The sequence below is a fragment of the Mustela erminea genome, chromosome 11 (genome assembly GCF_009829155.1).
Source record: "Mustela erminea isolate mMusErm1 chromosome 11, mMusErm1.Pri, whole genome shotgun sequence".
Lineage (NCBI taxonomy): Eukaryota > Metazoa > Chordata > Mammalia > Carnivora > Mustelidae > Mustela > Mustela erminea.
Genome location: NC_045624.1, coordinates 101,548,761 through 101,692,939, shown reverse-complemented (window position 1 = coordinate 101,692,939; position 144,179 = coordinate 101,548,761). Strand labels below are relative to the sequence as shown.

At 43.7% G+C, this 144,179-nt stretch overlaps 1 protein-coding gene across 3 annotated transcripts; it reads left to right on the top strand.

The window, feature by feature from the left end:
• Positions 1 to 26,430: 26,430 nt before the first annotated feature.
• VOPP1 (VOPP1 WW domain binding protein) lies at positions 26,431 to 136,802 on the top strand. 3 transcript variants are annotated; one of them, XM_032304479.1, is made up of 5 exons: positions 26,431 to 26,688; positions 78,497 to 78,555; positions 101,737 to 101,814; positions 107,596 to 107,732; positions 134,241 to 136,802. In XM_032304479.1, the coding sequence occupies exons 1-5, from the start codon at positions 26,635 to 26,637 to the stop codon at positions 134,429 to 134,431; spliced, it is 519 nt and encodes a 172-aa protein (XP_032160370.1). In that variant the 5' UTR covers positions 26,431 to 26,634; the 3' UTR covers positions 134,432 to 136,802. The 3 variants fall into 3 exon arrangements, with proteins under 3 accessions (XP_032160370.1, XP_032160372.1, XP_032160371.1); XM_032304480.1 differs by lacking the exon at positions 26,431 to 26,688 and adding an exon at positions 93,758 to 93,936 and having other exon boundaries at positions 78,501 to 78,555; XM_032304481.1 differs by lacking the exon at positions 101,737 to 101,814.
• Positions 136,803 to 144,179: the final 7,377 nt, after the last annotated feature.

The window sequence follows — 144,179 nt, the reverse complement described above, 5'->3', positions numbered from 1 at the left end:
CTTTCTCTTGCAGATGTTTCAGTCCACTGCAAGGTGTCCTGGAGGAGAGGTAAATCATTGCATGTTAGAATTGTATCATAAACATAATGGTCCCATCTCCCCGATGTGGGAAAGGAGAACAGAGATAGAACCCCAGACACCATCCACGACATATGCAGTTCGCTATTCAGGTTCCTTGGTGTGGGGAGAGAGGGGATTTGAAAGCTCATCATGGTCCCTTCCACATGAAGGCAGACTGATCTTAGCTATCAGACCTGTACTCACGAGAGTCTTTTCTATGGATGTCCTAAAAGATGAAGCAGTTTTGCAGAGAACTTTTTTTTTTTTTTTTTTTGGCCAAAGCATCAGAATAGCAACAGCAAACATTTCAGGGAAGACTTAAAAATGGCCAGAATTAAAGATCTTATGAGACATCGTTATAATGCAGTTGACAAGGCACAGTGTTAATGAGACTTCCTCTAACCCACTTTTATTTTCTTCAGTCTCAGTGCGCAATGTTGTGATTATCTGCTGGGACATTTACATTTCAAAGATGTCACAAGATTTACAACTTCAAAATACATGTTCATATACCTTCTTTTTTTTTTTTTTTAAAGATTTTTTTTTATTTATTTATTTGACAGACAGAGATCACAAGTAGACAGAGAGGCAGGCAGAAAGAGAAGAAGAAGCAGAGAGCCTGATGCGGGCCTTGATCCCAGGACCCTGAGATCATGACCTGAGCCGAAGGCAGAGGCTTAACCCACTGAGCCACCCAGGCACCCCTATTCATATACTTTCATATGAATTTTATTAACTGTCTTTCTGAGTTTACTTGTAGCTTGTTGAGTTTCTTCAGTCTAGCTCTTTTGAATTTTTTTTATCAGCTGGATCACAGATTTGTTATTTTTCCAGTTGCCAGAGAAACACTGATAGCTTTCGACTATGGCACATTTTCTTGAGTTTGAAATTCCTTGTGTTACTATATTGCTGTTTTCACATTTGAAGTATCTTTATTGGTTATCTTCAGGTAAGGAGCTATTTATTAATGTTGTTTCTATGGGGATCATAAGTTTATTATAGATAGACTTGCTCTATTGAATTGGAGAAAATATTTATAAATTATATATCTGAGGGGCACCTGGGTCTCAGGCAGTTAAGTGTGTCCAACTCTTGATTTTGGCTCAGGTTTTGATCTCAGGGTCATGAGAGCAAGCCCTGCATCAGGCTCTGTGCTCAGTGGGGAATCTACTTTGTTCCCTGTCCCTCTCTCTCCCTCTCTTTCCCTCCAACCCTTCCCCCACTCATGTGCTCTCTCTCTCTCTCTCTCTCTCCCTGATATAAATGAGTAGGGGTAACTGGGTGAGGGGCATTAAGGAAGGCATGTGATATAATGAGCACTGGGTGTTATACACAACTGATGAATCACAATAATATACTTTATGTTAATTAATTGAATTTAAATAAAAGAAAATATTTTAAAAATTACACATAAAAAATAAATTTAAAAAATCATATATCTGATAAAGGATTGATATCCAGAATATATAGAGCACTCCTAAAACTCCAAACAACCTAATTAAAAAATGAACAAAACACTTGAATAAAAGCTTCTAGGTAGATATACAAATGCCTAAGCACGTTAGAAGATGCTCAACATTACTAATTTTTAAGGAAGTGCCAATCAAAACAATAGTGAGGTCTCACCTCACACCTAGTACAATAAATATTATTGAGAAAAAATAGAGACATGCCTGGGCAGCTCAGTCAGTTAACCCTCTGACTCTGGTTTTGGGCCAGATTATGATTTCAGGGTCATGAGCTTGAGTCCTGGGTTGGGTTCCACCTCAGTGGGGAGTCTGCTTGAGACTCTCTCTCCCTCCTCACTGTCCCTCTCCCTGCTTTCTCATAGACTTTCTCTCTCTCTCTCTCAAATAAATGAATCTTTAAAAAAAAGAAGACAAAAAATATAAAATAACAAGTGTGGCTATTGGAAGAAAGCAGAGAAATTGGGATATGTGTACAGTTGTTGGTAATGTAAAATGGTACCGCTTCTGTGAAATCAACCTAGCATTTTCTCAAAAAATTGAATATTACCCTTTGATCTAGCAATGGCACTTCTAGGTATATATCTAAAAGAATTGAAAGCAGGTTCTCAAAAAGATATCTGCACAATTATGTTTATAACAGCATTATTCACAATATCTGTAATGTGGAAGTAACCCAAAGGTCCTCTGACAAACAGATAAACAAAATATGCTATATATGTATAGTGGAATATGATTTAGTTTTGAAAAAGCAGGGATTTTTGACATATAATATGGATAAACCTTGAGGACATTATGCCAAGTGAAATAAGCCAGTCACAAAAAGATAATTACTTTGTGATTCCATTTATACAAAATACCGAGGATAGTTACATTCATAGAGATAAAAAGTAGAATGGTAGTTGCCAGGTGTTGGGAGGAGAAGGGAATGGGGAGTCATTGTTTAATGACTACAGTTTCAGTTTTAAAAGATGAAAAGTGTTCTGGAGATGGATGGTGATGAAGGTTTCACCATATGAACATACATGCTACCACCGGACTGTACACTTACAGTGATTAAGATGGTAAACTTACGTATGTTTTACCAGGGTAAAAATATGTTACTTAAAGAAAATAAAAAGCAGGGGCACCTGGGTGGCTCTGTGGGTTAAAGCCTCTGCCTTCAGCTCACGTCATGGTCTCAGGGTCCAGGGATGGAGCCCTCATTGAGTTCTCTGCTCAGCAGGAAGCCTGCTTTCCACCCCCTTCTGCCTCTCTGCCTAATTGTGATCTGTCAGTCAAATAAATAAATAAATAAAATCTTTTTAAAAAAATAAAGAAAATAAAAAGCAGTGGGAAAAAATTGGGGAGTTTTAAGCAAAGGAGATTTTTTTCCCCTTGTATTTTAGGAAGAACAGATTAAGAGCAAATAACACAGAAAATATTGAGGGAAGATGTAAAGACCTGAGCTAGAAACATTTTTTTTTTGTAAGAAAGAGTAGAGGGCACACTCAAGATACTCTTATGTAATAAAATTAATAAGCAACTTGAGAGGTAAGAGACAGAGAAATAGATAAAAAGCTCTCAGGATTTGGTCTGGTGACCTTTACAGAGTGGAGAAAACAGGAAAGGGGGCTGACAAAGAAGATATAAAGTTCAGGGTTTTCCATGAGCTTGAAGATATGTTACCCAAATGAAACACTCTAGTAGGACACTGGATGTGGATATGTTTCTGTCATGCTCAGAAATACCATGGACTGATAAAGATTTAAGGATCATGAACATATCAATGGTAAAGATCTGAAAATGAAAGAAATCATCCACAGAGGCTCAATAATATCCTAGATATTCCAAAAAAGGTAAAAGGAGCATATCATCCTTCCCAAAGTGCAAGTCCTTTACTAAAATTTTTCTTATATATTAATTTGAACTAAACCTTTAATTTGATGTGAAATAATGACTAATACTTTTCTAAAAATTATTTTTCGCACTTTAAATCTGCAAATAACTATAGTTTTTGATAAGAAAATGAATCTGATGGGGTAAGAATTGTAACCTTAATTTAAAATATATTCTCAGCACAAGAAACAACAGGTGTTGGTGAAGGTACTCTGTTGGTGGAAATTAGAATGGTGTAGCCACTCCAGAGAACAGCTTGGAGGGTCCTCAAAAAGGTAAAAATAGAACTACCCAAAGATCTAGCAATTGTACTACTAGATGTTTACCCAAAGGATACAAAAATACTGATTCAAAGAGATACTCACGCCCCAAAATTTATAGCAGCATTATCAATAATCACCAAAATATGGAGAGAGCCCAAAGTCCATCAACTGGTGAATGGTTAAAGAAGATGTGAGATTTATAGATATAATTATATATAATGGAAATTTACTAAGCCATCAAAAAATTGAAATCTTCTTATTTGCAAGGACGTGGATGGAGCTAGAGTGTATTATGCTAAGTGAAATAATTCAGATGGAGAAAGACAAATACCATATGATCCCACTTATGTGGAATTTAAGAAAGAAAACAGATGAACATATGGGAAGGGGGGACAAAAAAAAGGAGAGACGGAAACAAGCTATAAGAAACTCGATGGGGGAAAGACTGAAGGTTGGTGGAGGGGGGTGGCTAGGGGATGGGTTTAATGAGTGATCGATATAAAAGGGGGCACTTGTAATGAGCACTGGGTGTTGTATGTAAGTGATGAATCACTGAATTCTACTCCAGAAACAAATATTGCACTGTATGTTAACTAAAATTTAGATTTAAAGAAAAAGTCTGTTAATCTCTGTGGTATTGCATGTTTGGAAGTACTGCAATAATGTCATAGCACATATTCTTAAAAACACACACTTGTAATTTTTCTACTTAGTCCAGAATTTAATAGCTAATTATTCTAATTATTAAAAACATCTATTTTTATGAAAATGGTAGGAACTGGTAGAATATTAGCTGTATCTATGATGAGGAATTTAGGCAGCCTGAAGACAGAGTTATTGAGGAATACATTTTTTCTCCTAATAAAAACTTTGCAGAGCCAAACATTAAAACGTTTTGTTTTGTTTTTGCAGAAACTATTATATAGTAGGTGGTCAGCAATTCTGCATGGAGGGTGTCAATATTGATAAAGGTTTCTTGTTGAACACGAAGAAAATATAGTGATTCTCCTCCTTGGATAGGAGTTAACCATCAAGTAGCCAATAAATATTCTTTGAGTCAAATCCGTAGAAGGAAAGTGAGACACACCCATAACACTTTGGTCATCCATGGTTTAGAGAAGGCTATGTTAGTGGGGGAGAGAATTATCTCTGTTTTAGGATGCAGAAATTGGCAGATTATGTTGGCAAATACTCTTGAAGGACTCCTCTCTGTAGTTACCCAAGATTTCATTCAGGGATAAATACCATATGGAACATGTTGGGCAGAGCTTTCCAGAGGGAAAGACTAGAGTGTCCAGAGGAAAACCTGATGGAACTTTGGAGGTTAAAAGTAGAATAAAACATCTTAGGGGTCTTCATATATCCAAATGCTGTCTGGAGAGAGAGTTCACAATGCATTAAAACTTGAACTCAATCACAAAAGGAAATTTGGAAGGAACTAAAACTCTTGGAGGGTAAAAACCATCCTATTAAAGAATGAATGTGTCAACCAAGAATTAAAGAAGAATTTTTAAAAATTCATGGAAGAAATGAAAATGAAACAACACTCTTAAAAACCTTTGGGATAGAGCAAAGGCAATTCAAAGAGGGAAGTACATAGCAATACAAACCTATCTCAAAAAATTAGAGAAGTCTCAAATATGCAAGCTAACCTGACACCTAAAGGACCTGCAGGAAAAAAAAAAACAACAAATAAAACATAAACCAAGCAAGAGAAGGTAAATAACAAAGATTAGAGCAAAAATCAATAAAATAGAAACCAGTAGAACAGACCAACAAAACTAGAAGCTGGTTCCTTGAAAGAATTAATAAGATTGATGGTCTTCTGGCCTGAATTATCCAAAAGAAAAGAGGAAGAACCCACATTAATAAAATCAAGAATGAAAAGGGAGAGATCACAGCAACACCAAGGAAATACAGATAATATTAAGAACATATTATGAGCCAACAATCTGGAAATCTGAAAGAAATGGATGCATTCCTGGGAACTTATAAACTACCAGGACTGAAACAGGAAGAAATAGGTGATCTGAACAGACCAAAAACCAGCAAGGAAATTGAAGCAGTAATCAAAAGCCACAAGAAAACAAGAGTCCAGGGCCAGATGGCTTCCCAAGGGAATTTTACCAAACATTTAAAGAAGAAATAATACCTATTCTCCTGAAGTTGTTCCAAAAATAGAAATGGAGGGAAAATTTCCAAACTGGTTCTCTGAAGGCAGCATCACCTTGATCCCAAAACTCGACAAAGTCCCCATCAAAAAAGAGAACTACAGACCAAATTCCCTGATGAACATGGATGCCAAAATACTTGCCAAGATACTAAAAGACCCTGAATCACTAGGGGAATGTTGAAAAGAAAACCAAAGTTGGGGGCATCACAATGTTTGATTCAAGCTGTATTACAAAGCTATGATCATCAAGACAGCATGGTACTGGCACAAAAACAGACACACAGATCAGTGGGCCAGGATAGAGAGCCCAGAAATGGACCCTTAACTCTTCGGTCAACTAATTTTTGACAAAGCAGGAAAGAATATCCAATAGAAAAAAGACAGTCTCTTCAACAAATGGTGTTGGGAAAATTGGACAGCCACATGCAGAAGAATGAAACTGCACTGTTTGCTTACACCGCACACAAATACAAACACAAAATGGATGAAAGACCTCAGTGGAGACAGAAATCCATCAAAATCCTAGTAGAGAACACTGGCAGCAATCTCTTCGAATTCAGCCACAGCAATTTCTTGCTAAACATGTCTCCAAAGACAAAGGAAAGAAAAACAAAAATTTACTATTGGGATCTTCATCAAGATAAAAAGCTTTTGCACAGCAAAGGAAAGACTTAACAAATCCAAAAGGTAACCTATGGAATGGGATAAGAAAACTGCAAAAGTCATATGAGGTAAAGAGCTGGTATCCAAGATCCATAAAGATCTTATCAACTCAACACCCATAAAATAAAGAATCTAGTCAAGAAATGGGCAGAAGACATGCACAGACATTTCTCCAAAGAAAACATACAAATGGCCAAAAGACACATGAAAAAAATGCTCCACATCACTTGTCATCAGGGAAATACAAATCAAAACCACAATGAGATACCACCTTATACCAGTTAGAATGGCTGAAATTAATAAGACAGAAAACAACAAATGTTGGAGAGGATGAGGAGAAGGAGGAACCCTCTTCACAGCTGGTGAGAATGGAAGCTGGCACAGCCACTTTGGAGATCAGTATGGAGGTTCCTCAAGATGTTAAAAATAGAGCTACCCTATGATCCAGCAGTAGCACTGGGTATTTACCCCAAAGATAGAGATGTAGTGAAAAGAAGGGGCACCTGCACCTGAATATTCATAGCAGCAATGTCCACAATAGCTAAACTGTGAAAGGAGATGAGATGTCCTTCAACAGATGAATGGATAAAGAAGATGTGGTCCATATATCCTAATGAAATATTACTCAGCCATCAGAAAGGATGAATACCTACAATTTGCATCGACAGGGATGGAACTGGATGGAACTGGAATTTATTTCAATTATACTAATTGAAATAAATCATAGAAAGACAATTATTATATGGTTCCACTCAGGTGGAACATAAGAAACAGTACAGAGTGTTATAGGGCAAGCAAGGGAAAACTGAATGGGAAGAAATCAGAGAGGGAGACAAACCATGAGAGACTCTGGACTCTGGGGAACAAACTTATGGTTATGGAAAGGAGGTGGGTGGGATGGGGGGATGACACAACTGGGTGATGGGTATTAAGGAGGGGACGTGATGTGATGAGCACTAGGTGTGATGGGTCAATGATGAAATATTGAACACTACCTCACAAACAAGTGATGTAGTACATGTTGGTTCATTGAATTTAAATTTAAAAAAAGAAAAAAAAGAAAAGGGAGCCAGAGTGAAGTTATATGTCTGCCTGCACTTTTGCCCCAGCACTACTATGAATTCACTGATAATCACCATGCTTTCCCCTCTGTGTATATAATTCTGTGTAGGACATGAAATCATTTTCCATACATGTCCACTGTCTCATTGCATACTACATCAAAGGATCCTTTTACTTGATGTATAAAAAGAGACCCAACTGATTAATGTTCAAGCATAACTTTGGAACATAAAAAAAGCTTCTCTCCAAGAAAAAAAACTTTTTTAATGAAAAAACAAACAAACAAAAAAACCAAAACCACTGTACTTGTTGACTATCTGTTTGGATATTCTGTCCTTGATGTAAGTGGGGTGGTACGGTCCCCTAATACTATTGTATTACTATTAATTACTCCCTTTGTGCTATTTAGCTGCTTGATGTATTTGGGTACTCCCATGTTGGGTGCATAAATATTTACAATTATATCTTCTTATTGGATTGTTCCCTATACTGTCCTTTGTTTCTGGTTATAGTCTTTGTTTTAAAGTCTAACTTGAACAATGTAAGTATGGCTACTTTGGCTTACTTATGACTTCCATTTGCATGAGAAATGCTTTTCTTTCCTTTCACTTTCCATCTACATGTGTCTAGGTCCAAAATGAGTCTTTTGTAGGCAGCATATAGATTTTTTTTTGTCCATTCTATCACCCTATTTCCTTTGATTGGAGTGTTCAATCCATTTACATTCAAAGTAATTATTAATAGGTATATATTTATGGCTATTTTGTTACTTCTTCTGTTTTTGTTTTTATAGTTCTTTGTTCCTTTCTTTTCTTGCTCTCTCCTCTCATGGTTTGTTGGCATTCTTTAACGATATACTTGGATTCCTTTCATTTTAATTTTTGCACATCTATTATCAGTTTTTGATTTGCAGTTACCATTAAGTTTGTATGTAACATCTTCTGCATGTAGTCCTTTAGCTTTTGTTTATCTGGGAAACGTTTTTTAAAAAGATTTTTATTTATTTATTTGACAGAGATAGACACAGTGAGAGAGGTAACAGAAGCAAGGGGAGTGGGAGAGGGAGAAGCAGGCTTCCCCCTGAGCAGAGAGCCTGATGTGGGGCTTGATCCCAGGACACTGGGATCATGACCTGAGCTGAAGGCAGACGCCTAATGACTGAGCCACCCAGGCGCTGCATCGGAAACTTTTTAAAAAAAAATTTTTTTATTTTTTCAGTGTTCCAAGATTCATTGTTTATGCACCACACCCAGTGCCCCATGCAGTACATGCCCTCCTTAATACCCACCACTAGGCTCACCCAACCCCCCACCTCCCTCCCCTCAAAACCCTCAGTTTGTTTCTCAGAGTCCACAGTCTCTCTCTCATGGTTCGTCTCCCCCTCCGATTTCCCCCAACTCGCTTCTCCTCTCCTTCTCTCAATGTCATCCATGTTATTTGTTATGCTCCACTAGTAGGTAAAACCATATTATGATTGATTCTCTCTGCTTGACTTATTTTACTCAGCATAATCTCCTCCAGTCCTGACCCTGTTGATACAAAAGTTGGGTATTCATCCTTTCTGATGGAGACACAATATTCCATTGTATATGTAAACTATATCTTCTTTATCCACTTGTCTGTTGAAGAGCATCTTGGTTCTTTCCACAGTCTGGCAATTGTGGCCATTGCTGCTATGAACATTGGGGGTTACAGATGACCCTTCTTTTCACTACATCTGTATCTTTGGGGTAAATACCCAGTAGTGCAATTGCAGGGTCATAGGGTAGCTCTATTTTTAATTTCTTAAGGAATCTCCACACTGCTTTCCAAAGTGGCTGCACAACTTGCATTCCCACCAACAGTATAAGAGAGTTCCCCTTTCTCCGCATTCTCTCCAACACTTGTTGTTTACTGTCTTGTTAATTTTGGCCATTCTAACTTGTAAGGTGGTATCTCAATGTGGTTTTGATTTGAGTCTCCCTGATGACTAATGATGATGAATAGTTTTTCATGTGTCTGTTAGCCATTTGTATGTCTTCTTTGGAGAAGTGTCTGTTCATGTTTTCTGCCTATTTTTTGACGTGATTCTCTGTTTTTTAAGTGTTGAGTTTGAGGAGTTCTTTACAGATCTTGGATATCAGCCCTTTGTCTATAGTGTCATTTGCGAATATCTTCTCCCATTCCGTGGGTTGCCTCTTCATCTTGTTGACTGTTTCCTTTGCTGTGCAGAAGCTTTTGATCTTGATGAAGTCTCAAAAGTTCATTTTCACTTTTGTTTCCTTTGCCTTTGGAGATGGAAACTCTTTTTTGTAATTTAAATTCAATTACCCCACACAGAGTACATCATTAGTTTCAGATGTAGTGTTCAACAATTGATCAGTTGTGTATAAAACCCAGTGTTATTTGAGACATATCCCCCTATCTCCTCATTTTGTCTAACTCTCTGTGTCTGTTTCTGTATGTTGGGAAAGTCAGCTACATCTCCTGCTCTCAAGCAGTGGCCTCGTGAAGAAATCCTGTGGTGCCCTGTATGATGTCCCCTCATCACCAGAACATGGTGCTTCAGAGATATCTCATGTGTGTGTTGCATGCACCCTACTGTTGAGGCTGAGCTGTGTTTGCCTTCAGTCCAGTCATCTTCAATGGCTCTCTTTGCCTATTGTAGGCAGGCTTTGGGTCCTGTGCTGTTGTGAGCTTGTGTTGAGTCAGGCATTCACTAGAGCCACTATCACACTGAATTCCAAAGTGCTCTCCCTGTGTTGTCCCTTGAAAAACTTTCACTGGTAGGCAGGGCCTGCAATCAGACCAGATGTCTGCCCATGGCTTACTGTACTGCTGGGGCCACAGTGGAACTTGTGTGTATGATTATCCTCCCCTCTCCCCCAGGCAGAAGTAACTTTGGAGTTGTGCTAGACTTTGTCCAGGCTGCCATACTTGTGGCACCTCTTTGGATGGACTTCTGCTGAGGGTGTGTTGGGTAGGACAAGTCTGCAGGAAAACACGGAGCTGTGGTGTACACTGTTAGCAAGGTTTGCACAAGTCCACTATGGGATGGGATCTCTAGCTGCTTTGAAGAACTACCAGGGGTGCGTTCACAAGGGAATGCTGGTGTGGGTCACCCTGTTTGCAAGCTAGGTGGAGAATATTTTGAGTTTAATTTGTTCCCACAGGTGCCCATGTATCTAGTGGCGGGGTGGTGGGGGGAGTGCTGTGGGCAGGAAGAAGAAAATGGCATCTACTAGCTTTTTTTGTTCTTGGATAAGTCTCCTAACATTTTCTGCCCCTCCAGCACATGTTCTGAGATTAATAAATAAATATCTATCCCATATATCCCAGGCATTTTTCAAATTGCTGCTTCTATGTTGTATCTTAGTGGTACTGTTTCCTCTACTATTTCTTTAAGGGAGAAGACTCCATTTGGTCTCACCCTTCAGTTCTCACATAGCTGAGTTCACTGATTTTTAAAGTTTCAGGTGTTAAGCCCCACCAATTGCCAAATGTTATGGGGATTCATCTTCCTAGTGTGGGTCCTCAGTGCCTAGGGTGCCTGGTGTGGGATCTGCTCATCTCCCTTCTTTGTATGTATGGGGTCCCTACCTCCCACAGGCAGTCTCATGTGTCATTTTGGTTCCTGACCATGTGTCCACCTTTCCTACCCTCTTCAGTGAGGCTTCTTCCCTACATTTTGCTGTGAAGAGTCTGTTCTATCAGTCTTCAGGTTATTTTCTAGTGTGTTTACACTGATGTGGGTTTTTTTCTAGGTGTATCCTAAAGGATACTCCTGGGAGGAGAGGAGCCTGGGATCCTTGTACTCTATTAGAAGTCAAATGTAAAATTTTTAATTCTATCATTCCTTATACACTTATTAGCTGCTGCCAGTTATCACATAAGGAAGATTCCTGGATGCTTACATTCTACTGGGTGTGTTATGGCTTTGTGTTCCCCCATGTGGAAATTCATATGTTGAAGCCCTAACTTTGAGTTACTCAGATTAACACTGTATTTGGAAATAAAGTCCTTTAAGGGAGATGATTAGGTTAAAACAAAACCATTAGAATCCAGTCCAGTTGGTGTCTCATAAGAAGAGAGAATTTGTAGATCTTGGATACCAGCCCTTTTTCTGATATGTCATTTACAACCACCTTCTCCCATCAAAGGTTGCCCTTTAGTTTGTTGATCTTGATGAGGTTCCAGTAGTTCAGTTTTGCTTGTTCTCCTGGCCTTTAGAGACATGTCTTGCAAGCTGGTGCAGCCACTCTGGAAAACAGTATGGAGGTTCCTCAAGAAGTAAAAATAGAGCTACTCTGCAGTCCAGCAATTGCACTTCTGGGTATTTACCCCAAAGATACAGATGTAATGAAACAAAGGGGCACCTGCACCCCAATGTTCATAGCAGTGCTGTCCACAATGGAATATTACTTAGCTATCAGAAAGGGTGAATACCTACTATCTACATCAACATGGTTAGAAATGTTGGAGATTATGCTAAGTGAAATAAGTCAATCAGAGAAAGACAATTATCATATGGTTTCACTCATATGTAGGAAGACATGGGATGTGATGAGGCCTGGGTGTTATATGCAACTGATGAATCACTGAACACTACATCTGAAACTAATGGTGTTAGTTATGTTGGCTAAATGAATTTAAATTTAAAAAAAGAAGAGAGAATTTATACAGAGAAGGAGACCTCAGAGCACAGAGAGACAACCATGTGGAAAGGCAGCAAAGAGTGAGGACTCAGTAAAACCAACCCTGCCAGCACTTGGATCTCGGACTGACTTCCAGCCTCCAGAATTGTTAGGAAATAAATTTCTGTTGTTTAAACCACATAGTCTGTGATACTTTGTTATAGCAGCCCTAGTGCACTAATGCAAATACTTTTGCTGTTGTAACACAAACCTAAAAAACATGGAAGTGGCTTTGGAACTGAATAATGGGTAAAGGCTAGAAGAGTTTTTTGGTTTTTTTTTTTAAAGATTTTATTTATTTATTTGACAGATCATAAGCAGGCAGAGAGGCAGGCAGAGAGAAAGGAGGAAGCAGGCTCCCTGCTGAGCAGAGAGCCTGATGCATGGCTCGATCCCAGGACCCTGAGATCATGACCCGAGCCAAAGGCAGAGGCTTTAACCTACTGAGCCACTCAGGCACCCCAAGGCTAGAAGAGTTTTGAGGTACATATTAGGTAAGCCCTGGATTGCCTTGCAAAGATTGTTGGTAGAAATGCGGACATTGAAGTTCCTTCCAGTGAAGCTTCGTGTGGAAAGGAAGAACCTATGATTGGACTCTGCAAGAAAGATGGTCCTTATCACAAAGTTGCAAAGAACTTAGCTTAATGTGTTCTAGTGTTTTGTAGAAAGGAGAAATCATGAATGACAAACTTAGATATATAGTTACCTGCTCATAGCCAGATAGCTCTATTGTCTTATCCTGAAGAATCCCAGAAGTCCAGTAGCTTTCCATTATTTTATCTCATTTCTGTCCCTTTGGTTCAATACAGCAATGTTTCTGCAAGTATAACCCTGTTTCTATCCCAGGCTAATGGTGAGATGGCTGATTAAATCCATGAGTCACACCTGTAATTCCTTCATGGCGTGATTGTCTGACCACTCTTGGGGCTCTCTCAAGAACACACGTTCTCATTGTTAGCAATATGGATAAGTGTCTGGTGGTGAACATGCATTATCCTTCATGAAAATGGAAGGATGACAGTGATGTCGGAAATACTTCTCTTCAGTTCCAGAGGATGGGGCCACCACCTAGGTTTCAGTGGGCCGGATGGCCACCACACAAGGCCTTAGTTGAGGAGTTGCAACCCGGGGCTGAGGAGGCAATTCTGCTCCCCAGAAATGGGCCCAAATTAGGACAGGGCTACCCAGAGGACAGAACATTGCGCTAAAGAATTATTTTCATGGCTTAAGTTGTAAAGAATTTGCCTGGTTAAGATTTGAACTAGCTTAGAAACTGTCACTCATTTCTCCCATTTCCACCTTTTGGAATGGGACGATCTATCCTATGCCTGCCCCACCATTGTATTTTGGAAACATATATGGTGTCTGGTTTCCCAGGCCCACAGCTAGAAAGAAATTTTGCCTGACGATGAATCACATTTTCACTCTTAACCACATCTGATTTAGAAGATGTTTAGATGAGGGATGCCTGGGTGGCTCAGCTGAAGGCAGTTAAGCCACTGCCTTCAGCTCAGGCCATGATCCCAGAGTCCTGGGATCGAGTCCCGCATCAAGCTCCTTGCTCAGTGGGGAGCCTGCTTCTCTCTCTGCCTCTGCCTGCCACTTTGCCTGCTTGTGCTCTCTCTCTGACAAATAAATAAATAAAATCTTTTTTTTTTTTTTTTAAAGGATGTTTAGATGAGATGTGGGACTTAACATTTATACTGGAATGGGTTAAAATTTGGGGAGGCTGTTGGGATGGAAGTGAATGTATTTTGCATGTGACAAGGACATGAATTTTGGGGGCCCAATGGGTGGAGTATAATGAGCTCAATTTTGCCCACCCCCAATTCATATGTTGAAGTTCTCAACACCTATACCTCAGAGTGTGACTGTGTTTGGAGATAAGGCCTTTAATGAGGTGATTAAATTAAAATTAAGCTACTAGTGCAGGCCATTAGAATTCACATTGACTGGTGATCTCATAAAACAAAATTTTTAAACAGAGAGGGACACCAGGGCCACAGGCACAAAGGTCAATCACATGAAGAGGCCATAAGAAGGCAGCTATCTGCAAACTAAGGAGAGAAGCTTCAGAGAAAACCAAACCCACTGACACCTTGACCTTGAATTTCCAGTCCTCAAAACTATGTGGAAATACATTGTTGAAGTCACCCAGACTGTGGCATTTTGTTATAGCAACCTGAAAACATTCGTACTGTAGGTTACCTGCAATTACCTAGCACAAGGGAGAATAAAATTATAATCTTCATTATTCTAAAAAGTGGAGATTTATTTTTATGGAAGCAGAGGAGAACTGATATGGTAGGGTTATCTCTTGGCCTCTCTCATAACCCCTGCAGAGGTTCTGGATGCTGAGAAGAACTTTTTCTTTTTAAAAAGGTTCATGTAATGCTGACAATTGAGAAACACTGAAGTAGAGTAACATCTGCAGTTAGGGGCTAAATTATTTTGTACTTACTTGAGGAGTGCTTTAGCAACTTAAGAATGCGAGCTTGCAAGTCTTTCAGTTGTTTAATTCAGAGCAATTGAGTGCCAACTCTGCCAGGTAGGCTAGGCTTGAAGCAAACTGGGTAAAGAAAGACTTGAACTACGCTGTGAAAGAGTCAAGAGTTGGGATGTATGGTGTGAATTTGGTAGAAGGACATTCCAAATTTTCCCTCATAGTTAGGACTTACTTAGGCCCAGCTTTGTATTATAGACCAAAGGTCACCAACTGAACGTAGCCCACAGTAATTGTAAATATGATTTATATAGCCAGATCAATGTTCTAAAAATAATTGGATGACCCTTTCGCTAGATACCTACTTTTTAATTTGGCCATAGTCCTCAACTCTCCCTATTGCTTTATACTAAACCTCTTCCTGCTTGAAGATTGACTCATGCCTCATCCATGCAGTCATTTACATTGGTTCTTCCTAGTGTGTACTCTATTACATGAGAACAAAATGTACAAGGCTAAAGGTTGTCTGAATTATCCCAGAGCTATTCTCTACCATTTATCTCTTCTCTATGCCAGCAAGAGATAGGTACTGTCTTGAAATTGTATGATTTTAATCAGGAGAGTTTGCTTACACAGAAAAAGAATTAATCAGTGGCCCTCAACATAGTGACTTTTCGGTTATTTGGAGGAGACAGAAAGGAGGAAAATAGCTTTTAGGAACTGACAGGACAGAGTAGCTATAAACCGGGAACTACCAAATCAAGGCAAGCAGCCAAAGATCACTTGGCTGAATGTGGACAGCTCACCTAGCAACCCTTTGTGCAGACCTGGGCTTTGAAAAGCGGTCAAGGGTATTTCTAGGGCACAATGGAATAAGCAAGGCTATGCTTAGGTTTAAGCTTGGGTTATGCTTAGCACAACTTTTAGTGGATTATGGAAGTGGATTTTATCTGCTAAATTGTTTCAAAGGTTCTGGCGACTAAAACTTTCCCAAGTCTTTAAACTTTGACTCAGAATAATAATGTAGACATTTCACTAAGATTGCAAAATTTAGCAAAGAGATATCTCCAGGGGGGAACTTAGCAGGACTTTAAAACTCATATTTATAACACATACTTGCTACTCCTAACCACCTTCCTTCCTTTAACTTATCTAACATACTCTCCCTTACTTAAATATTTATTTAATGCCTATCATTGTCTTTGACATTGTACCAGTTTTTAAGGACACGGAAATGAATCTGATATATGCATGGACTCAAAGTAATCACAGGTTAGTTTTGAGGCAGGCAAAGAGGGGAGTAAAGTTTACAAAATGATGTGTCAATTTTAGACCAAATCTAGGAAAGAGTGAGAGGCATCCACTAAACCTTTAGCTCTTTGACTTTTGAAACATCTTAGAAGACCTCATCTGACTGAAACAGTCTAGAATTTGCTGTAGCTTGCTGGGAGCTAGAGGTTACTCTCATAACTCATCAGTAAAATTTAGGCTGGAAGCCCTACTATAGAAAGGGGATATGACCTGTTCGGTTTTTTTGTTTGTTTGTGTTTTGGGGGGGGGATAAAGCAATAGAAGTTTATTAAGTGGAAATACAGAAAAAGCTCTCAAGAGTGAGAGGGGTTCTGAAGAGTTGCTCTTTTATTTTAATTTTTTAAAATTTATTCTTATTTTATCTTTATTTTTTAGGAATATGACCTGTTCTTGCCTGGTACTCAGAGGTCCCACCTTGTCTGGTCACTGTAAAATATGCGTCAGGCTTTTGGTGCCAAACAGAATCTAAGGACATTTACTCATGAAGCAAAGCCGGAGTCCTACTGTAGCTTACTTTCAGTTTTTACTCAAGACTAGCTTTTGAGAATAGCTGTCAGTAGCAAACAAAGCAAGGGACAAGTATGGCTTTAATTCTCCCCTTTGGTTAATTGGATCAAAATAATTTAAGTCTGTCCTCAAATAATGAAACAAAGCATTAACAACTTGGGATCTGTGCCTGTCAAATAAATAAATAAATAAATAATCTTTAAAAAGAGTTTATTTATTTGACAGGCAGTTCACAACTAAGCAAAGAGCCAGGCAGAGAGAGAGAAGCAGGCTCCCTGCTGAGCAGAAAGCCTGATGCGGGGTTCGATCCCAGGACCCTGGGATCATGACTTGAGCTGAAGGCAGAAGCTTAACCCACTGAGCCACCCAGGCACCCCTGGAAATGTTGCTCTTTTTTTGTTGTTGTTGTTCTCTGCAGTAATTTTTTTTTAAATTTATTTCTTTTCAGAGTAACAGAATTCGTTGTTTATGCACCACACCCAGTGCTCCATGCAATACGTGCCCTCCATAATACCCACCACCCACCACCAGGTTCCCCTAACCTCCCACCCCCGCCCCTTCAAACCCCTCAGATTGTTTTTCAGAGTCCATGGTCTCTCATGACTCACCTCCCCTTCCAATTTCCCTCAACTCCCTTCTCCTCTCCAACTCCCCATGTCCTCCATGTTATTTGTTATGCTCCACAAATAAGTGAAACCATATGATAATTGATTCTCTCTGCTTGACTTATTTCACTCAGTGTAATCTCTTCCAGTCCCGTCCATGTTGATACAAAAGTTGGGTATTCATCCTTTCTGATGGAGGCATAATACTCCATAGTGTATATGGACCACATCTTCCTTATCCATTCGTCTGTTGAAGGGCATCTTGGTTCTTTCCACAGTTTGGTGACCATGGCCATTGGTGCTATGAACATTGGGGTACAGATGGCCCTTCTTTTCACTACATCTGTATCTTTGGGGTAAATACCCAGTAGTGCAATTGCAGGGTCATAGGGAAGTTCTATTTTTAATTTCTTAAGGACTCTCTACACTGTTCTCCAACATGGCTGCACCCACTTGCATTCCCACCAACAGTGTAAGAGGGTTCCCCTTTCTCCACATCCTCTCCAACACACGTTGCTTCCTGTCTTGCTAATTTTGGCCATTCTAACATGTGTAAGGTGGTATCTCAATGTGGTTTTAATTTGAATCTCCCTGATGGCTAGTGATGATGAACATTTTTTCATGTGTCTGTTAGCCATTTGTATGTCTTCATTGGAGAAGTGTCTGTTCATGTCTTCTGCTCATTTTTTGACATGATTATCTGTTTTGTGTGTGTTGAGTTTGAGAAGTTCTTTATAGATCCTGGATATCAACCTTTTGTCTGTACTATCATTTGCAAATATCTTCTCCCATTCCGTGGGTTGCCTCTTCGTTTTGTTGACTGTTTCCTTTGCTGTGCAGAAGCTTTTGATCTTGATGAAATCCCAAAAGTTCATTTTCGCTTTTGTTTCCTTTGCCTTTGAAGACATATCTTGAAAGAAGTTGCTGTGGCTGATATCGAAGAGATTACTGCCTATGTTCTCCTCTAGGAGTCTCATGGATTCCTGTCTCACATTAAGGTCTTTTATCCATTTCGAGTTTATCTTTGTGTACAGTGTAAGAGAACGGTTGAGTTTCATTCTTCTACATATAGCTGTCCAATTTTCCCAGAACCATTTATTGAAGAGACTGTCTTTTTTCCACTCTATATTTTTTCCTGCTTTGTTGAAGATTATTTGACCATAGAGTTGAGGGTTCATATCTGGGCTCTCTACTCTGTTCCACTGTCTATGTGTCTGTTTTTATGCCAGTACCATGCTGTCTTGGTGATCCCAGCTTTGTAGTAAAGCTTGAATTCAGGTAACATGATACCCCCAGCTTTGTTTTTCTTTTCCAACATTTCCTTAGCAATTCGGGGTCTCTTCTGATTCCATACAAATTTTAGGATTGTTTGCTCCATCTCTTTGAAAAATACTGGTGGAATTTTGATCGGAATGGCATTAAAAGTATAGATTGCTCTAGGCAGTATAGACATTTTAACAATGTTTATTCTTCCAATCCAAGAGCATGGAATGGTCTTCCATCTTTTTGTGTCTTCTTCAATTTCTTTCATGAGTGTTCTGTAGTTCCTCGAGTACAGATCCTTTACCTCTTTGGTTTATTCCCAGGTATCTTATGGTTCATAACGTCAGACTGTCCACAGAAACCTGGCAAGCCAGAAAGGCCTGGCAAGATATATTCAGGGGACTAAGTGAGAAGAACATGCAGTCAAGAATACTTTATCCAGCAAGACTGACATTCAAAATGGATGTAGAGATAAAGAGTTTCCAAGACCAGCAAGGCTTAAAAGAGTATATGACCACCAAGCCGATACTGCAGGAAATATTAAGGGGGGGGTTCTATAAAAGAGGAAAAATCCTAAGAATATCATTGAACAGAAATATGGAGACAATCTACAGAAAGAAAGACTTCAAAGATAACATGATGTCAATAAAAATGTATCTATCAATAATCCCTCTTAATATTAATGGCCTAAATGCTCCCATAAAATGACATAGGGTTGCAGATTGGATAAAACGACAGGACGCACCCATATGTTGTCTACAAGAGACCCATTTCGAACCTAAGGATACACCCAGACTGAAAGTGAAGGGATGGAGAAGCATCTCTCATGCCAATGGGCCTCAAAAGAAGGCCAGGGTAGCGATTCTCATATCAGATAAATTAGATTTTAAACCAAAGACTGTAGGCAGAGATACAGAAGGACACTACATAATTCTTTTTTTTTCTATTTATATAAAAAACTTTTATTTTTTTTATTTTATTTTTTTTAATTTTTTATTTTTTTATTTTTTTATAAACATGTATTTTTATCCCCAGGGGTACAGGTCTGTGAATCGCCAGGTTTACACACTTCACAGCACTCACCAAAGCACATACCCTCCCCAATGTCCATAACCCCACCCCCCCTTCTCGCAACCCCCCTCCCCCAAGCAACCCTCAGTTTGTTTTGTAAGATTAAGAGTCACTCATGGTTTGCCTCCCTCCCAATCCCATCTTGTTTCATTGATTCTTCTCCTACCCACGTACGCCCCCATGTTGCATCACCACTTCCTCATATCAGGGAGATCATATGATAGTTGTCTTTCTCTGCTTGACTTATTTCGCTAAGCATGATACGTTCTAGTTCCATCCATGTTGTCGCAAATGGCAAGATTTCATTTCTTTTGATGGCTGCATAGTATTCCATTGTGTATATATACCACATCTTCTTTATCCATTCATCTGTTGATGGACATCTAGGTTCTTTCCATAGTTTGGCTATTGTGAACGTTGCTGCTATAAACATTCGGGTGCACGTGCCCCTTTGGATCACTACGTTTGTATCTTTAGGGTAAATACCTAGTAGTGCAATTGCTGGGTCATAGGGCAGTTCTATTTTCAACATTTTGAGGAACCTCCATGTTGTTTTCCAGAGTGGCTGCACCAGCTTGCATTCCCACCAACGGTGTCGGAGGGTTCCCCTTTCTCCGCATGACACTACATAATTCTTAAAGGGACTATCCACCAAGACGATCTAACAATTGTAAATATCTATGCCCCCAATATGGGAGCAACCAATTACATAAGAAAGCTATTAATCAAGATAAAGAGTCATATTGATATGAATACATTAATAGTAGGAGATCTTAACACACCTCTCTTGGTAATAGAGAGATAATCCAAGCAGAAAATCAATAAAGAAACAAGAGCATTGAATGGCACATTGGACCAGATGAACCTCATAGATATATACAGAACATTCCACCCTAAAACAACAGAATACTCATTCTTCTCAAGTGCACATGGAACCTTCTCCAGAATAGACCACATACTGGGTCACAAATCAGGGCTCAACCAATACCAAAAGACTGAGATTATTGCCTGCATATTCTCAGATCACAGTGCTTTGAAACTGGAGCTCAATCACAAGGAAAAGTTTAGAAGGAACTCAAACAACTGGAAGCTAAAGACCACCTTGCTTAAGAATGCTTGGATCAACCAGGAGATCAAAGAAGAACTGAAACTATTCATGGAAACCAATGAGAATGAAGACACTTTGGTCCAAAACCTATGGGATACAGCAAAGGCGGTCCTAAGGGAGAAATACATAACCATCCAAGCCTCCCTCAAAAAAAATTGAAAAATCCAGAATACACCAGCTGTCTCTATACCTTAAAGAACTGGAGAATCAACAACAAATTAAACCAACTCCACACACAAGAAGGGAAATAATCAAGAGTAGAGCAGATATCAATGAGATAGAAACTAGAGATACAGTTGTAAGTATCAATGAAACTAGAAGCTGGTTTTTTGAAAGAATCAGTAAGATCTATAAACCATTGGCCACACTAAACCAAAAGAAAAGAGAGAAAGCTCAAATTAATAAAATTATGAATGAAAAGGGAGCGATCACAACTAACACCAAGGAAATAGAAACAATCTTCAGAAGTTATTATCAACAGCTATATGCCAATAAGTTAAGCAACCTAGATGAAATGGATGCATTCCTGGAAACTATAAACTCCCAAAATTGAACCAGGAAGAAATTGACAACCTGAATAGACTGATATCTAGTAACGAGATTGAAGCAGTGATCAAAACCTCCCAAAAAACAAGAGCCCAGGATCCGATGGATTCCCTGGGGAATTCTATGAAACTTTGAAAAAAGAAACACCACCTATTCTCCTGAAGCTGTTTCAAAAAATTGAAGCAGAAGGAAAACTTCCAGACTCTTTTTATGAAGCCAGCATTACCCTGATTTCCAAACCAGGCAAAAACCACACACACACACACACACACAAAAGAATTTCAGACCAATATCACTGATGAATATGAATGCTAAGATTCTCAACAAGATCCTAGCAAACAGGATCCAACAGCACATTAAAAAGATTATCCACCATGACCAGATGGGATTTATCCCAGGGTTACAAGGATGGTTCAACATTCGCAAATCAATCAATGTGATAGAACAAATCAATAAGAGAAGAGAGAAGAACCACATGGTCCTCTCAATTGATGCAGAAAAAGCATTTGACAAAATCCAGCATCTGCTCCTGATTAAAATGCTTCAAAGTATGGCGATAGAGGGAACTTTCCTGAACTTCATCAAATCTATCCATGGAAATGTTGCTCTTAAAGGAACTTTTCCTTTAGTGTAAAAAGGATGTATATAGGCTTTGGAGCCAGATCAATTTTAGGGCTAGTAACTCCTTATACTAGCTGACAGGTTTGGGAAGGTTACTTTTTGTCTCTGAATGGTAGTATCTAATCTGTGAAAAAGCCATAATGTTATCAGCTCTCCATACCTGTGAAAACATTAAATTCTATATTATATTCAATGGGTAAGTATAGCATAATATATGCCCAATTACTGCAAATTTCTTCCCTTGTCCTTAGTATTTAACAAATGATGTTGCTTTAATTTAAAGGAGATGCAAATGAAAACTACAATGAGATACCACCTCACACCTGTTAGAAGGCTAAAAAAAAAAAAAAAACAAAAAAACAAAAAAACCCACAGGAAATAGCAAGTGTTGGTGAGGATGTAAAACAATAAGTCTGGGTGCAAATTGGTACAGCCACTGTGGAAAGAAAACAGTATGGAGGTTCCTCAAAAAATTAAAATTAAAACCATGCTATTTTTTATTAGTCAATCAGAGAAAGGCAATTATCATATGATATCCCTGATATGAGGAAGTTGAGAGGCAGTGCGGGGGAGTTTGGGGGGTAGGAAGGTAGAAAATGAAACAAGATGAGATCAGGAGGGAGACAAACCATAAGAGACTCTTAATGTCCAAAACAAACTGAGGGTTGTGGGGGGTGAGGAGGGGTAGGGAGAGGGTGGTTGGATTATGGACATTGGGGAAGGTATGTGCTATGGTGAGTGCTGTGAGGTGTAAACCTGGCGATTCACAGACCTGTACCCCTGGGGCTAATAATACATTATATGTTTATAAAAAATTTTAAAAAATTATTTTAAAAAAATCGTGTGAGGGGCGCCTGGGTGGCTCAGTGGGTTAATCCTCTGCCTTCGGCTCAGGTCATGATCTCAGGGTCCTGGGATCGAGCCCCACATCGGGCTCTCTGCTCGGCAGGGGGCCTGCTTCCTCCTCTCTGCCTGTGTCTCTGCCTCCTCCTCTCTGCCTGTGTTTCTGCCTACTTGTGATCCCTGTCTGTCAGGTGGATGAATAAAATCTTTAAAAAAAAAAAAATCGTATGAAGGAACTGGTCGGATATGAAGCTTCTTTGAAGGAGAATGCAGGCAACTGGTGTGTATACAGCCAATGAAGCAGTGGGGAGGCCGAGACTGGTGGGTTGAGAGTGTTAAATTGGCTTGGGTTGCTAAATTGTAAATCCTTGGCTGAGGTTCTCACCCTAACAAAGGTCGTTTGTATTTTTATAGGATTTACATTGCCATTGGAGAAAAAAATTTTTTTTTTGCATCTCTGCTGTATAACAAAGCTTGCAGCTTAGTTTTCTTTTTTTCCCTTTTTTTATAAAGATTTTTATTTATTTACTTGACAGAGAGAGATCACAAGCTGGCAGAGAGGCAGGCAGAGAGAGAGGAAGGGAAGCAGGCTCCCCGCTGAGCAGAGAGCCCGATGCGGGGCTCGATCCCGACCCTAGCTGAAGGCAGAGGCTCAACCCACTGAGCCACCCAGGCACCCCGCAGCTTAGTTTTCTATAAGTTAATTTCTGCCCTTAAAAAAGTAGTAAAACGCCCTAATGGTAAACAGTAAATCAAAGTTAGGAGAGTCCAAAGACCCTTGGTGGGCTTGTCTGATGGTGCCCTTACCATGACAATGAAGCCCACAGTAACCTTGCCTGTTTTTCTTGCAAGTTCTGGTTCTAACAGGTACAGTTCAGCGGTGCTTATTTTACTTTATTTCATTTATTTATTTATTTCAAGTGAAAATGTTTTAGTATTTAATGTCTTAGTATGAATAGCTATTGGCTCAAAAATTAAAATATTCCATCAAATGTACACACTTGAGTTATTAAAACTTGGTTATAGGGGCACCTGGGTGGCTCAGTGGGTTAAGCCTCTGCTTTCAGTTCAGGTCATGATCCCAGGGTCCTGGGATCGAGCCCCATATCGGACCCTTTGCTCAGTGGGGAGTCTGCTTCCTCCTCTGTCTCTCTGCCTGCCTGTCTGCCTACTTGTGGTCTCTGTCAAATAAATAAATTAAAAATAAAAAATAGGAGGAGATAAACACATCAGCTTTAATGTAGATAGTATGCAATAAAAATGAAAAGATCTACTTTGGGAAAGTTAACACAAATAGAAAAATTGATTAAAATTGTGTTCACTAAAAGTCCTGCCATTAGCATTTTTATTTAGTACAATATATGCTAGAATATAAATACATAACAATATACCTTTTCTTATCATTGGGAGTCCTTTATACAACTAAAATCAATGGCCAATATTTTATATGAAAAAGAAAAATAAACTAAACCTGCAAATTCTCAGAAAAGAAGCAAGGATATAGGAAAATAAGGTATTTTATATAAATTACAGAGGACAGTTACAGTGAAAATCCATTACCTTCCTCTGACTCAATTTTACAAAATAAAGTCAACATGTGTTATTCTGTGAACTGTTAAGTTTAAAATAATATTTTTTTTAAATTATGGAAGTATGTAATATATTGCCCATCATAAAACACTGAAAAATACTGACGGGATAAATACTACTCATAATCCAACCATGTAGATGTATATTGGGGAGTAATCAATATATTTTAACATTTCCAGCTAACATCTCTTTAAGGCAGAAACATCATTACTGAATAGAAATGTTTTTAGGTGAAGGAATTAAAAGAATAGGGTCTACTGAATTTAAGCAATAGCCACCAAACATAAAACTGGGATCCTGAAATGCCATTTTGTGGCATTCAGAATAGAATCAGCATTTTAGAAATACCCACTTCAGTTTTGTTAGGAGAGAGTCTCCAGCTGCCTGGATCAAAAGAGGAGAAGGGTGCTTCCAAAGATGGAGAGTATATAATATAGTGAGATACAGAATTCAAAGCAAGTATGTGAGTATGTGTATATATCGCATTATCGTTATAGCTGTGTTTATATATGAATCTGTATATATGTGTGTATTCGTATACACACAACTGATATGCTCTTAATACATAGCTGTGTTTATTTTTCCCCAGTTTGAGGAGTTTGTGACATGTTATTATTCCTGTTCCCTCTCAGATATCACGGGATAAAACCCAGTCTCAAAGGTTTCAAATTCCATGAAAACAACCGTGTGTACATTTGTGGTTTTATATACACATATATATGGCAAATACATACACACACACACAATTTTGTCTTTAGTGCTAATGCAAGTTGGATCTTGGAAAAAAATGTAGGTAAAGTCTCGTGTGTTTCTGTCTGTGCTTGGAACATACTGTAAAATGTTATATATTTGGAATATATTTTGTGGTTTGTCTAATATTTATAAAGACAACTCTGGGAAGAAATAAAAAGGTGATTTCATTGAAATACTAGAGAAATGGTGGCCATGTTACCTCTGATTGGAGCCTTATCATTGTATAGTAAAAATATGCATTTCTATGTCAACATCCAGATTGTTTTATATGTTAATATGGTGGCAGGAATCCCTAATAAAAATACTGGGGCGGGGGGGAGGAACACTGTGGCCCTTTCAAAAGGTAGTGGTCAAAGACAAACTGTTATCTTGATCCCATATACGGTTCTTAGTTCCTAACTGGAGTTGACCTTCTTTTCATAGTCTTCTTTAGGTGGTGTAGTTCAGCAAGGTTTTCATCAGGAAATTCAGCCGTAGTATCTGGGGCTGTGGTGGCTCAGTCTGCAGCCCACGAAGGCAGTCAGTCCCACAGGTCACTGTGTATTCACACATTCAGGTTGTACCAAGCCCCGATGATGCAAGCACCTGTCAATATTACGTTTCTGCCCACATATGCTTTTGATTGGATAACATTATCTCCTATTTTCATGGCTTGGGAATAACAGCCAACTTCAACCACATTATTTACGCCCTTTATTACCCTTGACCCCTTGGTGTCTCCACTCAGCACCCTGTATGTGTCATAGTCATCTAAGTGACTATCCCTTTAAACTTCAGGCGTAAGTTTTCAAGGAGCCCACCTCTACACACTGGCCCTCCGGCTCAGGGTCTGGTACATCTTACAAGTTCAATAATGCTTGTTGCATTACTGATGAGCTGGGATCTGAGCCACTTTGTGAAAAAGAAAAACAAAAAATGGTGGGTGCCAGGTAGTGGACGTGGCAAGGTGGTTCAGCAGAGTTGAAGGACATCCACACTCAGCAGGGGGAGGGCAGACGGTAACGTGGGACCGATTGCGGCGGAGCCAGGCAGGAGCAGGGGAGAAGGATGCAGACCGAGAAAGCACCGACATCTTAATGAGAAGTGAGGTGTAAGGAGCCTTCTATTCACAGTCGGGCTCCCTCTCCCTTGGGCTGTCCTTTCTGTCACAAGTGGGCAGAGTGCACTCTCGGTAGGAAGAGGAGGGAGAGCGAAGAACAGAGAAGCCCTGGATGCCAGACGCAGCGACAGGTTCCTCTACAGCCACCTCCCTCCGAAACAAGCTTCAGCACGCGAAGACTTGGCTTCTGTTAAAAACCTCCCTGGGTCTGTTCGAGCGTGACAGGACGGTCTCGATCGAGGGAGGAGACACCTGACAGCTCCTCTCCCACCCGCCTGGCCTCGCAAGCCCTATCCCGGTGCGGGCGGGCGCCTCCAGGCGTCGCGCACCCGGGCGCCCAGCAGCCGCGTTACCAGCCCGGGCTGGGACCGCGGTGCCCGCGGGCGCGTGCCCAAGCGGGCGTGCCGGGAGCGCGCGCGAGCCGGGGGGCGGAGCGTTGGGCGGAGAGCAGCCTGGGCGGCGCGGCGCGTCTCGGCTTCGCAACTGCCGGCCGCCGCGCGCCCCCGGCTCCGGCTGGCCCGGGGTCCGAATCCCCGCCCCGCCCCCCGCCCTCTCGCCCGGCCCACGGGGGACGTGCCGCTGCCGACTCGCGCCCGCCACTTGATAGCAGGGCACACCCGGAGAGGACGCGGAGCCATGAGCCGCCTGCCCCGGAGGGTGGCGGCGCTGCTGCTCGGGCTGCTCGTGGAGGTAGGGGCCGAGGCCGGGCCGCGCTTCCCCGGGCGCCTCTCAGACGCGCTAGCGGAGCGCGAACAATGCCGGGGGCCGAGCGGGGTGCAGTGCCGGGACGCCCCCGAAAGACCATCCGGGAGAACCCGAGAGGTCGAGCGGCGGAGAGCCACAGGCTCGCGGACCTGCATAAGTCCAGCTGCTGAATGTGTGGGGATCCTGGTGACAAGGTCCCATCCGTCCCCCACCCCCGGGCTCCCCCCGGCCTCCCCTCCTGTTCCCCACCCAAGACCGCCTACGCTTCCCCACACCCCTTCTCCCGCGCTCCGGGCTGGCTTTTTTCCCTCGCTCGTCGCGGCGGTCTGGAGGACTCAGGAGTGACCTTTACGCGTTGTACCCCAAGTTCCCTCGAGGAGGGCGGGAAGGAGGGGGTTCCGCGCGGCGGGGGAGGGGGCGGTGGTCCCGGGAGCGGCGCAGGCGCAGTGTCCAGGCCGCGTGCGGTTCGAGGTTGGAGTGGGGGGAGCGCGGAGGTGCGAACGCGCGGACTCGTAGTTGTGGGAAAATGTCACGGAATAGCAGGGAAGTGGCCGCGCTGAGCGGGAGAAGGCATTCCTAAGCGTGAAAATGAAGCGCACGGTCTCCAGTTTGGAGAGAAAAATTCCGCGGAGAGTTTGGGTGTTGGGCGTGATTTTCTGGAAGCCTAGAGAGGGAACTTGTTGAAGCCACTGGCAGCGGCAGCGCCCGGTGAAATCAACATTGCCGCGGTCGCTCCAACCCACCCCGCCCTGCCCTGGGGCTGGGAAGTTGCGCCCCCCAATGGGGGGGTCCCCCTTTTTTCTAAAGTGGGTTTTTTAAAAGGTGAGCTAGTAGGATCCTGGGGTGTGGAGTCTGAATTAGGGTTTGTCCAATTCCCTGCTCGTCTTCGTTACTTTGAAGGAAATTTGCATTAAATTAATGAAATCAGAGTGAATGGGTAATGAATACTTACACTCCTTTCTGTGTTTTCTATTTTAGAGGCCTGTAAAACTTTAATAGTTGGGTATCTGTGCTGGAAATTACTTGGTTTTCTTAGTTGATTAAAAGATGATTATTAGGAAATATTGGATGGGAACGTCTTCTTAGCACTCGAAAGTAAGGTTGATGTTTTGAAAAGCTTCTTGCTCCAGGCAGACTTTTTGTTTTTTCCTTAAGATTATTTATTTATTTGAGAGAGAGAGAGAGAGAGAGAGCAAGTGCCCTAGCAGGGGTAGGGGCAAAGGGAGAGGGAGAAGCCGACTTCCCTTTGAGCAGGGAGCCCTATGGGGGAACTGAATCCCAGGACCCTGGGATCATGAACTGAGCTGAGTGAAGGCTGGTGGTTAACTGACGGAGCCACCCAGGCCCATGTTATTGTTCTTTGGTTTCTTATTTAGTATTTTTGTATGGTGCCTCCTCACATGCATTCTTTGCATTTGTTGAGAATTTTAAAACCTTAGGTATCACATCTCTGTGACTCACCAGACAGAACATGGGGGAAGTGAATCTGAAAGGGCTGTTTCCCTAAACACCAATGAATCTGTACTTAATGCATGCAGTGCCCGCCTCCCAGCCACCTTTTCAAATCAGCTTTTGATAAAATTATCTAGCGTTCCATTGTCCTGCCTTTCCCTGGGCTTTAGTGTGTGTGGTGCTGTGTCCTGTTATGTAGCTGAGACTGCTTCAGGGACCCAGTGCTTTCCAAAGAAGCTTCCTTTCCAAAGGAATTTCTCATCTTAATAGAGTGTTCAAGTCATGTCTGAAAGGTTGAGATGATATGAAAGGCAGAACTGTGACAACAGTGAAAACGAAATGACTAAGCTGATGTTCTCAAAGTCAAATATCTAGATGATGGGTAATTTCTGCTTTCAGTACGACGGTGTGGTGTAGCCCACTTTCATGAGATGATTATCCTAAGCACCTGATTTGTCTCTGGGGGAGAGGTGTCTCTCTGAGGAAGTAAGATTTTTTAAAAAATAGTTCATCACATGGAATTTTATGCATGAGATAGGTACTGAGATGTTTTCATCTTAAATTGGTTGCTCTGAATTTCATCTAAAATTGGCTGTTGTCAGAGCACCTTTGATGCTCGAAGTCCTGAATCACATACGTAAGTGTGCAATCACATTTGCCAGATATGTGAGGAGGCAAAGAGCTCTCTGCACGTTAAGCACATAAAAATACCTACCGATGGAGATATTTGGGGACTTCTGACAGCCAACGGCAACCCAGGAGCATTGCCTCTATTTCTTTGTTCTGCTTGAATGGGTTTAACTGTAATTGATTATATGCTGCTGGGGGAAAAAGGGCATCCTTCTAGCAGTAGTCATTCCATTCCAGCCCTGCAGCACTCTGTTCCTAGCCAGCACCACCTGGGACCAGGCAGCAAGAAGTCCTTAAGTAGGGAGGGCAACCGGAAACTGTTTTGAAAAGGGCTCCCCCTCCCCCCATCCCTTTATAGAAATTCACATACCTGTTAGACATAAAGGCTACATATTTATTTTTTACTTATCACACATTATTTATAGAGTACTTACCCTGTTTCAGGTGCTGGTCTAAGTAAGCACTTTACAAGTATTAACTGATTACAAATATTAACTTAGCAATGACTTCTTTTGCCATTTTATTTCAAAGGGAAGATGTTATGAAGAACTTGTCCACAGTCTCAGCTGCTGTGAAATGTGAGGGACTTGAGATAGAAACCCAGGCAGCTGGCCTCCGCCTCCCTGTGCTGCGCTACTGGTTCTCCCACTGCTGGACACCACAGAGACGTGGCAAGAATTTGCACATAGGGTGTCCTGAAGCCAGGGGTGGGCTTGGAGAGATCTGTGTTCCATGAAGCAGGTGAACCAGCAAAATATGCTCTAGAGTTCAGTCACACTTCCTTAGGGGACCCATGTAATCTAGCGTCCAAACTGTGACGCTTGGGAGAATGAAATCAGAAGCTCTTAGTAACTGGGCCCACGCAGCAGACATCAGTCCACAGGACTGTCTCAGGAAATTTGGTTATTTGCTCACCCTAAAGCCTAGAGAGGGCTTTAAAGTAGGAACAACAGGCTGTTGAGAGCACCGCCTCTTCCCCAGGGAGGCTTCTTAGGAGCTCATTAGTGAAGTGACCTTTCCTTTCTGGTATCTCAGAGTTTCCTATGAATTGCAGGAAAAGCAGATGAGGCCGCTCATTTCATCTCCCTAACCCCCTCCTCCCCCCACTGTCACTCTGCCAGCTGCTTAGGTCCCAGGCACCCAGGTCACGAATGTGGTCACAGAATCAGGGAATCCCAAGGCCTTTTTTGGGTAATAAAATTCCAAAGTTCTCTGCTTCTCTTCTGCTCACTGGCTCCTGTGAGGCCCCGAGGACAGTGCCTCCAGAAAGACTGAAAGTGCTAGACTGTCTCCTGGTAGCCCCAGGAGCTGCGTGGCACCTTAGAAACCAGAGAAAAAAAAATTTAAGTCTGATTGTGCTTTAGTTGAACCTGGGGAGTAATTAGGCTCTAGGGGTATGGGCCTCTCAGGGGCTTTTTATCAGAGTGCCTCATTTTCTAGATATTGTTATTGCAGTCACTTTCTGGAGGTCAGATTGTTGACACTTTTATAATATACTTTGTCGTGTTTGTTCCAAGGGCTCCGAAATGAGCCTAGAAACATGCAGTGTACTATTTAATACAACTCTGCCCAAGTGCAAGTGCCGGGTGTTCTGTTGGATCTGTTCACTGGGGGAATGAACTCTGCTGGGTTACCGACTGGAGGGACTGGCATCAGTATTTTTCTGTTTCTCCCCTGGCACCCCAAACTGGAAGCCTTTAAGGGAGACTGCTCCGTGTGTTTCAAAGTCGTTGCCACAGAAGAACAACCCCTTCTTAGGCTAAAAAAAGGGAGAGGTCTTCTCCTAGAAAGAGGGTTGAAAAGTGAACACTGTCTTTTGAAACTAAGGAAAATAAGAGGATTACTGAGTATTTTTCTAACGTCCTATGTATTTTGATGCCTGGGAGGCTTGAGATTAGAACCAAGTCGTGTTTAAGGTTTTTTTGTTTGTTCGTTTGTTCCTTGCCATATGTCTCTTGTGCCCTGGAATGCCAGCAGTTGTGGCAGCCCTTGGGTCCCAGTTCTCTGACATTAACCTTTTCAGCCCTCCCACTTTGTAGAGCTTTTGGAATCTGAGCAATGTGCAATTTGAATGCAAAAGAAGACTGTGGGGAGTTTGTTTCCTCTAGAGGCACAAGGGAGGCGGGGTGCTGAGGATGAGAGCTGGCACTGATAAATGAACCCAGTGGCTAGCACTTGCTCTGAAGTAGGGAAAGCCTGGCCCAGGTATGTGAGGAGAGCCAGACTTGGGGCTCTAACTGGCCCTTGCTTTCTTTTGTGCACAGTTATAAAGGCCAGCTGGGGGGACGGGACTCCAGAAGTGCATGGATTAGGCTCGTGGTCACGTGATTATCTAGCCATAGGATGACAGCTCATTTTCCTAGAACTCGTGTTTGTCATCTCTTCTTGATGAGGCCTCTCCCATGTCACCCTTAGTGACACCCTGTATAAATCCCAGCCTCCCTGCTCAGACCAATTCCTTCCCTTCTCTGTATCGATTACCTCTAAAATATGATGGGATTTACATTATAAGGGCAAAAGTTTGTTCCATTTTGTTAACCGAAATATCCCCAGCTCCTAGAACAGGACCTGCCACAGAACAGGACTCCGTAAATATTTGAATGAGTAAACAGATTAGTGGGTAATGATCATGGGTGAAGGAGCTGAGTGGATCTACAGTAGGAGAGGGGAAGGTCATTGTTTAGCTGTGAGCACCTGTACTAGGACTTAGCTCTAATCTGTTTGAACACCTGCAGTGACGGAAACTTAAAATCTCTCAAAACAATGCGTCAGTTTTTTGGACAATCTCAGTAGTTTAAGTTTTCTGTTATATTGAGGAGAAATGACTGTGTTGTTTTTACCTGGTTCTAGTTCTACATTCTTGGGCCTTGTAGAAGAAATAGAATCACAGTGTCAACCCCTCAGTGTTTGACCACAGCTATTATAGTCCCCACTGTGTTCTTCTCAAGGTTCATTCCCTTCTGTCATTTCTCCAAGGACGTGGTTTTGAATCCTCTCACCATCCTCACAGCTGCCTTTTGAAAACTCTGTCACTCTGTCCGACTCAAGTAATTCTCACTGATTGGTCCTAGAAAAAGTCAAAACTAATCCGTTTAAAACAAGGGCCAAAATTTTCTTGTTAATAGTGGGAGAAAAAGCAAAGCTCAAGTTATAAAAATGAGTTAATTTTATCTAAGTATTTTTGTAATTATGAATCCATTTTGGGGGTGGGAGAGATATTAATTTTTCTGACAAAAATCTATGATGAATAATAGGATAGTCTTCACTTGACATTGGAAATTAGAGGCATGATCATAAAGTTTTTTGTCTTTTTTTCCCTCAGAATTCTATATTCTAGTAATCAACCCTTCCCCCCCAATTCCCACCTCTAGCTTCTCCTGATCTTTTTTATTCATATCCTTCTCCTTTGGTCATTGTTAGTGATTTAGCTACCAGATTCTTTTGTCCCTTCCATAGGCTTCATGAGCTACTGCATCTCTGTGAGATCTACAAGGTCATTGCTGTCTGTTCCTGTGGTATCTGTTGTACTCTCCTGTGATCTTGTCATCAAAGATGTTGCATACTTAAGTGGGCTGGGTTGTTGGTGCACTGCTTTAGGAGAGAGTTCAGTAGTGAGTATATTTTGTCATGAAGCCTTTAGCTTGCCTCTTATCTCTTCCCCACTGTGACTTATTTGAGCAATAAGGACACACTGTTCTATAGGTGTGACTGACTGGCTCTATCACAGCCCTAGTGTGGACCTTGTCATATGCAGATAAGATAAGCCAAGAGATTCACATTGAATTCTCAGTGACACTTCAATCTTTTTAATATGGGCTCCGGGTAACCCACAAATCCTCACAAAAGTTGTGGAGATGTTTATTATAATTTATTATAATTTTAAAAACTGAAATTGAGGACTATATATTTATTCTAATTATATTTCACATTACATTCTTCATGTCATCTTGTTAAAATTGTCAGCATCTGCTTAGATGTCTCAGTCCATTTGGGAGGCTATAACAAAATACCACCTACTGGTATAAACAACAGAAGTTTATTTCTTATGGCTCCAGAGGCTGAGAAGTCCAAGATCAAGGCTTCAGCATGGCTGAATCTTAGTGAGGGCCCTCTTCCTGACTCGTAGTGAAGCACCTTCTAGCTGTGTCCTCACTTGGTGGAAAGGGCAAGGGGTCTCTGTGGGATCCCTTTTAGAGGAGCACTAATCCCATTCACGAGGGCCTTTAAACACCTCCTAGGGGCCCCAAACCAGCACATCAGGCATTAGGGTTTCAACATATGGATTTTGAGGGAACGTGAACATTCAGACCATAACAGATGATGACACGACCATGTGTTGTAGAATCTCAACTCTTTGTATATGGGCTGGTAGTCTTTGAGTAAATTACTTAAGCTCTCATCGACTCAGGTGATTCACCTATAGAAAGAGAAGTGCCTTAGTGTTGAGGGAGTCCATGGGAAAATCCCCCACTTGAGACAACTCTGTGTAGGCTGGATAAGCAGATTGTGAACATTGTCTCTAGGCAGGCCCCAGGCATCTTTATTTTTTAACAGGTGCACAGTGCTTCTGATGATGAGACGACAGTCTGTAGTCAGCCCAGCCAGACTAAACTGTTTGCTACGGGTCCCCGAAGGCACCACATGATCTCTGGTTGTTTCCCTTCCCTCTTACTTTTCCATTTGAACTCCCACCATAGTTGAAGATGATTAGGTGATGTCTAGGAAGACCATGCTAATTGTCCCCTCGGGTAAGAGTTAAGTGCCAGAGCTGGGCAAACCACTTTCAGGACCTCCTAGCAGAGGTATTTTAATTGCCCATTTGTGGTCTGTGAACCTGTTAGACCTTGAGCTTTTAGGGGACCTTGGTTCCAAAAAGTTTAGCAGATATGGGAAGAGGGGTGTGGAATGAGAGCAGGAGCCTGGATGTAGAGGTTTACCTCAGGAAAGAGAATGTGGTTTGAGTCGGGAAATGAGGAGGTGAGCAAGGGGAAAGGTGTAGAAATATTTTAGGTTTAGTGGGGCAACTGGGTGAGATACTTGTTGTTGTTGTTAAAGTAATCCAAGAAGCCGAGTTGGAAAGGATCTGAACTTTAAGTAATGGCAAAGGTCTGAGAGAGGTATTGTGGGAAGGGCCACTTAGATGGTGTATACCTCTTCGTTGCAGAACATTGCTGGCTGAGATTTAAATGAACATTTCTAATAGTCCTGTGGATACAGCCAAGCGTCCTGACTTGCCTTTGAATGACAAGGGAGCAGAGGAATGAGAAGGTAGCTACTCGAGTTGGGATTGGTGCTGGGACCATGGTAGTATGTCAGGAGCATGAGAATTCTTAGAGGTTATTGTTAAGATGGCTAATTTAGGGTCAATCTGGAAGGTATAAAATTAGAAGGGGGTTCATGGATTGGAAAATGAAGAAAGTGGAGGATATGGGGCAGATCCCCATAAATTGAGCCATTGGGAAAAGAGTGAGGATATTGTGCTAAGGAAAAAAAACTTGCTATGAGGTCTGTATTAGTTTTCTGTTACTGCTGTAACATATTAGCTCAAACTCAATGGCTTAAAACAACACAAACTTACTATCTTGAGGTTCTGGAGATCAGATGTCTTACGTTGGACTCACTAAAATTAGGGTGTCAGCAGGACTGCTGGGCTGCATTCCTACTGGAGGCTCTACTGCATACTCTGTTTCCTTGCCTTTTCAGTTTCTAAAGGCTGCACCCATTCCATGATTGCTGGTCCCTTCTTTCATCTTCAAAGAATAGTATGTTCAAATTTTGCTCACTTCTGCCTCCTTGTGTCCCTTATAAAGGCTCTTGTGAATAGAATAGATGGTGCCTACCCAAATTAGCCAGGATAATCTCTCCATCTCAAGATCCTCAACTTAATCACATTTGGAAAGTCTTTTGGCCATGTAAGGTGACATACAGGTTTCAGACATTAGTTGGTGGACATCTTTGAAGGGAAGAAGAGGCATTATTTTGCATAATACAAGGTTGAAAAAACTACTGCTTAACATAAATATTGTGGCTAAATCACTGTTAGTGAAGTTTTTTTACAGTCCATTAACACATTGCCTACAAGATTATTCTGTGGGAAACTAACCTGTGCAGTCCAAAGCCCTGCTGAGATAGATGGTCAGGGAGTGAGTGAGTAAGTGTGTGCCACAACTCGCTGCGCTGGGTTGAAGTGAAGATTTATTAGTAAGTCTGTTTCATGCTTTGAGTTCTTGGTAGGAGGTATGAAAATATGTGGTACTCAGCCTTGTGGAAGTTGATGTTTATTTCCAATATTCCTGAGTTGCACAGGAGGGCAAATCATAGATAGAGAAAAGGTTTCTGTCATCATGGAATTGAGACCACAGGTTACCTGATGCACTTGATGCTTTTTCCACTTCCTTGCAGGAAAGGAACTGGTCTTCACACTGGTCCCCTGAGTTGGGTGTTTGGTGGAGAAGCCACTGTGGTGGCTTCTCAGGCTTGCCTCATGATCGTCTCTGTGGGGAATGACTGCCCTTGGAGACTGCCTTCTGGACAGGAGTCATCCTACTCCTGTGAGACTAAAGGGGTTGGCAAGGAGTCTGGGAAGATGGCAGAGTAGGAGGATCCTAAGTTCACCTCATACAACAGATATACCTAGTAATAGCCACACTGGTGTAACTAACCCAGAAAATGAACCGAAGACTGGAAAAACAGACACTCCACAATGAATCTTAGAGAAGCCACATTGAGAAATGGTAGGAAGGGCATGGTCCTGGTCAGTCAGGATCCAAACTATCCAGTGAGATGAACCATAAATTGGAGGAGTACCATGGAGCCTGGAGCATGGAGAAGGAATAGGAATACACCCCACACCAGGTACCCCAGACACAGGGGACCTGCACTGTGAAGATGACTCCCCATAAGATTTGACTTTGAAATCAGAGGGGCTTAACTTTGTGAGTTTTTATAATCAGTGAGACTTTTCTTCAAGAATAAAAGAGTTGGCAGAAGCCATTTCTCACAACCGCCCCCTGCCTGGGCTAAATACCCAGACACCTGTAAGAACCAGCTTGAACACTCTCCATATAGCTTGTTAACACCATGTGACCTACCTTGTGCTCTCCTTTGAATTTGCCCCGTCCAACCCACCCTACCTTACAGAAGTCCCATCAAAGCAGCTCGTCAGATCTCCTCCTTCAAGCAGTACCAGTAAGCAGCTGCATAGGCCTTGCTAATACTACATGCCCTGCCCCCATGTTCTCCTATGGACTTGTCCCATCCAACTAGCCCCACTTGGCAGAAGTCCCTCCAAAGCAGCTCCATGTCTCATCCTGCAAGAAGACCAGCATACATCTTACTAACCAATACCATGTGACCTGCACTCCCACATTCTCCTGCAGACTTCCCTGTCCAACCAGCCCCACTAGGCAGGAGTCTATCTAAAGCAGCTCCAGAGGCTTCTCATTCTTTAGTCAGCCCCAGCAGTGCCCAACAGCACTCCAAAGTGACTCCTCTCAGGGAAGTCATAAGGCCAGTGCTTTTAAGATCAAGAGGAGAAGATAACCATACACAACAGTCCCACTGCAGCCCCAGCAGTGGGCTGGGGTCAGACATTCAGTCTGACTGCCAGTCCCACCCACCAACAAAAACTTCACAGGGAGCAGCACAAAGAGAGAGCGCTGTGACTACAGCAACTCTGCAACTCACTGCAACCACAGCAACTCACTGCAACCCCAAGAGATGGACTGGGGTAGACACCTGGTCTGACTGCAGGCCCTGCCCACCAGTGAAAGCCTTTCAGGAGAACAACTCAGGGAGACACACTGCAGTTAAGTGTGACTGCAGCCCTGGCAAATGGGCTGAGGACAGGCATCTGGTCTGACAGAACTACAAGCCCAGTGTGGCCCCAGACTGACTCCTTAATGATGCAGTGACCAGACACTGCCCACAATAGGTAAAGAGAGCCATTGTAACTGAGTGAACTGAAGGCAAACATGGCTCAACCACAGGAGTAAGGTGCATGCAGCACATGCAGGAGATACTCCTTGAAGTGCCAGGTTCTGGTGAAGCGGGAACATTGTACTATTGAACATTATAGGACCTACTCTCTGTAAGGCCAGTGCTTTTAAGATCAAGAGACATAAATGACTTTCCTAATACATTGAAACAAACACAGAGGGTTAGACAAAAAAAAGGAGAGGAATATGACTCAAATGAAAGAACAGGGCAAAATCACAACAAGAGAACTAAATAAAATGAAGATAAAGCAATATTCCTGATAAAAATTTCATCTCTGATTGGTTCTTTTTATGTTTTCTACTTCTATTTTTAAAGAATCAATTAGAGATGAAGAACTGAATAATTGAATTTAAAAACACACTAGAGAGAGGAAATCATAGACCAGAGGAAGCAGAAGAACAGACAGCAAGCTGGAAGAGTAGTGGAAAGCAATCTAGCTGAACAACAGAAAGAAAAAAAAGGATAATAAAGAATGAGACTAGGTTAAGGGAACTCAGCAATATCATCAAACTTAACAATATTGGCATTATAGCAATCCCAGAAAGAGAAGAGAGAAATTGGGGGAGAAAATTTATTTGAGGAAATAATAGCTGAAAACTTCCCTAATCTAGAAAAGGAAACAGACATCCAGATTCAGGAGGCACAGAGAGCCCTCAACAAAATCAACCCAAGGAGGTCCACGCCAAGACATTGTAATTAAAATGGCAAAAAGTAGTGATAAAGAATTTTAAAAGCACCAAGAAAAAGGAAGACAGTTGCATACAAGGGAAACCTTCTAAAGCTATTAGCTGGTTTTTCAGCAGAAACTTTGCAAGCCTGAAGCAAGTGGCATGCTATATTCAAAGTGCTGAAAGGAAAAAAAAAAAACTGTAACCTAGAATATTCTGTCTAGCAAAACTGTCATTCAGAATAGAAGAGAGAGAATTTACCAGACAAACAAAAACTAAAAGAGTTAATTACCACTAAACCAATCTTATAAGAAATGTTAAAAGGAATGCTTTATGTGTATAGGAAAGGCCATAATCAGGGGTAAGAAAATTGCAAAAGGAAAAAAATTTCACAGGTACATAAAAACATAAAAAAAGGAGCAGATTGATCACTTGTAAAACCAGTGTGGAGGTTAGGACACAAAAGCAATAGAATCAATTAGAACTACGAAAATCAGTCAAGGATTCGCAAAATAAAAGTATGTGAAGTATGACATACATAAAATGTGGGTGGGGCAAAGATTTAATGCTTTTAGAATGGGTTCAAACTTAATTGACCACCATCAATCTAATATAAATTGCTATATGTACTGGATGTTAAATATCACCCTAACAGTAACCACAAATCAAAAACCTATAATAGATATACAAAAAAAAAAAAAAAAAAAAGGAATCCAGGCATATCACTAAAGAAAGCTATCAAACCCAAGAGGAAGAGAGCAAGAGAAGAAAGGAATTACAGAAGAACTACAAAAACAACTGTAAAACAAGTAATAAATTGGCAGTAAGTATATACCTATCAATAATTACTTTTAATGTAAGTAGACTAAATTCTCCAGTCAAAAGGGATAGGATTCTGAATTCTTAATTTAAGAATTAATAAGATTGATAAACCACTGGCCAGACTTACCCAAAAGAAAAGAGAAAGGACCCAAATTAATAAAATCATGAATGGAAGGGGAGAGATCATGCCTAACACCAAAGAAATAGAAACAATATTAGAAATTATTATCAGCAACTGTATGCCAACAAATTAAGCTAGAAGAAATGGGTGCCTTCCTGGAAACTTACAAACTACCAAGACTGAAACAGGAAGAAGTAGATAATCTGAATAGACCAAATACCATAACGAAATTGAAGCAGTCATCAAAAACCTCCCAAAAAATGAAAGTCCAGGGCCAGATGGCTTCCCACGGGAATTCTACTAAACATTTAAAGAAGAAATAATGCCTATTCTTTTGAAGTTGTTTCAAAAAATAGAAACAGAAGGAAAACTTCCAAACCAGCTCTGTGAGCCAGCATTACCCTGGTTCCCAAACCAGGCAAAGACCCCATCAAAAAGGAGAATTACAAACCATATCCCTGATGAATATAGATGCCAAGATTCTCAACAAGATCCCAGCTAATAGGATCCATTAATAGTACATTAAAAGGATTATCCATCATGATCAGATGGGATTCATTCCTTTGTTGAAATTTTTAAGGTACTTTTTGGAAACATCTTGCATTTGAGTGTTTTTTAGACTCTCTGTTATTTTATTTTTCCAACCTTTCTATTTATAAAAGATGCTGATGATGCCCAAAAAACAAATAGTCTAGTCAAGAAATGGGGGGCAGAAGATATGAATAGACATTTTTCCAAAGAAGACACGCAGATAGCTAACAGACACATAAAAAGATGTTACTATCACTCATCCTCAGGGAAGTACAGATCAAAACTACAATGAGATATCACCTCATACATGTCAGAATGGCTAAATTAACAACACAGGAAAGAACAGACATTGGTGTGGATGTGGAGAAAGGGGAACCTTCTTACACTGTTGGGGGGAATCCAAACTGGTGCAGCCATTCTGGAAAACAGTATGTAGGTTCCTCAAAAAGTTAAAAATAGAGCTACCCTATGACCCAGTAGTTGCTCTACTAGGTTTTATCTAGAGGGTGCAAAAATCTGATTTGAAGGGCACATGCACCCCAGTGTTTATAGCAGCATACTTTAAGTTTTGGAGAGAGCCCAAATGTCCATTAACTGATAAGAAAGATATGTCTGTGTGTGTGTGTGTGTACACACACACAATGGAATATCAGTTACAAAAAATAAAATCTTGCCATTTGCAAAGACATTGATGGGGCTAGAGTGTATTATGCTAAGTGAAATAGGTCAGTCAGAAAAAGAAAAATACCGTATGATTTCACTCATGTGGAATTTAAGAAATGAAACAGATGAACGTAGGGGGAAAAGAGAAAGAGGGAAATCATGAAACAGACTCTACTCTTGAGAACAAATGATGGGTTGCTGGAGGGGAGGTGGATGGGGGGATGGGTTAAATGGGTTATACACATTAAGGAGAGCACTTTTGATGAGTACTGAGTGTTATATGTAAGTGATAAATCATTAAAATTCTACCATTGAAACTGATATTACACTATATATTGCCTAACTGGAGTTTAAATAAAAACTTGGAACCACTAAACTAAACTAAACTAAAAACTACTGAAAAAAAAAAAAAAAAGATGGTGATGTGATAACTAGCAGTAACTTAATAGTTGGCTTACTACATGCCAAATGCTGGTTTTAAAAATTTTGGTAATTTCGAATTTTCCTTTACTCTTTTTTTTTTTTTTTTCCTAACTTGCCTGAGGTATACTTGCCAAATGTTTTACACATTTAAGGTGTAAAATGTGATGTTTTGATGTATGTATACATTATAAAAAGATAACCACAATCAAGCTAATTAACACATCCATCACCTCATATAATTATCTTTTGTGTATGTATTGTGGGAACACTTAAGATAAACTCTCTCAGCAAATCTCAAGTCTACAGCACAGTTTTATTAACTAGTTACCACGCTGCACATTAGCTGTCCAGACCTTATGAATCATGCATAACTGAATTTTTGTACACTTTGAACAATATTTCCCCATTTTCCTCTTCTCCCAATCCTTGGCAACTATTAGTCTATTCTCTGCTTTTGTGAGTTTGACTTTTTTTGATTCCATATATAATTGAAATAATGTAGTATTTGTTTTTATGTGTCTGGCTTGTTTCACTTAATATAATATTCTCTAGGTGCATTCATATTGTGAAAATGACTGCTTTTTTTTTCTTTTTAAAGGATGAATAATAATGTATTTTTAATAAATAAAAGCTTTTAAAAAAAATCCATTCACCCATTGACACTTAGGTTGTTTCCTTAGCTGTTGTGAGTAATGCAATGAACATGAGAGTTCAGATATCTCTTCAAGATAGTGATTTTATTTCTTTTGGGTGTATACCCAGAAGTGAGGTTGCTGGATGAGGTGGTAGTTCTATTTTTAATTTTTGAGGCACCTCCCATGTGTTATCCATAATAGGTGCATCAATTTATATTCTCATGAACGGTGTACAACAGTTCCCTTTTCTTCACACCCTTGTCAACAGTTCTTATCTCGTGTTTTTGATAGTAAGCCATCCTAATAGGTGTGAGGTGATATCTCATTGTGATTTCGATGTCCTGTCCAGATTGGTGACATTGAGGATTTTTTTTTTTTTGAGGATTTTTTTGAGGATTTTTTCATGTACCTATTGGTCCTTAGTATGTCTTCTTTGGAAAAATATCAGTTCAGATACTTTGCCCATTTTTTAATTAGGTAATTTGTTTCTTTGCTATTGAATTACATGAGTTCCTTTATATTTTACATATTAACTCCTTATTAGATAATATGGTTTGCAAATATTTTTTCTGTTCCATAGATTCCCTTTTCATTTTATTGGTTGCTTCCTTTGCTGTGTAGAAGTTTTTAAAGTAAGATAATGTCCCACTTGTTTCTTTTTGCTTTTGTCAGCTGTGCTCTTGGTGTCTGTCATACTAAAAAAAAAAAAAAATTGCCAAGACCAATATTTTCTTCTAGGAATTTTATAGTTTTAGATCTTATATTTAAATCTAACTTTGGGGCATTTGACTGGCTCAGTTGGTTAAGTGTCTGCCTTCGCCAGGGTCCTGGGATTGAACCCCACATCACGCTCACTGCTCTATGGGGAGCCTGCTTCTCCCTTTCCCTCTACCTGCTGCTGTGCCTACTTGTATTCTCTGTGTGTGTGTGTGTCAAATAAATAAATAAAATTTTCTAAAAAATAAATCTAACCTTGAAATGATTTTTATCTGCTTGAATTTGTTGAGACTTGTTTTGTGAAATAACATGAATCTATCTTGCAGGATATTCCATTTGCACTTGAGAAGAATGTCTGTTCTTTTGCTGTTGGTAGGCAGTACTGTATATGCCTGTTACAAAGAGTGGAGTCTCTGAGTATTATATTGCTATCTGTTTTCTTCTTCAGATCTGTCAGTGTTAGCTTTATTTATTTACATACTTTGATATTGGGTACATATATATTTATAGCTGTTATAAGTTGAATTTTATCTTTATATGATGGCCTTCTTTGTCTCTTTTGATAGTTTATGATTTAAAGTTTCTTTTGTCTGATATAAGTCTTTTGTCTGATATAGCCACCCCTGCTCTCTTTTGGTTACCATTTGCAGGGAATATCTTTTTCCATCCCTTTCCTTGAGCTTAAGTGAATCTTTTGTATGTAGCATATAGTTGGTCTTTTTTTTTTTTTTCAAAATCTGTTCAGCCACTCTATTTTTTGATAGGAGAATTTAATCCATTTACATCTAAAGTTGTTATTGATAGGTAAGGACTTTCTCTTGTCATTTGGTTCATCATTTCCTGACTTTGTTGTAGTTTTTGTTCCTTTCCTCCTTTCTGTGGTCTTCCTTTGTGATTTGATGATTTTTGGGGGTGTGTTCTGAGTCATTCTGAATCATTTCTCTTAATTTTTTGTGTATCTAGTGTAGGATTTTGCATTGTGGTTGTCAGGAGGCTCACATGAAACACCTTAAAGTCTAAGCCATAAATGTACCTGCAGTTGCTACAAAAAATACACTTCTGCTCCCTGCCCAAACACATTTTGTGTCATTGATGTCACACTTTTTTGTGTGTGTGTGTGTGTGTTGTTTGGCCATAACTGCACTATTGTAACCATAGTTATTTTTAATATTTTTGCGTTTAACTTTTTATACTAGTTAAAAATTACTAGCGTTATGGTATTGGAGTATTCTAAGTTTGTTTATACATGCACCTTTACTAGTAAGTTTTGTGTTTTGTGTGTTTTTTTGGTTACAGATTAGTATTCTTTCATTTCAGCTTGAAGAGCTTCATTTAGCATTTCTTGCAAGGTAGGTCTAGTGATGGTAATCTCCCTTAGCTTTTGTTTGTCTGAGAAAGTCTTTATCTCACCTTCATTTCTGGAGGACAGCTTTGCTGGGTATGTTATTTTTAATTGGCAGGTTTTTTTCTTCAGCACTTTGAATTATCATCCCACTCTCTTCTGGCTTGCACAATTTCTGCTGAGAAACTTGCATATAGCCTTATAGGGGTTCCTTTGTATGTGACATTTTTTTTTCTCTTGCTGCCTTAAAAATTGTCTCTTTATCTTTGGCTTTTGATCATTTAGTTATAATATGTCTTGGTGTAATCTTTGAGCGGATCCTATCTGGGAACTTTTGCGCTTGAAGAACCCGAGAAAATCTGGGAAATTTTCAGCCATTTTTTCCTTTAAACAAACCTTCTTCTCTTTTTGTTTGTCCTATTTTCCTTCTCCAGATCCTTATAATGCACATATTGATTCACTTGTCCTCGTCCTATAAATCCTATAGGTTTTCTTCAGTCTTTTTCACTTTTTTCTTCTCTGACTGAATCATTTCAAATGACTTGTCTTTGAGTTCACAGATTCTTTCTTCTGCTTGATAGAGTAGTGTTGGTGTCTCTATTGTATTTCTTTTATCATTCATTGTATTCTTCAGTTGGAGAATTTCTATTTGATTTGCTTTCCTTTTTGTTGAAATTTTCATTTTGTTCATGCATTTTTTCCCCTGATTTTGTTGAGCTACTTTTATTTTCTTGAACCTCACTGCGCTTCCTTAAGATGATTGTTTTGAATTCTTTGTCATGAAATTTATATATATCCATTTCTGATGTGTTGGTTCCTAGGGCTTTATTAGTTTCCTGTTGTGTTGCTGGTTTGACTGATTCTTCATGCTCTATGTAACCTTGAGCTGATGTCTGTGTATTTGAAGCAATAAGCACTTCTTCCTGTCTTTACAGCTGGTTTTACCAGGTAAAGACCTTCTCCTGCTGTGTCCCTGGATTGATGAGACTGCCCTCAGGATTGCAGTTGAGGAGGGCAATCTCTCTGTTACTGGGTCTGCAGTTGGGCCCAACACTGGCAAACCAGGGGCGTGGGTAGGTATGGATCCTGCCTCTATTCTGGGTAGACAGGACTGACTCTGAGACTGTAGTTGGTAGGTTTAGAGGCTGGTTGTAGGGCCATCTTCAGGTCTGCAGTTGGTGAACCTCACCAGGGAGGTTGCGGATGGCTGTGGTTCCACCTATATCCTGAGTATATTTGTACCAGGTTTCTGGGTGGCAGCACTGCCTTCTGGACCAGGGTAGAAGAGGGTTAGAGTAGGGTCTCAGGGTTCTTCGGGATCTACATTTGGGACTGAGGTTGGAAGACCTGTCCTTGGGGGCCCGTACAGGCATATCTCCTCCAGTTCCCTGAGTTTATGGCATTGCTTGCAGACTGCATAGTCCTGGAACTGAGTCACAGGGCTGCCACAGATTCCACAACTACATGTGAGGCCAGTGGACCTGCTGACAGGGGAAAAGATGGCTGTTTCTGGGTCCCTGGGCCAGCAGGAGTGACTCTAGAATTCCTTCTAGTGGGGTTTGGGGTCAGGTCACAGGACCACTCAGGTCAATCAGGTCTGCGGTTGGTAGGTGTGATAAAAGGGCCATGGGTGGATGTGGCTCCTCTGGGGTCCTTTGGTAGCTGTTGCTGGTTTCAGGACCATGGTTAGGCTGGGTTGGAGCCAAGTCCACAGGGACTATTCTGCTTTCAGTCTGTAGCTGGGTTCATTGCATACCATTGGGGCATGGGCTTGCCTTCTCCAAGTGATGCTTCTTGGTCTTAGGCTTCATTGGGTTTTGCAGCTTCCTACTTGGATCCCAAAATTCCCACAAAGAGACTTGTTGCCAAGTGGTTGTTTGTGCTGGGGAATATGAGCTGGGCCCTACTGATCTACCATCTTACTAACGTCCTCCAAGCACTGTTTTAAGTACTTGACATTTCATCTCGACAACCTATAAGTTCAGTGCTTTGTTATGTCCATTTTTCAAAGGAGCCAAATGAAACACAAGAGATTAAGAAGCTTGGCCAAGATTTTCTAGCTAAAGCCAGTCTTCTTCCCCCATCAGTTTGACATCAGAGTCTTTGTTCTGAAATAATGTCTTTCACCTCTGCCTTACATTTTTAAGTTTATATCATGATAGAATTTTCTTCCATGCAGGTTCATTGTGGCCTGGCCTGGAAAAGGTTCCTGGTGGATGGCTCATGTTTTGGGCTTTTGAGTTGTTAGAGACTGAAATTCAGTCTTGTTTTTCTAAGTGATGTGTCTTTCTTATAAATAGGAACTGGAAATCTACAAGGTGGTAATTTTGTAGATTTCATGGTATCCAAAAGCAGATAATAAACTTAAGAACTAAAAGGTGGCTGAAAAAGTAGCATGCCCCCTTGGGTTGTCTTCGTGGCCTTTGAGACCTGTGCAAATGATCATCTTTCCCTGGGTTGTAGTCGGGGGTGCCTCCTGTTCACCTGATGCTCTGTGCCGTGATGGGGGCTCAGAAGAGGCTTGGCAGACTGTCTGGCAGCTCATGACTCTAGACACAGCCTGCGGAGGTGCTTGGTGAATGCAGTGGTGCTCAGCAAATGTGTTCTACTTCAGAAGTGTGCATGCTTGGTCCCTGCAGGCAAATGAGAGGCTCCTGGAACACAAATCCATTGTCTCTTTGCCATGTACAAATTACGAGGAAGGAAAAATCCACCAGGAAATTAGAACACATAGAATAGAAAATAAAGAGTCAGTTTTAGTTTTGGTTCATGAACTGTTTTCAGTATTTTAAAATGTATATTTATTTGCTCTATTTTATTTTCATTAGTAAGACCTCATTGGAAGAATTCTTGTGTGAGTATTCTTTATTTCCTGAGAATTATACTTCTTGAAAGGTCTTTGTAACAAATTATGTGAATGGAATTTGGTTTTCTTTTTAAAACTTTTTTAAAAAACTTTTCATAAGGGGGCACCTGGGTGACTCAGTGGGTTAAAGCCTCTGCCTTCCACTCACATCGTGATCTCAGGGCCTGGGATTGAGCCCCACATCGGGTTCTCTGCTCAGTGGGGAGCCTGCTTCCTCCTCTCTCTCTCTGCCTGCCTCTCTGCTTACTTGTGATCTCTCTCTGTCAAATAAATAAATCAAATCTTTAAAAAAACCCCAAACTTTGCATAAGGAATTCTATTCTTAGCCAAGGCTAAGAACAGCTTCTCACATGAAAATAATTCACCACTGCTACTATAATTAATAATGAGGTAAAGGGCGTGGAGACTAGGAGAAGCCTGTACCTAAAGAGCTTTTGGTCCTTTGAAACGTAGAAAAAGGGCCATCTGGAACCACCTGTTAGAGCTGGACCTTACGTGGCGGGAGTGCTATGCGGGCATTGTTCTGATTGTACACCTTACCCGTGTTCCGGCAGTAACCCTATGAGTCTCCTTACTCCACTTTGCAGATGCATAAGCCAAAGACAGGAAGCTAAGTGATTCATCAGAGATCATGCGTGCAGTAAAAGGAGGTAGTAGGAGTTGCTTTTTCCAGTTTTTATGTGCGAGGACACTGAGGCACTAAAGGTCAGTGACCGTCACAATGTCTATGCAGTACTAGCCTTCAAGGGCTGGGGTCGCGGCTGGGGAGAAGGGAGGAAGCCACGGACTGATGGACTGATGGGCGGGACGTGGAGCCATCATGGCAGCTGGGCGTGTCAACACAGCCCCCGACTTTCCCTGTTTCCTCCTGCCTTCCCTTCCCCGTTCCCATGTGCAGCTTTCCTTCTTTTTTCTTTTCTAGTACTTCTCCAAAATCTGCAGACAGATGGATAGTTTTTTAAGAGACTTTTAAAATGTATATTTCTCCATGGAACTTCAGTTTCAGATGGATTTGTCTTTTGGCTTAGAAGTGTGTCTTAATGTCATGGTTTAACTTGGAAGCAGCATCTCTTTAGGAAGATAACCTTGCACCTGCTTTTCTCTTTTCCGGCACAGAGCAGGGCGGCTCCTCCTCGATGGGTCTCTCTTTTCCATTATCTTCCCAGACCACTCCTTTGTACTTTGGATGTTGGTGTCTCCTGGGTTGGGTTGAGGCCTTTCTACTCTCCTCATTCTCTGGAAAGTCCTGGGGAATCTCATCCATGACTAGATCTTCAGTGATCGTGTTTATGCTGATGTCTCCAAAGTCTGTGTCTCTCACCCAGGAATTCCCTGCTGGCCTCCAGCTTCTGTTGGTCCAGTAGCAGTCTCTGCCAGGGTAGCCAAGGTCTCTCTGATCCTGTATCTGAAGCAGCTCATCCTGTCCCCAGATGCCCTGTTTCTATCTCAGTGGCCATACCTCTCACCCAGGCCGCTACTCCCGAAACCTAGGGCCATTCCAGCCCCGCCTCAATGCATCCTCTGCCCTACTGATTCTTTGTCCTTTCAGTTTTTAGAATACTCCTCTCCCAGGCCTCTGTTTTCTCTCTACCTGCCTCATTCCAGGCTATTCTGTCTTATAATCTCCTCCTTCTACCTGTGTGATCTTTTGAAACTTTAATGCAACCTGTCACTTCCCCCCATTGAGAACATTAATGGACCTAAAATTCCCATCAGTCTTAATTCATGGTGCCCTGCAGTGCCCTGGTAGTACCTTAGATGGTATGTGGTTGAGCTGGCCTGGCCCCCGCCCTCAGGACTCCCTGCTCTTGCCCTAACCAGGTGCTGTGTCCAGTAGTGAGGTAGCAGGCATTCATGATTGTATATGTTGTATCTTCTGAGAATTAACTGATCACTTTACAGGTTTTGGAGCCTGTCTTACCAGCAGGAAATAGGTAAGGACGAGTACCTTTGTGTGGGTAGTTCTCTCTGCCTCTCCTCTTTACTATCAATCACATTTCTGGATAAGCTTGTGCAATTTGGAAATGGCAGAAGATGGGAGGGAAAGATACCCAAGATTATAAATGATTTATAAATTACTCAAAGGGTGAGTAGCAGCCAGGGTAGCCAAGATGCATCTGTACAGTGTCTGTCACAGTATAGTCTTTCTGAATGGCGTTCCCTGACTGGTACAGTGTCCAGCCTCTGATGCTAAACAGGACAGACCCAGGAATAGCCCAGCTGTGAGGCTCCAGGGTCTGGATGGAACTGATGACTGGCTGCTGGGCCCAGGAAGAGTGTGAATGAAGGTATGGGCGCACAGGTACGCGTGTACACAGGACCGTGAGTGTGTGGGGTCAGGGGTGGGAAAGTGGAGAACAGGGGACTAGAGACTCATGTAGGATTGAGGGAAGTAATCTACTTCTGTCCCTACTTTGTTTCATTGGTTTCTTTAAGGGAAATATTTAAACCAAAACCAAAGATGTTAGGCCTAGATCTATAATCTAAATATTATTTGTTTTGTAGTAGTTGAAATGGAGCTTACAGCCAACCTAGGAACCCTGTCTTAGGATCTGTATCATAGGTCAACGTCCCGTGTGTCCCTGGCTAGTGTTTTACGTTCCTCACTCTGGAAGCAGGCCCCTTACAGAGATCTGTATTTGTGAAAATTCCATCAGCACACCCTGACTGCTCCTCTCAGGTGGTGCAAGAGGAGAAATGAAAATACATCCCCATGTAGTTCTGCAAAGTGGTTGAACTAATTGTTAGGAATTACACTTAAAATGGTCCCCCAAACCCCTCCTTTTTGAAAAACAGGTTCTTGAATCCAAATTTAAAAATAGACAGCCTAGCAGATGAACTGCAAACCCTTTCTAACAGTGGATCTTGGTAGGGGACACAAATATTAGGAATGAGATTTTGAGATATAATTGACTTCTATGTCTATACTGTTGCTCCCTGAATGCTTCCAAGTTCACTTTATTTTAGGAAGATTGGCAGCTGTGATTATGCTGTCAAGCATTTGTCATTTTGCTATGGCAACAGCATTAAGACCCAGACAAAATGCTACACCCTGACTTGGGTTAGAATAGTGCAAGGCACAGATCTTGGTTGCATGTCTTCTAAAGTGTGTGAGCCGCTGCTTAAGTCTGCAACAAGCAGTGTGAATAATTTCTCCTTTGGGTTCAAGGGGAGAGTCTAGGAAATCCTGTGTCTTGTCTCCACGGTGTTCTGTCACCTTTCTGGATTTGGCAGAGTTGAGTGGCTCAGGCACTGGGAGGTCTCCTGGGAGAATAGGGCTCCCTTGGCTGCATTCTTGCTTTCTTCAGTGAGTGAATATCCTGTGTCATTGATCTGGTAGATTAGACACCTTCTTTAGGAGGGATGTTGGTCTACATGACCTGAGATCTCCCTCTTTTGGGTATAATGTGGTAGGAAGAGGGCAACTTTGGAGCCAGACAGATCTGTTTTAAACTGATTCCAGCATTTTCTTCTTGGGGATGTCACAGCTTTCCTGGACTTCATTTGTAACACTGCGGAGGGAAATCATGCTTGTGTCGCAGGGTATATGAGCTTAGAGATCCTGTGTAAGTGGAGAGGTATGCCAAGTAATAGATCTCCAATAAATGGTGGTTGCTCTCCTTAATATGTGTTTTTGTTTTTGTTTTGGATAGGACAGCCATTTAATTTCAGATGGTGATGAGAAAATCTTTGCTAACCCCATCCCCAGAGTCAGTGTGGAGAGAACAGCTTTTTAAGTCACTTTAAGCTGCTTGGGAGGGGGCATCAGCTAACTTGTATTCCTTCTCTTACTGGTGTTTCTAAGTCCAAAAGGTGCTTATATTGGTCCATCTTATCTAGCTCTTTAAAGGACTGCCTTCCCCATAGAGTGTGTACTAAGAACCAGCAGAGGGCAAAGACCTTGACAATAATGGGTCCCACTACTTCCTTTCTTCCCATCTCACTGGTCCCTAATCTGTCTCCTCACACTGTCCCTCCTCCTCTCCACCTCCTGCTCTGTGCGAAGAGAAACACCCTCTTTCTCTGCCTAGCTGACTCCCTCACTGCTCAGTGTTTCACTTAAGAGAATGGAGTAAGACCTCCTTTGTCTCTCTCTTTTGTGCATTTAGACATCCACTTGGATGGGAAAATGGACCTTTGGGATATGCCTTGAGGAGTGCTCAGAATCTGAGTTGGCACTAAACAGTAGGAAATTTTCACCCACACAGGTCGTACTGCAAACACTGATTTCTAAAGTTTCATATCCTAATGGTCTAGGGCATTACTTGATGTAACAAAAACTTACATCGACTCTAGAAGTGGTTAGACTACAGCAAGCATGGCGGCTGGTTGTTCTGTCCTGCAGACTCCTGCTGATCTGTATGGTAGCCACAGCTACTGTTCACCAAGGAGTGCCTTGCTGAAAAGAAGGAACACGGCTCTGATTGAGGAGTGAAGTCGGCTCTGGGGGAGGAGAAGGGCATGTGCAGTTTCTGTTAGTAATTTGCCAGCCAAGCCAGAGTGCTGTGTTTTCCTCCTAGAACCTACCCATTTGCTTTTGCTTGTGCTGTTCCCTCCTCTGGGAATGCCCTCTCCCTCTGTCCGTCAGTTGTCATTTCAAATACAACCTTCTCTAAGCTCGTCCTGATCCCACAAGCCAACGCAGGCTCTGATTTTCAAAATTCATGGTTGAAACATTGCTTTATTCATTATGAAAGTTAAAATGATGCATTTTAATTGTGAAATAATTGAAAAAGAAAGAAATATACAAAGAAACAAGAACAAGGTACGCATCATTCACCATTCTTAGAGATCAACTATTAGCATTGCATAATGTTTTCTGACTGTTTTCTTTGCATTTTTCATGCAGGAGTCCTAACCTATATGCCGTTTTGCATTTTTCTCTCATGAGCACTGCCGTTCCATTAACAAATACTCGTAGACATTTTTGTGGTCGTGTAATCTTTTATGACAAGGCTATGGACTGACTCATCGGTTCTGATGTTGGCTAGTTAGCTTGTTGCCTATTTTCCTATGCTTTAAGAATCCTTAGATAAACATCTCTGTGCATTTGGGATTTCTTTTAAAGGATAGATTTCTAGAAATGGAATAATCAGACCACAGTCTGTTGACAGTTTTAAAGATTTGTCTGATCTGTCTCACTAGACTGACTTTCGGAAATCTTTTTTTAAACCAAATTTATACTTCCAGCAGTGTACATGACCACAGGGTCCAATATTATGTCTTTGCTTATTTGGACAAAAAATATGAGATATCCCTATGAGATACAGAGTTTAAAATCTTAGCACTTCTGGAGCGCCTGGGTGGCTCAGTTGGTTAAGCATCTACCTTTGGCTCAGGTCATGATCCTGGGGTTGTGGGATCAAGTCCTGCATCGGGCTCCCTGCTGGGCGGGGAGCCTGCTTCTCCCTCTCCCTCTGTCTGCCACTCTGCCTACTTGTGCTCTCTCTCTGTCAAATAAATAAATAAAATAAAATATCTTAGCACTTCCTTGCATTTGCTGGGTGTTGGCAGATTTTCTGTCTCAGAGAGAGGCTAGCAGGTCTACCTGCTTGCCCAGGTTCCCATGCCCAGTAGATTGGCTGTCTCTCAGCTGATGTTGGGCCTTTGGTTTTGATGACTGACACACACAATGCTAGGAAACGGAGTTCTGCCAGAAATCCTTGGGTTACTGTAGCAAATGAAATGCTGTGTCCTCTCCCAAGCAAGGGCATTTTCTGGGAAGTAATACCTGCTACTCATTTGTTCAAGCTCCTTGACCCTGGCCATGTGGCTCTCAGGCCCCTGTGTTCTTGAGAGTTGTCTGGTCCTGATGGGCGGTCCAGGATGGTATTCCTGGTCAGGGCAGTCAGTCTCTGCAGTGAACAAGATGGGAATAGGGTAAAAATGAGCTTTTTTCTCATTTGGGAGCACCATAGCTTTTTTTTTTTTTTTTTTTTTTTTTTGTCTCCTTCAGGAAGGAGAGGAGTGCAGGCTTTTTAATACATAGGATTTTTTTTTTTTTAAAGAGAGATTTTTTTTTTAAATAGAAAACTTCCACACTCTCTTTTCTGGAAAGCCCGTAATGTGTTCTTCATACTGCTGGACATGGATGTGCTCTGTTTGGAGTGTAGTGTTTGGGGTAAAGGAAAGAGAGAAAGCAGTTCACATCAGCAGATGCTTCCTTCTTGTGTTTTTGCTCCCAGGGTAAGCTAACAGCCATGTGCAAGGTGTCAGCCAGTGCGGCCCTTCTGATTATCACTCTCGGGAAAATGGAGAATATGGAGCAGACCCTGTTTCTGAGAATGGGAGAAAGGGAAAATACCTCTAAGAACATGGCATCTGCTTCAGTCTCAGTTGCAAAAGTGATGTTTGAGGGTCATTTCCTTCCTCTGCTTTTGTCCGGATGAGCCACAGTTTTGGGTATTTTAGTAGAAATTAAGGCATGGGCCATATGCATCTGTCATCAGTCTACTGTTCCGAAAGGACTGTGTGTGCCTGACCATAAGGGTCACCTGCCCTAAGTGAAGAACAAATGATTAAGGGACTCGGGCCACTTGCTAACCTTGTCCTGTGACTCTGTAAAAATGGGCCTTTACTTAGCAGCCTGGGTATTTCTAGTACTTGGGAGTTGTTTACAATGAACTGATCCTATCTTCCTCATTAGACCTTTAGGTCTGTTGCGAGCATCCGGTCTCCACGTGGCTGGACATTAGGTACTGGCACATCTCTCGGATATGGTATTTTCCCTGCCAGGCAGGACCTCATGTGACCTTCGCCTTGTCCCTTCACTTCCTAGCTGTCATGCCTCACATGTGGGTCTGTCCCAACCACTGTTGCTCCAGGTGGCCTCTCCCACTATGAGGTTGTTCCTAGACACAAATGGTGATAAAACAAAGACACAGATTTTGTTAGGTATTAGGAGATGCTGGGATTTCATTATCGTGAGGTACCTATTAGAGAACCCATAATGTGTGCCATCTTTTCCTCATCTTTCATATATTATCATAGATTATCAAATCTTCATAGTTTAGAAGTCTGTCATGGTAAGGGTGCGGGTAATTACGGAGTATGTTTCCCAGATTTCTCTATGCAGTCTTGGGCCAAGAGGAATATGGTAGATTCTAGCACAAGGCTGATAAAAGTAAAGATAATTAAAGTCCATTAGCGAGAGCACATATAAAAGAGAATTTTATAATTACCAATAGCAGACTTGATCACCCACACTATGTATATTGGCCAGCCAGCGCAGAGAAGCCAGTATGTTTGGGAGCGTGTGTGATATCCGAATGCAAAATACTGGGTTTGCTGCTAACGGAACTGATGTAGGTCACTGTGAGGGATGACAAATACCCATTTTAGTCTGTACTGTGAGAAAATGAGCCAGAGACTTGCTAGGCACCCTCCTAGGTATTGCAAAGTTCTGAGGGACGGAGAACTTGAGCCTTCAAGGTCTGGTCAGTTGGCATCTGACCTTCTCAAACTGGGGGCACTGTGGTGTGCTAGGAGAAAGGAAGAACACAGCATCAAGGAGAAATTAAGGCATGGGCCATATGCATCTGTCATCAGTCTACTGTTCCGAAAGGACTGTGTGTGCCTGACCATAAGGGTCACCTGCCCTAAGTGAAGAACAAATGATTAAGGGACTCGGGCCACTTGCTAACCTTGTCCTGTGACTCTGTAAAACACATCTGCCAGGAGCCTCCTTAGAATGTCATGCTTTTAGCAGGGGAGGAAAGGTAGTCCTTTAATTTATAAATAACTGAAAACATGATTCAGGGAACCTAATGCAGCTGCATCACGGACGGGAATGTCACAGGTGTGAGTATTTGAGGTAAAGCTCAAGTTGTTGAATGACCTTGAACTCCCCCGAGGAGTGTGATTGAAGACCACATCTCCGCTCTCTTGTTTTCGTTCCCAGAATCTTGTGTCCATGCTCTTGGTATTGCCAGGGGGCACGGTGGCAAAGAGGTAGGAGAAGTATTGACAAGGACATGAAGCAGGGACTGTGAAACTTCTGGTGTGCTTGTGCGGAAGGGAGAGATGGTGTGTGCAGAAGCCACAGGGCCTGGGAGGTAACTGGCCTTGCACGGCCGACTAGCTCCATCTAGTAGTATAAGGGCCTATTCAGCCAAAGCGGCCCCACCCTGGTTGAACTGCCATTTTGTTATAAAACTTAAATTGGCCTTGCCTGACTCAGGGGAACTTATTTAAAAGCAAGTCCGGGAAACCAGTCCCATGTAACAAAGTTCAAATACAAGGGTGGGTCAGGCCAGAGGAGGTATTCAATCAGTGGGGGCGCGTACTGTCTCCTAGCTACCAAGGAGTATGGGCCCCTCCCTTGGGGAGCCTTTTGGCGCCAATCCTAACCAAGGTGTGATAGGCCAAATCAAATGTCTACTAGGGTAAATTGTAATTCATTTGGTCACCTAGCATCACTCTTGAGTTTCCTGTGTGTGTTACAATCTCATTAGCCACCAGTGTGTGGCCACGCCCAACCACATGGCCTTTACTCTATAAAAGTTAGTCTGGAAAGTAGGGAGGGGTCTTCCTCTTCTGTAGGGGCGGCCCAGCCAGTCAGTTTGATGGCCGGTTTGATTCCTGATGCTTGGTGTGAAATAAAGCTTTGCTTGACTTTCGCTTTGTATCAGTCTCACTCCTTTAATCACGGACCCATTATTGGGGTACCCAATTTTGGGGGGACCCAAGTAGGTAGCGAGAGGGACGAAGTATAGATAGCTAGCAAGGGCTCATCGTGGGAAAGGTGTGACAGAGAGGCAGGCACTGCTCAGGGCTAGCTGATTGTGGCCAGGTTTTTGGATTTTTCACGGGTTGGAAATCTAGATTTTTCTGTGAAGTATTCTTATCTTAAAACTGTTGTGGTCCAAACAAAACACAACCGTGGGTGGCTAGTGGAGATGGCCATCCTCAACTCAGCTTCCATTAAGGCCTGGAATGATTGGCACATTCAGTTCTCTGTATACAGAGATCTCTGTAGAGCTATTTCCCTGCTGTCTCTCCCATTTGCAGGATTCTGTAACTCCCAAGAAGCGGGCAAGATTTATTGGTCTATAGAGACTTAAGTTTAAATTACAGATTCCTATATTGAGGAATTCCTAAATGTCAGAGAAGAACAGAATTTCCCTATAAAATTAGACAAATGCCCTGCCTGGTGTCAGTGTCTTGTGTGGCGTCAGCGTTAGAAATACCTCAGAGGTCTCCTTGCTCCTGCTCCACAGAGATGTGACCGGGTCTGGCCTGGATGCTGGGAGGCATTAGGTGTGCCTAACGGACTGGACTGCTGTGGAGTAATACCCAACCCGCTACGCATTCCTAGAGCTGGGCCGGCGCCTCCCACAGCCTTGCAGCTGACCTGGGGCTGCTAAAATCCAGGTCAGAGGGATGCCTGATTGCCTGGCCTGCCATAGTGGTCCGTTGGCACAGGGGTGGGTCCAGAGAGCCGACTCTTCCCTCGCTTCCCTGCTCACCCGCTGAGTCATCTCTGCTCCTGCTGGTTCATTCATCTGTACTGAAGGCTGCTGAGGAGAGTGCCCAACAGCAGCTTCCAGACTTTCCGTCAGCCACTGGAAGAACAGTGTGATCCTTACCACAGTGGCCTGCACAGCCCTGGCTGACCTGGCCCTTCGCTCCCGCTGCAGCCTCTTCTCCCAGCTCCTGCCTTTACCCTCTGTATTTCAAAGCCAGGGACTCTAATTCAGGTTTTTGTTGTTGTATGTTTGTTTTGGGTACAATATGTACCTGCAAATCAACATATTTTTAATTTGGGAATAATTTTGGATTCATGGAAAACTTGCAAAGCTAATATAGAGTTCCCGTGTGTTCTCTTACCCAGTTTCCACTAATTTAACATCTTGCAGTACCATGGTATGTTTGCAAAGTAAGAGACATATGTTGACATACTACTATTAATTGAACTTCAGGCTTTGTTTGAATTTCACCATTTTCCCCAATTTTTCTGTTCCAGGATCCAATCCAGGACCCCATACTGAATTTAAGCGTAATTCAGTTTTGAATTGCCAAAACTTCCTGCTTCCCTTTTCATTAGGTGTTCACTTTCTAAGACAATTCCAGTTTAGTGAACGCCCTGGGGATAATTGCATATTCATTTGCGAGTTAATTTTTTGTACACAGGGAGCCTTAATCCCCTGCCAGATGATAGGTCTAGTGGCTTAGAAGGCACAGCACCCAAACTGGATATAAATGGTGGCTTCTCAGGAGCCTTTGCAGCAGAATAGGAGCAGGTGGTTCCTGGGCACACTTTATCCATCCCTGAGCTCTGTGGGACGTGTAACCAGTCGGCCTCACAAGCTGGGACGCCCAGCTGCAGTCATCCCAGAGTGTAATCATACCTGTGTTTATCTCTGGGTGGATTCAGTTATGCACACCAGCTGGAAGGGGTGGGGATGGGACAGGAAAGAACACACTTCTCCCTCCCCAGCTGGTGCAGCTTTGACTGTGCCCAGGCCTGACCCATGCTGTTTGTGTGCTCCTTTGTGTTGAGGGTTGTTGGACACTGTCTGGGAACTGCGGGTTCTTCCACTTCGCAACACTGGCGGCTGGAATGGTCCAGAAGGATGCCCCTCCTGATGCGAGTGTTTCTCTCCCAACCTGGTCTCACCTGGTACCTTCTTCTTTGATAGAAGTAGTGATCATGGGTAATGTTGACTTTAAGTGGTTTTTGCTGTAAGCAACAAGTTGTTTCTTTTCTAATTTATTTTTTCAGTGTTCCAAGATTCATTGTTTATGTACCACACCTGGTGCTCCATGCAATACCTGCCCTCCTTAATACCCACCACCAGGCTCACCCAAACCCCCACCTCAGTTTGTTTCTCAGAGTCCACAGTCTCTCATGGTTCATTTCCCCCTATGATTTCCCCAATTCACTTTTCCTTTCCTTCTCCTAATGTCTTCCATGTTATTCTTTATGCTCCACAAATAAGTGAAACCATATGATAATTGACTCTGTCTGCTTGACTTATTTCACTCAGCATAATCTCCTCCAGTCCTGTCCATGTTGATACAAAAGTTGGGTATTCATCCCTTCTGATGGAGGCATAATACTCCATTGCATATATGGACCACATCTTCTTTATCCATTCGTCCGTTGAAGGGCACCTCAGCTCTTTCCACAGTTTGGCAATTGTGGCCATTGCTGCTATGAGCAATGAGGTACAGATGGCCCTTTGTTTCACTACATCTGCATCTTTGGGGTAAATACCCAGTAGTGCAATTGCAGGGTCACAGGGAAGCTCTATTTTTAATTTCTTAAGGAATCTCCACACTGTTTTCCAAAGTGGCTGCACCAACTTGCATTCCCACCAACAGTGTAAGAGTGTTCCCCTTTTTCCACATCCTCTCCAACATTTGTTGTTTCTTGTCTTGTTAATTTTGGCCATTCTAACTGGTGTAAGGTGGTATCTCAATGTGGTTTTGATTTGAGCCTCCCTGATGGCTAATGATGATGAACATTTTTTCATGTGTCTGTTAGCCATTTGTTGTCTTCTTTGGAGTGTCTGTTCATGTCTTCTGCCCATTTTTTGATGTGATTATCTGTTTTTTGAGTGCAAGAAGTTATTTCTATTTTTCTAAATTATTTTTTTATTTTTAAGAAAAGTCATATAAATTGGAACGTTAATAGGGCCAGATTTTAAAAAATAACTCCTTCATATTTCTACTATTATGGTGTGCTTCTCAGAGGCAGCTCTTTTCAACCTTTTTTATCTGGTTCTTTTAATATTTGCTTTCAAATTTTAAAACAATACACGTACATCTAGCTTTTGATTCAGTGATGTTAGACATTGTTCCATCTCTCTTCCTCTCTCCTCTCAGTGTGTTTGGTTGGATAAATACACACACAATACTGTATGTGTGTATATATATATATATATATACATATATATATATATATATGGTATTCAGTTAAATCCATACTCAGTATCCTCATTATTATGACTGTTTAAATGTTGCTGACTGTTGCCATGTAGAATACTAATATTTCACTTCTTTTATTTCACAACCTTTTTGTTTTCCCTTGAGTTCAAGCTGGCTTCATGTTTTCATTAGCTTAGTTTATTTTGTTTGCTTGACAGAGTTCCCAAGGTGTCCACGAGCTCTATAGAGCTCACCCAAAATTTCCGGTTTAAATATCAGATTATATTTGTCAGTCCCAGGTACCTTCTGGGGATATTCTCCTGGAACCCTCCAGTCTCCTGGGCCAGTCACGTCTGTTCTCCCTCGGAAGACCCAAAGGAAGATTTTCATCACATTGCAGTATCAGAAAGACTTTTCTCTCGAGAAAGACTGTCTCTTCTCTGAATTTTTTTTTCCCAGCTGATGGCCCCTGCAAAATTGTGGTGGATCATGTTTCTGTCTCTGTATGTTGGTCTCTGAGAGCCGAGGGTGGCCATCTCCTCCTCCTTTACTGCCCCAAACTGACAATACCATGCCATTTGGTATATTTATTTTATTCCCGTGTGATCATAATTTCCTCCCCATGTTCCCTTTCACTCAGCTGTCATCTTTCTAAAAATGTATTTTACAAATCACACAAATTCATACATGCAAATTTTTCTTGTATTTTTAAAAACAGCTTTATTGAGATGTAACTCACGTACCATACACTTTGTACATTTAAAATGTACAGTTCAGGGCGCCTGGGTGGCTCACTCAGTCGGTTAAGTGTTTGCCTCCCACTTGGGTCATGATCTCGGGGTCTTGGGATTGAGTCCCACATCGGGTCCCCTGCTCATCGGGGAGCCTCCTTCTCCCTCTGCCCCACCCTCTACTTGTGGGTTTTCTCTTGCTCATAAATAAATAAATAAATATTTAAAAAATAAATAAAATGTACAGTTCAATATATTTTAGTATTCATATTGTTACGCAGTCATCACCATGATCTAAATTTAGAATATTGTTCATGTCCTAAAGGAAACCTGTACTCATCAGCAGTCACTCCCTATCCTGCCCTCACCCAGCCCCAAGCAACCACTGATCTGCTTTCTGTCTCTGTAAATTTACTCCTTCTGGTCACGTTGGAGACATTGAGTCCTGCAACATGTGGTCTCTTGTGATTGGCTTCTTCCCTGTTACAGCAGGTATCTGACTTCATTCCAGTGCATTTGAGTTGATTCCACTTTTGGCTGTTAGGAATAATGCTGCTCCAAACATTTGGGTATGTTCTAATTTCTCCTAAGTATATTATACCTAGGAGTGAAATTGCTGAGTCATATGATAAGTCTGCTTAGCCTTCGAGGAACACCCAGACCGTTTTTTTAAAAGGGCAGATCTACTCTTATATTCTCATCAGCAGTGTATGAGGGTTCTAATTTCTCACCTCCTTGCCAGTACTTGTTATTGTCTGTCCTTTTTGGCATAGCCATTCTGGTGAGCGAGGAGTGCTATCTCACTGGTTTTCACTTGCTTCTCCCTAATGACTAATGATGGTGAGCATCTTTTCATGTGCTTATTGGCCATTTTTATGTCTTCTTTGAGAAATGTCTCTTCAAATCCTTGGCCCACTAAAATATAATATCTTTATTGACGTATAATTCACGTACATGCAATTCACCAATTTAAAGTACAATTCAGTGGTTTTTAATATTATGACAGAGTTGGGCAAGAATCACTACACTCAGCTTAAGAACATTTTCATCATCCCCCACCCCCAACCCCCCAAGTACCCTGTAACCATTAGGAGTTATTCCTTTGGGTTGTCTTTTTATTACTGAGTTTTAAGATTTCTTTATACAAATTCCTTATCAGCTCTATGATTGGCATATATTTTCTCCCATTTTATCTTGCCTTTTTACTCTCTTGGTTGTATCTTCCCAGACTAACAGTTTTAGGTCTTGATGCCATCCAATTTATTATTTATTTATTTACCTATTTGCTACTTTGTTTTGGTGGTGTGTTTTTTCTCTTGTATCTTTAACTGGTACTTATTTCTGTAAGCCTCCTCAGACCCTTTTTGAGCTCTAAGTCACACATAAAAATAGATAACACACAGTAGTGTAACAATGGCTTCTGTCTCTCCGAGCGTATCTTGGTGGGGAATTCAAGGGTAAATTTGTTGATTTTGTTGCCTTACTGGAGGCATAGATCAGGTGCAAAACAGCCTTTTCTGTGTCTGAAGGGATCAGTCGCCTTCAGTCAGTCTTCCTTAAATATTCTATATGTTTAAATTTCTTACTGTCTGCTTCGGATAGGCATCAGGCTGGGCAACTGGTAGAACAAGGAATAAAGCTAATTCTTGAGACCGATGAGCGACAGAAGCAGAGTGAGGTTGATGTCTGCTCCTCAGCACCGTCTGGCCAGGCCTCATCCTGACACAGGGTCATTTTACATCTGCTCCCTGGCGGGCTGAGGGAGACGAGAGACACAGGATCTGCTCAGCAGACAATTAGAGAGTTTGTTTGTTTATTATTGTGTGTGTGTGTGTGTGTGTGTGTGTGTGTTCAGCGATTCATTAGTTGCACGTAATACCCAGTGCTCATCACAATGCATTTATTTTATGAGCTTGATAGAAGTTTGTTAGCTGGCCAGGGAATGTAGCCAACATTTGTACCATTATTTCTGTGAGAGAATGGATCCTAAATTTAAATCACCAGTTTGGAGATAGAGTTTTGAAGTATGATCTGTTTCTAGATTGGGATGTACATGTGTTAATTCATTAGTGTTCTTTTCAGTAGCTTTTCCATCGCATGGGAGACTGTGTGCGTGTGTGTGTGTGCGTGTGTGTGTGCGAGCACGTGCGCACGCACCCACGCTTTTGTGTGATGTATGTATGTATGTGTATAATCATGCTTTTCCATTTATCTTTATCCATTTGCCCATATAGTTGGTTCTGCAACCATTTATCGAGCCTGCCTTTGGCTGTTGCTGTCCCAGGACCGTGGCCGGAAGGCAGGATGCTGAGACCTCTGTCCCTCAAGACCTCACAGTCTGTTGTGGGAGAACATGGCAGGGTTTGCTCGGAGCAGTGGTTCTCACCCACGAAGGAGCCGATTATCCAGTTGTGAATCACTCAGAGCCTTTGTTTGTCTTCCTTTTGGCCATTTCACAGCTCATTAGTTTTGTTTTAAGGATGGATGGAGAGAGAGGAATAGGGAGAAACTGAACTCAGTTTGTCTGAAGCTTTGTTTTAAACAGGTGAATTCCATATGAAATGGCATTCTTAAATTATCTGGGGATTTCATCTATGTTGATCTTGCTCTTTATTTTTATAGATAATTGATCTGATGGTTTTAATTTTTTAGACAAAGTGTGTGTATATGGTTGAAAAAGGTATTAGGCAGAAGGTGAGGGCTTCTCTTCTCCCTATTACCTCCCCAACCCGAGACCTTCTCTGCACAGGGAGCTACTATCCATCTCCTATCAGCTACTATCAGTCTACTATCAGCCCTCTGAATTTTTATTTTCTAATTTATATACTCAGATACTTTGTTAAAAGTACACAGATCATACTAGACACAGTGTTCTGCATCTTGTTTCTTCTTTTCTTCTTAAGAGATATTACTTAGAGATATTTCTCTATCAATGTGTCTGAACCCACCGCATTCCCCTGAGAATTACAGAGTGCTCCTTTATGTGAATGACGATGACTCATTTAATCTGCTCTCTCTTGAAGGATGTGTAGGTAGTTTCTAGCTTTTTGCTGTTACACACAGTGCTCGGTGAAACTTCTGGACAAGTGTCTATCTCATGCTTTTCTGCAGGTTTGCATGAATGGATCATTATGTATGCCATTAAACCATGAAAGGTCATAGTTTACAGTGGTTTTTGGCTGGCTGTGGAGTTGTGTGGATTCTAATGGTAGTATGATTAATTGTATGTGGTTTGAGTGCAGCCTGGTAGAAAAGCTCATACTCAGATTTTGAGAAAATACTTGAGCTTTAATTAGAAAAGGACTAAAATGGGGGCACATGGGTGGTTCAGTCGTTAGGCATCTGCCTTCGGCTCAGGTCATGATCCCAGCATTCTGGGATCAAGTCCTGTATTGGGCTTCCTGCTCAGCTGGGAGTCTGTTTTCCCTCTCCTAGCCCTCCTACTGTGTTCCCTCTCTCTCCGTGTCTCTCTCTGTCAGATAAATAAATAAAATCTTAAAAAGAAAAAGACCAATATAGGGGCACCTGGGTGGCTAAGTCATTTGAGCATCCAACTCTTGATTTTGGTTGTGATCTCAGGGTTGTGAGATTGGGCCCTGTGTCTGACTCCGTGCTAGGTGTGGGGCCTGCTTAAGATTCTCTCTCTCCCTTTCCCATCTCCTTCCCCCTAACCCCCTCCCCCAAGTGTGTGCTTTCCCTCTCTTTAAAAAAAATACAAAAGGAAAGAAAGGAAAAGACCCAAGTATATTGTCCATTTCATGGTGTTGAACTTATTCCTTGCATCTTTGTATTACTTTGGAGGCTGGATGGATCACGACTAAGTTTTTGGGCTTGGGGACAGGTGGAAGGACCAGTGTAGCTTGGTTAGAGAAGGTAATTCCAAGCAGGAAACAGGTAGCTGTCCAAAGTGCCGACTGCGTAAGAGATAGCATTGGTGAATAGCACCTACCCGTTCTGGTTTTGTAGTCCCAGACTTTTCAGTGGTTCATGTTCTAGAAACACTTTTCCAGTGAGCAGGTCCTGGAGACAGAATCTCTAGATGAGCAGTAAAAGTCTCCGACTGTTAGCAGCTGAAGAGAGAAGTGTCCTGAAGCCCGGGAGAGCTGAGGCTGCTGAGGGCCAGAGGAGGCAGAAGGCCTTGGGGCATGGCCGAGGCCGGAGCTGATGCCTGGGTCCGGCTGTGGAGCCTCCTTGCTCACTGTGAGCTGAGGTTTCCCCAGGGGGACCCTCACAGCCTCCTCACCAGCTTGTGGGGAGCAGTTGTGGAGAGCAGTGTCGGGTGTGGGCAGATCACTGCTCGGATGTATGCAGGCCTCCACCCCGGCTGGTACTGCCTTCGACATGTACTAGTACTTACCAAGTGGATTTTAGCAGAGTGAACTTTTGCAGATGGGTTGAGAATTGGATTTTCCTTTAAAGGCTTTGGGATAGTTAGAAGTGGGAAGATGTGGCAGCTGTTGGGAGATGACTGTTTCTTAATGGCTTGGGCAAGTTGGGGCAGGCCCATTTTTGGTGCTTTTACAAACATTGTATCCTCATTGAATCCTTATAATACCATCAGTGAGGTAGATATTATTGTCTATATTTCAGTGAATGAGGATATTACTGGCGTTTTATTTGTGATCGGTCTGTAATTGGCTTCATTTGTGTGACCTGATCGATGGCAAGTAGCTGTGGGCCAGCTGCTAACTGCTCCTTTGCTCTGTGCCTGTCCCGGTAGCCGGTGCAGGGCTGAACCGAACACAGGATACTCTCATGCGTGCTGATGGTTAGATGGAAGCCTAACTCAAAGTTTGAGCTTCAGAAAGGAGAGCATCATAGGGCGTGTTGTATGTTATCTTCCTAGAAACTCAAATGTGGCGTTACTTTGTCCGACTTACGTGCCTCTACTTGCTCAAAAGTGTGAAAGCTGTGGACACCTTGGTGCCCCAGTCGGTGAAGCACCTCCTGATTTTGGCTCGAGTCATGATCTCAGTCAGGGTCCTGGGATTGAGTCCTGCGTTGGGGGGCTCACACTCAGTGGGGAGTCTGCCTGAGGGTTTCTCTCCCTCTGCCCCTTCCCTTGCTTGCTTGTGCGTGCTCTCTCTCTCTCTCTCTCAAATAATAAATCCTTAAAAAAAAAAAAAAAAAAGGTTTAGTAGCTCTTCTGACTGGGTTTGGTTCACATAGATTTTCGCTTGGTAGAAACAGCCCTGGGTATTATATGTGAGCTAAGGCCCATCTGACTGAGAGGAGAGAATTCAGTGAGACATTTGGCTCCGTCTTTCATGCCATAGCTGAGCTCTGTGGGTTTGGCCTGAGGAAACCAGCAGAAGCCGTCAGAGCAGAGCAGACAGTATCAGAGCCAACCACGAGCAGCCTTCCCCTCCATGGAGGTCCCACTCGGTCGGGAGGAGGGGATCTTCTAGGCCTGCCGCTTCGATAATTAGGGTCAGTTGAAGAAGCCTTTATTAACCATCTGCATTCAGTCCACTGCCAACCTCTTCCCTCCAGAAGCTTCTGACTGGAGTTTCTGCCGAACCTTCCAGATTTCTTAGACATAACTTTAAATCTGGTTCTGCTGCCTGGCAGGCCCCTCCTTCTTTCTTCCCCCAGTTCTGCTGCAAGAGCTGTGGATTCACACTGTCTGAGTTTCATTCTGTTCACTTTCTGTTAACATTCTGGGTAGTTTGGGTGAGTTTCCTGTCCCGCTGAGAGGGAGGCTGGTGCCTGTGATAATCTGGGTGGGCATGGGCACGCTTTCCCTGTGGCTCATGCCCTGCCCCTGTTACCCCTCAGCCCAGTGTTCCTCATTCACCTGTGCTTTGTTTTTCCATCCGTTTTACTCCGATTTCCATCGCTCTTTCCCTTTTTACCTTCATAAAAACATGGAGAGACAGTATGGCATTTTTTTCATCTTTGTTTCCCTCAGCCCTCCACCCGCATGAGGTGCTTTCTAAGTTCTCTGTCCTTGTTACATGAAATCTTGCCTGGCTGGGTCTTCGTTGGAAAGCAGGCAGGACCAGTTTCCAAACTACCGTCTGTTTGGTCAAAGCAAATTAAAACTTGTGAGCCGGAAGAGGAAGAGGCAAGCATTTCCTGACCCCCTACCCTGGGCCAGAATCTGGAGCTGACAGGTGAACAAGGCAGGGCCCCCGAACTTCCGAGGCTCCTGGTCTGCGGGAGAAGAGGCCACACACTGTGCAAGTGGGCAGGCAAAGGTGTGACACAGTGCACCCTCACCAGGGAGAGAGTGCAGGCTCTTGGAGACGGCCTCACGCTGGCTCTGGGACGGTAGCCACAAAGGGACAGTCCCTTTCTGATCAGATCATGGGACAGGACAGCATGTACAGGGCATGCCTCCTGGCTCAGCAGCCTGCCCATTCATACATTTTAGGACCAAATGAGAAGATAATGCACATGAAAATCCTTGAATGCCTAAGTGCTTATTGTTTTACTAAATTTCAGTCATAGTCCCAAGGAGAGTAAGTAACATCTCCTTTTCTGGAAGTTCAGGAAGTTTTCATCTGAGTCCCCATGATGGAAACGCCAGGGAGAGAGCACTGCAGGTAGAGAAGTCTAGATGTGCCCTCGGGAGCTTTGGTGGGTGTGGGGTGGGGTGGGGGGAGGTGGAAGGCGGCTGAGGTCAGAGCAGAGGCAGATGCGCTGGGAATCAGGGGGGTTGGCCAGGTGGAGGCAGGACCTTCACTGTGAGTCTAGAGTTCAGTCTGCCGGTGAGGCATTTTGGAGCTTCTGACAGAAGCTGTGCTGTAGGAGCCCCACCACTTCTGTGTGTGTGTGATGGAGCCCTGTGCAGGGTAAAACTGGACAGAAGACAGCGGTTTGTGACTTCACGGAGGAAAAATGACGGGAGCTGTAATGAGTTTGGGCTGGAGACTGTGGAGCGAGGACTTGATGTGCTGTGCCCGGTTCTCTTGGGTTGTCTTCGACAGAGCGAGGTGTAGCCCCGTGAGTGTTATTAAGTCTCGTGAGAAGGGAGGGAGGCAAGGACAGTGTCCGCAGCCACTCAGTGTGGAGTGCCATGTGGGCTGTTGAGGCCGTCCGCCCGGCCTGGAGTCGGCACTCCTCTCTTGGCTGGTCTCTGCCTGCCCCTCCTCATCCTCCGCCTCCCCCACAGGCAAGCATCCACACTCTTCCCCCTCACCTCCTGGCCTCCAGGGCCGCCCAGGAGAGACGGGCTGGGGAGGGAGCAGGCTCAGCATGCAGCAGACGTGCCTGTGGTGGAGAGCGAGTGGCGCTGTTCTTAGAAGCAGGAAGCCCGGGTGTGGGGTTAGGCAGATGCTGTCTGCTCTGCATGTCTGATTCTCATGGTCCTCCGGGCGTGTGGTCCAGATGCCAGGTGACAGCTGGAAAAAGGTCCCTGGCTTGTAACGGAGCCCTGCACAGCAGACACCTGCATGAGATCTACCCTGGAGAAACGTGGGGGTCGTTGGGTCAGAAACGGGGTAACTGCAGAGTGAGCTCAAGAGCAGAAACTCAGTCCTCGGAAATATTGAACTTTGGGCTCCGAAGGCTGGAGACAGAGATGCCTTCCACCAGGGTAAACCCAGGGCAGCCCCGGATCTCGGACACAGCTGCTCACCCTGGGGAGTGAGAACGGGCACACGCTGCTGGTGACCGTCATAGGACGTGCACGTGCCAAGACCAGGGGTTAGAGAATTACACAGGAGAAATGAAGCCAAGCCAGACCAGTGGAATTCAGATATCTGACCTAGAAAACCCAAAGAACGTCTGTCTGCTACACGTCTGTAGAATGAGTTCTGCCATCTGCTTTGCATCTGCTTTTCTCGCTATGCTACTGCGTCATGTTCCTGTTCTTTCTCCATCCCCCCGCCGATCCCCTGAAAAACCCCACACAAAATTATTTCCATCATAGATTAAAAAAAAAAAACAAAAACCCAGGACACAGTGACAGCTATTAGAAATGATAGCTGACAGAGTTAGGAGACAGAGCTATAAAAATTCTGCTGGGATTCTTCCAGAAATGTCGTGTTTGGGATGGAATTCCATTGCTGTCTGCAACACTTAAAGAGTTGTTTTCCTTTTAGACCAGAGTTCTGCCATTCTCCTTCCTCTTTTCACTCGTCCCCACCCCCACCCCACGTAGTACTCAGCAGGAGAAAGGTAAGGAAGAAAATTCTGGGAGGGTTACTGGCACCTAAAAACAGAGGATCAAGAGGGTGAGGTCAAAGATCTCGACACATGAATCGAGTGTAGTGGCAAGTTAGAGGTACGCAAGGCAGGTACCCCAGACCACCCCCGCCAAGGGGCTGTGTCGGGGGCGAATTGTCTTTCATTCTTTAAGCACCGGTATTAAGTACCCTGTGCAGACAAAGCAGTGTGGCTGCCTTAGGGAACCAAACATGGGTTTCGCTGAAACGTGCCTGCCTTTGTGTTTCGGAGAATAAGGGGGCTGTAAGCCCCAGTGAACAGCTGGTTACTGAACTCGGTGTGCCTGCAGAGGACAAGTCCAGAGTGTGTAAATGGTGGGTCAGGCCATATTGGGGGTGCCCCCAGGGTTCTCCTACATTCAGGCTTAGGAAAAAATTCACATGGCATTTGAGAGCTGAAGGGCGAGTCGCTGTTGGGTAAAATTGCAGTGGGTGCTGGGGGTAGATGTGGGGCTGCACTGGTAACAAGACCCAGGGAACAATGGTGTGGGGCTTTCTGGGGGCAAAGAATGGGCTGGGGATGCTTGGCAGGAGATGAGACGTATGTTGTACTGCCTTTTGAATGTTTGAATGTGGGCGACCCCACGGTTCAGCTTCTCACCGTGTTTAGCCAAATCGCAGCTCTTTTTCGGCTCTTGGGCTCCTTACTTAGAATCCAGACTTGGAGCAGTTTGGATGCTCTCAGAGAATCCAACATGCTTTCCTTCTAAAGTAGAAGTCCCGCAGGGAGACTAGAACACAGCCCAAGTTAGGAGCCTGTATTTACCTTTTGGCATTTTGCTCTTGAAGCTGCTGTGCTTATTAATCTTTCCAGGGGTTTCTGGCAACAGAAGAGAAGAAGCTGATATTTTTTCATTAGTCTGGTGGTTAAGTTTTGGGTCTGCTGGCAAGGATTTAGGCCCAACTGGAGGAGAGTGGTGTTTTCAGTTTATGTCTGTTACCCATTTGGGGGACACTGTGTGGTGTGGTTGGGGACGCCTGACTAGGCTTTCTCAGTCACTTCCTGTGCCATGTAGCACCCAAGCAGGGCACCCACGCTGGAGATCGGGTTGTTGCCAAACCGGTCTGTTGACCTTCTCATAACATAGCTCTCGTCCTGAAAGGGGTGGCCCTCCTGGACTAGGCCCTGAGGGAGAGCATCCAAAGGTTTCATCTCTGCACTGTTCTTTTTTTTTTTTAGAGTTGGGCCCGTTACTAAGGTTGATTATATTCATTCATTGCCAGCAAATAACAGTAGCTCTACTATTTCCATCTGTTATCACTGCTTTCAGACTATTCTAAATAAATCTCCCAGTCATCAGGTTTTGAATGAATGATGTTTTGTGGCATTTGGAAAATTTGTCACATAGACTTTTTTGGCTGCAGCTTGTGTGTTCACTTTGTGCTGTTCTGGGCTATAAAGTAGCACCTCTGAGTATTTCTAGCAGCTGAGAACACTTCATGAGCGGGAAAGTGGTTGGTTTGCCCCCTGGATAGGCTTAGGGCTCCTTGGGTTTGTGATTGTTCGTGGCCGGTTGGCCCAGTTTGGACAGTGTTGCTTAGTGCTTGTGTCCTTTATTCTGCTCTTGGGGATGCAGTAAATGATAGTGCTGAGACTTGAGGGGGTTCTAACGTGTAATTTCTAATAAGACTGGAAGTTTATTTTGGGAGGATGGAAATGGGGTCCTTCATGCGGTTTCAGTCGTCATTTTAGTCTTCCTCTAGGCAATGAAACCATGCCTGAAATAAATCTCATTCTGGCTCCCTGTGAGAGATGTGACAGACATAACAAAGCCTGGGATTATGAATTATTGTGACACAGAAAATTGCGGCATCTGTACACTGCCAGAAAAACGTGCACAGACGTTAGAAACCTGCAGACTTTGTTCAGACCCCCAACTTTCTGCTCATCTCTTGTGTGACCTGTGACACACAGGTGACCTGCTCATCTCCTGTGTGTCCTTAAGTCACCTGTCTGAGACCTTCATTTACTCGGCTATAAGTACCTACATAGCTGCCTAACTCTCAGGGTTGTTATGCTGTTCAGTGAGATTTTATATGATGAGTACCTGGAGGAGAATAGGCGTTGCATAAATGGCAGCTAGAGTGAAAAGTTGCTCTGCCTTGTTAGTTATTAGGGAAATGCCAGCCAGAACCACAGCAGGATACTGGTAACATATCAGACAGTTGAGATTACAAAGACAGATAACAGCAACTGTTGGTGAGGATGTGGAGGAACTAGAGTTCTCACACCGCAGGTAGGAATGGAAGCCTGCTCAGCTGCCCAGGAAGATAGTGTGGGGGCTCCTCAAGAAGCTGAACGTGGAGTCACCCTATAGCCTGGCACTTCTACTCCTGGGGGATGAACCCAAGAAATAAAGACATATGTCCACAGAAAGATCTGCATGCAAAAATTCATAGCACCTTGTTCACAATAGCCTGAACAAGGAAACAAGCAAGATGAATGGATAAACAAAATGGGGTGTATCATTCAATGGAATAGTATTCAGCCCTAACAATGAGTGAACTGCTGATCTAGTTCACAACTAGCTGGACAGAATCTTGACATAAAGGGCTACAGGCTTATGATTTCATGTAATTGGACCTTGTAGAAAAGGCAAGACAAAGCTAAAGGACTGATCAGTGCGGCCTGGTGCTGGGATGGGAGCTAGAATTGACTGCAGAAGGAAAAGAGAGAACATCCTGGGGTGATGGAAATGTTCTAGAACTGGAGTATGGTGTTGAAGGCACAAGGTAGAAAGATTTCTAAAAACTCATCAAACTGCATTGAAAACGGGTGACTTGTGGTTTGTGATACTGTGATTTATACTAAGAAATACATATTTGGTTTTCATCCTAGTGAAGTCATCTGTTTTTATATTATTGACTTGACTTTTGGAAAAGCATCTGAGGTTGGGGGAGCTGGTTGATTGGGAACCAACCATATGGTGAGAGGGTTGGAATTTTCAGGCCTTCCCCTGATTCCTCCCAGGAGGGAAAAGGGGCTGGGGGTTGAATGATTCACCAGTGGTTGATGATTTAATCACTAATTCCTATGTGATGAAGATTCCATAAAAACCCAAAGGACTGGGTTCAGAGACCTTCTGGGTTGGTGAATTCGTGGAGATTTGGAGACAGTGGTGTGTTCAGAGAGGGCATGGGAAACCTTTCACACCTCTTCTTATCTTGCCCTGTGCATCTCTTCCATCTGGCTGTTCCTGAATTATATCTTTTTATAATAAATCAGCGATTTGGTGAGTGAAATGTTCTATGGGGCATTACAGCAAATGGAACCTAAGAAGGGGGTTGTGGGAACCTCTGGTCCATTGCCAGTAGATCAGAAGCCCAAGTGACAAGGTGGGAGGGAGAGAACGGGCACTCCTGTAGGACTGAGCCCTTAGCCTGTGTGATCTAATGTTGTCTCCTGGTACATAGTGTCAGAGCTGACTTAAACTGGAGGACGTCCAGCTGGTGTCGCAGAGTTACTTGGAGGAGTGGGGAAAACACCCACACATGGGGTATCAGAAGTGTTGTGAGTATGGTAGTCATGGGAGAGTAATGGAGAAACATGAGTGTAAGTTTTCCAACATAATGGTATATAAATCAAACCTCATATTGAGGTAGAACTTGGATCTCATGACTGTCTCATGATTATACTTTGTTGATAACGGTTTTTTGAAAAGCATGGTTTTTAGAACTCTTGTGTTGAAATGGCATGACTAGGAATGCCTGTGTGCCTGTTTTGAGTCTTTTAGTGGATCCCATATTTTAAACCAGTTTAGGACTCACATGCCCTTTGCATCATGCTGCAAAAGCTTCTGATTATTGTTAGAAGAGTTTAAGGTTCAAGTAAAGAGATTTTTGCAAAGTAACCCAAAAGAAATCACACTGTCCCCAAATAACACTATAAATTTAGGCTTGTATTGTCCCATTTTCCCCACAAATACTATTTGTTTTTACATTGTTCAAATTAAATGTATGTAGTGTGTTTTAAAATGACTGCATGAAATGTGCATTTTTCATGATGTTAAACATTTTTATAAATACAGTTTTAATTGCTGACTGTATGAGTGTTTATTTCATACACCCTTCTTTGGAGATAGGTCTGTGCATCTCAGCTCCTTCCACAGTTTGTCTATTGTGGACATTGCTGCTGTGAACATTGGGGTGCAGGTGCCCCTTCTTTACACCTTGTATATTATTTTCCAAAAACCTTGTTCATCTATTACTTTTTATTTAATTAGTAGTAGGATAATGTTTGCTTTTGTTGACCAATTATATTTCCTCATTTTAAGTGTCTCTTTATGTCCACTCTCCACTTGTTTTTGGTCTGTAAGTGATCTACTATTTATTTATTTATTATTTAAGATTTTATTTATTTGGAAGAGAGTGAGAGAGATAGCGAGAGAGAGAGAAAGAGTATGAGCAGGGGAGAGAGGGAGAAATAGGCTCCCCACTGAGCAAGGAGTCCGATGTGGGGCTCCATCCCAGGACTCTGGGATCCTGACCTGAGCTAGAGGGAGACAATTGACTGAGCCAGCCAGGTGCCCAAGTGATCTGCTTTTTAAAGTAAAATTTAACAAATTTAGAAACAAAATGTTCCATACAAAAGTTACATAGAGGAAGCTTGGAAATTTGATTACCAAATTGAGTAATGAAAAAAACCCTCTCTAATGCCACCAAGAACATAATTTACTATCTTTACTTTGGCATATATCTTTACATATTACTTCCTCTCTGCTGTGGTGTAAAACAACTATATGCTACTCCAATTATGCTATTTTATTGGCTTTATTTTTCTGAGCAAAGTGTTCTCATACAATTATATATTTTTCTAGAATCTGATGGTATATGCCTACTAAGGTATCTTTTGGATGTATTATAATTTTGTTAACCAAACCTTAAGTTTGGTGCATTTCAAGGTTTTTTTTTTATTATTTAAATTCATTTAGCCCAATATAGTGCATCATTAGTTTCAGATGTAGTGTTCAGTGATTCTTCAGTTGCATAGAACACCCAGTGCCCATCATGTCACATGCCCTCCTCAATGCCCATCACCCAGCTACCCCATCCTCCCATTCACCTCCCCTCCAGCAACCTTCAATTTGTTTCCCCTAGCTAAGAGTCTCTCATGGTTTGTCTCCCTCTCTGATTTCTTCCCATTCAGTTTTCTCTCCCTTCCCCTATGATCCTCTGCTCTATTTCTTATATTCCATGTATGAATGAAACTATATGATAATTGTCTTTCTCTGATTGACTTACTTCACTCAGAATAATACCCTCTCATTCCATCCCTGTTGACGTAAATGGTAGGTATTCATCCTTTCTGAACATTCAGTAATTTTCTTTACGTCTTTATCCATTCATCTCTTGAAGAGCATCTCGGCTCCTTCCACAGTTTGGCTCTTGTGGACACTGCTGCTGTGAACATTGGGGTGTGTGTGTGTGCCTCTTCTTTTCACTACATCTGTATCTTTGAGGTAAATACTCAGTAGTGCAATTGCTGGGCCATAGGGTAACTCTATTTTTTAACTTTTTGAGGAATCTCCACACTGTTTTCCACAATGGCTGCACCAGCTTCCATTCCCATCAACGGTGTAAGAGGGTTCCCCGTTCTTCGCATCCTCACCAACATCTGTTGTTTCCTGTCTTGTTAATTTTAACTGTTCTAACTGGTATAAAGTGGTATCTCATTTTCGTTTCGATTTGTATTTTCCTGATGACAAGTGATGTGGAACATTTTTTCATGTGTCTGTTCGCCATTTGTAAGTCTTGTTTGGAGATAGGTCTGTGTGCATGTCTTCTGCCCACTTCTTGACTAGATTCTTTGTTTTTTGGGTGTTGAATTTGAGAAGTTCCTTATAGATCTTGGATACCAGCCATTTATCTGATATGTCATTTGCAAATATCTTCTCCTATTCCATAGGTTGCCTTTCAGTTTTGTGGACTATTTCTTGCTGTGCAGAAGCTTTTTATCTTGACGAAGTCCCAATAGTTCATTTTTGCTTTTGTTTCCCTTGCCTTCAAGGATGTGTCTTGCAAGAAGTTGCTGTGGCCGAGGTCAAAGAAGTTACTACTGCCTGTGTTCTTCTCTAGGATTTTGATGGATTCCTGTCTCATGTTGAGTTCTTTCATCCATTTTGAGTTTATCTTTGTGTACGGTGTAAGAGAATGGTCAAGTTCCATTCTTCTGCATGTGACTGTCCAATTTTCCCAGCACCATTTATTGAAGTGACTGTCTTTTTCCGCTGGATATTCTTTCTTGCTTTGTAAAAGATTAGTTGACCTAAAGTTGAGGGTCCATTTCTGGGCTCTCTGTCTGTTCCATTGATCTGCGTATCTGTTTTTGTGCCAGTACCATGCTGTCGTGGTGATCACAGCTTGTTAATGTAGCTTGAGGTTAGGCATTGTGATGCTGCCAACTTTGGTTTTCTTTTTCAGCATTCCCCTGGCGATTTGGGGCCTTTTGTGGTTCTATACACATTTTAGGATTTTTTGTTCCAGCTCTGTGAAAAATGTCGATGGTGTTTTGATGGGGATTGCCTTGAATGTGTAGATTGCTCTGGGGAGAACATTTCAAGGTTTTTGGATGCATATTGAAAAATTGTCTTCCTGTGACATAATATTCCCAACGCTATTATGTGGTATGTTTTTTTCCCTTATGCCCTCATCAACAGTTGATACCAGTTGGTTTTTTTTTTTTTAACAATTTAAAAAAGCTAAAACCATACCACTATAATTTACATTTATAAATTACATTTAGTTTGTTACTAGTGAATTTTATCTCTTAAAATAGCTGTATTGACTGTTTGGTTTTCTTCTTTGAAGAATTGTATCTGTTTTTTTTTTTTTTTTTTTTGCTATTGGGATTTTTTATCTTTTTCTTATTGAATTATATAAGCTCTTATATTTTCTGCTATTATCTGCCTTTTAATTTTGGTTATTGATTAATTTTCATTTCATGGAGATGAGGATTTTTACTTACTTGCATTAAGGTTAAAGGCTTAATTAAGCTCCCCTACCATTCTTCTGCTAGCAGATAAAGCTAACAAAAAGTCTTTATTCAGAATAAGTTATGAGAGTCCACAAAATTTTTCCAGGGATATGTAGCTGGGCCTGATTTGTGTCTTGTAGTCTACATGCCCCTAGAATCTTTAAGATATTAATAGACAGTGCTGCATCTTTAATGATTATTTGCTGGCAATATAGGAATGTCTGTTTGGTTTCTTCTATAAGACACTAGAGGATCTTTAATTTCTGTTGTTTAAAAAGTTTCTCAGCTTTCTTTCCTTTAATAAATGATGCTCATGAGAAAACTCATACTCTTATTTCTTTAAAAAAAAAAAAAATTAAGGTTCCTTGGAGATGAGACGTTCTGAAAAAGAGAATGTCCGTACGCCAGAGGATTCAGTAATTAGCACTTGGGAAGTTGAGTAAAATTCCATTACAGGAATTTTTTCTCCTGTTTTCCTCCAGCGTGTTTACTCCTGTTTATTATTTGAAATGTAGAGACCTTGCTGTAATTACCCATTGCTGCCTCCACAAGTCCTTGCCTGGACTTCAGGAAGGACTCTCCCTGCCCTCTGCCTCTGTCCCTGGTCCTGAGCAGAAACCCCTCCAGCACCCAGGAGGCTCCCTTTGTTCAGAGTCTGTGGGGCGTGTGAGCGTCCGCTCTAATTGGGCTGCAGCTGAATGCAGCCGCGATCCTGGGGCATGTGTCGAGTTCAGCCTTGAAGGATGGGAAGGCAGCACCGAAGCGCGGCAGGACATCCTTGCCCTTTGACAAAGAGAGTCATCAAGTTGATCCTCCCAGTGCCTTCCTACCATTTTGAAGCGAGTCGTGGACTTATTTGCCCAGGACACACTTCGTGAAATGAGCTTAAAAAAAAAAAAAAGAAAGAAAAAAAGAAAGAAAACCCCTTGCTTTCCAGGTGCCAGTGGGATTCGTTCCGTTAGTGAAGCCCCAGGTCCCCAGTTTGCTATTCATGTAGAGATCCTGCTCCACCCCCCTTTGAACAGAAGAGAAAGGGTGGAATTTTGATAAAATCCAGTGTTTCGAATCCTTTAGTCCCTTAACTCTTCACTCGCATGTGCCCCAAAGTCACAGGCAGCTTCGTTTCCCTCAGAGTCGCCCGTTTCCTTATTGTGGTGAGGAATTTACCTTGGTTAGGAAAGGATGCGCCATTTTATTAAACAGTGACTTCTGGGGCCTCCCGTATTCAGCACAGATGGATGTAGGATAATTTATGTCAGTGTGAGGATTACTGTTGGGGATTAGCAAGGATTTGTTCCTTGGGCTTATTTAGATCCTGGCTGAGTGTGGATGACTATATTTAGGAGAGCTCAGCTACATTTATAAATATCCGAGTCCTTGAGTAATAGATCACTGGGATTCTTCCCTGACTACAGATGTCTCATGAGCCTTTCCAGGCTAAATCTTAGATTACCCTCATTTGAGTTACTCCTTGAAATATGTGTTTCCTCACAATCCTGCATATTCTGCTGCTTTGTTAATAGTTTGTAAATTGTTGCTATTCCTTATGATCTCTTTGAGAAGTACAGGATTATGCTTATTACTACTTTCATTGTCCCCGTGGAAGGAATATTACACTGTGAGTGCATCGAGGGCCTACTGTTTGCCCAGACTCCTAGAGCACACTGGCTGTGGGACTGCCCGGTCAGTAACAGAGCAGCTGACCCGGACTTCCCTAACAGATATATTTTCTGTTTCAGTAGATGGTCAATCCTCAAAAACCCATGATAGCATCATGTCAGTAACTATGGTAGAATGGGTAGGCCTATTTTTGGGGTGGACATAACCCTGAAATTTTTTTTTCTTAGTTTATATACTTAAAATTTTTTTTAGAGAAGGGCTTATTTATTTTAGAGTGATTTTGGAAAACTTTCCTTGCAAATGTAAGGTAATAAATACATAGAAGTCGCCTCTCAAGGGGCTCGGAAGCACTGCTTCTCTTTGATGGTCTGCGATCACAAGAAAATGAGTCTTGGAAGTCATCTGTTGCAGGGAATTAAGAAAGCTTGATTCAGGACACATTTAGAGACATTTAGAGATAGAATTGTTGGCTGGGCCTGAGACTCAGTGAACTCTACTCTGGTCTGGCCAGGCACTCGATCGCAGTTACTTCATAAAGCCATCTTACAAATTCAGCACAGAAGGGAGTCTGTCCTGTTTTCAAAATAAAAAGTCTGAGGTCCAGACTGACTGGCACCATGGCTGGTACGTTCTCAGCATGAGAACCCAGCTCTCTAGGTTTTGATTCATCTCTCTTCTGTGGGACGGATCCGTCCATCCCCCTTGACTTGGGTGTTTTTCCCAGTGGACCCTAGCACAGTGCCTTTCTTTTCCCTGTCCCCCTACCACCCCTCTGCTTGCTCATGAGGTCCCTTCTGAGAGTTTGGGAATGCTCCAGAAACCCCCCCTTACTCATCGCTCACAAACTCCCATTTTGACCATATGGCCAAAGCTCCGGCTCTCTGGCTCTGTCCTGAATCCTGGTGCTTTTGCTAGATTTGGGGATTGGGATTGATAGGGCTTGGCGGTAGACTTCCACTTGGCAGAACCTGGCTCTCAGCCCCGGGTGGTTTGTAGCAGGGATCTTCCTGTCCACCTCCTGTCCTAGGGAACCTAATCTTCAGTCTTACCGTCGTGCTCTTGGTTGGCGTGCAAGCTGACTTTGACACCTGGGGTTCAGTTCACAAGCATTTAGTGAAGGAAAGGCTCAACGTGAAAATTCCCAGGACTTCATAGCCCTCGTTCAGTGTTCTCAGTTGGCTAATGAAATATGTGACTCTATGCTTTTCCTGTTATCTAGCTATAAAATGGAATAATACCCCATTTTACCTTTGGTGAAGTATATGGATGTGTTATTACAGTGTTAACATTCCTTACAAGAAGGCTGTTGTAAAAGTCCAGGTACCAAAAATAATGGGAAGTTGCCTGGACATTTGCACATTTCAAACTAATTTCAAGTAAGGATAAAATGAAACTATGTTTCAGTGGTAGGTAGCTCCGTTCTAAAGGTATTTTCTCTTCTGTTCAGGAAGTGTGGCCATAAAATTTTCCTTTTTTTTTTTTTTTTAAGATTTTGTTCAGATGTGTTTGAGAGAGACAGTGGGTGCGAGAGAGCACAAGCAGGGGGCGGGGGGACGGCAGAGAGAGAGAAGCAGGCTCCCCACGAGAGTGTCTGGGAGTTATGCTGTCTGTAATGATTCAGAGCTTTAATAGATCCTGTTGTAGTTCTGAAGCTCATACCTGCTCCCAGGGATTCCCACAGATCGCATACACGCCTCTGTGTATGTCACAGACCACCACCACGCAGGCAGCTGGGTTCTGGGCTCAGAGAGCACTGCCTTTCCCAGAGTCGGTCAGCCTGTTCATGGCAGATCTGGGAGCAGGCCCCCGTGTCTTGGTCAGCTTCTCTTTTCTGCTGTCCTGTAGTCATCGGACAGTTTGGGGAGAGTTGAATGTCTAGGGCAGAGAATGTGTGCCTATCTCCAGTAGTGACAGAGAATGAAGAAGAAACATTTAATATGCTACCTGGAAGAACGACCCGGTTTCTCAGCTTATAATAGAGGACTCTAGTGGAATGGATTGTAATTTAGGGCAGAGACCTGAGATTGCTCTTCCTTGCCAAAATAAATTGATTGCTTCGGCTGTCTGAACTTCATTTCTTGAACTGGGCAGGAACTAACGTAGTCTAAATTAAACTCATTTTCCATTAATAAAACTGGGTCACTTCAGGCTGCCCGAATGTGCTTCTGAGGGTCCTGAAGCACATTTTAACAAATGCAGTGTTTCCCGCTCTTTGCCTAACCCATCTGATTTAGCCAGTGTAACACATAGCATTTGCTTTCACCTTTCCCTTGGCACTCTGCTCGAGAGTTGGGGTCTGCTTCTGAAACTTCCTTAGAGCTGTCGGGAAGACCGTTGCAAGAGGGCATTGCCATATATCTGCTAGGGCCAGGAAAGGCAGAGAAAGGCTACCCTGGGGGAGAGAGGGCGGAGTGAGACAGTTAGTCCCTGCCTTGCCCAAAGAAGACGTGTTTTCATGATGCCTCTCCTTGTTTTCATGCTGGTAGCTTTGCACTATGAATATTTTGACCCTATTGTTTATACATAGGGTCCAGTGAACTGGATCATGAATGTGGGACGTCATGAATTAAAGAAAAAATGATAGCACAAGCTGAAGAATTGTAGACAAATTGTGTTCAGGTCCATGAGAGTGTTTCTGCTTGGAGCTCTCACTCAGCGCTTGGCCCACGTTCTCTCGGTTGCTGGAGGTGTGTAAGGTAGTCCAGCAAGGTCACATTACACCTGCTCTGCCCTCCATTATGTCAAGTGTCAGACTTCCTTGGAAAGCACTGGGGAGGCTCCTATTACCTGTTATCCTTCCGTGTCCTTCTCCTCGGTTGCTCCACCCCGGGAACGAGGGCAGGGGGCGCCACTATTGCTGGCAAGTGAATCCTGATTTACAAAGTCTGGCAGCTGTAGAGCCCCACCAGGAGATCAAAGATTTGAATGTGTCCTTTGGAATACATTGGAATATGAAGATCTAGAAATGTTAAAACTAGAAAATACCTTTCAAAAATGACGGTTGGGGGGAAATGGGGATATCTGTAATACTTTATTTTTAGCTTATTTTAGATATTTGAAGTATGGTACCATATGAATTTTTAAAAATGGATTGTCTTCAGTTTACTTTTTTAATGAATTGATTATGCCCATATATTTAGGGATATAAAGGCTAGAAAAATTATAGGGAAATAGATGTAAAATTAGCAAAATTAAAAAATCATTGTGGGGACGCCTGGGTGGCTCATTTGGTTAAAAGACTGCCTTCGGCTCTGGTCATGATCTCAGGGTCCTGGGATGGAGTCCCGCATCAGTCTCCCTACTCAGTGGGGAGCCTGCTTCTCCTTCTCCCTCTGTCCCTCCCCCTGCTTGTGCTCTCTTTCTCTATCAAATAAATAAAATCTTTTTTTAAAAGAAAGTCATCATGGGGGTGGATCTCCCTCTAATCCTTTTTTTCCCCTAACCCTCTGCTTTTCACACTTCAAGGTATATTAATTCATCCATCCTTGTGTTTTTTTGTCAGATCTTCTTAACAATATGCAGATGACTTTCACTGATAAAGTTTTTCTTCTATTTTCAGTGCACAGAGGCCAAAAAACATTGCTGGTATTTTGAAGGACTCTATCCAACATATTATATGTAAGTATTTGCATTTCTCTGTGGGTTTGATTCTGTGGTCATGTCTTTCTCTGGGCATTATTTCTTTCATAGGACATAGGACTGGTTATGGGATGGGGAAAACTCAGTTTGCAGAGGCCTTTGCCCTTGGTTTCACCTGTCTCTCCTCATGAACGTGCAGGCGACCTTTATAAGGACACTCAGCTGGCTCAGACCGCTTCCTCTGAGGACAGCACGAAATGCCAGGTTCTTTGTTTGGGAGACAGGTCCATTCAGACATAATTGGTCAAAGAGGGCAAGGTGTCTGAGCAGGACCGGAGTAAAACTGATTTATACAAATTTTCCTAGGCAAAGGGAATAAGTATAGGGGGAGTATGATTCTGAACTTGAGCTGCATAGGGCAAAGTCCTTAGGTCAGTTACTGTGAGTGTATGTGTGTGTGTGTGTGTGTGTGTATGTGTGTGTGTGTTGGCCGTGATCAGAAAGACCACCTGGCCCTGGGCCCCTCCCTAGTCAGGGGCAGTCAGCCTTTCATGGCTCTTGGCAGCTTATGATTCTTCCTGTGCCTGGGCCCCTGCCAGTGTTGCTCTAATTAAAGCATTATTGTGTTTTACCCCTATTGTTTTATGAGTGTGTGTGTTTTTTAAATGTTGGCTGAGTTAGCCACTGGCTGTGCTGCACCACCTGCCTAGGGGTCAGATTAACTCTCCAGGTTATCAATTATTATTTTTATTGTGTTTTGTGTTTTGAGAGGAATGACCGAAATCAGATTTTTCTGAAACGGTTATTTTTGGTAGTTAATTTTGTAAAACATGCGATCATTCAGTAGTGTATATAATCGTATTAGAGCAGAAACACTGTATATTTTAACATATAAGGAGATAGGACAGGAAATACATAATAGTAGCAAAGAATGTTATTTCTTAATTGGCCAAGACGTACATTTTTATTACCTGCCATTCTTGTGGAATTTCTGATCTGAAAGAGACCAGTATAGGAGGAGAAATGTTGCCTGCCTGGGAATGGGACATACCAACAAGCAAGGTCCTTAATGCCCCACATTGCAGGAGTCCTGGCAGAAGGCCTCTGCAGTGGCAAAAAGACAAAACCCACTTGGGAAATAAAGCAGCAGCATAGGGGCTTTAATTACAGAGTTGTCAGCTTGAATAAGCATGGCTATGAGAGAGCATGGAGATAAAATATTTTGGTTCTTGGATAATGGATATTCCTTGGTAAACTTTAGTTCTTTTTTTAGAGAGAGTTTGTGCCACCAGGAGGCATTGGAAAGGAGGAGAGAGGGAGAGGGAGAACCCTAAGTAGCACAGAGCCCGACATGAGGCTCGATCGTAGGACCCGGACCCAAATCCAGAGTTGGACTCTTAACCGGCCAGACCACCCAGGCGCCTCTGAAAACAGACCTTTGTCAAATTGTCTTGTAGATGAGCTGATGAATCATTTCCTGGTGGTTTTAAAAAATATTTATTTATTTATTTGGGAGAGGGAGAGAGAAAGAGAATGCGTTCAGGTGAGCATGGGGGTGGGGTGACCAGGAGAACAGAGGGGGAGAGAGGGAGACTCTTAAGCGACTCCCTGCTGAGCGTGAAGCCTGAGGCAGGCTCAGGCTCAGGACCCTGAGATCATGACATGAGTCGACATTGAGAGGTGGTCAGGAACCCACTGAGCCACCTGGTGCTCCCATTTCTTGGTCTTTGAGAGTTTGGGAGGTGGAGGTCATTGCTGTTCTTGGGTTTACTTGTTTTTTGTTCCTTTATTTATTTACTTACTCCCTCCATATTTGGAAAAGGTTTTTGTATCAACGGAGAACACAGAGATAAGCCCTGTCCTGTCTTTAGTGTGGTTTGTCTGCTGATTTTGTTTCTTCTCTCATCTCTTTACCAGTGGTGGAGGGGGTTCTAAAAATTAGAAAGGAAACTCACTCTATTACTCCAGTGCTGAAGCTCATATAAAAGGTAATAATAGTAACATTGAGAATTTACTATAGCCCCTGACATGAGTTAATTTCATTTAACCCACAGCCGTTTGAAAGCCCCAACCACACACACTATGACTTTCTTTTTTAATTGCGGGGAAACCCACGTAACAGAAGTCCCCGTTTCGAAGGGAACAGTTCAGCTGTGTATCGTCCATCCACACATGGTGAATCATGGCCTCTGTCCAGGTCCACACGCTGCAGCCAGGCCACGCACGCCACTCTTCACCGGCCTTTGGACCCGATTCCCGGTTAGCTCCCCCATGGAATGTGAGCGTGAGTGTTGACCTGGGCGTGTGGCATGCTCAGCACTGAAATCGTGTGTAAACACACATACCCCCAAGGCCGCGTGCCTCTCCTCGGTGTGCACATGGGGTCAGTTCCTCCACAAGCTGCGCTTGTCACTGTCCTGCGCCTGCGACGAGTTTCCCCACGGAGGCTCTCCCCGCTGCTTTCCATCCAGTGGGGCTGCTGAAGGACACAAGGATTGAGGGGACATGGTGTAGATGAATTCTCCTCTGTCCAAGCTTCTGCTGCTCAAGGACCGGTGTGCTGCCAGCCAGATGACAGGCCCAGGAAGATCACAGCCCTAACCAGAAGCACTTGGGACTGCGGAGGACACGGGCAGCAGCCCTGTTGCTCCCCAGAGCCAGCTCTCTTGGGTTCTCCAGGGAGACGGTGGTGCAGGTCAAGGTGAACTTGTATCTGGCTTGAGCTCACGCTCACTTGTAGCCTGGATGTCGAGATCTAGCATCCATGCCAGTGCTGTCCGGTCTCCATGCTGGAGAACCAGGCCTGCCTCACGATACAGGTTTAGTGCACAGGAAGCTCGAGGGGCTGCGATGGCCACGCCTCGTTTGTTCAGTCCCCAGACGTTCGGGGAGTGTCTGCCGACGCCGCTGTTGCCGGGAGACAGTGGCGTGGGTCGGGGAAGGTGCCTGTGCTCCCGGGAGCTGCAGTGTAATAACGTGTGACTGAGCAGTTGTTTTCGAAGCACCTTTAACATTAAATTTAAATCCCAGGAGTTAACAGATCTCACCTTCAAAATACACTTCTGGTGTGTTCTGCCTTTCATTGCTGCATAGGAGCCTTCAAAATAGGGAATTTCTTAAAGAGGCGTTGACTCCAAATGACGTCTTCCTATTCTGTGACAGGATTTTTTTCCCCTGCAGAAAATATATTCCAAATGATTCCTCTGTTTTGTGCCTATAATTTTTCATGGAATGCATTAGGGAGAGAACATCTAGTTTGCAAACTTGTTTTAGAGATTTTACTCGTACATTTGAAATCTGATTTCATGTCTCTCACCAGAAATCCCATATGGTACTCCTACTTTTCTTGCTTCTCTGCATGTTCCTGAATTTTATTCCAGCATTAAAGTTACCAAGCTAATAGAGGCTAATTTTTTAAGATAATTAGGCTTTCTCTATAGCTACCTAGATGTACAAAATTACCATTGCCTGTTTGGATTTCTTTATGCTAAATTATCTTTCTCCCACTGCCTTCTCCCTTCAGTCAATTTTTAAAATTTCTTTCATTGGTTTCTTTTTTTTTTTTTTTTTGACCTCTGTTGAGCTGGAAGCCTGCATACGTATGTGTACAAACAAAATATTCTCCTTGTTTTTGAAGAAAAAGCCCCTTTGAAATCCAAACAGAGGAACAACACATGTTTCAAAATTTTTTTTTCCTTTTCCCCTACCCTTTATTCTGCTACCTTTCTTATCTGCAGGCTGCCCTTTCAAAAGCCTTTCATTAAAACGTGCTTTTTTGACTTTGGTTCGGAGCTTCCTAGTATCTCCTCCTAGCAACAGTAGGATTTAAAAATAGCTGGGTGGTCACGTGGCCTCACCAAATCCCGTTCCTTCACTTTCATTCTCCTCTTAAATCGTTCTTCTACCAAGGACTTGCTCATTCAACAACCCCCTTTGTCTGCAGGGCCTAGAACAGCGTGTGAGCTGCGGGAGGAGGCCCGAGAGGAGAAGATAAGAGAAGGGCCCTGCCAAGGAGCCTGTCCTGGGGCCACGGCAGACACAGGGCCACAGGGATCTGATGGAGCACTCTCCCCTCCCTGTTTGTGTGGAGGCCAGAAAGCACTGCAGGCAAAGCCAGCTCACTGTGTACCGCCTGTTGTTGGCTGCAGAAAGTGCTAAGCTCCTTGTGCCTTGACAGGAGACAGGGGGCTGCTGTCCCGGCTCAGGTAGTGCGCCCAGTGCTCCTGAGTGTGCGGGGGTTGGGGGGGACAGCCAGGCAGTGCAGGGGAGGTGGGCTGGGCTCACCGGCCCTCATCTGTGCAGCAGCTCGGCAGATCATTCCCACTAGAAAGTGGCTGTGGTGATGGTGACTGCTGTACTCAGCTGTGGTCAGGGTAGACACTGCTGTGCGTGTCCCTAACATGTGTGTCACTAATGTGTGGTGTGGTGGCATTATGTCTCAGAGGGGCTCGGGATCTGTGTGCATAGATGACCAGGTGGGACCCCTAACTTTATATCCCAGGATTGCCACCCCAGAGGGACAGGAGGACTGGGTGAGTTCGGCTCACTGTGGGGCATGCTTTTGGTGACCTTCCCCACCTGGCTCCAGTACCTGGAGGTTGGCACAGGGGGCCCTTGGTGCCTGAGTGGGTAGCGCCTGGGCCGTAACTCACCCCTTCCTGGGCAGGGGATGGTGGGGGGGCTGCTGCAGACGATGAGCAGTGTCACCCCTCTCTACGAGAAGTGGCATCCTTTCTGCTAAGATTTGCAGCTTGAGGCTTGTCCCAGAGGCTCTCCCGCTGGCAGCCGCCATCCGTGAACGGATGTGTATCTCCGAGGGCGGAGGTGGGAGACAGCTTGGGAGGCAGAAGCAAGTGGAACACGTTCCAGTGCTGAGTCTGTGGTGGGGACACAGACAGGTAAGTTTCCAAGGGTGGGGCCAGGGACTTCGAGGCCTTCTCCAAGTTGACAGCAGTGGGACAGCCTCACATGGAGGGTTGGCAGGACCTCCTAGCCCCAGCTCGCCCTACAGGGGTCCCCAGGATGCACCCATGTTTCCATGTCTCCCTCAGACCAAGACAGAACAGAGTGTGTCCCTGAGTTTTCCCAGACCGCAGCCAACACAGGGCCCTCCACGACGTCAGGGGAATTGTGAGGGAATTACTGATAATTCAAAGACTAAAAATGACAACAGCTGACATGAGTGCTTACCCCGTGTGGTGCCCTTTCTAAGCTCATTATATGTGTGACCGCCTCCAGAAAGCTTCTGATAGTGGCCTCTCTACCTTTATCTCTTTTTCAGCTGAGGGGCGTGTGTCCCTCTCTGGTCCTTTGGTACCACGTGCCATCATCAGACTCACTGTTGCCAGAGTAAACCATCCGTTGTCTCCTCCTGAGACCAGGAGTCTGTTGAGGACAGAGGTCTGTCTAGCAGGCTTTTTTGTCTCTGTGCTGACACAGGGCCTGACACAGGGCCTGACACAGAAGGCATTCAGTGCATTTAGGAACCACAGCGAACGGTGGCCTCACTCTCGGAGAAGACAGGAGTGAGTCACTGCCACTCTTCAGTGATGGAAGACGTTTTAGGGACTGGAAGTCAAGACTTTCTCTAGTCCTGCTCTGCCATTAGGTTGCTGTGTGATCAGGGGCAAATCTGCTAACCTTTCTGGGTCCCAGTTTCCTATGCTAGGTAGGCTGCAAGGTCTCATCCTGCTCATTCTGGGACACCCTCCCGCTGTCTGTGCACAATAACGTCGAGCATAGGGAGTAAAAGATGAATGACCGAGTGCACTTATGAATTGTGGCGGAAGCAAGCCTGCAGACGTGGGCTGGATTTCAGCTCATTTAGTGTCTGCCCTTCTTGCCAAATACAAAACAACCACCTAATATTTTCTTTCAAAGGAATGAGTCATCTTTCTTCTGCGGGTCTCAGTATTGACATGGCAGTAGGAAGAAGATGTTAATCACGCGGTCAGCCAGTGGGATGGATCTTGGAGCCCTGGCTGCTCACTGTTTCAGATTTTGGGGTTCATAAGGCATCTTCCTTGGTGCTGAGCTGAAGCTTTTTGATAGTCAGGTACATGGGTGTTAATTCGGACAATGACTTTTTTCATTGGATTTTAAATAAGCCCGAGAAAACTTGTGATTTATGTGCATATTTCCTGTTCTATGTGAATAGAAATGAATCTAGTTATTCTTTCCAGAAAATCGAGGTTAGGTTAGAAGTGGGTTGTGTCTTCTTAACTAGACCTGTGGTTTTGAAGTGAGATAACCTAGTGGCCCTCTGGAGAGCTGGCAGGTGAGAAAGGTTTGATCCCAAACATGGTCCTTGATTTATCTATATTTTCTTAGACTACTAAGGAAATCTTAAAACTGTTCCTATCTAGTTTTACAAATAAAATAACTGGCATGAGGAGAGAGTAGGGCATTCACCCAGGCCTGTAGCTTTCTCAAGGGCCTTTTGCATTTGGTCGCATCTGTGACTGCCAAATGGCTAGAACAGAGATGCAGAGCATTTGAATTCTAGATGTTCCATTGATTACTTATTTTAGCTTTGGGTTCAGATCTAAGTACCACTGAAGGAGAGAGTGTGGGGAAGTTTCTCACAAGTCAGCCCCACTGAGCCTGGAAGGAGTCCGCACCAGGCCTCCTCGAAGAAGAGAATGGAAGGGAGCATACGGATGGAAAGTGTTTTGGCCAAATACAAAAAGGAAGACTGACTACATGATCAATAACGGGAGAGTGGCCATCACGGTCACGCGTTAAATCTTCTAACATCTATTGAGTACGTGCTGTTTCCACACCACCACTAAAGGAGGAGGGAGTGAGGGGAGGGACGGTGGGAAGGGAAGATGAGGGAGCCAGGACCTGCCACCAGGAGTTCACGGTCCATGGCTTAACAGGCAGCGATGTGTGCCCAGCTCCGCGCAGCTTGGGCAGAGGCCGTTCCTTCCAATACTGCTCTTTCCTTGCTCTTGATTTTGGCCGGGCCATTTTCAGGCCCTATTCCTGAGTCTCCCACTGGAGTATGGCAGCTTCTTTTAAAGCACTCACATTACTCTTGTTTATTGTGTCTCTCTGGGTGCATTTATCTGTTGTGAATAATTAATGGTGTGAGTGGACGGAGTGTTTCTTGCCGACGTCAGACCAACAGCCCAGAAAACAGGCTTTGTAGAGCCAGAGCCAGGCCAGGCTGGGCCACCTTACCCACCTGCTAGAGTTGGAGGCGCCACAATCAGTTCCAGTGGCTCCGAAACACACGGCCACCTCTGCTGATTAGGAGGTGCTGGTGTGTACCGCCCCTTCCTGTTCTGTTGTCAGACCCCAAGTCTTTTGGAAAGCTCCCTCTCTGCCAGGTCAGCTGGACTCCATGTGCCCTGCTCTCTTCCCTGCAGCACTGGGAACTTGAGGGATGTGCAGAGTGGGAAGGGGTGGTGGGGGTAGGGAGAAGCGCTCTTCCCTCCCTGTGCATTGCCCTGTGCACCCCTTTACCAGACCCTTGCTGTTCTGCCACGATGGAGCAGCTGAGCATAGCCTTTGCTTAGCCGCTTGGGAGAGAAGGTGTCTGGTCTAGTCTAGGGACAGATATGCTAAGGGAGAATTTTTCTTCTTTCTCTCTTCCTGTTGTTGGCCTTATCAAGGAAGATTTTTGGTGTAAGGTAGAGGCATTTCCTTGTCCTCAGAGCAGGGAGAAATATTTCCCTGGTTATCCACCCTTAAGATATTAATGTTTGTGCTCTCCCCTTCCCCCTCCAAGTTCATATGTTGAATCCTAACCCCCAAACTTGATGGCCTTTGGAAAGTGGTTAGGTCATGGGGACTGAGCCCTTGTGAATATTTTTATAAAAGAGGCTCTAAAGAGATTTCTTGTTCTTCCCACCATGCAATGGAGGACAAGAACATACCAGCTGTGAACCAGAAAGAGGCCCCCCGCTCAGAGAACTTGATCATGATAATTGATCTTGGACTTCCCAGCCTCCAAAACTGTGAGAAACAAACTTATGTTGTTTATTAGCCACCCAGTCAGTAGTATTTTGTTATAGCAACCCAAATGAACGAAGACAACCCGAAAATGTCATGTTTCTGTATATATTGTGCAACTCGATTTTTGAGTGTCCGTATTGTACCTGGTCTTCTAAATTGGTGTACAAAGCAACCTCAATATTTTCCATAATACAGAATATTCCCAGGGTGGGGGATGTACCATAATTCACACATTTCCCTGTGATCATTGTACTTTCAGGTAGTGTCCGTCCGTCCTGTTTTGTTTTTACCATTAAGGTCCAAATTTCATTCCTAATTTTCTAAAATTTAAAGCAGTACTCATAAATAAGTTCTTTATTGAAGTAGAGTTGACAAACAGTGTTAGATTAGTTTTATGTCTACAGAATAGTGGTTTGACGACTATGTTAACTGCTGTGCTCACCACAAGTGTAACGTGGTTCTCCCATCTGTCACCATACAGTGCCATTCCAGGCCACTGACTGTAGCCCCATGCTGTGCCTGTCGTCCCTGTGACTTATTCATTGTTTAACTGCTATACCATCCCCTCTACCCAGTTTTCCCATCCCAAATCCCTCTCCCCTCTCAAAACCATCAGTTTGTTCTCGGTATTTATGGGTCTGATTCTGCTTCTTGTTTTTGTTTGTTTGTTTTGTTTTTTAGATCCTACATATGATGAAATCATGTGGTATTCGTCTTTCTCTGACTTATTTCACTTAGCATACCTTCTAGGTCCGTCCATGCTGATGGTTCTAAATAATGCTGCAGTAAACAGAGAGGTGCATATATCTTTTCAAATTAGTGTTTTTGTTTTCTTTGGGTAAATAACCCGTAGTGGAATCACTGGATCATATGCATATGGTAATTCCAAGTTTAAGTTTTCGCAGAACCTCCGTGCTATTTTCCACAGTGGCTGCACCACTTTACATTTCCGTCAGCAGTGCATGAGAATTCTTTTTTCTCCTGTCCTTGTCAACACTTGTTATTTCCTGTGTTTATGATTTTATCCATTCCGACAGGTGCAAGGTGATATCTCCTTGTGGTTTTGATTTGCTTTTCCCTGGCGATGAGTGATGTAGAGCATCTTTTTGTGTGTCTGTTGGCCATTTGTTTGACTTCTTGGTAAAAATATCTATTCAAGCCTTCTGCCCATTTTATAATCAGATTTTTTTCTTTTCTTTTTTTTGGTGGTGTGCTATAGAAATTCTGTATGTAGTTTGGGTTTAACCCCTTATTGGATATATCATTTACATATAACTTTTCCATTCAGTAAGTTGCCTTTGCATTTTGTTGATGGTTTCCCTGGCTGTACAAAAGCTTTTATTTTGGTGTAGTACCAATAGTTTAGTTTTGCTTTTCTTTCCCCTGACAGGAGAAACATGGTTGGAAAAATGTTGCTAAGGCCAACATCAAAGAGATTATTTCTTGTGTTTTCTTATGGGAGTTTTATGCCTTCATATCTCACACTTAGGTCTTTAATCCATTTTGAGTTTATTTATCAGTACGATATAAGAAAGTGGTCCAGTTTCCTTCTTTTGGATGTAGCTGTCCAGTTTTCTCAACACCATTCACTAAAGAAACGGTCTTTTTGCCCATGTATATTCTTGTCCCCTTATAGATTAATTGACCATATAAATGTGGGTTTATTCCTGTGCTCTCTAGTTTGTTTCTGTGCCAATACCATACTCTTTTGATTATTATTTGATTATTATAGCTTTGTAGTATATGTGGAAATCTGGGATTGTGATACCCCCAACTTTGTTCTTTTTTTTCTCAAGATTATTTTGGCAATTTTTTTGTGTCTCTTTCATGTCTTTGTTGGTTCCACACAAATTTTAGGATTATATATTCTAATTCTGTGAAAAATTATTGGTATTTTGATAGGGATTGCATTGAATCTATAGGTTGCTTTGTGTAGTATAGACATTCACTATTAACTCTTCGAATTCATGAGCATTATATGTACTTTTCATTTTTTTGTGTTGTCTTTAATTTATTTCATCAGTGTTAAAGTTTTCAGAGTACAGGTCTTGGACTTTCTTGGTTAAGTTTATCCCTAGATATTTTATTCTTTTTGGTGCAATTGTGAATGGAACGTTTTTTCTTCATTTCTCTTTCTGCTGCTTCATTATCAGCATACAGAAATGTAACATATCTGTGTATTAATTTTGTATCCTTCAACTTTATTGAATTTATTTATTACTTCTAATAGTTTTTTGGGGGGCGGCATTAGGGTTTTCTGTATATCTACATATAACTTCTTTACTTATTCCTTATCAATTTGGATGCCTTTTATTCCCTTTTCCTGTATGATTGCTGTGGGTAGGTCTTCCAGTACCATGTGAAATAAAAGTGGTGAGAGTGGACATCATTGTCTTCTTCCTGACCTTAGAGGAAAAGCTCTCAGTTTTTTACCATGGTGTATGATGTTAGCTGTGGATTTTTCATCTGTGACCCTTATTATGTTGAGATATGTTCCCTCTAAACCTACTTTGTTGAGAGTTTTTATCATGAACAAATCTTGAATTTTGTCAAATGCTTTTTCTACATGTATTGAGATGATCATGTGATTTTTATCCTTCATTTTATTAATGTGGCATGTCACATAGCTTCATTTGCAAGTGTTGTATCATCCTTGCATCCCTGGAATAAATCCCACTTGATCATGTATTGAGTGTGGTTTGCTAATATTTTGTTGAGAGTTTTACATCTGTGTTCATCAGGAATACTGGCCTGTAGTTTTCTTATTTTGCAGAGCCCTTGTCTGGTTTTGGTGTCAGGGTAATGGCTGACCTCATAGAATATATTTAGAAGCTTTCCTTCCTCTTATTTTTTTGGACTAGCCTTAGGAGAATACAGTGTTTCATAGAATTTACCTGTGACTCCATCTGCTGCTGGACTTTGGTTTGTTGGAGTTTTTTGATTATTGATTCAATTTCATTGCCAGTATTGATCTGTTCAGATTTTCTGTTTCTTTGAAATGTCAGTTTTGGAAGATTGTATGTTTCTAGGAATTTGCCCTTTCTTCTAGATTGTCTACTTTGCATATGATTTTTTAATAGTAGTCTTTTATAAGCCTTGCATTTCTGTTGTGTCAGTTGTTACTTCTCTTCCATTTCTGGTCTTATTTATTTGGATCCTCTCCCCACTTTTTTTTTTTTTTTTCCAGGAGTCTTGCTAAAGGTTTGTCGATTTTGTTTATCTTTTCAAAGAACCAGGTTTTTTTTTTGTTTCATTGATCTTTTCTGTTCTTTTTAGTTTCTAGTTCATTTATTTATTCTCCAATCTTTATTATTTCCTTCCTTCTACTGACTTTGGGCTTTGTTCTTTTTTTTTCTTTCCTAGTGTCTTTAGATGTAAGATTAGATTATTTATTTGAGATTTTCCTTATTTCTTGAGGGAGGCCTGTCTCACTATAAATTCCTCTCAGAATTGCTTTCACTGAATCCTAGAGATTATGGACCATTGTATTTTCATTTTTAACTGTCTCCATGTATTTTTTATTTCCTCTTTGTTTTCTTCATCAACCCACTTGTTATTTAATACTATGCTATTTATTTTCCATGTGTTTGTTTTTTTTTCCCATTATTTTTCCTTGTAATTGATTTCTAGTTCATACTGTTGTTGTCAGAAGAAATGCAGTATATGATTTCGGTGTTCTTCCATTTGTGGAGATTTATTTTGTGGCCTAACATGTGAGATATCCTAGAGAATGTTCCATGTAAACAAATTTTTAAATAATTCATTTGGTGGTAAAAATGGATTTGAATAGACATAAGGCTGTTCTTTTTAAAATTCCATTTAATAAGATATGTTAAAAGATTAACTGAGGCATATTAGAATTCTTGAGAGTTTATTTGAGTAAACATCGATTCAAATTGGGCAGTCTCATAATGGAAGTAGTTAGGAGCACTGCACCAACATGTGCTGGCGGCAAGGATTTTATAGAGAAGCAAAGCAAGGAAATTATTTAATTGGCTGTGGTTTAAGTGATTTCATTATTTGAGAAACCCTAGCTCACTGTTTGTGAGTGGTTGTTTTTAACCTTGAGGCATTTACAGGAATTAACTCTGGCTTAGATTTTGGTTTGCTTACATAGGCTCTAACGCCACCTCTGTCTAACGGCCTCCTTGTTTGATTATTTTAACAGATGTTTTGTGTATTTCAATGCGGATTCTGCTCGGCTGCATTATATAATTCATGGTATTGCCTATCTTATCATTCATGAATGCAGACGGTTCTGAGTTCTCCACATATCTGGTCCCAGGAGTTTGGAGAAGGGATTTTTGTGTGCCCCACCACTCAATGAACATCTTTTAAAATACTGTATCTTTATGTGCTAGAACTTACTTTTGTCGTGGGATGATTTTGCACAAATAGAATCGTGTTAGCAAAGTTTATGCTTATTTTATATTTTAATAAACACTGTGGGACTAACCTCCCGTATGTTGCCATGATATAGTCAGCCAAGAGTATAGCAGACACCTGTTTCCAACCATCCTCACCAGCACTGGGTGCAATGTTGTAATCAGGGTACCCTTTGTACCCTGAGTTCGTGTTAGTTACTGTGCTATTCCATTTGAGGGAGTCTCCTTTCTATCGCATTGTCACTTCCGTGTAAGGCAAAACACTTACAGTGTGCCAGGAACCATGATAGTCACCTGGGCAGTACCTAAAGGAATGAGATAGGATTGCTCTCAAGCTCAAGGTCGAGCGTGAAGGACAGATGCTATTAGTAGCGAACAGTAATGCTGCATGTGATAGAGCTGTATAAATGGAGATACAGGAAAGGGGGGATCACAGTGTGTGGGGTAGAATGAAGGGAAGGCATTAGCGAAGACTTCACAGGACTGACCTTTGAAGGGTGAAGAGCAATTTCAGAGGCTCTAGTGAAGGTGTAAGATATGGAAGTAGGAAGATGCATCAGATATTTGGGGAACTACAAGCCTAGGGTTTAGGGTGCCTGGCAAGTGTCGGGAGGTAAGATGGATAAAGAAGGTGAGGCTCGGGGGTTAAAGCCTCTGTCTTAGGCTCAGGTCATGATTTCAGGGTCCTGGGATCGAGTCCCGCATCGGGCTCTCTGCTCGCGGGGAGTCTGCTTTCCCCTCTCTCGATCTGCCTGCCTTTCTGCCTACTTGTGATGTCTATCAAATAAGTAAATAAAATCTTAAAAAAAAAAAAAGAAGGTGAGGCTCGTTGAGAAGGGTGTGAGTGGTTGAGACTTCCTTCTGCATGGTGCATCCATTGGCCTTCCAGAAAGCTGGCAGGACATTTCAGGGGCGAGAGGTAGAGACTAAAGTGAGGAGTTTGTTGCTGCAGTTGGGGCAAAATATGGAAGGTCTGACTCTGTGAAGAAGGAGCAAAAGAACACAGTGGTGGACTTAAATAATATTTCCCAGCAGGTGTGGGGAAAAGGGACCCCATTACTCAAGAGATTTCTAGTTGGGCAGATAGTGAGAGAGACCATGAAGAGAGCAGGTTTAGGGAGGCATTTAGAAGAGGATGTCAGCTCTGTGCATGTTGAGTTCGAAGTTCTTGCAGAACATCCTGGAAGCGTGGGCAGTGGAGGCTTTGTTTTTGCAGCTCTGAAGGAAGTCCGGAGATGGAGTAGAGAGTTAAGAGCTCTGAGCGTGTGAATAACAGTTAGCCAGCTCAAGTGAAAGTAAAGAGGAGAAAAGAAGCCAGGTGTCAGCCTGACTCTCACTTTCCTGCTTTCTGAGCTAATGGGTACTAGAATCTGTCTGTTTTCAAGATTTTATTGGCAAATGATATCATTTCATTTTTATTTTCCATGCCTGTGTGTTTCAATAAGATGAAAATTATTATCAGATTTAAATTCTGTAAGAGTATAGGAGAACTTCTGTTTTTCATTTTCCATATTAACTCATTATTCTGGCTGGAATTTTAGTTTCTTGATCTGAGAGCTAACCCAGTGGTACAGGGAATAAACCCTTTGTTTTTCAGGATAGACTTGAATAGAACTGATTTTAAGTGATGAGCAATTTGCTGAGAGGAGAAACTTCTATCCCAGAAACTCAAGGTTAGGGTCTCCAAACTTGGGAGTCAGCACAGGTCAGAAGTAGCTAAAGCGTCTCAGCTCAACTCTGGGTGCACCTGCTCTGAGGCAGCAGTGATTCAAGGGCTGGAGGGCCAGGGAAGGAGCCCTTTGTAACGCATTAATCTGTTAATTTTAGAACTTATGGTAAGCATGGATAGGATTTTCTCCCAAAGTAAAAGTAAAGGTAAAAATTCCCTAGGTAAATCCCATTGCCACCCAAAGTATAACCAGTTCTAATTTTTCTAAGTTTGTGATGTTTTCTGTCTGCTTAGGAAGCAAGCTGAGATTTTAAAAGGGCAGATGGCAAAGTGGAGGCTTCAGGAGAATCATCTAGAAGAGATTTTTAAAGGAATATTTTGTGATCGTTTACAACTAATTAGGGTTTGCCCCTCTAATGTCCTGTGAGGTTGGGCTAATTTGTTCAGAGACCATAGGACTGGGAGATGTGTGACTTGACAGTGGGCCTGAGGTTCATGGGGACGTTTAATAGCCTCTCACACAATAGCTCAACAATGAGACAGGGAATTCTCATCTAAATAAACAGGCCAGGTGGGTTCGTAACTGGTGCAGGAACTGTACTTATAAAAGTATGATTAATAAAATACCAACATGGAAGGAAGGTCTCCAATGGAGTTCACCACTTGCTCCATCCCCCGTACATTACCACTGATTCCAGTGATAGCGTGGAAGGCCCGCTGCAGCAGTCATACTCACAGGGGGTAGGGAGAGGTGGTCTTGGATCCTTTCTTTCTTCTTTCCTTTCTAAATGCGTATGTAATTCCAATACTGCCTTTTTTTTTTTTTTTAAACATTTTATTTATTCGACAGAGAGAGGCACAGCGAGAGAGCACAAGCAGGGGGAGTGGAGAGGAAGAAACAGGCTCCCCACTAAGCAGGGAGCCCGATGTAGGGCCCCATCCCAGGACCCTGGGATCGTGAACTAAGGCAGATGCTTAACGATTGAGCCACCCAGGCGCCCCATAAAACCGCTCTCTCTCTGTCCAGACAGTGATCTGATCTGATTGGCCAGCGTCTGGGGTTGGTACTGCGCCTGCGTTGGGCTCGTGCTCCGGCTTCTGCGTCGTGCTCCGCTTTAGCGTACACCCCGGCCCACCCCCTACCATTCCGTGCAGCTTGGCCAGGAATCGCTTACGTAGCAGCGTAGGTTTCTTTTTTTCTCTTCGATTTTCATCTTCCGGGCAGCCCGTTGGACTTTGGGAAGACTTCTGTTCTAGATTTCAGCGCTGAGGTGTGGAAAGGGCCCGCTTCATGCTCAGCACCGAGCCGCCGCCTCCACCTGACCTTGCTGTGGCTTTACCGGACGTAGCGCGTCACTTCGTCTGCTGCCCGGTCGTGCCGACGGGAGGAGCCCAGGGGGCTGGGTATGTCCATCATTCCTGGGTCCCAAGAAGACTTGACTCGGAGTCTTCATTTAAATGACAGAAAACTGGAAGGACTCGTGAATGCTTGGAGCGAAGAATGAGGTTCCAGAAGCTCCCGACTGGCTGGAATGCTGGGCCGGGTTTCAGGCATTGAACTGCAGATCACTCTTAGATCGGCATTTAGACCGCCCAGCCTGCAGCGCAGGGTGGGAAGACACAGCTTCCGGACTGAGAAAAGTCTGGACGCTTTAGCTGATGGGTCGTCCTCTCTCCGCTGTGCTCCGTGGTTGCCGAGAACGTTAGCGCCGTCTGAGGCTGCAGGCAGTGTAAACGCGAGAGGGAACGGACGTTCTTCCAGAGGGTGGGGAACGGAGACTGTCTGAAAACTGTACTGAATACTTCCCATACTTTCCGGGCGGACAGAAGACTCTGGAAACCACGGGGATTCTTTCAGACACTGACAGGGCTACTCATTCTGTGAGGGCGCGGGAAGCGGGATAGGCCCAGTGAGGGCCGGTCGTGGATTCCGAATGAGGAGGAATGTCTGTCCCGGTGGAAGGCTGGTACGCAGGAGATCCTGCCGGAGGGAGCGGACAGCGCTGTGTGAGGAAGCGGGAGTCCATCACGGGCTGTGGTCAGAGGCCACCGTCCTCCCTGCAACTAAGGCACGGAGCTCTTCAAGCTCTTATAAGGAGGTGGGCCAAGGAGATACCCCAGGGGCATCGGGTATACTGAGGATTGAGTTGACCTCTGCTCTGTGCCCCCAGAGTTTTACTTACCTCTTGGAGTTCTCTCCAAATCTTGTAAGACTGTGTTTAGTTTTTCCAAGGAGTCTAGTTTCTCGCAGATTATTGAGGATTTCTGATGATGCTGAGTGTATTTCCTGATTCTGACTTGGTAAGTCGTCTTCACGCATCTGCCATGTGCTTTGCTCTGTGGGAGCAAAGAGAGGGTGATAAAAGCAAGATAAGAAACAAGTCTAGATATCAAGGTACATAAAGTATGTAATTCGGGAGACCAGACCACCTGTCAGACTAAGAAACTTGGGATTGAACAAGAAAAATATGTTGTACTGGCAGAACTTAAAGGGAAGGGAATAGTTTGCTGAGACTTAATCCAGCAGGTAATGGAATAGATTGGAATTTTAAATGACACGATGTTGATGGGAAGTTACTTAAAACAAGTTTTTTTTTTTTTTTTAATTTATTTGACAGAGATCACAGGTAGGCAGAGAGGCAGGCAGAGAGAGGAGGAAGCAGGCTCCTCGCTGAGCAGAGAGCCCAGTGCGGGGCTCGATCCCAGGACCCGGGATCATGACTTGAGCTGAAGGCAGAGGCTTTAACCCACTCAGGCACTGCAAGTTACTTAAAACTCTGAAGTTGTCATTTGTTAACCATGCTGTGTTCTCTGTTGAACACTAAAAAAATTGACAGACCCTACACACTCCAGCTATAGACCTCCACTCTGAATGCTTAACTCATATTTTAGTTGTTTGGCCAGGTGCCGAGATGATCTTCCATGAATCAGTTTAAATATCAATGACCATTTTACGCCACATGAAAGAGTTAACGTATCAACATCTGGCCATTTTTCTTTACTACAAAGATTCCGTGACTTCATTAACATGGGGCATTCCCTGCTCCATGAGATTCTGCTCTTGAGACTCAGACTCAACAGCTAAGGAAACGCATGTCCAGTGGCCAGACTGCCTTCCCTCCTGGACGGTGCCAGGTGTGATGTGTGCTGACTTCTCAGACTCCTGAAACTCCCGAGGGCTCCATCCTGTTACAGTCGCATTTAATCACTGTTGTGACACATTTCTAAGTCCAGTCTTAGACTTCCTTTTACATTCTGTATCCTCAGGATCTCAGCTCCTATCACCGGACACGAGAGGCTGAGCAGTCTCATTCTGTCTCTGTAACGTGCTTACTTACAAACTCACACCCCCCTCTCTGACCTCCTCAGAAATTATGTGTGGATCCTAGGATACAGTAGAGGGGATCTGGCTCACAGGAAGCACTTCCAGCGACCCAGTGCTGCTGAAGTACATGCTGTTTTCGCATCTTTGAAGCAGTTGTGTATGTTTTGGTGTCCTGGACTTACAATTAGTTATGTTGAGGGGTGGATGTACTTAAGCAATGTTTGTTCCTTTCTACTGCGAGTCTGAAAGGTGACACACAGGGTAGAACAAGAAGGAAAATTCCATCTGATTTATTCTGCATCCCGTGCAGTGAAGGTAGTGGGCCTTGTTAGTCTTCAGCGGTCTTTGGGAACATCAGTGCCATTTTGGGCTTGGGCACTAGGAGCACTGGCCCTGATGTGTCACATGATGGCTTACTTAGTATGCTGGACCGCCTGCTAATGTTTCCCACTTCTAGTTCAGCTCGGTGTGACACTTAACTTTCCTCTTACAATCACAGCTGTTTGGAACACCAACACGTGTGTTCTTGAGGCCTCCAATTTGCCAGCAGTTTCCCTGGGAAAAAAGTAGCAGGAAGAAAGTGGGTAAAAGTGTCACCCCACGGGTAATTACATGCTCCTTCAAGAGGCTGGCACCCATCAGCGTCGACACTTGGAGCCAGTCCAGGACCGCAGATGAGCCACAAGTAGGCCTGGAGTGAATGGGTCTGCCGCGAAACAAGGGAGCATAAAGCTTGCTCTGTTTTGAGAAAAGAAAGCAGATAATCAGTTGACAACAAATATTTACTGCTAGCGTTCCAAATTGGGATCCTGAAAAGTAAGAGCTAGAGCACTTAGATGTTGACTCTTGCCAACAGAGAGTAATTTGAATTAGGAACTCGAAGTCCTTACACTTCCGTCTTGGTTCTCAGGCTGAGGGGAGTGTGTGTGTGTTTAGGGTTTGAGACAAGAGGCTTATAGAAGTTCATGTCTTAAGTGTTTTTTTCTAACCTGGGAAATAGGATGCTGTAGGGGCTTAGGGTTCAAAGTACCAAATGCTTGCTTGTAAGTATAGCTGGGAAGGAGAAGCATTTTTATCAAATTCAGCTCCTGAAAGATGATCCATTCACCAGATGTTTATCCCTTTACCTGCTTTCCTTTTTTATACCAAGTTTACGTTTACCAGAATTGGATGGACTCCCTGAGTACGGCTTCAGCTCTGAACCGTTCCTCGAGGCAGCTCTAGTTAGAGTTAGAGGCAGAGCCCAGAGGGAGGGACATGGGAAACACTGTGGTGGCAAAGGCAGTGGAGCAATGGAGAGATTAACAGTCTCATTCCTCCTACGCTGCAAATATGTGCCATCTCTGTTCTCTACCTCCCACAGCCACCTCCTGCCCCCCTTCAGGGGGGTGCTCGTAAGTAGGCACGTGGGCGGGGGCGTCCCCACTTGAGAGGTCTTTCATGAGAGTTGCATCTTCTAGAATTTGATCACCGCAAGGCATCTTTCAGTAGAATTGGTATAAAAACGCAACAGCCATTTGACCAGTGTGGCACCCAGGCAGAAGTCACGGGGGACCTGAAACAGACCTTAGCCCAGCACCATTGACAGCAGGATGTAAGCTTCTGGTTGGACCTGAACACTGCCCTCAGCCTCCCAGGAGGATGAAAGAAGCTCATTTAGATACAACAGAAACCTGAGCTTGTCCACTCTTGGAGCTTACACAACAGAAGCATTGAAGAAATACCCTTTTCTTGCGTTGCGACCAAGTACACACATATCTGTATGGTGTATATGTGAGCGAAGGAGAAGTTTCACAGAACAGTTATTATATGTGACACCCTCTGATTTTTTAAAATCAATCTTTACCTTTATAAAACAGATATCACAACTTATGTGATTTCACGACCCACTAGTGGGTCACAGTAGTTGAAAAACACGGTTCTGATGTATAATATTGTGGGAGCATTGGTAGTCCTTTCCAAGTGAACATCATACTTTTACCTGATATCATATCTTACTGTATTATTTCTATCTTTTATGATTAAGTGAGTAATTGTAGAGAGTTATTGACACAGGGTGGTATAGGCATTTTGGAGAATCTTTGTGGTGAATATACAGTTCCAAATTAAAGCTAGAACCCCCACAGGCATTATTGAAAATTGGTTGCTGAGTTTCAGCCTGTAAGCTCTGTCCCCAGGACCTGCTGCCATTTGCCTGAGGCTTCAGTGCTTGGCTCACATTGTCTCAGTTTCCGTGGTCTTGCTGAATATCCTTCCTCTCCCTCCCGCTTCCTCAGGGCTGAATTTGCCCTCTGGGATTGGCTCACCACAGTAAACTTCACCTTCACCTTCTACATTTTCTCAGCCTCTTTTGCTAGTTCTCAGGCATCCCTTCACTGCCCGCTTCTCTTTGTCCCTTCCAGTTGGTTCATTCACAGGAGCTAAATGGTCATGAAATCGGTGTCACTGAGTATAGTTACCACACACCATCGCTGGGATGGCTTGGTCCATAGCAGCTTATAGAGGAGGCAAACCAAGTGGGGACAAAGTCACTCTTTGGTAATGAAACACTCAGTATTACTCAAGAGGCAGTGTCTGTGCCAACACTTTCTCAAAATGCCAGCCAGGTCCATTCTTAGCTTTCGCAGATTGTGCCCTGGACTGAAAGGAGGCATAATATCCCGGATGCTTTGTTTCCTGAGCTTCTTTCAAAGCTGAAGCTAATAACACTTCCCTTGTGTGTGGGTGTTCTGCGTGTTCAATGAGAGAGTGGTAGAGCTGGTAAAGCCAGACAGAAGCCCCTGCCATGGAGGAGCTTTCCTTCTAGGAGAAAAAGACAGTGGTAAAGACACTTGCCCTAGTGTCTAGGATGTAAGAAGTGCTCCTTACCTGTAACCTTTGTTCTAATTTGGATTCGTGTTCTATTGCTTTGTAATAAATTACTGCAAAGTTAGCAGACTGAAATTATGTACATTTATTATAATTCCTGTAGATCGTAAGTCTGGGCACAGCAGCCACTAGTAGGTCCTTTGCTCTGGTTCTCACAAAGCTGAAGTCAGGAGTTGGCCGGGCTGTGTCCTCATCTGTGGCTCGGGGTTCTCCTGCAAGTTCGTGCAGGTTGTTGGCAGAATTCTGCTCCTGTGGTTGGCAGGCGGGAGTCCCAGTTCCCTTGCTGGCCGGTTGGTGGTTGCACCCGGCTCCTGGAGACCACCCCCCATCTCCAGCACGTGGCCTCTTAACACACAGGAGCTACTTCTTAAAGCCAGCGGGAGAGTCTTAGATTACATACTACCTTGTGGTATGTGTGCATGCGCGACACACACACACACAGACACACGTACTGGTTACCCAAGACCATTGAGATTCTTGAGGAGGAGGGCACCAAGGAGTTGCTGGAGATAGTGCTGTGCATCACGTGGGCAGAGTGTGTTGCTTGAGTGGTACTGGGTCCTTGCTGGTCCAGCCCTGGCCTGGATCCCCTGCCCCCCCCGCCCCCCGCAGCCCCCGAACCGGGCATTTCATTTCCTCTCATGTTCTGTGCTTAACTGTTCTTTTCCACGTGCACCCGCAGTGTCTGTGTGGCTAGGACTGGAGCCAGCACTCCTCCACCAGCACTGAGGGCTCGTGCCAGCCCAGGTCGTTGCCAGGCTGGATTTCTGCGTGGTGTCTGCTCAGGTGTCCCCTTCTCAGTGAGTCATCCCGGAACACCCTGTTGGAATTTGTCTTACCTGCCACCCCCTCTCCCTTGCTTTCAGCCTGCCAGCTGCTACTTTCTTTTTCACCAAAGTAGAACTTGCTGCCATCTAACACAGTTCGTATTTTTCTTCTTGCTTGTTTATCTTTCTCTCCTAGAAAGGAAGCTCCTCCGTGACAGGGACTTCTGTCTGGCTTCTCATTGCTCCACCCCCCAGGGTCCAGCACAGAAACACGTTTCTAGTAGCGCCTTGGTGGCTTTTTGATGGATGCATAGGTTGTAAGAACCAGCAGCATTTTTTAAATTGTTTAATTCAAGTATAATTCATATATAGTGTTATATTAGTTCCACGTGTACAATATGGTGATTCAACAATTCTGCACATTATCAGTGCTCATCGTGGTAAGTGTACTTGAAATCTCCATCACCCGTCCCCCTTCCCTTTGCCTGTCTCCCCTCTGATGACCACCAGTTTGTTCTCCATAGGTCAGAGTCTGTTTTTCGTTTGTCTCTTTTTTTCTTTGTTCAACCAGCAGCATTATTTAAGCAGACACTTCGGTGCTTTCCTATTTGTTGGTTGATTAAAGCAGGTTAAACAGATCACCTTCTGTCACCAACTTATGGGAGCATCTCGTGGCAGTCGTAACGAGTTCTACCTGGTACATACAAGTCCATGTCTGTGGGCTGTGGGAGAACTGGGTGGGAAAACATCTGTGTCCTGTCGAGAATGTGTGTGTGTGAGGTTCTGGTTCTGCTGGTGGTGGTGGTTCAGCAGGAGTCACTCAGCTCAGTTGGTCCTTGAAATGATGGAGGATTTAGCAGCAGTCGGGGCTGGGGAGCTAAAAAGACAGATGCAAGCTCTGGGAGCCAACTAAGGACAAACAGCACTGGAGCGCAGGCTTACTGAGTTTCACTTAACTCCTAACTCACCATCTTAACTAGTCTTCACTTATATTTCCTAGGGAGCTATTTTCTACACATTTTTCTTCATTTAACAAGTCAATTTGTACTGGACTTACCTACAAATTCAGTGTCTAGGATCCGGAATCAAATTCTAGCATCATTCAAAGTGCTGTATTGCTTCCCAGCAATTTTCTTTTAAGAGAAGAAAACTGATAGGAATGTAGATCACAGCTCTATGACCATGTAAAGCGACTAAGAAACAGCCCACCTTGCTCCTTTTCCCCCACCCACGACCACTTGAACTCACGTCACTGGGGTGAAAGTAGCTCTGTAAATTCCAAAATGCGAACCAAGGGGCTTCAGCTTTCATGGTAGTCTCTCTTTTCCACAAAAAAGATTGGGGGGGGGGGTGGAACAGTAAAGGAAGCTAACTTGACTCTTTAGAGTCCACACTGAGTCCTGAGGCCCCCCGCCTCAGGCACCGGGGAGGGGACAGCCTCAGCAAGAGCAAGGACAGCCCTGTGAGTAGATTGGAGAAGGACAATGGCTGTAGAACTTACAGCGGTCATTTAAAGAGGTCCTGCCAGGGCGCCTGGGTGGCTCAGTGGGTTAAGCCTCTCCCTTCGGCTTGGGTTATGATCTCAGGGTCCTGGGATAGAGCCCCGCATCGGGCTCTCTCCTCAGCGGGGAGCCTGCTTCCTCCTCTCTCTCTCTGCCTGCCTCTCTGTCTACTTGTGATCTCTGTCTGTCAAATAAATAAAATCTTTTAAAAAAAAATAAAGGGGTCCTGCCTTCCCCCCCATTTTACTGGGAAACTACAAAAACTCCGTTATGGGAAACTGAGGCTCACAGAGGTTGAGTAACTTGTCAGAAGTCCCACAGCCATCAGGTGGCGAGACCAGGACTAACCCTCTGTGCCGTCCGACTTCATAACTCACGGGACTTGCCAGTGCGGGATGCCCCTCTCCTGCCCCTCATCATGGCGGGGGTCGGGCTCTGAGTGGGACCTACAGAGCATGAATGCAGGACTGTGGTTGAGTTTCCTTCCAGCTGCAGAGTGGGTGGGTTTCCTGTGGGTCTTTGGTAACGCCTCACCAGAAGGTGGTCCAGCACATGGGGATGTGGAGGCAATATGGCACTTTGAAGGATGCCGGTTGCATCTATCTCAGTACTTTTATGTCTGGGCGTCCAGACTGACAGCAGTCGGTTCCGTCCTTGGCCCTGAAATCGGCCTGGATCTCATGCTGGTTCTGTTTGCCTTCCCAGCCTGACAGTGAGCAGCCTCTGCCTCTCTCTCCTGCAGATGCCGCCCGTACGAGGACTGCTGTGGCTCCCGGTGCTGCGTGCGGGCCCTCTCCATCCAGAGGCTCTGGTATTTTTGGTAGGTCTCAACTCTTCCTGGTCTCCAATGCTTTGCTCTCCCTCCCGCCTCCTGCCCCCCAGAGCTGCGGCCACACTCAGTATTACCACATCACCTTCCCCTGGGGTCTCGGTCGCGGGGACAGCTTCGGTCAAGAAAACAGGTATGTTCAGACCGGCTTCATGATGAGCACTTCTGCTCCCAGTTCGCAGGAAGCTCGTTCCCATTTTCACAGGCTGTGGCTGGGAAAGAGGAGCCCATCTGTTGGAGGGTGGGCAGGTGGGATGACAGTGTTGTCCCTTCAGCAGCTCCTGGTTTCTGAGATGGAGCTGAGGGTGATTGAAAGACTGAGAATAGCAAATCTCACTCTGAAGTCCCTGCTGCCTTAAAGCCGTTCCCATTCACTCTGTGTCAGCTGAAGCTAACTTTCGGGAGGGACAGCCTGCTGCCCGCCTTCCAGCTCTGCTGAGGGAAATCGGGAGCTGTGTGAAGTCTGAAGAATTCTACCCAGAGGGAATGAGAGTGTACTGCTGACAGAGCATCCCGGAAGGCCAGAAGTGTGGTTTCCAGTAACAGCGGGAGAACCCTTGCATTGCTGTCCTTGGGGCACGCCCGTCTGGGGGTATATCTGAAAATTTACTGGACACTCTAGATGAGATACTGCTTCAGATCCCAGGGCCTGGGTGGAAGAGGATTTGCGTGAAGCCAGTGGGGCATTTCCTGCAATCACCCTCCTCTGTTCCCTGCGGTGGGGCTACCCTCCAGGCAAACTCCCAAAGCTTCTAGATGACTTTTGGATCTGACATCACTGGCTTCCAGAGACTTTAAGGCTTCTACTGAGCATACTAAAGTAGCCATTTGACATTTTTTGAGGTTTTCTCGTTCCCTTCTGACAACTTTTACTGATTTTTGATTAGGGAAAACACCTGTGAGTGGGGATTCCACATGTCACGTTGTCTTTGATAGGAGGGGCTAGTCTCCTGTCACTGTCACCACCTCCTTAATGAGGCATCAGTCATTTGGGGGCTCAGCTCATCTGTCCTATCTGAGCCTACCCTGGCCTCCCTCAGGGCTGGCTTGGGCATTCCCTGTCTCGAAGTCACCACTTCTGGCAAGCTCTCCTGAATCAGGTGCCATGTTGGTACCTGAAACTCTATAAATGAAGGTAAATGTTTTTTGGCCTAAGATTTTCTAACTGCAAGCATTTTGGGGTGCACTTTAAAGTGGAGTGGATCAGTACCACGGCAGGGACAGGAGGACCAGTGAGTGGAGGGTCTTCCAGAGCTTGGCCTGGCTTCACACATTACTGGCCCTCAGAGTTTTTCCTCCATGGGGCCTTGTGTAGTACTACAAGACCAGACTGCCTGGGACAAGAATCCTGAAATAGCCAGCTTGCCTAAAGCACCAAGTGTTCCTAAAAATGAAAAAAACTTGCCAAAGTTTAAGTATTATGTGATTTTTTTTTTTTTTTAATTGAGAGTCCAGGGATGCCTGGGTGACTCAGTGGGTTAAGCCTCCGCCTTTCACTCAGTCATGATCTCAGGTTCCTGGGATTGAGTCCTGCAAAGGACTCCCTGCTCAGCGGAGAGCCTCCTTCTCTCTCTCCCTCTGCCTGCTGCTCTGCTTACTTGGACTCTCTCTCTCTCTGTCAAATAAATACATAAAAGTCTTAAAACAAAACTGAGAGTCCAGGGGGCACCTGGGTGGCTCATTCAATTAAGCATCTGACTCTTGATTTTAGCTCAGGTCATGATCTCAGGGTCATGAGATAGAGCCCTGTGTTGGGCTCTGTGCTGGACATGGAGCCTGCTTAGGATCCTCTCTCTCCCTGCCTCACATCCCCCTGCCCCCGACCCTGTGCTCACTCTCTTGAAAAAAAAAAAAAAAGAATTAAAATATCGAGAGTCCAGGAAAAATATGAAGTCCTGGAAACTAGAGCATATTCTGTTGGCTTTCCCAGGAAGCTTTACCTGAACCAGCAGTCAGGTGCCATCGAGCCCCTGGCCAGGGCCCCTTGTCAGAGTTGGGGCACATTAGTAAGACAGCATGCGGTGAGCTAGTGGGATCCGGACAAAGAGACATCTTGTGAGTGTCATCAAACAAGGAGTGACAGATGACAGATGTGGCCAAGTTATTAGTGTTGAGATTCTCACCACATGTCCTAAAGTGGGGATATAGCCAGAAAAGACCTTGAGGTGTAATTTTGAGGTGCCCCAGCTGAAGTCAGAGGATGCCTGGGTTCTTCCCGCTCAATGCATTTCTTCTCGGGGTAAACATTAAGGGTCTGGTATGCACCAGGGCCTCCTGGAGAGGCACTTAGTCAGGCTCCTAAAAGAGACATGTCTAAATAGGTAATTATATGTGGAGAGTTTTATTATTTTTTTAACAGATTTACTTTTATTTTTACTTTTTTTTTTGAAGGTTTTATTTATTTATTTGACAGAGAGAGATCACAAGTAGGCAGAGAGGCAGACAGAGAGAGGGGGGGAAACAGGCTTCCTGCCGAGCAGAGAGCCCGATGTGGGACTCGATCTCAGGACCCTGAGATCATGACCTGAGCCGAAGGCAGAGACTTAACCCACTGAGCCACCCAGGGGCCCCAGATTTTTTATTTATTAGAGAGAGAAAGAGCATCGCAGCAGGGAGCAGAGGCAGAGGGAGAAGCAGACTTCCTGCTGAGCAGGGAGCCTGATACAGGGCTCCATCCCAGGACCTCAAGATCACGACCTGAGCCAAAGGCAGATGCTTAACCAACTGAGCCCTCCAGGCACCCATGGACGTGGGGAGTCTTAAACCAGTGTTTAAATCAGAGTGTCTGATGCCAGAAAAATGGGGAAAAGCTGACAAATCTTCTGACCAGGTCTCAGCAATGGTGTTCTGTGCAGAGGGACCAGCACACTGATGGGACAGAGACATAAGAAGAGCCGATGTGGTGAGAGAGTGGCAGGAAACTCATGTGGGGCACAGGTGTTTGGGGGAGAGGGACAGGATGGGAGTACAGAGCTGGACATGGAGGGAAGCAAGGGCTGCTCTCCAACCCGGGTCCCACCTTGTTTTTGAAGAAGTCTGTCCACTTACCATAGGACGAAGGTTTTGGAGGAAAATGCTTTCAAACCTCCGTGCCAGTTCTGAAATCTCAAGTAATCTTTAACCAACACTGTTTCAATGAGATCATTCGGATTAGAACAACTAGACTGAGAGCACCCTTGCTTCAGCTGGGAAGCTCACTGGGAAGGAGGAAAACCAGACAGGGTTCTGCCCATGAGCCCTGCTGCTGGGGGGCTCCCACTCCTGCAGAGTTGTCCTGGGAGAGAACCAAGTGCTGGGGGAGGGCAGAAAGGGATTGGGAAAAACAAATGGGACTGAACAAACCAGCTTACTTTTGATAATAGAAAAGGCAGGACCTTCCTCTCTTAATCCATGGAAAGCTCCCCAAACCTGCTCAGCAATCAGTCCTGAGTACTTCAGAGAACGGCCCTTCTAACTGTACCACTTCTTTTCCCTAACTGAGGTCCTGCTTTCTCTCTTTCCTTGTTCCTATACGCCCATTTCCCTGTTCCTTATCAGTTTCTCTCTTAAAATGAGTTCTTGCAGACTAATATTTCAGGAGAAATGATGTTGATGATTGATACCGAAGCCGGCCATTGTTTCCTGCCGTGTGACTTTGTTCTGTCCCTGCCTTGTACTTGCCAGCAGTCTGAAGTAGGAGGAGCACTACCTTTCTTATTCGGCTGAGAGAATAAGAATTCCGTTTGACAGTGTAAACCATGTTTCAGCTTATCTCAGGGAAGAGACCCATAGCTCAGGCGTCTTGTGTATTTTTCAATCCGGGGAGCCCGATCTGTCGGAAGTGAGTTGTAGTGTTACTTGAAAAGGCAAACCCGTACATACAATCGGCCTCTCTCTCTGCTTTCTATTTCTGCTCAGATACTTACAGTTGGACCTACTGGTGAATGTAAGATTATAACTGAGTCCACCCCAGGGAAATTAGCTTTAAGAGCTGAAACAGTTCCCTCTGTGATTCCAGCACCCCAGCGCTGAGATGCCAGGCCCTGGCACGGTGGGGGTTCTTGAGCTTCCTAGAAGCTCCCCAGGACAGGGGCCCACAGCCATCCTCTGGGGCCTCTTGCTTACCCAGCTTCCTACTGGAGCACAGGAGCTGTTCTCTCCACACAGAACATGCCTTCCCTCCTCTCCAGCTTGCCGCTTGCTTTCCGTCCTTCAGAACTCAGCCCAAATGTTGAAGGGAAGCACGTTTTTCTGATTGCCTCACTCTAACACATACCCTTGTTTAAAACCTCTTGTTTCGCTGACTTGTACACTTAAAAATGGGGACAGTGGTCCGTTTTACATTATGTGTATTTTACCATGTGCACACGCACACCCCACGCCCCATGACTGCACCGGCACTTTTCTTTTTTAGCACTGACCAGAGCTATAAATCACTGAATTTGTAAGTGTGCTGTTTGCTCTTCCCTCCTCTACCAGAATTCTGGTTTAATGGGTGGGGAGGGACCTCACCTTACTCTCTCTAACGCACAAGAGCAGAGCAGCTGCTTAAAAATTGTTGAAGGTGTAATGAATTAGGAGACAGGTCAGAAAGCCACAATTTCAGCCCTTTCCTGAATCATTTCCTGTCTGGTGCCTCTGATCTCTCTTCCTACTCCACATTCCAAGGTTGTCCAGTAACTCCTGACTGACTGACTGATGGACTTGCTCTTAACATCGTATTAAGAATCTTAAATTCTTTATCGTCTGCTATTTTCTTCAATTTCATTTCTGTGTGGTCAGGTGCCTTTAACCATGATGTAGCTGGCTCTGCTGCGTGTTCATATTTCATAGGGTGATAAGCTGCCCACATAGTGTGGGTATATTGGGTGAGGTTCTGGAAGGTTCCCTGCGTCCCATAATACTGTCAGGTAAGAGAGAGAGAGGCAAGAGTTTCCCAGCTGTGTCTGTGCAGGACAGACAGCTTGGCTCTTCTCAGAATGACTTCCCCTATTTCTAGAAAGACAAGGTACAGTGCAAATAAATGTGAGGTGGGAAGAAGCTATTTATCCATTTGTCAGTTCTCAAATGCCAGCAATGTGACAGACCCTGAGAATTCTTAGATCTGAGTTGGACAAAGGTCCTGCCATTAAACCAGTCAGACTTTAAGGTCACAGTAAGAGAATGTCAGCCAGACTTAAGAGATTTCTCATCTGCAGCTGTTTTATTGACTGCATTTTCTCTGGTCCTGTAGGTTTTCTGTAATTAAGGTGTGCTCTAGGAAGGCCACCATTTAAAATTTGACTATTCATGTAATAATAGAGAGAAAACTGCTAGGAAGGACAAATGTGCTTATCCTTGTTGCTTTCCCCATGAAGAAGGGAAAGTGGGGGACATGGACAGCGAGGAGAGCTGGGTCAGCCGTGGCTTGCATTCAGACAAGATTTAGGAGCCATCTCCAGTTTTGATTGAAAGGACTGAGCTGGGGTCAGAGCCATGGACAGAAAGTGATCGATCAAGTCTCTGAGGGCAGCTAACCAGCTGTAGCATTTTGAGATGGAAAGCTCACTTAGCCTCTCCGTGTGAGCGAGCTCTGCTCAAGGGCATCCCAGGAGCCCTACCAGGTGCCACCCACTAAAAAAGGTCCTGGTGGAAACGTCAGGGGAAGGCCGGCCTGAGGAGCCAGATGCTGGGCCCCAGGGATCCCTTCACTCTCGAGTCCCTGTTCCCGGCTCCCCGAGTCCTAGGGCCCTGGAGCCTGGGCCAAGTCATGGTGGGCCGCGAGCAGCCCCTCCCCGCTGTGCTCTCGCTTAGGTTCCTGCTGATGATGGGCGTGCTCTTCTGCTGCGGAGCCGGCTTCTTCATCCGGAGACGCATGTACCCGCCGCCGCTGATCGAGGAGCCTGCGTTCAACGTGTCCTACACCCGGCAGCCCCCGAACCCTGCGCCAGGTCAGCCCAGCCCTCTGTCCTCGTCTCTCCTTTCTGTTCTGTTTGTGTCCCCTGCAAGCGTCCGGAAGGGTCCCTGCTACCACGTGGGCTGGAAGCAAAAATTCAGGCCCCGTGTATTCATTTCAGTTCTGCTGATCAGCCTCACTGTGTGTCTGCGCTGATAAAGCTGCGGTGTCTGTTGGATTGGACCTCTGTCACCTCGCGTTCTCACCCAAATCGTGGCGCACCTTTTATGTGTACATGTGTGGTTCCTATATGCACCCTGTTGGCTGTTTTCCCTTAAAAACTATTTCATGTCTCAGTTTCTGTGTACAAACAAGAGTGTCCTTGCCATTCCTTATGCACTGGGACTAGATACTGATTTTGCCACTAAGTGGTGATTTGCTTAGATATTCTGTCATTGCTGATCATTTGTTTCTCTTGCTTGGTTGTTTATTCATTCATTCAACAATAATTTATGCAATCTACTCGTATTTGGAATGCCTCAGAATAGTGCTACTACAGAAAATAGTGTTGCTGTACCAGTTCCATTTGGCCTCATTAGGCAGCGTTACCCAAAGTGATGCCATAGAGTCAAAAAAAATTAGTGGTCTCTTCATTTTTACAAAATTGCTTTAACTATCTAAAACCCTCAGGTACTGTGTTGGGTGAACTCAAGCTTCCCTGGGGACACACGCTGGTTCCCTATTTTTGACATGATGTGTGAGATGTTTCCCTCCCCTTTGAGGGAGCCTTCTGAGGAGGAGGGGGTAGAGGATGGGCTCGGCATTGCCCGTTAGACTTCCTGTCTTTTGGCCACTGTATGTGAGGCCAGGCGGCGGGCATCTCCGGTGCATACCTCGAGTGGACAGAACTCTAGGAGCAGTTCCTGCCGTGGTTTTTACATCTAGAGATGCACTGTACATTGTGGGGCTTATAGTTGACAGCCCTGGTAACCTAAAATGTTGTGGGGAGGGTAGATCTTACCTTCAGTGTTCTTACCCTCATAATCATAAATTGAGAGGTAATGCGTAGATTTATGACTTATATTGCAGTGATGACTTCACAGTGTATGTTTATCTCCAGACTCACCAGGTTGTAGATGTTAACAGTGGTTTAGCTTTTTGTATATCAGGCATGACTTTAAAAAGTTGTCTAAAACCAAAAAGAATTAGGGGAATTTAGTGTAAAAAGTTTTTTCTCTGTTGTTCTCACGATGCAAAGGGAGTGAGGATGGACATCTGTTGATTTGTTTTTTTACACCAGATACTCACCAGCTTTTTTTTTTTTTTTTAAAGAATTGTCTTTATTATTTTCTTAAATGTTACTAAAAGATCTGAATATGGATTTCCCGTAACAGTTCAGAAGTTGCTGTACATTAAATTTTCAGTCGGGGTAGCATGACTTTTCACGTGCAGGTGGATTTTTAATCTTTCCTATTTGGGAATATTTGAATAGCTTCAAATTTACTCTCTAGCATAGGGTGAGGTGCAAATTTTCAGATAAATTTGGGGAGGGTGCAAAATTAGATTTCATCTGGATTAACCTGAGTCAGTCCTTTGATTTTTGTTTTTTCTTTTCTAAGAAAGAAACAGTAGATCAGAGAAATGGGTCAAAGACTTAAAAATTTCCTCTGGTTTTTTTCCCCCCTGTTAGCACTATGTCAATTCATAGTACAGGGAAAAGCAGTCCATGTCCCACATGGCCACAGATGCAAGACGCCACATGTCCTTTGCCATGGTGCTGTCAGGTCTGTCATCCCTTTACGGTCAGGGTGAATGCTGAGAGCAGGAGGAGTTCCAGTGCTGGCCGCGTAAGACCCCTTGAATGTCTGTGGTGTCTCGGTATTTCCAAATGAGGCCGCTGTGTGTCCCCCATGTACCATCTTTCCTCATTCTGCCTCTTTCCTGCATCTCAGTGCAACCCGGCTGGTCCTCAGCCCCCTTATCAACCACACCCAATAAACAGGTATCAGACCCTCCCCGGTCTTATCTCAGACTCTTACCCCTGAGCAATGGCTGCTGAAAGTTTCACAGTCACTGGTGTCTTCCAGCTCTTTGTCTACCGCAGTGCCACTGGAAAGGTCTTTATAAAAAAATTAAAAAGCACACAGGTCATGTTATTCTTATGCTTTAAGGTTCTCCGCCAGCTCACTTTGTTCCCCGCAAGTCTGCACTCCTTAGCCAAGGACTCAGAAACCTTTACAGCCTCATGCTTCCACCCATGGCCTTACTTCTGCTCAGTGGCCTGTGTGAACCACCTGCGCTCTCTGTCTGCCTGGAAAATGCCCCCTTGGTGAACTTGTCCCAGACCATCTCACTTCATTGCCCTTCTCTCCTGGGTGCTTTGCCAGGTGCTTTAATAGCACTGATTGGGGTGAGTTTTAATCCCTTTTGTCTACTTTGGCCCCCCCATGAGCCCTGCATCAGTAGGATTTACATCTCAGGCACCAGGCCGACTCCTTTCTGCCAGCTGAGGGAACCGGCCAGCCTGGGATGGGGGTTTACGGTGGCCACACTCGGAGCCAGGAGCCCTGGCCGGCTTGAACTGCTCACTCAGCCTGAGTGTACCGCATTGTGTAGTTTGCACAGCTGGGAGTGAAAGCCTGTGCGATTGTACAGATGACTGTAGAGTCACCACCCGTAGTGAGGGCTGTGGAGGAGAACTTAAGGATGCAGGGAGAAGCCGTGTATGTGGGAGGCTGCTGCCACACCGGGAGATGGGAATGCCTGTTTAAGTGGGGGTGAGCAGGGAAGGAGTGAGGGTCCAGGAGGTGGGCAGAGAGGCTCCTGGGGTCTTCCTTCCCCTCCAGCCTTTAACACGCCCAGAGCTCTAAACACCTGTTGTCCGTCCCGGGACCATGACATCCACTGAGGACACTACTGAAGGCAGCGTAAATGTAGGAATCTGAGGCAGGAGAGTCCCCAGTAAAAAAATGTCCCTTTGTAGATGGCAAAGAAAGCCCAGAAACACCAGGGAGCGGCTCTTGGTGGGGATGAAGCAGAGCCTCTCCAGCATCTCAGGGAGTTTGGTTGAGCCCATTCCCCTGTGGTCGGAGGCATTCAGAGTAGTGGGAGCCACTCCGTGCCCTCCAGGCCCCCTCCTGATGCATTTCCATGGGAGCTGCGTGCCAGAGCCTCTCACACCTGCCTCCTCTGCCCGGCAGGGAGTCCTCGCCGTCTTTCTTCCGTTTGTTCACCTCATATGGGCCTGTAGCCCGATTCAGCCATCAGTCCCAAAATACACCGTAGTATCACATGAGGGCAGGCTGGCTTTGTGCCGCGGGCGTGCCCAGTTTCCATAATTTCACGACCAGATCAAGGTCTGTGCCATTTGCTCACAGTGCTGAGCTTGGAAGCAGTGTAAGTGCTTTGATTTGATTCTTTAGAACTAGTCATAAAAAAAATGGGGCCTGTTGGCTTTTTAGCGATTCCAGGTACATACCCATCTCACGCTGTCGGTGGGTTTCATCCCCTCCGCGGCAGTTTCTTGAGATCCTGTAATGCTCCGGGCACTGTGCCCCTGGGGGTGTGCGGTGGGAGAGGAAGGCCGTGCCGAGCTCAGCCGTCTAGCAAGAGAAACACAGTGCGCTAACATTAAACAGTAGGCTTCCAGGATTAATGTTACGCCTAGGAATAGACCGCTCCTTGCTCAGGAACGCAGCATGTTCATGAGACACAAGACAGGGTTCATGGATCTGCTGGGGGGGCTCCTGTTCTCTTTTGCTGGCCTGGGGGAGGGGAAGTAGATTCTGGCAAGCTTTGCTTATTTGTGAGGAAGAAGAAGCAGAAGATTTTAGAGAACCCATACTTGTGCACAGGATGGGGGGAGAGTCGAGGCCCATGTCCTGGTATGCAGAGTGGCACATAGTGGCGTTCCAGCCGGGACCAGCATCCCAGCACAGCGTGGCCGAGTGAGGAAAAGCAGATCTACGCATTGCAGAGATTGCTCCTAACTGGGGCAAGGGGAAGGCTGTGACAGCATCGTGGTTTTAGGGGGCTCGTGGAGCAAGACCTGGGGGGAGAGGCTGACAAACCAGGTGTGCAGCTGAAGTTTGGAGGTGGGCTCCGACAGAAGCAGAGGCTGAAGCCCAAGGCTTTAGCTCATTTGGGCCTCAAGCTAGGTGGGGGGTGTTGATGTTTGGGGAACAAAAAGAGGCAGCTGGATGGGGTTTAGGAGGCCTGAGGTCTATGAGATCACAGTGGGCCACTGTCTTTTTTGAGCCTCAGCACTTCAGCTGCAAAATGGAATCATATGAAGAAAAACAGTCCTTGTTTCAGTTTAGTCTTTAAATATGGAGGTAGCCAAAATGTCATTGGAGAAAGTCAGAGCTCCCTAAATGCTGTAGGCCCTCCCCCCGCAAAATCTTTCCACATCATGCTGCTGGCAGCATGTGGGTATGCCCTCCTGGGTAGAGAGGAAGGATAGACTTCCTTCTTTCATTCAGAAAGTGCAAGCTAACTGACAGCAGCCGCTGTGTTCACACAGGAGCAGAGGTAGGACCAAGGTGTCCTCACTGCTGCCCTTGAAGAACTTGTAGAAAGAGGGGGTTGGGGGGTATGTCTGATAGTTTAATCACCCTTCACATCGGAGCCGAAACGCAAACAGAGCTGCTTGAGTTCTGGGGACAGCCTGGTGTTTTGGAGCAGGTGGGGTAAGGATAATTCTACTTCAGGCTGATGGTGCTTCAGGAATGTGGAGACGGAGACCAGACAGCCTGTTGCCGTCCCTAACCCCTGTAGCTCTGAGGGTTACATTATGTGTTTACTGAAGAAACTGGGTGAAGAGCGGCCCAGGATGAGCAGCTGCCCTGGGCCCAGAAAGCCTGTGCTGCCCTGGGAGTCTCCTCCCTGCCGCTCCGCTGTGCTGCTCTGGAGCACCCCCTTCAGGAGGAAATTATATCAGAACTTATGGTTTGGATGAAAGAAAGTAACTGGAAATATTTAAGTTATTTATTTAAAAGTCACAAATGCCAGTGTCCTAATATACTTCCATAGCTACCAGAATACTCCTTACCACTTCCTCCCTGAGGGCAGAAGGTGCCTGGTTGACCAGATAATTCGGGCGAGTGAGGAGGTCTGGTTTCAAGGGCTGTTTCATCTACTGAAGCCCAAGAATTATAGCCTCACATCAGGGAGTTCCTTCTTGCTAACCAGAAATATTTTTCCAGAAAGTTCCATGTGTCTGTCTGTCTGATTTTCTGCTTGTGTGTCTTCTCTTTTTGTCATTCTTATTCTGGTAATTCTTTCTAACTTTGATGCCACCCTTTCCTTTTCTAGGACAACTCAATTGCTATTTTGTATGATTTGCACTACTTAGTTCATATAAAATAGATGTATCTAGATGTCATACCATATAAAAGTAGGAGTTATAATTTTTTCCTTCCATTTGAAAATGCGAGGGTTTTTTCTTCACCTAAAAACATTTAATATCCTTAGCTACTAGAAATAGGTAACATTTCACACAGAGTGCAATTCAAAAGGAAAGGCATTTTTTTTAGCCTGCCCTGTTGGTAGGCAGTTTATTGTTACTTTAATTACAACAGTGTTCCCGTCTATAATCTTTGATCATCGGGGACAGAAACTTCTAGCACATTTAAGTCTTCAGCTTATTATTCTCTGCTCTGCCAATGACAGAGAAAAGAGTTGTGAGTTTGATCCCCTTTCCTGCCCAGTGCACATTCTTAAAAACCACTCATACTTGAGGGAAGATGACACAAGTCTGAAATGTGTTCCTTATGTGGTTCCTAAGGGCAAAGCTGGTCAGACAGACTGTTCCCACCCACTTCATGTGCATCGAAGGTCCTTAGGTTACCTTTCAAGTCTGTTGCTTCATCTGTCCAGACTGCCTCCCAAGCCTGTCATCATGAACTTTTCTCCCTAAGTGTATTTGAAAGGGCTATTATTAGTCCTTTCAGAGAGGAAGTAAGGACAGATTTGGGCTCCTTGTTGCAGAGAGGTCCCCAAATGCTGTCTCGTACACACACAGTCTCCTTCTGTCACTTGTCAGTGTGTTTTAAGCGCACGCACTGTGCGTTAAGTGCTTGCTTAACCTCAGTGCATACAGTGGAGATTAAACAGATGGCCCCTGGCTCTGGGCTCTTCAGGAAGGACAGTGAAGCAGAGTGACAGCAGTAGTAACCCCTGACAGCTGATCTAATAGAAAAATGTAGAGGCTGTAGAGCCTGAAGTTAAAAATTAAAAAATTTGAAATTTTTTTCTCTTATCCTATATATTTGGGTTGCATGTGGAACTTCAGCAAAAACACAACATGCATTTTCTACTTGATCTGCCTTTTACTTTTTCAGTGTCCTCTAATACATTTCATCTTTTTTAGAAGACTTTTAATGTCTTGGGGAGATACTTTAAAATGTTTTCTGTCTGCTGTTTGTTGTGTATTAATATTTGACACTTATGAAATACAAATCAAAACCACGATGTACACCTGTGGCTAAAATTAACTCAGGAAACAACAGATGTTGGCAAGGATGTGGAGGAAGGGGAATTCTCCTACACTGTTTGTGGGAGTGCAAACTCATGTAGCCATTCTGGAAAACAGAATGGAGGTTCTAAAAAGTTATAAGTAGAGCTACCCTATAACCCAACAATTCCACTACTAGGTATTTACCCAAAGGATACAGAAATACTGATATGAAAGGGCACATGCACCCCAATGTTTATAGCAGCATTATCAACAATAGGCAAACTATGGAGAGAGGCCAGATGTCCATCAGCTGATGAATGGATGAAAAAGATGTGGTATAAACAGCGGAATATTACTGAACCGTCAAAGGAATACCGTCTTGCCATTTGCAACATGAATGAAGTTAGAGTGTATTACGGTAAGTGAAAGAAGTCAGAGAAAGACAAATACCATATGATTTCACTCAGTTGTAGAATTTAAGAAACAAAATAGATGTATATATGCAAAGGGGGAAAAAAAGAGAGAGAGGGAAGCAAACCATAAAAGACTTGCGCTGACTGGAGGGAGGGGGTGGGGGTTGGGCTACATGGTGATAGGTACTTAGGAAGGTGTTTGTTGTAATGGGACTGAGAGTTATACGTAAGTGATGAATCACTGAATTCTACTCCTGAAACCAATGTTACACTACATGTTAACTAACTAGAATTTAAATCAAAATTTGAAGGAAAAGATACTTTAACCCTTACTTTTCTGTGAAGGAAAACTGTCTAGTAGAAAACTAGGTTGGCTGCTCCTTTGAGACCCATGAAGGTAATTATTGTTACTGAAAACAAGGCGAGCTTAGCAGTGGGTATGTAACCTACTAGGAATATTTTATTACTTCCTTTTGGTTTATCATAGGCACACGACAGAAAAATATAGAAAGTAACAAGTCACAGTATCCTACTGGTCATCAGGTTCAAGCCCACCTTCCTACCCATGTATTCTGCTCCATACCCCCAAATTGGCCTCCTCTCTGTCACCAGAGCTTCAGTGAAAGAAAGCCAGCTCTGACATTACCTTTGTCATCTTTGGGCACCTCTGCCCAAGGCATTTTTCTTCATGAGGCTTCTACAAACTGGAGAAGCACGTGATGGGCTGGAAAGAGGAAAGAACATGTTTGTCCACAGCTTCAGTTAAAGACTGGTAGAGGGCTGGAAGGAAGTCCGTAATGCTAATTTTCCACAAAAGAAACTCCAGTATCCAGTTTGACAGTGTATTACGCATCTTTATAGTATCTGCTCTTGTAATTAAAAGTAACATGTTGGGGCACCTGGGTGGCTCAATCAATCAAGCGTCCGACTCTTGATTTTGGCTCAGGTCATGATCTTGGGGTTGTGAGGTCATGCCCCATGTTGGGCTCTGCTCTGGGTGTGGAGCCTGCTTAAGATTCTCTCTCTCCGGGGATGCCTGGGTGGCTCAGTTGGTTAAGCAGCTGCCTTCGGCTCAGGTCATGATCCCGGCGTCCTGGGATCGAGTCCCACATTGGGCTCCTTGCTTGTCAGGGAGCCTGCTTCTCCCTCTGTCTCTGCCTGCCATTCTGTCTGCCTGTGCTTGCTCTCTCTCCCTCTCTCTCTGACAAATAAATAAATAAAATCTTTAAAAAAAAAAAAAAGATTCTCTCTCTCCATCTCCCTTTGCCTCTCCCCCCTAAAAAAAGTAACATGTCTGCATTCTAAATCAGCATCAAAAATAGTAATAAACATTTTTTAAGGCAAGAAAGCAGACTAGGTGAGAAACATTGAGGAAACATAAAAGCAAAATAAGACAGTCGAAGACTACCTACAATATATATTACAGTGACTCTAAATGTGTTAAAATCTCATCAAGTTGTGTTAAAAATCCAATGATATACTGCTTTAGAGAGAGACTGCTGAAGGATGTAACAGAAAAGTAATAGGAGTGCATGAGTTCAGCAGAGAATGATCCAAGGTGATCTGATAGCTACTGGGAGAAGAAGGTGCAGTGAGAATCACAGGTGGAGCTGGCTGTCGCCATCTCAGTAGGAGGCAGTGGTAGTCTGGGCCAGGGTGACAGCAGGGAGGTCGGTGGCAATGGGGCAGGTGTGTGGTCCATCTGGGCTCTGAGTTGGCAGGACTTGCAGAAGAGTTCCAGTGAACAGAGGGACCTAACCTCTTTACACTCAGGTTTCTCTTCTAAGAGAGGAGGGAGGTAATGTTATGAAGATGTTATGAAGATGACACTTGTAAAGTGTCTGGTTCTTGCACCTCGAAATTTGAGCTGGAAACCATTAAGTGCATCCCTGGGAGCTTGTTAGAAGTACAGGCCCTCTTGCTGCACCCCAGAGATGCTCTGTGGACAGCTGCATTTTAACAAGACCCCAGGTGATCTGGAACAGCACGCACACAGAGGAGACTAGATGTTTGATAAGAAGCAAAACAATGGGGAGTGGGCATTAGTAGTAATAACTAAATCTCCTATAAGCTAAGCAGTAAAACCTGTGAACCTTTGAGGGCCTCAGAACTGGAGTAGAATTCAGACCTTAATCTCTGTTGGGATGTGATCACTGCCACTCTTTTTCTGCCTTGTGCTCTAGGTTTGCTTCTTGGAATACCAGTGTATTCTCAGAACAATTCGTTTGGCTTCTGTTGTAAAAAAAAATCCATCAGTAGTGAGTAAAACTTGTCCTCACTCAACTTCTGATTTATTCAGCCAGGAAAGAAAAAGTGAAAACTTCTGGTGGAAGGGTTTTGTTTCCTACTTACTCGGCTCTACCTGGCTCACAAAACTTGTGGCTGCCTTTTCTTGGGGGACATTGGGGCCCCCGTGTTCACATGTGTCTCAGCTGTATTTCATCTCTATAAACCCTGGCAGGTCTGCATGAAAGTATTAGGTTCCTACTACAGATGTTCTTTTTAACTCTCCCTCCACAGTCCTCCCAAAGAAGCAGTAGAAAAAGGCCCTTCTTTTTGTGATGGGTAATAAATGCAGGCAGAAATATACAAAGTCATTTCTGCCCTGGTTCTCTTTTTTTCAGCTTATTAGTATTACCAGCCTTTTATTTACCCTTCAATAAATAACCCATGATTTCCTGAATATATACACATATTTTAAAAAAAAGTCTTTTTAATGCTGGTAAAAATAATTATCTATTGTGAAGATATGACTTGAATCATGTATTAAGTAAATTCAAGTGTATAAAATGAAAACTTAGAAATGAGAGGAAAGAATGCTGTGAACTGTAGGAGTGCCCGTGCACTACTCTGATTCTGACCGAAGTATAAAAATTACTGGCACATTTAAAAGAATTTATCAAGTTGTGCACTACCAAGAAAATCTAAATCTAAATCAGTCTAAAAAGGCAAAAGTCAGATACCTCAGGGTCTGGGCTAGGGTGATCTCAGTTTCATTTCTAACTTCATGCCTCTCTAGCAGATCTTGGGAATGTGACTCCATTTTCCTAAGCTCCAAGCTCCTGAGCTGTGAGGCTGAGGTCCTAAGAGACTTTCTTAGGGTCTTTGCATATGAGATGATGGTCCATACACAGTGTGGAGCCCCAGGCCCGAGGCAACACTCCATAAGTGGCAGTAATCGCTACTAGTAGTGGTTCTGAACTTGCAGTTTCAAGGAATCTGTAAATGAGCAAATAAATAATCTGCTCCCACTTGGAAATAAAAGAATCCTCCCTAAATCATCTGTTGATCCAGTGAAGGATAGGAGTGAGGGAGGATCCTAAGGGTCTGGGACTTACCCCACCTCGCCCCGAGCCTGCCCACCCAGTCTTCCCAGCTGAGCAAATGGCAGCTCTGTTCTTCCAGCTGCTCCGGCCTAAAGCAGTCTTGACATTTTCTCCCACCCTCACCCCTACTACTGCCCACCTGTGATACACCTTCTCACCGGAGCCTCCTAACTAGTCGTCTTGCTTCCCGCTTCCCACTTCCCTGGCTTTGGTCTGTTTCCAACAAAGCAGACCCTAGAGCAAGGCCGGCACTCCCTAAGTGGAAGACTTACAATTTCTTGAGGCCACATACCCTGCTCACAGAAGTCCTTACATTGGCCAGCAAGGCCCCTGCCTGCCTCGTACATCTCCCCTTCCTGCTGCTCTCCTGCTCCCACTCACTGCTCCTGCTGCGGTCCTCCCAGCTCATTCCACTCCCACTGCACATGGGCCTCCTGCTTTCCTCAGACCTTCCAGGCTGCTATGTTGGTGTTCTTTGCACTGTCATTCCTTTTGCCTGAAAGACTCGTTCTCCATCTAAACCCTCCCTGCCATATACACATGGTGCGCTTCTCCGTTACCTTGCCCCATACACTCATGGTGGATTTCTTCATTTCTTTTTTTTTTTTTTAAGACTTTATTTATTTATTTGAGAGACAGAGATAGCGACAGAGAGCACAAGCAAGGAGGAGGGAGAGGAGCAGGCTCCCCGCTGAGCAGGGAGCCAGATGCAGGGCTTGATCCAGGATCACAACCCCAGCTGAAGGCAGAGGCTTAACCGACTGAGCCACCCAGGTGCCCTGATTTCTTCATTTCTTTTATGTCTTTCACCTTCTCGTGAGACCCTCCGTGTGTACACAGTGGAAAATTGCATTCCCTTTCCTCCTCCCTCGTTTGCTTTTTTCTAACACCCCTGCTTTATTTTCATTTTTAACACTTAATATCAATTAATGTGCTATATTTGTTCTTTATCTTGCTTATTGTCCTCTTAGCTGTAAGCATCATAAAGACTGAGATTTCATTTTTGCCATTGCTGTGTTTTAAGTGCCAGGAATGGTGTGGCAAGTAGCAGGGATTCAGTATTTGTTGAAGACACAAGTGAATGTGGGAATCAGCATGAATGTTAATATAAAAAATGTAAGAAATTGACTTCTAGAGGTGTTCTCATAGCTTTATTCTTTCTTGAAAGTTTAAAATATGAAAGCAAATGACCTCTCCTTAAAAGAGGTTCCAAAACTAATAAACTCACAGAAAGCATAAGAAGCAAATAATAAAAATATAAATTAATTGCATAAAGCAGAAGAATATATTTGCAAATTTAGAAGTTAGTACAAAAGCAATAAAAGTAAATGTCATTGCAAGTCCTACCCTTGATGTATCTAATCAGTAAAACAGGGAAAAATAAAATCAAAGGTACAGAGAAGATTAAACATTATAAGGAAGTATTCATGAAATGGAAAGCTGGGCAAAAGATAGAAAAGTGTACATTATCAAAGATGCATCAGAACATTGAAAATTTCAGTGGACCAAGCAAGAGTTTGAAGAACTTTTCAAAGAATTAACTTCTAGAATGACTCTAAATTCATATGGTATCTTCAGAACTTTTAAGAACCAGTGCATTTTAACAGTGTATGAATTACTACTAGGTATAAAAAATTATGGGAAAAAAAATATAGAAATCTACATAATTTGTTTTATGAAGCCGGTATAACTTGGAAACAACAGAATTACCTTATACTGAATTGTGTTTAATGAGCATAAATATGAAAGTCCTAGAACACTGAATTACACAGTCTGTCAAAGAAGTAAACCACCATAACCAAGCATTGATCTTCTGTAAGAGAGCAAGGATAGTCCAATGTTAGGCAAGCTATTAACATTCTAAGTTAGATCAAAAAGCAATGATTGGCAGAGAATTCTTGGAAAAAGTAGGATAGGAAACACCAGGAATTTCTCTCCTCACCTAGGCAAAAATTGCACTGACAGAAACTGTCCTGATGTAACTCACAAGAAGACCCTTGAACAATACATGTTTGAACTGTGCAGGGTTGTTTTGTTTTTGTTTTTGTTTTCAGTTAATATAGTACAGTTCTGTAAATGTATTTTCTCTTCCTTACAGTATTCTTAATAACATTTTCTGTAGCTTAGTTTATTATAAGAATACCATATGTAATACATATAACATACAAAACATGTATTAATTAGCTGTGTTATCAGTGAGGTTTCCAGTTGGCAGTTGGCTATTATTACTAGTTAAGTTGCGAGAATCAAAAGTTATATGTGGATTTTAACTGTGTAGGTGGCAAGTGCGCCTCACTGTAGTGTGGTTCAAGGGTCAATTTTTTTTAAAGATTTTATTTATTTATTTGACAGACAGAGATCACAAGTAGGCAAAGAGAGAGGAGGAAGCAGGCTCCCTGCTGAGCAGAGAGCCCGATGTGAGGCTTGATCCCAGGACCCTGGGATCACAACCTGAGCCAAAGGCAGAGGCTTTAACCCACTGAGCCAGGCAGGCGCCCCTCAAGGGTCAATTTTTAAGTCTATTGAAAGCTTATAACTTTCAGGGAATACTTGGAGGGCAAATAGCAGTTAATTTGGTCAATTTCAGCTCTTAGCACACAAGCAGCTACCCATCCTCAACAGAGGCCACTTGATAGGCAGCTGAGCACATATTCCTTGAGGAGCTTGTGCATAGCATGCAGAGTAGGGTGGGCAAAAAGGACCCTGCCCTCCAAATATGGAGGCTCTGCACTCTGATAGCTATTTGTTACTACTGGTTAAAGAGGCAGGCAGCCACTGCTGCTTCGATTGCAGGCCCTTTCTCCTCCGGCAGAAGTGACCTCTGGGGAATTTAAATGGCCAGTGCCCTTCTCCCTGTCCCTTCATTTTCCGCTTTTTCTCCTTTTAGAGCCAGACATTAAAGAATAGGATGTTCAAAAAACAAGTGCATATACAAAAAATTAGAACATGATTGCACATCCCAGGGAAAAGACTATAAGTTTATATCTCAGGCTGATTCTCAGCACAGAGACAACCTACAACAATTAATTTAAAAAAAAAAAAAGTAGCAAAATACAGCAAACTCTAGGGAAAGAGGAGAATGTGACTTCTAGAGTTACCAAATTATTAGATTCAAATGTCCAGAGTTCAACAACAACAACAACAACAACAAAATCACAAGTCATATAAAGAAGTAAGAAAATATGGCCCATTCAGAGAAAAAATTAAATCAACAGACTGTTCGTGAAAAAGACATAATGCCACATCTGCTAGACAGATACTCAGAGAACTACAGGAATATGTAGAGAAGATTTTAAAAAATGGTGTATTAACAAATGGAAATATCATTAAAGAGATAATCTAAAAAGATTCCAAAAGAAATCCTGGAACTAAAAAGTACAATAAGTGAAATGAAAAATTCACCACATGGATTCAAAGGCAGATCTGAAGAAGCAGAAGAAAGAATCAGCAAACTAAAGACAAGATAAGAGAACTGATCAAGTCTGAGGAACACAAAGAAAAAAGACTGAAGGAAAGTGAACAGAGCCTAAGGGGCAGCATCAAGCAGACCAACATTTGCATCGTGGAAGTGTCAGAAGGAGAAGAGGGAGAAAAGGGACACAGAAAATATTTGAGGAAATAATGGTTGAAAACATACAAAATTTTATGAAAGACATGAATATAAACATCCAAAAAGCTCAATTCCAACCAAGAGGAACTCAAAGAGCCACATTTTAGTTGATCTTTAAAAGCAAGAGACCCAAGAGAGAATCTTAAAAACAGCAGGGATCCTCAGTAAGAACACAAGCAGATTTCTCTTCAGAAACTATTGGAGGCCAGAAAGACAGTGGTCTGGTATATTCAAAGTGCTAAAATGAAAAAATCTGTCAACCAAGAATACTATATCTATGCAAAATTTGCCTTCGGAAGTGAGGAAGAAACTGAGACATTCCCAGATAAACAAATGCTGAAGAACTTTGCAACCAGTAGACTTGACACGCCAGAAATGCTCAAGGGAGTCTGGCAAGATGAGATGAAAAGACACTAGACAGTAACTTGAAGTCATATGGAGAAACAAACATCTCAGTAAGGGAGATGCCTTGGCAATATAAAAAGTATTATTATAGGGACACCCAGGTGGCTCAGTTGGTTAAGCATCCAACTTCAGCTTAGGTCATGATTCAGGGCCCTGAGGTTGAGCTCCATGTTGGGCTCTGTGCTCAGTGGCGAGTCTGCTTGAGGATTCTCTTTCCCCTTTGCCCTGTGCCCCTCCTCCTGCTTACACACGGGTACTCTTTCTTTCTCTTTCTTAGATAAATAAATCTTTTGAAGAAAGTGTTATTGCAGGGACACCTGGGTGGTTCAGTTGGTTAAGTGTCCCTTTGGCTCAGGTGTCATAATCTCAGGGTCCTGGGATTGAGTCCTGCATCAGGCTTCCTGTTCAATGAGGAGCCTGCTTCTCCCTCTTCCTCTGCCTGCTGCTCCTCCAGCTTGTGTGCTCTCTGTCAAAGAAATAAAATATTTAAAAAAAGAAAAAAATTCCCAACAAATTAAAGCCCTGAACCTGGTGATTTCATTTCTCTTACTTTCCCCAAAATTGGAGAGGAAGTGACTCTTCATAAGTCATTCTCTGAGGCCAACATCAATAACCCTGACAGCAAAGTCAGGCAATGACACTACAAGACAATTATAGGGGTCCATTGCCCTCAGTGAACATTGATGAAAAAACCCTCAACAAAATATTAGCAAACAGAATTCACGAGTATTTTTAAAGGATTATACACAATGACCAAATGGTATTTATTCCTGGATTGCAAAGATTTTTCAACAAATATAAATCAGTCAGGGTAATAAACCACATCAAAGAATGAAGAAGAGAAACCACATGAGCATCTCAGTTGATATAGAAAAAGCATTTGATGAAATTCAGCACCCTTTTATGATAACACACTCTCTCTCTCTCTCTCTCTCTCTCTCAGTGAGCTAGGAATAGGGGGTAACTACCTCATCAAAATAATAGAAAAACTACCTCATCAAAATAATGAAACCAAGAGCTCGTTCTTTGAAAATATAAAATTGGTAAACCCTTAGCCAGATTCATCAAGAAAAAAAGAGAAAGGACCCAAATAAATAAAATCAGAAACAAAAGAGAAATAAAACCTGACATTACAGAAACACAAAAGATAATAAGGGAATACTACAAAAATCATATGCCAACAAATTGGACAACCTGGAATAAATAAATAAATTCCTAGAAACATATCATCTTTCAAAACTAAATCACAAAGAAATAGAAAATCTGAACAGACCAATTAGTAGTAATGAATTTGAGTTGGTAATCAAAAAACTCCCAACAGACAAAAGTTGAGGACCAGATGGACTCACAGGTGAATTCTACCAAACATTTAAAGAAGAGTTAATACCTATTGTTCAACTATTCCAAAAAGTAGGAAACGTCGGAAAACTTCCAAGTACATTCTATGGTCCAGCATTACCCTGATGCCAAAATCAGACAAAGATGAAAGAAAGTGAGGTAGAGGTGGGAGGGGAGGGAGAGGAGAGTAAAAAGAAGGAAGGAAGGAAGGAAACTACAGATGATAAGATCTTATATGTAGAAAATTCTAAAGATTTGACCAAAAAAAACACACCACATTTTAGATATAATAAATTAATTCAGCAATGTATCAGGAAACAAGTCAGCACAAAAACCAGTTAAATTTCTATGCATAAGTGATGAACAGTCTGACAAGTTTAAAAAACAATTCCATTTACCCTAGCAGTACAATATAAAATAGTGATTTAATCAAGGAGGTGAAAGACTTGTACGATGGAAACTATAAACATTGCTGTAAGAGATTTTCAAAGATGTAAATAGGGGTGCCTGGGTGGCTCAGTGGGTTAAGACATTGCCTTCGGCTCTGGTCATGATGTCAGGGTCCTGGGATGGAGCCCTGCATCAGGCTGTCTGCTCAGCAGGGAGCCTGCTTTCCCCTCTATGCCTACCTCTCTGCCTACTTGTGATCTCTCTCTTTCTGTCAAATAAATAAATAAAATATTAAAATAAAAGAAATTTTAAAAGATGTAAATAAATGGAAATTGATCTCATATTCATGGATTGGGAGACTTAATACTGTTAAAATGTCAATGTCAATACTACCCAAAGCATTCTACAGAGTCTACACAAACCCTATCAAGATCCCAATGGTGTTTTTTACAGAAATAGAAAAACCCATCCTAAAATTCATATGGAATCTCCAAGCACACTGATTAGCCAACCAACTTGAGAAAGTAGATAAAAATTGGAGGATTCACACTTCCTGATTTCAGAACTTACTAAATAGCTACCTTAATCAAAACAGTGTGGTATTGCCATAAAGACAGATAAGCAAACCAATGGAATAGAATAGAGAGCCCCATTATAAACCCATGCATATCTGATCAAATTACTTTTAGCTGGAGTGCCAAGGCCATTCAGTGGGCAAAGGACAGTCTGGTCAACAAATTATGCTGGGGAAACTGGAAATCCCTATGTGAAAGAATGATACTGGGCCCTTACCTAACACTGTATATGAAAACTAACTTAAAATGGATTAAGGACTTGGGATTGCTGGCTGGCTCAGTTGGTAGAACGTGTGACTCTTGTTCTCAGGGTTGTAAGTTCAAGCACCACATTGGATGTAGAGATTACTTGAAAATAAAATTGTTAAGGGACGCCTGGGTGGCTCAGTCAGACATCTAACTCTTGATCTCAGCTCAGGTCTTGATCTCAGGGTCATGAGTTCAAGGCCTATGTTGGGCTCCATGCAAGCTGTGGAGCCTACTTTAAAAGAAAAGAAAAGAAAATCTTAAAAAAATAAATGGGTCAAGGACCTAAATGTAAGACGTAAAACAAGAAAACTCTTAGAAGAAAACAAGGATGGGGCACCTGCGTGGCTCAGATGGTAGGGCGTATGCCTTCAGCTCAGCTCGTGTTTTCTGGGTCTGGGATGGAGCTCCACATCAGGCTTCCAGTTGGCTCAGCAGTGAGCTTGCTTCTCCCTCTCCCTCTGCCTCTCTTCCTCCTTGTGTGCTTTCTCTGTCTCTCTCAAATGAATAAATAAAATCTTCTAAAAAAAAAAGAAGAAGAAGAAGAAGAAAACAAGGACAGAAGTATCACAGCAGTGGATTTGGTAATAATTTCTTGGATATGACACCAAAGGCCTGAATAATAAAAGAAAAAAAATAGGCAAGTTTGGCTTCATAAAGACTTAAATATTTTATGTATCAAAAGGCACGATCTATTGAGTAAAAAGGCTATACCTAAATAGGAGAAAATATTTGCAAATCATATTTGATAAGCAATATTTAGATTATTGAAGAGGCTGTCTTTTTGCCATTGGACATTCTTTCCTGCTTTGTCGAAGATTAGTTGACCATAGAGTTGAGGGTCTATTTCTGGGCTCTCTATTCTGTTCCATTGATCTATGTGTCTGTTTTTGTGCCAGTACCATGCTGTCTTGATGACGACAGCTTTGTAATAGAGCTTGAAGTCCGGAATTGTGATGCCACCAACGTTGGCTTTCTTTTTCAATATCCCTTTGGCTATTCGAGGTCTTTTCTGGTTCCATATAAATTTTAGCATTATTTGTTCCATTTCTTTGAAAAAGATGGATGGTACTTTGATAGGAATTGCATTAAATGTGTAGATTGCTTTAGGTAGCATAGACATTTTCACAATATTTATTCTTCCAATCCAGGAGCATGGAACATTTTTCCATTTCTTTGTGTCTTCCTCAATTTCTTTCATGAGTACTTTATAGTTTTCTGAGTATAGATTCTGTGTCTCTTTGGTTAGGTTTATTCCTAGGTATCTTATGGTTTTGGGTGCAATTGTAAATGGGATTGACTCCTTAATTTCTCTTTCTTCTGTCTTGCTGTTGGTGTAGAGAAATGCAACTGATTTCTGTGCATTGATTTTATATCCTGACACTTTACTGAATTCCTGTATAAGTTCTAGCAGTTTTGGAGTGGAGTCTTTTGGGTTTTCCACATATAGTATCATATCATCTGCGAAGAGTGATAATTTGACTTCTTCTTTGCCGATTTGGATGCCTTTAATTTCCTTTTGTTGTCTGATTGCTGAGGCTAGGACCTCTAGTACTATGTTGAATAGCTTATATGGAGAACTCCTAAAACAAAACAAAAACAAAACATTCAAAAATAGGCAATGGATTTGAATAGACATTTCTCCAAAGAAGATACATGAATGGCCAACAAGTACATGAATACCTGCTCAACATCACTAACCATTAGGGAAATGCAAATCAAGACTACAAGATAACCACCTTATACCCGCTAAGATAGGTACTGTCAAAAAGCAGAAAACATCTGTTGGCAAGAATTTGGAGAAATTGGAACCCTTCTGCACTGGTGGGAATGTGAAATAGTGCAGCCACTATGGAAACAGTGTGTCAGTTCCTTAAAAACTAAAAATATAATTACCATCATACATGATCTGGCAATATACCCAGAAGAATTGAAAGCAGTTTCAGAGATGTACACCCAAGTTCACAGCAGCGTTATTCACAATTACTGAAACATAGAAGTAACACAAGTGTCCATTGACAGATGAATGCATGTACACACACGTACACAATCATACACAATATTTTATTATTAATCTGATATTAATTCAGAAAGGAAAGAATTACGATGTGCTACAACATGAGTGACCTCTGAAGATATTATCCTAAGTGAAATAAGTCAGTCACAAAAAGACAAATATTGTATGATTCTACTTATATGAGTCACTTAGAGTAGTCAGAATCATAAAGAGGGAAAGTATGCTGGTGGTTGCCCAGGGCTAGGGAAAGGGGATAATGGGGAGTTACTGTTTAATGGATAAAGAGTATCACTTTTGCAAGATGAAAAGAATTATGGGGACCTATCATGGCGATGATTGCACAACAATGGGAGTATAATTAATACCACCGTATTATTAACTTAAAAATGGTCAAGGTGGTAAATTTTAGGTTATGTGTATTTTACCACAACAAAAAATGCAAAACAAAACAAAAAATGATCTCAGTAGATGCTGAAAAGGCTGTTGATAAAACTTGATAAAATTCAGTATAAATCCCTTCCCCAAACTGCTTCAAAACCATTAATGTATTGTAAACTAGTAATGTAACCAGTAATGTAAGGCTTTTTCTTAATATAATAAAGACTTAGCATATATGTTCCTTGAGGGTTCCAGAAGGCAAGGATCAAGTCCTTGATGATATATCCCAGTATTATTACCAGCTGTGCCTTTTGAATGGAAATGTTCAATAAGGATGAAGTAAATTTGTACTCTGGACCTGCTGCCAACATCATCTCCAGTGCAACAGTCAAAGTATCCCCATTAAAAAATGAGAATATTCAGTATCATCAACATTTAACATTGTTCTAGAACTTCTGGCTAAAGTACTAACATGAAAGATAATATTTAACCATTAGGAAGGAGAAATAAAACTGTTTCTCATTGTAAACAATATATCATTATATATCTAAAAAAAAATCCTGGAGAATGAACTGGAAAATATTTTTTGTAGCTGAGACAATGAGCAATTTAGTAAAATGAATAGATACAATAGAAGAAGAAAGAAAGGGGCAAGTAATGAAGGCAGGGAGACTTGTCTACTGATGACAAAAATGTTCTCTGCAAGAATTAGCTCTGGTATTTTTGGTAGCAACTAATACCCCAATTTTTAAGAGTTACCTCTCATGATAAAAAGTCACAAAGAGGGAGGCCCCTGGTTTCACTCCATGGCTTGGCGGCCTGAGGGCTCTCAAGCTCCTTCCTTCCATCAGGCACACTGCACAGCCCAGCTGGCTCCTAGCTACGATGGACTCCTTGTTTCTTAGAGATCCAGTAATGTCTCCTGGAAGAAGACCCTCCTGGGCAAATTGTGGAGAATTCTTGTCCTTCAGGTTTTACATCTACAACACAAGAATGAATGGTGCGCATCTCACAGGACTGAGGCAGGACTTGACCCCCGGCTTTCTTGCTCGCTTTGTCAGAGTCAGGCCATCTGATGGCTCTCCCCAAACCCAGCCTGTGCTTACTTATCTTAGAGTTTTATTTTCCCTCATTTTCATCTCCATTTCCATTTGAAACCATTCTCTTTGACAAGAGAGTAAGTTTGAATGTTTTTCGCTTGGCCTTTTGTTTTCTTTATGAATCTTCTTTATCCTCCGTGCATACATTTTTTTTTAAAAGATTTTATTTATTTATTTGACAGACAGAGATCACAAGTAGGCAGAGAGGCAGGCAGAGAGAGAGGAGGAAGCAGGCTCCCTGCTGAGCAGAGAGCCCGATGCGGGGCTCTATCCTAGGACGCTGGGATCATGACCTGAGCGGAAGGCAGAGACTTTAACCCACTGAACCACCCAGGCGCCCGCGTGCATACATTTTTAACAGGTTCTTTTTCGTCCCATTTTGTGTCAGCCCTTGGCTCCATTGGGCTTTATTTTACCCGGTTCCATTCTGGTGTTAAGTTTACTTTTCAGTTTTCTTCATTAGAATCATTCACACTGGCTTGGTTTGTAACCTTTGAAATCATTATCATCATGCCTATTTGTGATTATGGAGTTGAAATCTCGATTTTAATGTGCTTTGGATTCTGGAATTTTGTGCCACAGAATCATATATACATTCTGGGGAACGGTTTTGAAAGGATCTCTCTCAGCCCTGTGGACACAGACCTGTTCTTGCCTCTGGCTTTCCCATGGGTGATGAAGTGTTCCATCTGCCACTTCCCTGCACGAGTGAGAACTGAGTCTGTCTCCTTGGTTTCTCTTCTCTGTGGGAGGCCAGCTGGTCATCCAGGCCAGGGTCTTATCAAGACTCACTCTTTTAGCCAGATGAGCAGAGATCGAGCAAATGTCTCTGTGAGCTGGTGCCTCCACCTGGCCAGGTGCTCTTCGAGGGTCCATCCTCTGTTTCCGCTGTCCTTCCACCCACACCAGTCTTTCCAGCATGTTCCATCCCTGTGTTTGCCAAGTGTTTTCACCTAAGGGCTCGTGTTCCTGGCAGATACATAATTTATCCCCCTCCTATCTGTTCTGTTTCTTTAATATTCCAAGTGCCTCTCCATCCTCAGTATTTCAATCCTATCCTCCTAATTCCCGGCAATATCCATGAGTTATAACTCTTAACATAAAAATGCCAGTTGAATTGGACACACTTGCCAGTGCATCTCATTATCATCTGGTGTGAGTGGCCACGATGCATGGATATTAGTCACAGCCTGAGGCTCATCTCCGATACAAAGACCACAGCCCACCCTGCTGTCATCTGTGATAAGGAGTTGAGGTCATCTTCGAATACCTCTGCCCTCAGGAGTGATGGGCAGGGTTGACGCAGGCTTGCTGGGCTGGGGCAGCCTGTTCTTCCTGTTGTATCAGAAATAGATGTACCTCAGGAAACTGCCAAATGTGCCCAGCACAGTATAGCAGAGGCGAAATCCAAAGCAACATCACCATTCGTCCCTCTTCAGTCATTCATCTCCTGTATTTATGGAATATCACATGCTACGTGCTGTTCTGGACTTGGAGGGTTCCAAGATGAATGATCCTATTTCCATGTGCAGAAAGCTCAGGAAATTACACCGTTCTGGATGCCAGGATGACAGGGTACCTAATCCAGCCAGGAAGGGAGTGGTGGGTAGTGAGATGTAGCTTCCTGGAGTTGGCGATTCTGATCTGAAACTTGAGAGATAAATGGGAATTAGCTAGACAAGGAGGACAAGGAGGAGGTGGTGTGGAGACGGAGGAGTGGTCTGCGTGTGGAACACCCCGGAAATGCTCTCTGGTGAGGGCTAAGGGAGAGGTGAGCTGGATACAAGCAACTAGGTTCTTGTTGGGAGGCAGAGCATAAGGCAGGGCAGTAAGAACCGAGACTGAAGCCACTAAGAACCTGGTTACAGACAGTCTGTTATCCCTCATGAGGGAATTAGCGTGCAGTCCCATGAGTGGGCTGGTGAAGAGAGGGACCCCAACCACGAGGGAGAATAAATACAGGAAGTCTGAGTCATGGGTGGAAAGGATGAGCGTGTGTCTGCCGCAGTGTGTTTAGGAGACCTGCCCACACCTTGAGCAGCCTGGCTAGAGGACATGGATGTGGGAAGGCGGGATATGGGGTCTGATTAAACAGAAAACACAGGCAGTAGGTAGAGTGAAAAGAGCACCGAAATGCATAGAGCTAACTCCAAGTGGGGGCTAATTATAAAGACACATGGAATCTCTTGGAAATGGGGACACCCTAGGGCTGGTAACCTTTCCATCTCTTCCGGGCCACACAGTCTTCTTCAGGCTGTCTCCGCCTCTCCCTGCATTTCCACTCCATTCTCTGCTACCAGCCAGATCCTTGTACATCTCAAGAAAAGACTGGCCCAGCTCATCCATTGCGAAGCTGCAGGCCAGTCAGATTAGTTGAGTGGTAGCAAGTTCATTGTTAAGAAAGCTTGGCTGCCAGAACATCCTTCAGCTTAGGTGGGAAAGAGCTTCACTGGAGGAGCTGTTGTCAACTGACTTCTTTAAGAAGTTCCTACTCACCTTTGCTGAATCTAGAGTTCCTTCTCAGATCATGCTTAGATGCTCAAGGAGAAAAGAGATGATAGCCTTAAAGAATGAAATGACTTCTGGAGACAAGACGGTGTGCCCCTTGGATAAGTGCGCAGCCGAGATGGGAAGTCTGTGTTATGACAGTTCTTCGGCAAGCCCTTCATTTTTGGTTGGAGCTCAGGCCCATTATGTCATCAATCTTCCTGGTTTTCCTGTCCCTTTCTAGCCTGAACTTCTTCTCCCAGCTCATCACCCAATTATGAGAAACACCTGTCCTAGTGGAAAGAGCCTGGGCTTTCCACTACACTCCTATGTTCAAATCCTGGTGCTTCCAGATATCAGTCGTGTGCCCTTGGCAAGTTGCTTCATTCATTCTTCTGAGCCTCAGCATCTTGAAGGATATGCGTACAATTCTAGGGGTGCCTGGGTGGCATAGCCAGTTAGGTGTCCGACTCTTGGTTTTGGCTCAGGTTGTGATCTCAGGGTCTTGAGATCGGACCCCATGTTGGGCTCCATGTTCAATGGGAAGTCTGCTTGAGAGTCTCTCTTCCTCTCTCTGCTCCTCCTGCTTGTGCTTGCTGTTTCTCAAATAAGTAAATCTTAAATATATATATATATATGTGTGTGTATTGTGTATGTGTGTGTATATATACACACACATACACTATACACACACATACACATATACACACATACACACACACACACATACATACATACACACACACACACACAGTTCTGATCACATTCCCATCCCCTTACTATCCCCACACCATACCCATATAATACATGTGTATACCCATGGAATACAAATGACATACAAATTGCCATTATAGACAGAAGAAGCGATTGTGTGGCCACCATTGTTTTACTCACTCCTCCAGATCCTTTCCGATTTGTCTACTGTAGAAATAGTCTTCCTGTAACTCCAGCTTCTTCATAGAATCCTCTACATGTTTTCTTTCTCTCACTGGACCCTCTGCCATGAACCTTCAGTCCTGAAGGGCTTGGCTCTCTTCCCCCATGTTCTACCCCCACAGGGTAAAGAGATGGTGCTGGCATCCCTTTGGTGTCTGGCTTCTCCTCTTATTCATAAACCCTGTCACACTGAATCCCATACCAGTGGGCTCTGTCACTCCTTGTCACTATTTTGCTACTACCCATGGCCATCTCTTCTTGGAGCGTTTTGGAATCTGCTCAGATAACCTCCCACCCCGATTCGCTCCATAAAGAGGTTGTTTGCTACGAGCACCTTGGTCCTCCTTCCAACACAACTGTGGGTTCCCCATGCTCCTCCGCGCATTCAGCAGAAGGAATTGGTGTCCTCTTGTACACCAGGCTCCCGGCTAGGCAGTGAGGTGCAGATGTTGAAGCAGACGTATGAGGTCCCTGCCCTCATTGAGCTTATCTTCTTCCCTAGAAATCCTTTTTCTTTCCTATATATGTGCCGCTCTTCCCTGTACACAATCGGGAGCTTTCCCCATCCTTAAACACACATCATTCTCCTTCCTGCAGACCCTTCAGCTGCTACCTCTCCCCTCATCTGGGCTTCTCCCTCCTTGCCCTGAGAGTGTCGCCACTGCCCTTGGTACCTCCCACTGTACTGCAGCTCCTGAGGAGAAATCCCAGATGCCATATCCAATGGAAATTTGCTGTTCTTATTTTGCCCTCTATTTGACATTGTAGAGGACCAGTCACTTCTTCCTTAAAAATTCCCCTTTCCCTTTGCCGGCATGGCCCAACCCCTATTTCACTGTTTCATTATTTCTCCCCGGGCTCCTTTGCTTTCTTCTCTGCCACCTCACGTGCTTGGGGTTCTTTTCCGGTCTTGAATGTTGGTCTGCCCTGCAGTTCTCTCCTCAGCCATCCTTTCTGCCTCCCTGCACACCTCCTGCGTGGTTTTAACCCACCCGTGTTTTTGTCCCCACTTTGACAGGACAGTCCTGAAGCTGCCTCAGCTCCAGCAGGCCCAGCGTGGAGCTTTCATTGGCCCTGGGCCCTTACCCTGCACCCTCTCTTTCCTTGTATCCCCTCTTTTTTTGTTGGGCCCTTTTATCAAGACCCTAAACCAGGGTCTTTTCTAGTCATACCTCTTCTCTGTCCTCAAGCGTTTCACATTAAATTGGTCCCTGGGGCCTTTCGGTTATTCTTCCTAAACATCTTAATCTCTACTTCTTTCATAGTCAAGGACTTTGAAGATGTCTTTTACAAACTATTACAATTGCCTGTTTTTTAAAAAAAAAAATCTTTAATTAATTTTTTGCTTATATAAAATATACAGGGATCCAGAGATAAATAAATCATAATCTCTGCCCTTGGGAAACTCATGGTAATGGCCAGTCATGGGCTTGTGAGCAAATGCATCCAAGGCCACAGAGGGATGCACAGATGGGAGCAGGTGTTGTCTGCTGAGCCGTACAGGTGCGAGATGAGGCGGCGGTTGGTAAAGGTGCAATTTGTGCCCGATTGCTCTCATGCTGACACCCTGGAATACCTTTCTGGCCTTCGGTTTCTGTCTTACATTCTTTCCTTTTGCACATTTGTAGATTTCCAAGATCTGCCGTATGCCAGGTTTGTGACACCTTACACAGGTTGTTGAGCGTCTTCCTAGTAATCTGACCTTTATTCAGTTAAACTGCAGAAAGAGACACTTGGAAATTTAAAAAAAAAAAAAAAAAGGCGCTAACGAATATATGTACAGGGATGACTTCTCTGACACTCCAGGTATCTTTCTGAATTACATGAGGCCTAACTCAAAAAACAGACCCGAGTCTACCCACAAAATTAGCTTAGCCTGGGACACACACACCGAAAGCTCACAGTTTTGTTTTGTTTTGTTTTTCTTAATTCTTTGTTTATGCATCCCATACTCTGTAGTGCTATCAACATGATCAGAGTTAGCAGATCTAAAAACTAGGCTCTAAAGTAGCAGCTCACATATTCCTACCCATTAAAATGAGAGTTACACTAGTCTTGTCACCTTCTTTGTTTTCTGGACGCCCCCCTCCCACATCCTACACCCCAGCTTGAAGCAGGGGAGTCAGCCTGCATCTGATAGCCTCACTGTCGGAGAAAAGCAGACGACCATCTCCTCCAGCAGTGCCGAAGGAAAACAGATTCCGCGGATGCCTAAACCCGCCCTTCTGGTGTTTGCTCCCATTGTCTCCCTGTCTGTGAACTTGGCCACCCTGACAAAATGTTAACCTAGCACATGGGAATGGAGGCCGTACTTCAGAAATGTGCTTCAGCAAACTGTGTTCTCAGAGGGCGTGTGCAGCTGCCAGTGATCATTCTGGAAGAGTCAGGAAACCAGGGTCCCGTTCCAGCTCTTCCAGGAGGGAGCTACGAATCGGCTTACTTTACTGTGGCCTCGATTTTCCTCCCTTGAGAGTGGAAACGGCTCTCTCCATTGGTAATTTTTTAGCATACACTTCCCCAGCTCTTTGCAGAGCCTCCTGGGTTTATCATTCAGGCTTTGAGTTAATGACCAGCCACCTACCATGCCTGATCCTGTCAATGTCCGTCCTGTCACTTGGCCCTGCTGGTGAGTTTGTGTGTGCCCTCTCAGCCGTCTACACCCCAGTAGAGCACAGGCCACACGAGGCCAGGGACTCACGTGTGGCTCTAGCTTGTTACTGTATCCCAGGTGCCCCACTGTGTTCAGATGTTTGGCCTTGCATGCTTGCCGGGTGAGTGAAGGACCGGGGTGCTGGTCTCCGCAGACCCCCGGCCAGACACTGCTCTGGTGTGGTGGGCTCTGCGTATTCTCTGCCGTGTTCATATCTGCTAATCTCTCTTTTCAGGAGCGCAGCAGCCGGGGCTGCCGTATTACACCGACCCTGGAGGACCGGGGATGAATCCTTCCGGAAATACTGTACCGATGGCTTTCCAGGTTCAGCCCAACTCACCCCAGGGAAGCATGGCCTACCCTCCGCCCCCTTCTTACTGCAACACACCCCCGCCCCCGTATGAACAGGTGGTGAAGTCTAAGTAGCGGGGCACTGCCCGGCGCCTGCTGTGCGACCTCAGGAGGAAAGGGGAGGGGCGCTCTCACCGCACCTCCCAGTCCCCATCAATGTTCGCTTCCGGGAATTGTCTTCTGAGCCACTAAGGGCAAATTCCTCTTTGATATCTTCAAAGCAAGCACAGCTCCCTTTCAAGTTTTCTGTGGAGGACCAATATTTGAATTTATCCCGTGTCTCCTCTGTTGCTTCTGTTTCTGATGTAATCTGAGCTCTGGCAGAGTGTGGACAGTCCCCAAGGGTTGACACCCTAGATCCTCAGGAGAGAGACTAAGGAGAAGGAGGCAAGGCAGGGCCTGTGTGTGCAGGTGAGTACGAGGAGGAGACCACTCCTGGCCCAAGAACACAACAGGCAGCTCACAGAAGTGAGGCCTCCCAGGCTCCACTCTCGGAGCCCCTCGTCCTGTCAGTCTTCCTCTTCAGGAAGCTGTGAAGCTCTGCTGTGGGAAAAGCCTCCTAGCACTTCCTGTCTCTACTCACTTCCTAGAGGTGACAGTGGCTTCCCTTCTGCGTAGCCAGGGCTGGGAGGGGACTGTGTACCTTAAGGAGATGCGGATCCAGATGAGGTCAAGTTTGAATGTCTACAGTTACTCGAAAATCACGAAGGAAAGTTACTGCAATTAATGGGAAATGGATTCCTGCGTCAAACTGGGACATTGCATTTTATGAACTCTTGGTCTGACTGGGCAAAAATAAAATGGTTCACCTCCCTGCCAATCCCCCCGCCCAACCCCACCCCGGGCTTTCTAGTGAGTCTGTGGAAGCTCATGTAGAGTCCTGTCCTTTAAGGTCAAACTCAGAGCGTCTTCTCTGAATGTCAGCAGCTGTCTGACCAGAGGTCTCCACACCCTTCCTTCGGCACCCCTGGTGGTGGTTGTGATGGACACTTTCCAAGTGGAGAGGCACCGCCGGCTGGGAAGTCACACCATCCCCTTGGAGAGTGGTGGCCCCTGGGGCAGCAGGCCAGGCCTGCAGTTTGATGTCAGCAGATGTGTGTGTATGTGGGGGGGTGTTCTCTAAAGAGGAAAAGCTTGCTGAAAAAAAGAGGAATGCAGAATCCTAGGACTACAGGAAGATCTCTTTAAAAAGTACTGAGTAGATTTCACTGACAGCTTAATCAAAATGAGAATAGAAGATGTGGTTGGAAATGCAAACCCTGGCAGTGAAGCGTGTCTCAACGCTGGGCTGAAAGGAAGGTGCGGCTTCTGCAGTAAGCAGTGCTGGCCGTGCAGGTGAACCCCCAGAGATCCAGCTGGTTGTGTGTAGGAAGGCAAAGCAGCGTAGCCCAGATGGGAGGGTCCCTGTGTGTGTAGTAGTGGGATAGGGCCGGCGGGCGGCGGGGAGTTATTTTTGTAATAACTAATTGGACCAGCCTCTTGAGAAATTGTTACTCATTGGACTTGAGCTTCCGAACATGTCACCTGCGTGGATGCTGAGTGTTTTCATTCCGCCAGACCAGGAGTCTGGGCGTCCCTTTCCTCCTGGGTGAGAGATCAGGATAGGACTGCGGCACCTGCCCAGAATGACCTCCCTGCGAAGATGGAGAACCTGCAAGCCTCCCCGGGAACTCCACAGGAAATGCTGGGAGCCGAACACGGGCCCTTGGAAACACAGGTTTTAAACACAGATGCTGCTGCTGGTGTCTTCGGCCAGCCTCGTGTGACCTCCGAACTCCTGTCCCTGACAGCAGTACCTCCGCTCATCTAGTCCTTGATCCAAAGGAGACAACAAAGCACAACGTTTGCTGTTTACAACAAGGACAACTACATGGGTCCAGAAGGTTCCTCTTCTTCCGGGTCATTCATCTTGCATTTTTGACTTAAATTTCTCCCTTTTTTTTTTTTGTTGTTGTTGTCTTAATGAAGAAGCACAGTAAGGGCCGCCCCTGGAATTGGATCCGGGTGCAGTTGAATAAGCACCCAAATATCCATGACTAAATTTAATTTCTCTTTTTGATAACAAATGATCTCAGAGACTGAATGATTTAGGTAGTGCTCAAGAATTTTGTATTCCATGTTTGTGAAGATAAATTTTGTTTTCCCTCGAACCTGGGTGAGAACCCTGCTACAGCGAACACTGCTACTGTGCGTAGAAATTCCACTCGTGGTGGCATCTCCTGGCCCTTCTCGTTCCGTCTGTGCTGACAGTGGACTGTGTCCCCCTCCCGGAGTAGGTCCAGCTCCTGGTGTGTCGAAGTCTTATAGAGTCAGTGATTAGGAGTAAGCTGGGAGCAGATCTGTGCATGTTTTTCCTCTGCAACATTTGGCTCATTTCTCTTTTTTGTTCTCTTTTGATAGAGTCCCATTTCCTATGTATGCAAAATAAAAAATAAATTTGGGCACATGCTTCGACTGTTTTCCTGGGAAGGGGGAAAGAGGGTGGAAACGAAGTTTCTAATGAGGGAGGACATACAGTGGGCCATGGGTCATACATGGGTCATCCCCAACCCCCGGTGGAGGTGGGGTGGAGGAGGCCCCGTGGTGCCCTTAACCTTAGGAGCACCAGCAATTAGAGGCCATCAAAGAATGCAAGGGACGTTTGGTTCACCAATACATTTTAAAAGTCTGGCTAAGGAAAAAATAATCTGAAGCAAGTAGAAAGAAGGATAAATTAGATAAACGCACAGGTAATACTGAAATTAGTTATCCAGGGGGCCTGGATCTGCTTTCCATGAGTAGGTGAGCCTTGATTTTAAGAAATGCAGCTTTTGTGCGCCTGGGTGGCTCAGTCAGCTGAGCGTCCGTCTGACTCTTGGTCCCGGCTCAGGTCTTGATCTTAGGGTTGTGAGTCCAAGCCCTGCGTTGGGCTCCACCCTGGGCATAGAGCCTGCTTAATAGAAAGGAAGGAAGGACGGCAAGGAGAGGGGAGAGGGGAGGGGAGGGGGAAGAGAAAAGAAAAAAAGAGGAAAGGAAAGGAAGGAAGGAAGGAAAAGAGAAAGAGAAAAGGAAAAGAGAAATAAGGAAGAAAGAGAAGGAAGGAGAACAGAAAGAAGAAATAAATACAGCTCTGCTGGGTCAGAAACTGCATTTCTCTCACAGATCTGTTGGAGGGTAAAGCTGCTACAGTCGGCATTTTAGAAGAATCCCCAAGTGAGATAATGTTTATAAAGAAATATTGGATCTTAAAACAGGACAGGGCATAAGCCAGAAGAGGTCAAGGAGCTTCCTCTGGTGAAGTCGGGGCTAATTTTCAGGACACCCCCACCGGGTTATCAACTCCCTCCAGCAAACTGGAAGCGGCCTTATTTACAAGTCAGAGGTCCTAACTTGAGATGGCAGACGGTGACTGAGTGCTCGCTTTTCTCTGTTCCTTCCGAATGTCATTGAACTTCAAGAAATCTGTAATGGCTCTCACGGCAAAAAAACGTACAAGACAGAAATTCAGAGTAATTCTTAACTAGAAGATGCCAGCTAGGATTGATTGGGAGAGAAGACTGAAGCTGAAATGTTCAGAGACGGTCGCTGGGGAGGCGAGAGCTTTCCAAAAAGTCCACAGTGAGGCTCGCAGGTGCAGAGAGCAGGCATGGGCAAGGGCCCCTTGCCAAGGTGTTGACCTGTGGGCGTTCTGGAGAGCAGCTCTGCCGGGGGTCCGTGTTCTGTGCCCCAGGAACCCAGGTAAGGGGAGCAGCTAGTCCCGCAGTCTGTTTCTCACAGCGGAGACGCTCTGTGTCCTAAGGCGTTGGGAGATGGGTTAGTGGAATCATTTAATTTTTTAAAGTGAGGTAAGCATTTTCTAGTGTATTAGTCAATTAGAACAAGTATTTTCTAATGTATCAGTCAATGAAAACATTCATAATCTGGGCTGCCATCCTGTTCCCGCAGCCCTGGTTGCAAGGTTATAGAGAGATCCGTGCAAAGTAGAAACCCAAGGACCTGTGAGAAATCATGACCACAGGCAGGGAGGCTTCCTGTGGCCCTGGAGGAAAGGTCAGCTGAGCCTTCTCCTGACTTGCACGGCACCGACCTTTCCACCCAACTGGCCAAGCATCTCTCAGCTGAAGTGATCCTTAGCAGTTTCAAGTTCTCAATTGCTAATACTCTTTCAGTGCCAACGAAGACAGCACAAAGTAGAGATGAGGGCAAACCGCATGGGCTTAACTACCCACTGTGTATCACGGCCGGACTGTGGGCTCCGAAGACGGGCAGCCTTGCTCCTGCCCTGCGTCTACTGTTAGCTTGTGTCTTCAGACAAACGGCTTAAGTTTCTATCACTCAAATGATCTCAGGTCCGTTTCCTCAACTATAAGAGAGAACTACACTACCTGTTGCTTCTACCGGGCTTGTACCAGACACACTATGGAGAGTCATCAAATACTGAAAATCCTCTGTTCTCCCTCATTCCTCAGTTCCTTGAGCAAGAGAAATTAAAGCACAGGGAGGGAAAATGAACTCCCACCTAATCCTTTGCCCATCTGTCAGCAGATGAGACCCAGGGCGTATGGGAGAGAATCTTTGAATACATCCCCTTTGTATTCGCCACCTTTCGGACCCTGATTACATAAATGTAGAAAATATATGGTGTGTGCTGCCCAGCACTGGGCGTTTTTCCCTCGCCATTTATTTAAGATGCGATTGGTGAGCACCCCCAGAATAAGCCACAAATTACAAGCAATATTCTTGTATGTTTCTATTACTTTGGGTATTTTTTTGCTGTCTCCCATCCCCCCAGGACTTGTTATTGTAATGTTCCTGTTTTGGATTGGCTGTCTCGCACTATCCAAGAGGGATCCTGCTTCATTCCTGGGCACAGAGCCCTCCTAAAATGCTATGGGGGATTGATTATGATTATCAACACGCTTCTCTCCCTGCTGCCACCCTTGAAGAAGGCAGAGGGAGGGAGTGCTTGTGCTGGTCCCAAGAGTATGAAGAGGGAGGCGGGGCATCACTCCATCTCTTTTCAATAGTCACAGGAATGCTGGCAGGAGCTGCTTTTGTCTCTCTGGACTCTGGAAATTGCAAACAGTCCCAAGGCCCTGGAATCATTTGCCACAGACCTGGTACTCACTGTGCAGGAGCAGGAGAATGATACCAGGCATGTATCTTTGGAACGTGCCCGGACACAAGCCCTTACAAACAATTCTTCATGTTTTGTGGAAGAAAGGAATTTTGCACTTTGCTTTAAACTCTGCAAGGAGGAATGCTTTCAGCTCTTCTAGACCAGCACCATCCATCAAAAACATACTGTGAGCCAAATATGTTATATATTAAGTTTTCAATAGCTTTTCACTAAAGATGAAAAAAAGTGAAATTTATTTTCATCATCTCAACGTGTAATAGAAAATTTATTAAAAAGAAATGCTAACATTCTTTTTTTTTCCATGCTGTCTTCCAAATCCTGTATGAATGTGACGCTCACTAGCACCATCTCCCGTGTGCAGTAACTGCTTTATTGGACAGTGTGGGGCAAGGGTGCATAAGAAAATGTTCAGCTCTTATGTCCTTGCTGGTTGTTTACCACATAATCCAGTAAGGATAAAAATTGAGTTAATTATGAAAAGGTTGAAGGTGAAATTCAACCTCCTGTGACATAGTTCACAACTGTTAGTGAACTGACCCAATTCTCTAGATATCCGGTATGATAGATCCCTGTGACAACAGTGACAAGCCAGTCTTGGGGGGGTGGGGGTAAAAGGTTGAATTGCTTCTTGGCACTCTGTAGGCTGTGCAAGAGGGTGGTGGCCCTCCATTGTAGCTCAGTGTTTCATTCCAGTGTCCAAAGATGCTGGAGAGCCGGTCCTAAAACAGCATCAGGTGCTGCTAAGGAGTACCCAGGAGACAGATTTAGTGGGAACCCCGTATGTTCCTGGTCTGGTAAATGATGCGAGGACTGGTCTCCTGCCCCGAATGTGTGCCCGACACGAGTCCATCACTCCTTTGGTTCTCACCAAGTTCTCCAAGGAAACCCGATGTCTCTGGAAGGAGCAGGTTGTTAATCAGCACCTAAAGGGAGGACAAGGCAATCATTCCATCACTTCGTGCTTGTCATTGTCTGGCAGAACTTCCCAGTGTGACAGTGTGGATGCACAAAGAGATCAAGATGAAATTGCGGAAATCGTGTCCTCTCATCAGAGGGCTCATCCCTAAAAATCTGCTGGCCACTTGAATGCCCTTGGACAAGTTTCTCTCAAATATGACAAGGTTGGCCTGAAAGTTGTCCAGGACCTCTTGCACCTGACATCTATGACTAGCCCTAGAATACAGGTACAGAAGGTGGGGGTGGGGACAGGATCAACAGAGTCCGATGGGTGGTGAGGGCTCTGGTCTCCTGGGGCCAGGCTGGCTGTCTTCCATGCTGTCCTTTGCTCTACCATCCAGGACAGGCCCAGTGCAAAAAAGCTCTCTGTGTGAGCATTTGCCTAAGTACTATGGTTTCTCCACCCTCTTTGTGCTCCCCTGGAAGAGGCAAAGCCAGGAACCCTTCTAGGTGACCCCTATCCCTCACAGAGACATGGAGGCCTAGCAAAGATAGTCTGTTGGTCTAATGCCCTGAAGGTGTTTCCCAGTTCTGGACTTCCTTATAGCTCAGGCTCGCTTTATCCCCTTCTAGCCCAGACCACTGCCCACTGTGTTAGCCCCAGAACCTGCCAAGGACACACTGGCCGGACCGACCTTGGAGATCATCTCTATTTTTGTGCCTTCTGCTCTTGCTCGAATCATCCTTCCTCAGAAAGCTTGGCCTCGTCACCTTATAGCAGGGGTAAAGGCACTGGCTTTCCACTCTAGGAGACAGGACACAATGGGACAGGTGTTCTTGGTGTGCACCCTGTCCTAGAGAGATCCGGGCCCAGGCAGAACTGCAGTGTGACTGTGGGGCGGGAGGCAGGGCCAGTCCCTGGGTACTGCGAATCCAGCGTGTCACCCCACCGCTGGGATCCTGGAAGCTCCGGATGTCTCCGTTTCGCCCTCTGGAAAATAGAGCCACAGAGGCACACAGGTGGGGTGAGGACCAAGCAGAGCACTTGGGGTCCCCCCAGCACCGCTCCAAAAGGGGGAGGCACAAGGGGAGCTGACGGCAGGCCGGCCCCAACCAGCTGAGCTCAGGGCCCATGCCTCCCAGGGCCACTGCAAGGGTGCAGGGGCGGGGGTGAAACTGGGTGGAGGCAAGGAAGGACCCAAGGGGTCCCCACACGGGATCATGCTTCATACATCTCGAGAAAATCCCTGCTAATATTTTTCATTCAAAAGAAACCAAACCCATGGATTTAGTTTTTAAACTAATGATGAAAGTAGTATGTGCTCACTACAGAAAATGTAATGTAGACTGAACATGAAGCATTAAGGAAAAGGAACATCCCTGGCAACTGTCCCAAACTAACAGTTGGGTATCTCTCCAGGCTTTCTAGCTCTCTTGCTTTAAGGACACACACGGGAATAAAATAGGAATCTTTTGTGCCCTGTTTTACTCCAACATTTTTTTTCATGGCATTAAAATATTTCCCTACCCCTTCCCTGTCAAGATTAAATAGTAACCTACCATATGGCTGCCACACAGTTTACTTATGCTTCATCCACACTGGGCTAACTTTAAGGTTTTTGTTCCATTCTGTTTATTTTTTTAAACTTAAATTTTAGTGAACATACAGTGCGATATTGGTATCTGGAGTAGAATTCAGTGATTCATCACTTAGCTACGACACCCAGTGCTCATCACAAGTGCCCCCTTTTATACCCACCACCCATCTAGCCCATCCCCCAGCCACCTCCCTCCACCAGCCCTCAGTTCCTTCTCTATTATTAAGAGTCTTTCATGGTTTGTTTGCCTCTCTCTCTTTTTCCTTTTCCCCCTTCCCATATGTTCACCTATTTTGTTTCTTAAATTCCACATATGGTAGAAATCATATGGTATTTGTTTTTCTCTGACTAGACTTACTTCCCTTAACAATACACTCTAGTTCCATCCACAGTGCTGCAAATGACAAGATGTCATTTTTGATGGCTGAGTTATATTCCATTATATGTATAGGCATGCCACATCTTTATCCACTCATCAGCTGATAGACATCTGGGCTCTCTCCGTAGTTTGGCTGTTGTTGACAAAGCTGCTATAAACATTAAGGTGCATATACCCCTTCAAATCTATATTTTTGTATTCTTTGGGTAAATACCTTGTAGTGCAATTGCTGGGTTGTAGGGTAGTTCTTTTTTTTTTTTTTTTTTTTTACTTTTTGAGGAACCTCCAAACTGTTCTCCAGTATGGCTGCACCAGTTTGCATTTGCAACAGTGCAAGAGGGCTCCCCGTTTTTCCACATGCTTGCCAACACCTGTTATTTTTTGTATTGTTCATTTTAGCCATTCTGACAGGTGTGAGGTGATAATCTCATCATGGTTTTGATTTGCATTTCACTGCTGATGAGTGATGTTGAGCTTCTTTTTATATGACTGTTAACTATCTGGATGTCTTCTTTGGAAGAGTGCCTGTTCATGTCTTTTGCCCATTTTTAAAAAAAAACTCTTCTACCATCATGTTCTTTTTTTTTTTTTTTTAAGATTTTATTTATTTATTTGACATATCACAAGTAGGCAGAGAAGCAGGTGGGGCGGGGGTGGGGGGGGAGCAGGCTCCCTGCTGAGTAGAGAGCCTGATGCAGGGCTCGATCCCAGGACCCTGAGATAATGACCCGAGCCAAAGGCAGAGGCTTAACCCACGGAGTCACCCAAGCACCCCTCTTTTGCCCATTTTTTACTGGATTATTTGTTTTGGGGTATTGAGTTTGATAAGTTCTTTATATATTTTGAATACTAACCCTTTATCAGATAAGTCATTTGGAAATTTCTCCTCCCATTCTGTTGGCTGCCTTTTAGTTCTGTTCATTGTTTCCTTCACTGTGCAGAAGGTTTTTTCTTCATGAGGTCCCAATAGTTCATTTTTGCTTTTGTTTCTCTTGCCTCAGGAGACATGTGTAATAAGAAGTTGCTATGGCTAATGTCAAAGAGATTTCTGCCTGTATTCTCCTCTAGGAGTTTTTTTGATTCCTGTCTCACGTTTAGGTCTTTCATCTATTTTGAGTTTATTTTTGTGTATGGTGTAAGGGAGTGGTCCAATTTCATTCTTCTGCATATTGCTGTCCAGTTTTTCCAATACCATTTGCTGAAGACACGGTCTTTTTTCCATCGGATATTTTTTCCTGCTTTGTCAAAAATTAGTTGACCATATAGTTGTGGGTCCATTTCTAGGTTTTCTGTTCTGTTCCATTTGATCAGTGTGTCTGTTTTTGTGTCATTACCATTACTGTCTTGGTGACTATAGCTTTGTAATATAGCCTGAAATCTGGAATCGAAATGCCTCCAGTTTTTTCTTTTTCAGAATTGCTTTGCCTATTTGGGGTCTTTTGTGGTTCCATACAAATTTTAGGATTATGTTTTCTAGCTCTGTGATGAATGCTTATGGTATTTTAATAGGGATTGCATTAAGTGTATTGAGTGCTCTAGGTAGCACAAACAATTTACAATGTTTATTCTTGCAATCCATGAACATGGAATGCTTTTCCATTTCTTTGTGTCCTTTTCAATTTCTTTCATAAGTGATCTATAGTTCAGAGTACAGAACTTTTACCTCTTTAGTTAGGCTTATTTCTAGGTATCTTATTATTTTTGGTGCAGTTGCACATAGGATTGATTCCTTGATTTCTTTTTCTGTTGCTTTCTTATTGGTGTATAGAAATGCAACAGATTCTGCACATTGATTTTATATCCAACAACTTCGATGAGCTCATGTACTCT

Coding starts and splice junctions, on each gene's coding strand:
- VOPP1 (XM_032304479.1), top strand. CDS start 26,635: ATGAGCCGCCTGCCCCGGAGGGTGGCGGCGCTGCTGCTCGGGCTGCTC. Junction 101,815..107,595: donor CAGAGGCTCTGGTATTTTTG/GTAGGTCTCAAC, acceptor GCTCTCGCTTAG/GTTCCTGCTGATGATGGGCG. Junction 107,733..134,240: donor GCCCCCGAACCCTGCGCCAG/GTCAGCCCAGCC, acceptor CTCTCTTTTCAG/GAGCGCAGCAGCCGGGGCTG.